The 140083-nt window shown below is 56.8% G+C and overlaps 4 protein-coding genes across 4 annotated transcripts in view; 2 read left to right on the forward strand and 2 right to left on the reverse strand.

The window, feature by feature from the left end:
* LEXM (lymphocyte expansion molecule) overlaps window positions 1-3636 on the forward strand; it is a 6939-nt gene extending 3303 nt beyond the window's left edge. The window contains exons 6-9 of the mRNA XM_038753087.1: window positions 612-779; window positions 1256-1384; window positions 2023-2159; window positions 3487-3636. Coding sequence (XP_038609015.1) covers window positions 612-779; window positions 1256-1384; window positions 2023-2159; window positions 3487-3550 — 498 coding nt within the window. The 3' untranslated portion in view covers window positions 3551-3636. The remainder of the gene's footprint in view (window positions 1-611; window positions 780-1255; window positions 1385-2022; window positions 2160-3486) is intronic.
* Window positions 3637-4974: 1338 nt separating this feature from the next.
* DHCR24 (24-dehydrocholesterol reductase) lies at window positions 4975-19386 on the reverse strand. Its single transcript, XM_038753137.1, has 9 exons — window positions 19110-19386; window positions 10856-11011; window positions 10513-10618; window positions 9740-9858; window positions 8887-9150; window positions 7835-7978; window positions 7532-7729; window positions 6987-7165; window positions 4975-6482 (listed from the first exon to the last, which is right to left on the reverse strand). The coding sequence occupies exons 1-9, from the start codon at window positions 19338-19340 to the stop codon at window positions 6329-6331; spliced, it is 1551 nt and encodes a 516-aa protein (XP_038609065.1). The 5' UTR covers window positions 19341-19386; the 3' UTR covers window positions 4975-6328.
* Window positions 19387-42736: 23350 nt separating this feature from the next.
* On the forward strand, window positions 42737-62335 carry PCSK9 (proprotein convertase subtilisin/kexin type 9). Its single transcript, XM_038753166.1, has 15 exons — window positions 42737-43038; window positions 45222-45310; window positions 46354-46596; window positions 47156-47400; window positions 53451-53644; window positions 54290-54407; window positions 54655-54788; window positions 55520-55661; window positions 56679-56878; window positions 57073-57256; window positions 58405-58575; window positions 59295-59446; window positions 60962-61142; window positions 61411-61586; window positions 61873-62335. Exons 1-15 carry the CDS (start codon window positions 42862-42864, stop codon window positions 62071-62073), a joined length of 2607 nt encoding a protein of 868 aa, XP_038609094.1. The 5' UTR covers window positions 42737-42861; the 3' UTR covers window positions 62074-62335.
* A 3031-nt stretch (window positions 62336-65366) lies between these two features.
* On the reverse strand, window positions 65367-118247 carry USP24 (ubiquitin specific peptidase 24). The gene is made up of 68 exons (XM_038752085.1): window positions 117821-118247; window positions 108336-108501; window positions 107380-107447; window positions 106399-106542; window positions 105973-106098; window positions 105100-105135; window positions 104360-104425; window positions 103690-103755; window positions 102795-102869; window positions 101183-101341; window positions 100257-100371; window positions 99830-99933; window positions 98541-98648; window positions 98038-98133; window positions 97437-97598; window positions 97311-97358; window positions 95586-95693; window positions 95008-95160; window positions 94683-94814; window positions 94392-94503; window positions 93784-93860; window positions 92731-92871; window positions 92537-92590; window positions 92114-92229; window positions 91757-91823; window positions 91101-91211; window positions 90003-90101; window positions 89721-89873; window positions 89382-89467; window positions 88887-88980; window positions 88532-88687; window positions 88015-88112; window positions 87495-87590; window positions 87113-87365; window positions 86395-86554; window positions 86015-86170; window positions 85450-85520; window positions 85108-85268; window positions 84800-84861; window positions 84282-84473; window positions 83568-83685; window positions 82928-83072; window positions 82359-82478; window positions 81441-81566; window positions 78420-78518; window positions 77460-77542; window positions 77039-77180; window positions 76750-76869; window positions 75475-75695; window positions 75115-75239; window positions 73664-73805; window positions 73368-73518; window positions 72988-73083; window positions 72491-72594; window positions 71807-71920; window positions 70724-70820; window positions 70469-70585; window positions 70051-70143; window positions 69790-69892; window positions 69427-69575; window positions 69108-69221; window positions 68677-68742; window positions 67679-67745; window positions 67490-67568; window positions 66715-66790; window positions 66355-66441; window positions 66128-66241; window positions 65367-65805 (listed from the first exon to the last, which is right to left on the reverse strand). The coding sequence occupies exons 1-68, from the start codon at window positions 118217-118219 to the stop codon at window positions 65743-65745; spliced, it is 7977 nt and encodes a 2658-aa protein (XP_038608013.1). The 5' UTR covers window positions 118220-118247; the 3' UTR covers window positions 65367-65742.
* Window positions 118248-140083: the final 21836 nt, after the last annotated feature.

The following is a 140083-nucleotide window of genomic DNA, read 5'->3' on the forward strand; positions in this document are numbered from 1 at the left end:
GTCATGCTTCAGGACAGCCTGGTCTGTTTCTGAGCTCTCCCTCACCAGCTCCCATGGCCTCCACGCTGCTCCAGGGATTGGAGCTGGCACCTCCATCCAGCTTGGGCCTCTCCGGGAGAATCCATCCGGGTTGGCGGAAGAGTCTGGGTGGGTGGGACCAGGGGATGGGACTGTCCACCAGTCATGCCATGACATAATCCTTTGGGATTAGTGGGTGGGAAGCAGGGAGAGGGACAGCGGAGTGGGGAAGCCAGGTTGGGGGGGGGGGGGGTGAGGGGGGCCAGGAGGCAGTAGCCCAGGCTTTTCCAGTCCAGCGGGTGGGGCAGGTTAGGCCACGGGTGACTGCAGACAGGTGTGTGCAGGGCCTGTTCCAGCATGCATGTGTGTGTGCGTGCCTGCATGCCCCATGTGGGCGTGTTTATGGACGGGCACGTTGATGTGTGGGGGTCCCCTCGCCAGCCGCTCTTTTTCGGCCAACGTGGCCACTCTGCCTATTGGCCCGGAGGGAGCAGGAAGTGATTGGTCCCCAGGTTGACTGACCGATCGATCGTTGGTCAACTGCCCACCAATGGGCCCTGGAGCCAGCGAGGCTTCCCCTCTGTGCCCCATAGAAGAGTAAGCCGATGGAGCTGGGCCCGGCCCCGATCCCCAACCTGGTGGCCGAGCTCAGCGCCGGTCCCCGGGCCAAGTATGGCGTCTTCAGGACCACGAGCCGCAGCCCCCGACGGCCCCCGGAAAGGATGTTCTGGGCCGCGGCCGGCCAAGGCTCCTGCCTGCCGGTCAGTGCCCCCTGCCCTCCCCTTGCCTTGCCCCTTCCCTTTCCGTCCTCCTGGCTTCCCCCCACCTGCCCCTTCCCCCTCTCCACCGAGCCCCTTTCACTCTCCACCGTCCTCCCCCATCCCTTTCCAAGACCCTGGATTGAACTAGCTTTGGTGTCCCCATCCCTTGCCGGCCTGCGGCCCCAGGTTAGGGAGTACAGGGGAGTGGAATTCCGGTTGGGTTAACCCCCTCCCTGCCCCATACATTGGTGCTCTGAGCCTCAATTGGTCAGTGAGGATGATTGTGTGTCTGGGCGAGAGGGGGAGTCGGGGACGGTCCTAGCAGGTTTGGCCAGCTGGTGAGAGAAGGGCATCTGGGCTAGGGCGGGTCAGTGCCGCCCCCCTCCCCCCTCCCTGGGGGCTCAGAGCAGCCTCATGTTCCCCCTTTCCATTGGACGTCCCTCTCCCCCATACAAAAAGACCCCTTTCTGTCCTAGGAGAGCATTGGCCCAAGCTCCTACAACCCCCAGCCCATGGGGAAGAAAGAATTCTCCATCCCTACAGCTTTCTGCTCCTCCTCCAAGCGGGTGGAGCGGCACTACCACCAGCTCTTTATGGGAAACACGGTGAGGTATCTGTGCGCACGCGCCTGGGGACTGACCCTTCCCCCAGGGCTGGAGAGGTCCAGCCATGGGACTGACCTTTCCCCCGGGCTAGAGGGATCTTGGAGCGAGGACTCTCCCCCTCTCCTGGGGCTGGAGAAGTCTGCGCACGGACACTGCCCACCTTCCCCCGGGACTGAAGGAGTCCAGGCAAGGGCCTTGCTCCCCTGTTCTGAGGCTGGAGGGGTCCGGGTATGGGGAGCGTCCATGCTGAGGCTGGGGGAGCCCCAGGGGGACACTTCTTACCCAGTCCCAACCCCTACTCCTGTAAGGCTCCGTCTCTCCCAAGGATGGGTTCCTGCTCCTCTTCCCAGTTCCAGGGCCCTTCTCTCTAGGGCGGGAATGGGCCCCGGCTCATCCCTCTTCATCAGAGGCTGAGGGGCACCTGGAGACTGAGCCCTCTTTTGGGACGCATTGCGCTCCCTGCAAAGTTCTGGGCACCCACCGTGTGCCCTTAGGCATGTAGACCAGAAGCAGAAGGCACAGACCCCAGCTCCACGCGGGTTTCAGGCATCGGGAGAGGCGGGCTGGCAGGCCCGGATAGAGCCCCCGGGTGCCACCCCCCTGCCTCCCGGGGCCCTTGTCTTGCTGCCGGCTGCTAGAACCCCGTGGGAGTCGGCCGCTACTACCTCACCGGGCCCCTGGAGCGGGAACGGGAGCGGGGCCTGCGCTATCGCTCTCTCTACCTGTCGCCATCCCGGCGCTACCTGAGCAACCCCAGCCGGGACTCCTACATGCAGTGAGTGTCCCAAGGGGGTCGAAACCCCCCCACCCCACTTCCAGCTCCGTAGGCGAAAGGAGACCTCGCTGCCCCTGAAGCATAGCTCATGGAGCCCCAAGTTCTGCCCCGTTCCTGCCCCATCTGGGATCCAGCCTTGCACTCGGAGGGCCCTCGATACATAATTTTTGATTGATTAGTATTTTTGTGTTAGTAATAATAATAATAATGGCATTTATTAGGTGCTTACTATGTGCAAAGCACTGTTCTAAGCGCTGTACTGAGCAACACACCCACCCTCTGGGGCAGGGCTAGACCACCCCACAACTGACTCTCAATCGATTGTATTTACTGAACAGTGTGTGCAGAGCACTGTACTAAGTGCTTGGGAGAGCACTCCATAATAGAGTTGGTAATAATAATAATAATGGCATTTGTTAAGCACTTACTATGTGCCAAGCACTGTTCTAAGTGCTGGGGGGATACCAGGTGATCAGGTTGTCCCTCATGGGGCTCACAGTCTTCATCCCCATTTTACAGATGAGGTAACTGAGGCCCAGAGAAGTGACTTGCCCAAAGTCACACAGCTGACAAGTGGCAGAGCCGGGATTAGAACCCATGACCTCTGGCTCCCCAAGCCCGGGCTCTTTCCACTGAGCCACGCTGCTTCTCCTCTCTCCATCCGTGACTCTCCCCAGTGATCAGCAGGGCCTCTCCAACTCCCCTGACTCTCCCCTCTGTCCCCGACTTCCCCAGTGATCCAGCATAGACCAGCCACACATCCCTGTCTCTCCCCTCTCCATGCCTGGCTCTCCCCATCCAGCATGGCTCAAGAAATAAGATTGAATGAATGAATGAACGAATGACCAACCACTTCTCCCTCCATTCCTGATTCCCCCAGTGACCCATCCCAGACCACCCCAAATCTCTGACCCCCCTCTACATCCCCATGCAGCCTCCCCCTGGTTCCCTAAGCTCCAGCTACGCCCCATCGGCCCGCGCCTGTCCACACGGCCGAGTCCTGACCCACCCGCCTTTTCTCCTCTGATTGCCCTCACCCATTCATTCATTGTCGTATTTATTGAGCGCTTATCGTGTGCAGAGCGCTGTACTATGCGCTTGGGGAAGTACAATACAACAACAGTGACATTCCCTGCCACAACGAGCTCACAGTGCTCTACCCACCCGGTGTGTGCCCAGCTTCCAGGCTGGTGCAGGAGCAGAGCTGACCGTCACCTCTGGGCAGTCCCTCCCACAAGGCCTTGTCAGCTCCCAGTCACTGCTGCAGCCCCAACTGTCCCGGTGCTGCTGGGGCGTGGATGGGCAGTTCCTCTCCCTCTCCCTTCAGGGAACGGATTACCCCAGTCCACACGAGGTGGCCGGTCGGACTCTGCCCCGCCGCCCCTTCCTAAGGACAGTCAGAATCCAGGAACCGGATCAGCCCTGCTGCCTGCCGTGGGAGCCGGGACAACTGAACCGCTGCCCTGCCTCTGACACTGCCCAGTCCGGATCCGTGCCCCTTTCTGTTCAACTCAGCCGATCTCTCCGGCCCAGGCTGCCCTACCCTGCAGCCACAGCCCCCGGCCCCCTCCCAAGGACAGTCTGCTCATTGAGTGTCTGGGGGTCACCCACTTCACGGGTGATTAAAATCTGGACAGAAGCAGGTAAATGCAGTGTGTTGACCCGGCCGGCCTGGCGCTACCGGAGAATAACGAGGGTCATGCCGAAGAGATCCCTGTTCCCTGAGAGAGCATGGCAGGTGGCAGCCTCTTCTCCAGCTCTCATTCCCAGCTCCCCCGACCTGTACAGTGCCCTTAGCTCATTCCCTCAGGACGCTACCCCTTTGGGGCTACCTCCCAGATTGAAGAGAAGGGAAAGGAAGAGGAGGGGAACCAGGGAAGGAGTGGAGCGTGGTAAGGGACAGGGGACACCATAAGGGGCAGTTAATTCTAATGTAGGGGGCTTGGCAGCTCAGTCTAGTTTCCATGGGGGCCTGGGGCAGAGCAAACGGGGGCCAATGCTCACGTGGATGCTGGATGGATGGGACCCCTGGTCCTGGGCTGATGCCGGTCCATGGTGCACCAGCGAATGAGTAGGGTGGGGCCTTGGAAGCCGCCACCATCTATGCCCCTACAGTGGCCGGCTGGCGGTCAGGATTACCTCCGGGCCCTTCCCCTTAGTGGAGGTCCTTCATGGGGGATCTAGAGGGCAGAACCTGGACCAGAAGCCAGTTGTTCCCAGGCTCTCTCCACCAGTTCCTTATCAGGACTGCCGATAACCACTTTGACCAATGGCCGGTGAAATTCTGTCTGCTCAGGGGGTCCCGTCCGGAGAAGAGTCGGTCCGCCTAGACCCAAGCCCTGAACCAGCAGCTGGGGGGTGCCCCTCATGAGTGCCCTGGATAAAATCAGATCGGAAACAATTTCTGGCCCAGGCCCGGCCCCATCCAGCTCCCAGCGGCCCTAAGTCCGACCCCTGCCTCGCAAGACATTTCCGGTTCCTCTGAGGGGCCTCCTCCTGTGGCAATGAGACCAGGCCTTGCCTCTACGGTCCCACCTGGGAACAGACCGGTCCCAGGCCCTGCACCCCGGGGCCTTCAGCAGTGGCTTGGCGGGCTCCGGGAGGCTGGGGGCACCAAGGCCGAGGAAGGCAGAGGCAGGACCGCCGGCGCCCACCAAGGAGGGAGAGGAGACACTGAGCTTCTGCTCCTTTTTGGGGACAGTGTCTGTCTGTTACCATGTTACCATGCCACGCGGCCCCTCCCCTCATCTAGCTGTGAAGGCCCAGATAAGCCAGTGACCGCTTCAAACAATCAGCACACAAAGAAACCAACCAATCACACTTCCGGCATAAAGCACATTTAAATTACACGTTCACCACAAAAATAAACCGCAGAAATCCTGAAACACACTCAGCACACACAGTTACAGCGGGCCTGGGCCACAGGCAGCACAGCCGTACCCACGCGGTCCGGGGCCCGGCCGTTCCCCGGGCTGTGGTCAGCCCAGCGGCTCGGTCCCCTTGGCAACGACTGCCCCATCACCTGAGAGACCTGGGAACTGCCAAAGCCCCAGACGCCTCTGGTTTTTGGTTCAACCTTGGCAGCAGGCCGGGACTCCCAGCTCATGGTACTGGTGCTGCTGGGAGTCCCGGCCCACCCTGCCTGGACCTGGGTCTGCCGGGGCTCCCAGACCAGGCCGCCAGGGTCCGGGGCTGCTGGGGCTCAGTTGGCCCTCATGATTCGCTCCTCTACGTGTCCCGTAGAATCACTGCTTTGGCCCGGGCCATCCCAGGATCAATCATGCTGCTCTCCTGGTCTGGCAACCCCCAACTCCCGGGGGATATCCCGCTAAGCTCTGCCGTGAGGGCGGGTGGGAAGCAAATTCTGCTCCAGGACCTGGCCGGGGGCCAGTCTGCTGCACACCAGGCACAGAGGCTGCGGTCTCTCCTAACACTCCACCCTTTTGTCATAGCGGCCTCCGCAGGCCTCTCTCAAAGAAGTGGGCGTCTCTGATGGTGATCAGGGCTGGGCTGGCTCTGTGTTCCCCCAGCTGCTGCTCCTCCTCCTCCTCCTCCTCCGCTTCCCAGGGTAGCAGGGAGGAGGGGGAGGAGGGAAGGAGGCTGGAGGGAAGGAGAATGAGAGGCAGGGAGCAGTGGGGGTAAGACAATGCAGAAGGCACTAGAATGAAGCCAAGGAACAGGGAGCTGGAAGGGATGGGGGTCAGGGTTTCTGCCCACAGTCTGCCCTTCTGTGGTAGCAGGGCACTGCAGGTGAGACCCCTGGACGGCTCCCCTCCCCACTGAGCCGGGGTCCTCCCTGAAGAGAGAAGGCTCTGTGACAAACAGCAACTGGGCAGCAGTATGGGGGCCGGGCACGGGGGCAACGGGGAAGGCAGCGGGGGAGACAGCGAGGCACGAACATCTACGCAGATGGCACCTCCAGCCTTCTAGACTGGGAGGGGGCGCAGTTTGGGTCCCGAGAAGCCCTGGCGGTCAGAGACACAGGACTCCAAGGGGGAGGCGGCCACACTCCTGAGCTGAGCACGCCGCATGGCCTCCTCGTCCCCTGGACAGCTGTCACGGCCGAGGGACCGAACCCTGGGCAGATGTGGAGTCCTCCCGCCCCCGGCCCGGGCTCTCCGGGTCTGGCCGCCGGCCTCCGCCCCCCGCCCTGGGCCCGGCCGGGACTCTCAGTGTCTGGCCGCCTTGCAGATTTTATCGTAGACCTCAGGGAAGGCATCCCGACAGTTGAGCTGCTCCCTCAGCTTGTGGTACAGGGACCCGTCAAACATCTCCCAGAATTCCTCCCGGTTCATGTAGCAGTCCGCGTACAGCATCTGGAACCTGCATCCAGGAGAGGCATGGGTGGAGACGGGGAAGAGAAGGGAGGAGGGGAAGAAAGGGGAGGGCAACGAGGAGGGTCACGGCGACTGCTCACTTTGCCCCGGAGGAGGCTGGTCAGATCAAGGCTTAGCCCAGTCTTAACAGGAAGGCCGACTGGAAACCCCAGGTAGGGTCAGGACACTCAGCTTCCGAAGGTGCCCAGATGCTCATGTGTACACTCCAACAGGTACGGGAACTTAGGTGTCTTTACACACACAGGTACAGGCATTGCCTTTTTCCGTAGGCAGCCAGTCGTTGGCACCCCTGAGCTGGGTGAGGGCACTGGGCTGGGATCTCCCAATTCAACCGTTCAACCACGGAAGGCCCCGAGGAGTATGGGAGACATTAAAGACATTCCGCACCCCCCCGCCCCCCGCCCCGCCATGGGATCCAGGGCCCCGGGAACAAGAACCAGACCCTCTCCCCAGCCGAGGGCCCCCGCCTACTCTCAGCAGGACCACTGACCCGTGAACGCTGCGGACAAACTTCTCCATCTGCCTCATGCAGGCTCTGGCTTCAAAGTGCTTCACCTTGGGCTCGCCATAGGAGCCAATGTCCACGTACAGCTCCGTCTCGTCCCCCTTGGGGTGCACCAAGCCTGGCTGGCTGGGCAGCAAGAACGGACACAGCCAGATGGGGTATACCTGCAGGGCAGGGAAGAGTCAGGCCACGGACGGAGGAGGGCAGGGCAGCGGAGGCCGACTGTGGTCATCTACCACCCAGGAGCCCAGGACACTAGGGCCCGCAGCGTTCTCCGTGCCCCCAGTCACCTTCACGGCACCACCCTCCAGGACGTCAAGGTCCGCCGCACTTTCCTCCCGGCTACCTGGGTCTGCGGCAACCTCCGTGCTCCCTGACCACCCCCACGAGGCTAGAGTGCCAGGGTACGCAGCACTGTCCAAGGTCCCGTCCACCCCTCTCCCCCAACCCTGCCACCCAGGGGTCAGCACAGATCAGCCTCCCCCACTGCCCCCCTCTGCCCCCGTTGCAGGGGGTGGCCCAAGGCTTACACGGAGGTCGTCGTGGAAGGTGTGCAGGGCCTGGTTGAGACACCTCATGGGCACCAGCATGTCTTGTACCACATGGTGCTGCTCGTACATCTTGCGAAGGGTCTCGCCTTGGGTCAGCTTGAGTAGGGAGATCTTGGGTGGCACCATCCACCCAAAGAGGTAGCGGAACACAGGGTTGTTGCCAAATGGAATGATGTCCTGGGAGAGCAGAGAGAGAAGGGCAGGGTCAGGGATCGGGGCCGGGGGGAGGGGACGTGACGTGAGTGGACCGGCGGAGGGATCCCCACCCGACCTCGGCCTGACCTGAAGCTCCCAGAAAATGCTGCGTGTGTGGCGGTGGTAGTAGTGACGCAGGGGGATGTATTCCACACCTCGCTGGTCGCTCAGCAGATACTTCTCCACGTGCTTGAAGAACCACGGCTTGTAGTACCGGCCGATCCGGTTCAACTGCAACCGTAGAAACACTTGGTGAATGCCTACGCAGAAGGGCCTACCTGCATTCACACGCTGCATGGGGGGAACCTATCTGTACGCAAACCTTGCACACACGTGAGCACTTGCAGTCAGGTGCCTATCTGCACTGCGCATGGCCATCTGACCCCAGGGGCCTATCCAAGTTCACATCCCTGCACACACAGGTACAGTCTATGAGCACTCGGTCCAGTGCTCTGCATAAAGTGGACTGAAAACCCCTAGAGGGCACGAATCAGGTCTACTAACTCTATCACCCTCTCCTGCATGGAGAAGCAGCATGGTCTAGTGGATAGAGCCCAGGCCTTGGTGTCAAAAGGACTCTGCTTCTAATATCGGCTCTGCCACCTGATGATGATGGTGGTATGTGCCAAGCACTGTTCTAAGCGCTGGGGGGGGGGATACAAGGTAATCAGGTTGTCCCACGTGGGGCTCACAGTCTTAATCCCCATTTTACAGATGAGGGAACTGAGGCACAGAGAAGTGACTTCCCCAAGTCACACAGCTGACAAGTGACGGAGCCGGGATTAGAACCCATGACCTCTGACTCCCAAGCCCGGGCTCTTTCCAACGAGCCACGCTGCTTCTCTACACGGTCTTCACACCTGTCTGCTGTGTGATTCTGGGCAAGTCACTTCACTGCTCTGGGCCTCAGCCCCCTCATCTGTAAAATGGGGATGAAGACCGTGAGCCCTATGAGGGATAGGGACCGTGTCCAACCTGATCTGTTTGTAACCATCCCAGTGTTTAGAATGGTGCCTGGTACACCGTAAGCTCTTAAGGAATATCACAATTATTATTATTGTCATAACCATTGGGTGCCCAGTCGGGACTACACGGTGAGCGGTCAGTGGGGAAGGGGCAGGGAGGGGGCAACCACACACCTTGTCGGGTTCGGCTTTGTCGGTCATGATCCCCGTCATGATGACGGCCTCATCTAGGGAGAAGAGCAGCCCCTCCACGAAGTGGTTCTCGGCCTGGCCGGACTCCTGGGTGAAGCGCTCGCAGATGCGCTCCAGCCCGCGCACGGGCTCGTACTGCAGTCGCACGTACTTCTTGGCCGGGATGATCCGGATCTCGGCGGCCACCAGGAAGCCCAGCGTGCCACAGGACCAGGGCACAGCGTAGAACAGATCCTCGTTCTCCTTCTGCGGGAGCAGAGCCGAGCCACCCTCAGCCCAGGAGCCCGGGCCTCCTTAACCTTATTCGCTTATATCCACCCCAGTGCTTAAAACGGTGCCTGGCACGTAGTAAGCGCTTAACGAATACCACCATCACTATTATTATCTCCTCCTCCCCAGCACTCCTGGACACTCCGGCCCTCCCTGGGGACCCTGACCCTCCTCCCAAGCCCCTCCCGAAGACTCCACCCCACCCGAGACCCCACTCCTCCCAGAGATCCCAAGTGACTGGACATTGCCCCTCCCAGAGACCCTGATCGATCAGAGACATCGCCCCTCCCAGAGCAGAGATGACACCCCCTCTGTCACTTCAGCTCTTTCACCCTGCAGCACACACAAGAGCCCCCCACTCCCATCCACTCTCCCTCCCCCATCACCTTGGCATGGCAGCTCCCGTCCAGAACCCTTCGTCCTCCACCCGCCAAAAGCCAGGCCGGGTCCATCCGGGACCGGCCGGATGGACCGGCAGCCCGAGGCCAGGGATGAGGGCGGCCCCTCTCTCCCCACGGCCCGCCCCCAGCCCCAGGGTCCCGAGCGCCCCACGGGCGGAGCTCACCGGCGTGCAGCGCACCAGGCTGCCATCAGCCAGGACCAGCTCGTAGGCCGTGCAGATGTGCTGGAACAGGCCGTAGATGTGGGATGACGACTCGATTCCCGTGCCCATGATCAGGCCACCTGTGCCCATGACACGCTCAGTCAGGCCGCAACTTCTGACCGGTCCTATCCCGGCCCCCCAACGCAGACACAGCTGGGACCACCGCCCCCTCCCCCTCCGAAATCTCGGCAGACCACCCTGCCCCTGAAACTGGAGACAGGGTCCAGATCCCCGCCACAGGAAGGGTCCACACAGCATCGCTGAAATGCCCTCCCACCACACATCCGCCAAGCTAGTTCTCTTCCTCCCTTCAAAGCCCTACGGAGAGCTCACCTCCTCCAAGAGGCCTTCCCAGACTGAGCCCCCTTTTTCCTCTCCTCCTCCCCATCCCCACCGCCCTACCTCCTTCCCCTCCCCACAGCACCTGTATATATGTTTGTATAGATTACTCTATTTTACTTGTACATATTTATTATTCTATTTATTTTGTTAATGATGTGCACTTGGCTTTAATTCTATTTGTTCTGACGACTTGACACCTGTCCACATAGTTTGTTTTGTTGTCTCTCTCCCCCTTCTAAACTGTGAGCCCGTTGTAGGGTGGGGACCGTCTCTGTAGGTTGCCAATTTGTACTTCCCAAGCGCTTAGTACGGTGCTCGGCACACAGTAAGCGCTCAATAAATACGATTGAATGAATAAATGAATTGCTGCCCCGACAAGGCGGAAGCCTCACCGACTGTGAGGTCGTCGAGCTCCGGTAACACGGGCAGCGTCCAGCCAATAGAGTTCAACAACGCGGTCACCTGGCCCATGCTGACCAAGGGCTCCACGCGGACAATCTGGAAACCAAAAGGACAAAAAGATGCAATTGGCATACCCAGTCCGGACACACACTCCCCGCCCCCATCCACCTGCTCCCCTAAAATCAGGTGCCAGGTCAGTGACCAGAGATGATTTCAATCCATCCGTCAATGATACGTACCGAGCACCTAGACTGTCTGATTCTTCCACCTTCTCAACCCTGCTCCTCCCCACCCCCTCACCCCCATGGCCCGCTCCCCAGCATGGGCCCCTACCTGGTTCTTGGTGTCCACTTCCAGAATGTCCATCAGGTTGATCCTGATGTTTTTGTGCGTCTTCTTGTACTTCCCCACCCGGAGGGAGACGGTGAGCCAGCCGGGGCGGCCGGTGCACATGTAGGTGGCACCCCCCTGCTCTCGCCATCTGCGCACCTGCGAGGGGAGGCGCAAACACCGCCGTCGGCCCGTCTGCCCGGACCGTGGGGGGGGACGCTGCCACCCAAGCGCCCCGCCAGGAGGGGCGGCCACAGGGGCCGGTCCAGCGGCAGGGCTCGGCCGGACGGGACAGCAGGGTTTTCTCCCTCCCAGCCTTGCCACGGTTCTTGGACAAGATGCGGCATGGCACAGTGGCTACAGCATGGGCCCGGGGGTTCTAATCCTGGCTCTGCCATGTAAGAATAATAATAATAATGTTGGTATTTGTTAAGCGCTTACTATGTGCCAAGCGCTGTTCTAAGCACTGGGACAGATACAAGGTAATCACATTGTCCCACCTGGGGCTCACAGTCTTCACCCCCATTTTGCAGATGAGGTAACTGAGGCACAGAGAAGTTAAGTGACTTGCCCAAGGTCACACAGATGACAAGCGGTGGAGCCGGGATTAGAACTCATGACCTCTGACTCCCGAGCCCGTGCTCTTTCCACTAAGCCATGCTGCTTCTCTACAGCTGTGTCTGCTGTGTGGTGTTGGGCAAGACCTCTCATTCATTCAATCGTATTTACTGAGCGCTTACTGTGTGCAGAGCACTGTACTAAATGCTTGAACTTCTATGTGCCTCAGTTACCTCATCTATAAAATGGGGATTAAGGCTGTGAACCCCACATGGGACAGGGACTGTATCCAACTCAATTTTGCTTGTATCCTCCCCAGCACCTAGTACAGTGCCTGGCACATAGTAAGAGCTTAACAATTACCATTATTATTTGGATTATTGGGCAAGTCACTCACCCTCTCTGGGCCTCAGTTTCCCTATCTTTGGACAACAGGGACAACAGTCCCTGTGAGCAGACCACTGTGCTGGGTGCTTGGGAGGTCAGAAGAGGAAAGCAACAGGAGCGAGTGACGACTGCCCAGGGAATTGAGAGGCCTGGTTTGCGCCATGGCAGATGGCTCATTGATGTCACCCACCTGGCTCCTTTCCACTCTTACCCACTGTTCATCCACTTTCCAAAAGGCTGCTTGCCCCTGAGCTCCTCTCCTCCTACCCATTGGGACAGGAGAAAAATGGGGTGAGCCCTAATGAAAACAACAATGCTATGCGGAGAAGTGTTTATTCTGTGCCAAGCCCTACACTAGCCCTTGGGGAGCTTCCAGACAATCAGGTACTTGTACATATCTATTCTGTTAGTATATTTGGTTTTGTTCTCTGTCTCCCCCTTTTAGACTGTGAGCCCACTGTTGGGTAGGGACTGTCTCTATATGTTGCCAACTTGTACTTCCCAAGCACTTAGTACAGTGCTCTGCACACAGTAAGTGCTCAATAAATACGATTGATTGATTGATACCAGATGTTGTCCCACATGGAGCTCACCATCTAAGTGGGAAGGAGAACAGGTACTGAGTCCCCATTTACAGAGGAGGAAAATGAGGCCCAGAGAAATGAAGTGACTTGCCCATGGTCACACAGCAGGCAAGTGGTGGAGCCGGAATTAGATCCCAGATCCTGGGCTTTATCCACTAGGCCAGAGACCACCCCCGCTTCCCCCGCAATAGGGCTTCCTTCTGGCTGGAGGAAGCGTGCAGTCTCAGCCCAGAGACAGAGCCCCCCTCCTCTGGCAACCTCCTGGCCCGAACCGCAGGGACCGGCCGCTAGACCCACCCCTCGGATGTCGGGGATGTCCCAGGACCCCACAGACTCCTCACTCTCATGGCTACGGTCAAGGGGGTGATATTGGTCCTGCCCTTGGCCCCAAGGGGTCTTGGCCCACCTCCACCTGAGGAAGCCTAGGCCTGGACCCCTGGAAACGCCCCCCACTTCTGGGGGGCACCGAGGGCTCAGGCCAAGATGGAATCCCCAAGCAGCACGGCCCTAGTGGCAAGAGCCCGGGCTTGAGAGTCAGAGGACGTGAGTTCTAATCCCAGCTCTGCCACTTCTCTGTTGTGTGACCCTGGGCAAGTCACTTCACTTCTCTGGGCCTCAGTTACCTCATCTGTAAAATGGAGACTAAGACGGTGAGCCCCATATGGGGATAGGAACTATGTCCAACCTGATTACTTTGTATCTACCCCAGCAATCAGAACAGTGCTAGGCACATAGTAAGCTTGGCTCAGTGGAAAAATCGCGGGCTTTGGAGTCAGAGGTCATGGGTTCAAATCCCAGCTCCGCCAATTGTCAGCTGTGTGACTTTGGGCAAGTCACTTAACTTCTCTGTGCCTCAGTTCCCTCATCTGTAAAATGGGGATTAAGACTGTGAGCCCCCCGTGGGACAACCTGATCACCTTGTAACCTCCCCAGCGCTTAGAACAGTGCTTTGCACACAGTAAGCGCTTAATAAATGCCATCATTATTATAATACGATAATTATTATTATTATTCATCTGGGATTCAGTCGGTCAGTAATATTTACTGAGAGCTTACTGTGTGCACAGCACCGTACTAAGCACTTTGTGGGAATATGTACAACATGAGTGACGAGGGGAGGGCACCCCCGGTTCTGGTCGGCATCTGTTGACACCCCATCGCCGGGCAACCGTCTCCATTAATTGAACACGAGCCAGGGTCAGGGCCAGCACAACAGGCTGACCGGGTGGAGACCTGGTGGCATCCTTGTGCCAGAGGCCAGGGGGCTTCCCGGGTTAGCCCCCATCCACCCCCCCACTCACCCGCTCAATGCCCCAAGCACAAAGGGACACAGTTGGCTGGGTCACCCAGGCCCCGGAGCGTCCAGTGGCAAGGTCTACTTGTACTCGAGATGTGCCCAAGGGAAGGTCAGAGCCTGGCCATGGAACACAGCTTTAGCCTTGAGGGTCACTGCTCTGGCCGGCAGGGCAGAGGTTGGGCAACACGTGGGTGGGTGCGGGGAGGAGCAATGTCCACTAAACACCCTCCCAGGCCCCTAATGGTGGCTGACCACCAACATGCTAAGCGCTTAGTACAGTGCTCTGCACATAGTAAGCGCTCAATAAATACGATTGATGATGACCACCCAACTGGCTAGCCAGTGCCACAGCACAGGCCAGGCAATGCCTGCCCCTGGCTCTTCCCTCACCCTCTTCAGGGATGCCGCCCGACTGGGGCGGGACACATGCCTGGAAGCCTGCTAGGTCCCAGGACAGCCCATGGGATGCCCCTGGGGGCCTTCGGAGCGCTGGGGCAGGACACATGCCTGGAGGCCTACTTCATCATCAATCGTATTTATTGAGCGCTTACTGTGTGCAGAGCACTGTACTAAGCACTTGGGAAGTACAAGTTGGCAACATACAGAGACAGTCCCTACCCAATAGTGGGCTCACAGTCTAAAAGCCTACTTGGCCCCAGGACAGCCCGCCCCCTCTCCAATCAATCTGCATGAACGTGGGGGGAACTTGAACCGCTACCATTCCCCAGGACCGCGGTCCACTCCAGCTCTTGGAGTTGGCAGGCCCGGGAGAAGATGGACTAGGAGGAAGATGAGGGGGGTTACTTGAAAAGGTCATTAACTATTTTTCTGCGACTTCCTAGCTCACACTGTAAACCCCAGGAGGGCTGGGGCTCCTTTCATTCCATGTTGTAAAGTATGTGGACCCAATAAACACCCAGCATCTGCCCCGCCTGCTTTCTAGACCTCAGCCTCATGATGGCAAAGGCTGTAATTCTAATCCCGGCTGTACTGCTTGCCTGCTGTGTGACTCAGGGCAAGTCACTTCACTTCTCTGTGCCTCGGTTCCCCCCCCTTTGAGACTGTGAGCCCACTGTTGGGTAGGACTGTCTCTATATGTTGCCAATTTGTACTTCCCAAGCGCTTAGTACAGTGCTCTGCACACAGTAAGCGCTCAAAAAATACGATTGATGATGATGATGATGATCTGTAAAATGGGGATGAGGACTGTGAGCCCCATGTGGGACAATCTGATTACCTTGTATCTACTCCAGTGCTTAGAACAGTGCTTGGCACACAGTAAGCGCTTAACAAATACCTTCGTCATACACAATTTATAAGGAAGTCGCCTGAGCCCCTATTTGCAGCGCACGGGCCCTTGGGGGGCTGGGGAGGCGGTTCCTGAGTCTAGAGGGGTTCATTCAATCATATTTATAGAGCACTTACAGTGTGCAGAGCACTGTACTAAGCGCTTAGCACTGTGGGTCTGGGGGTGCGGAGCATGATGATGGCATGTGTTAAGTGCTTCCTATGTGCCAGACACTGTACTAAGCGCTGGGGTGGATAATAATAATTTTGGTGTTTGTTAAGCACTTACTATGTACCAAGCACTGTTCTAAGCGCTGGGTAGATACAAGGCAATCAGGTTGTCCCACATGGGCCTCACAGTCTTAATCCCCATTTTCCAGATGAGGTAAATGCGGCCCAGAGAAGTTAAGTGACCTGCCCAAAGTCACACAGCTGATAAGTGGCAGAGCCAGGATTAGAACCCGTGACCTCTGACTCCCAAGCCCGAGCTCTTTCCACTGAGTCATCGGGTTGGACACGGTCCCTGTCCCGCAGGGGGCTCCCAGTCTTCAACCCCATTTTCCAGATGAGGGAACAGAGGCCCAGAGAAGTGAAGCAGAGAAGCAGCGTGGCTCAGTGGCAAGGGTGCGGGCTTGGGAGTCAGAGGTCGTGGGTTCTAATCCCTGCTCCGCCGCTTGTCAGCTGTGTGACTTTGAGGAAGTCACTTAACTTCTCTGGGCCTCAGTTATCTCATCTGGAAAATGGGGATGAAGACTGTGTGCCCCACCCCGCCCCCGTGGGACAACTCGATGACCTTGGATCCTCCCCAGCCCTTAGAACGGTGCTTTGCACATAGTAAGCGCTTAACAAATGCCAACATTGTTGTTATTATTATTAAGTGCGGTGCCTTGCTCAGGGTCGCCCAGCAGATGCATGGTGGAGGCGGCATTAGAATCCAGGACCTCCTGAGTCCCAGGCCCCGGTTCTGGCCTCTAGGGTTGATGGTGCTTCATGGGGGTGGGGTTGCGAGGTCCCCCCCAGGCCCGGGCCGGGGTGTCCCCCCCCCATTCATTCATTCAGTCAGTCAGTCATTTATTGAGCGCTTACTGTGTGCAGAGCACTGTACTAAGCGCTTGGGAAGTCCAAGCTGGCAACATCTAGAGACGGTCCCTACCCAACAGCGGGCTCTCAGTCTAGAAGGGGGAGACAAACAACAAAACAAAACACATTAACAAAATAGGAGGGGGAGAGGAAGGAGGGGGGCTCAGTCTGGGAAGGCCTCCTGGAGGAGGTGAGCTCTCCCCCCATCCATTCATTCATTCAATCGTATTTATTGAGTGCTTACTGTGTGCAGAGCACTGTACTAAGCGCTTGGGAAGTCCAAGCTGGCAACATTTAGAGACGGTCCCTACCCAACAGTGGGCTCAGAGTCTAAAGGGGGAGACAGACAACAAAACAAAACATATTAACAAAATAAAATAAATAGAATAAATATGTACAAATAAAATAGAGTAATAAATACGTACAAACATATATACATCTATACAGGTGCTGTGGGGAGGGGAAGGAGGTAAGGCAGGGGGGTGGGGAGAGGAAGGAGGGGGGCTCAGTCTGGGAAGGCCTCCTGGAGGAGGTGAGCTCTCCCCCCCCATTCATTCATTCATTCAATCGTATTTATGGAGAGCTTATTGTGTGTTAAGCACTGTACTAAGCGCTTGGGAAGTACACGTTGGCAACGTATAGAGATGGTCCCTACCTAACACTGGGCTCACAGTCTAGATGGGGGAGACACAGAACAAAACATATTAACAAAATAAAATAAATAGAATATGTACAAGTAAAATAGAGTAATACCTATGTACAAACATATATACATGTATACAGGTGCTGTGGGGAGGGGAAGGAGGTAAGGCGGGGGCTCAGTCTGGGAAGGCCTCCTGGAGGAGGTGAGCTCTCCCCCCCAATCATTCATTCATTCAATCGTATTTATGGAGCGCTTATTGTGTGCAGAGCACTGTACTAAGCGCTTGGGAAGTCCAAGTTGGCAACGTATAGAGACGGTCCCTACCTAACAGTGGGCTCACAGTCTAGAAGCAGCGTGGCTCATTGGAAAGAGCCCGGGTTTTGGAGTCAGAGGTCATGGGTTCAAATCCCAGCTCCGCCAATTGTCAGCTGTGTGACTTTGGGCAAGTCACTTAACTTCTCCGGGCCTCAGTTACTTCATCTGTAAAATGGGGATGAAGACTGGGAGCCCCCAGTGGGACAACCTGATCACCTTGTAATCTCCCCAGCGCTTAGAACAGTGCTTTGCACATAGTAAGCGCTTGATAAATGCTACCGTTATTATTATTATAGAAGGGGGAGACAGAACAAAACATACTAACAAAATAAAATAAATAGAATATGTAGAAATAAACTAAATAAAGAGTAATAAACGCGTACAAACATATATACATCAATACAGGTGCTGTGGGGGGGGATGGGGAGAGGACGGAGGGGGCTCAGTCTGGGCAGGCCTCCTGGAGGAGGTGAGCTCTGCCCCCAATCATTCATTCATTCATTCAATCGTATTTATGGAGCGCTTACTGTGTGCAGAGCACTGTACTAAGCGCTTGGGAAGTACAATCAATCAATCAATCGTATTTATTGAGCCCTTACTGTGTGCAGAGCACTGTACCAAGCGCTTGGGAAGTCCAAGTTGGCAACATATAGAGACGGTCCCTACCTAACAGTGGGCTCACAGTCTAGAAGGGGGAGACACTGAACAAAACATATTAACAAAGTAAAGTAAATAGAGTAATACCTATGTACAAACATATATACATATATACAGGTGCTGTGGGGAGGGGAAGGAGGTAAGGCGAGGGCTCAGTCTGGGAAGGCCTCCTGGAGGAGGTGAGCTCTCCCCCCCAATCATTCATTCATTCATTCAATCGTATTTATGGAGCGCTTATTGTGTGCAGAGCACTGTACTAAGCGCTTGGGAAGTCCAAGTTGGCAACGTATAGAGACGGTCCCTACCTAACAGTGGGCTCACTGTCTAGAAGGGGGAGACACAGAACAAAACATACTCACAAAATAAAATAAATAGAATCTGTACAAATAAACTAAATAAAGAGTAATAAACGCGTACAAACATATATACATCTATACAGGTGCTGTGGGGGGGGGAGATCATCATCATCATCATCATCAATCGTATTTATTGAGCCCTTACTGTGTGCAGAGCACTGTACCAAGCGCTTGGGAAGTCCAAGTTGGCAACATCTAGAGACGGTCCCTACCCAACAGTGGGCTCACAGTCTAGAAGGGGGAGACGGAGAACACATTCACAAAATAAAATAAATAGAATCTGTACAAATAAACTAAATAAAGAGTAATAAACGCGTACAAACATATATACATCTATACAGGTGCTGGGGGGGGGGGGGGATGGGGAGAGGAAGGAGGGGGCCGAGTCTGGGCAGGCCTCCTGGAGGAGGTGAGCTCTGCCCCCCCCAATCATTCATTCATTCAATCGTATTTATGGAGCGCTTCTTCATCATCAATCGTATTTATTGAGCGCTTACTATGTGCAGAGCCCTGTACTAAGCGCTTGGGAAGTAATAATAATAATAATAATAATGTTGGCATTTGTTAAGCGCTTACTATGTGCAAAGCACTGTTCTAAGCGCATGGGGGGATACAAAGTGATCAGGTTGTCCCACATGGGGCTCACAGTCTTAATCCCCATTTTACAGATAAGGTAACTGAGGCTCCGAGAAGTTAAGTGACTTGCCCAAGGTCACACAGCAGACATGTGGTGGAGCCGGGATTCGAACCCACGACCTCTGACTCCAAAGCCCGGGCTCTTTCCACTGAGCCACACTGCTTCTCATCAAATTGGCAACATCTAGAGACGGTCCCTACCCAACAGTGGGCTCACATGGGGAGAGGAAGGAGGGGGCCGAGTCTGTTCTCTGTCTCCCCCTTTTAGACTGTGAGCCCACTGTTGGGTAGGGACTGTCTCTATGTGATGCCAATTTGTACTTCCCAAGCGCTTAGTACAGTGCTCTGCACATAGTAAGCGCTCAATAAATACGATTGATTGATTGATTGATTGATTGGGCAGGCCTCCTGGAGGAGGCGAGGTGTCGGCCAGCCGGGTGACCGGGCCGTGGCTCACCTGTCCCTGGATGTGGCGCACGCGCTGCTCGTGCAGGCGGGGGGCGCTGTTGAGGCGGAAGACCACCCAGGCCCGGAGGGAGTAGTAGACGTCGAAGATGAGGGACAGCGGCAGCAGGAACAGGCACACGAACACCCAGCGCTGGTGGATGATGACGAACTCCAGCCCCTTCACCCGCACCCACAGCAGGAACAGCAGCGCGCAGGCCGCCAGGGACACGGCCGGCTCCATGGCCGCGGGGCGGGAGGGAAGGACGGGCGGGAGGGAGGACGGACCGACGGACGGCAGGACGGACACGAGGACACGAGGCCGCGCCGTCGGGGCCGAGGGGGAGCCTTTCCCGCCCTCCGCCCCGCCCCGCGCCTCCCGATTGGCTCCCGCCGCCGCCGCCTCGGTGGGCTGAGACCCCCGCGCCGACCAATCGGGAGCCGCGCTGGGGATCGGATCAGGAGCCGGGCGCGCCCATTGGCTGCCCCCCCCCCCCCGCGCCCCTCCGTCATTCACTCATTCGGTCATTCAACCGTATGTGTGCGGAGCACTGTACTACTAATGATGATGATGATGATGGCATTTGTTAAGCGCTTACTCAATCAATCAATCAATCAATCGTATTTATTGAGCGCTTACTATGTGCAGAGCACTGGACTAAGCGCTTGGGAAGTACAGATTGGCATCACATAGAGACAGTCCCTACCCAACAGTGGGCTCACAGTCTAAAAGGGGGAGACAGAGAACAGAACCAAACATACCAACAAAATAATACTCTGTGCAAAGCACTGTTCTAAGCCCTGGGGGAGTTACAAGGTGGTCAAGTTGTCCCACAGGGGGCTCACAGTTTTCATCCCCATTGCACGGATGAGGTAACTGAGGCACAGAGAAGTCATCATCATCAATCGCATTTATTGAGCGCTTACTATGTGCAGAGCACTGGACTAAGCGCTTGGGAAGTACAAATTGGCAACATACAGAGACAGTCCCTACCCAACAGTGGGCTCACAGTCTAAAAGTGAAGTGACTTGCCCAGTCACACAGCTGACAGTTGGCAGAGCCGGAATTTGAACCCATGATCTCTGACTCCAAAGCCCGTGCTCTTTCCACTGAGCCACGCTGCTTCTCCAATAATAATAATGGCATTTATTAAGCACTTACTACGTGCAAGGCACTGTTCTAAGCGCTGGGGAGGTTACGAGGTGGTCAGATTGTCCCGCGGGGGGGCTCACAGTCTTAATCCCCATTTTACAGATGAGAGAACTGAGGCTCAGAGAAGTTAAGTGACTTGTCCAAGGTCACACAGCAGACAGGCGGCGGAGCCGGGATTCGAACCCGTGACCTCTGACTCCAAAGCCCGGGCTCTTTCCACTGAGCCACGCTGCTTCTCTATTTGTCGAGCGCTTACTGGGTGCAGAGCACTGTACTACTACTAATAATAATGGCATTTATTAAGCGCTTACTACGTGCAAAGCACTGTTCTAAGCGCTGGGGAGGTTACAAGGTGGTCAGGTTGTCCCACGGGGGGCTCACAGTCTTAATCCCCATTTTACAGACGAGGGAACTGAGGCACAGAGAAGCAGCGTGGCTCATTGGAAAGAGCACGGGCTTTGGAGTCAGAGGTCGTGGGTTCAAATCCCGGCCCCGCCAATTGTCAGCTGTGTGACTTTGGGCAGTTCACTCAACTTCTCTGGGCCTCAGTTACCTCATCTGTAAAATGGGGATTAAGACTGTGAGCCCCACGTGGGACAACCTGATCACCCTGTATCCTCCCCAGCGCTTAGAACAGTGCTTTGCACATAGTAAGCACTTAACAAATGCCATTATTATTGTTGTCCACAGCGGACTTGACATTGACTCCATTTTGTATATGCTGACAGTGACCCTCTATTTCTGCAGGCTGAGAGAACAAATCTGTAAAAGATGCCTTCAAGGCCGTCAACAAGTAACACCCATCCGAAGAGAATTTACATCCCTATTACCTGTCTATGCAAGGCCACAGGGCACAAGAATTTACATCCCTATTACCTATCTATGCAAGGCCTGGGAACGGAGAACAAAGATAATGTGTAACATCCTGCCGGTCCCAATTCCCGAAATTCCCAAATGCCCCATTCCCATGTTGCTGTAACTCAATAAAAGACACAGTGATATTGGGATCGGGGCTGCTTGTCACTCGTACCTCTCCCGGGAGGTGAACGGGCAGGTAGCCACTTTCCTTCTTTCCTGCTCTATCTGAACTCACGCCTCTGAGTCATTTTTCCTATCTGCATCACCACCCTGGGTTCAAGAACCCTGCGGCCGATTTACACTGATTAACCTATTTTGCACCCTACTTGTCGATAACAATTATTATTAAGTGACTTGCCCAAAGTCACACAGCCAACAAGTGGCGGAGCCGGAATTTGAACCCCTGCTGGCATCTACATGAGGTCACCGAGGCACAGAGAAGTGAAGTGACTTGCCCAAAGTCACCCAACCGATGAGAAGCGGAGTCGAGGCCCTACTGAGAGCTCACCTCCTCCAGGAGGCCTTCCCAGACTGAGCCCCTTCCTTCCTCTCCCCCTCGTCCCCCTCTCCATCCCCCCCATCTTACCTCCTTCCCTTTCCCACAGCACCTGTATATATGTATATATGTTTGTACATATTTATTACTCTATTTATTTTACTTGTACATATCTATTCTATTTATTTTATTTTGTTAGTATGTTTGGTTTTGTTCTCTGTCTCCCCCTTTTAGACTGTGAGCCCACTGTTGGGTAGGGACTGTCTCTATATGTTGCCAATTTGTACTTCCCAAGCGCTTAGTACAGTGCTCTGCACATAGTAAGCGCTCAATAAATACGATTGATGATGATGATGACCTCTGACTCCAAAGCCCGGGCTCTTTCCAATGAGCCACGCTGCTTCCAGCGCTTGAGAAGCACAAGTTGGCAACATATAGAGACGGTCCCTACCCAACAGCGGGCTCACAGTCTAGAAAGGGGAGACAGACAACAAAACAAAACATATAAACCAAATAAATGGAATAAATCGTCCTGCCGCCTCCCCTCCCGGCCGGGCTTGGGGAGCCGGGGTTGCCTGGCACCGTGCCGACCCCCACCTCCCGCCTTCGGCGCAGGGCTTGGCACAGAGTCATCCCGAGAACCTTTTTTATTTTTAAAACATATTTGTTAAACTCTTACTACTGCTAGTTCATTCATTCAATCGTATTTATTGAGCGCTTACTGTGGGCAGAGCACTATACTAAGCGCTTGGGAAGTACAAGTCGGCAACATACAGAGACTGTCCCTATCCAACAACGGGCTCACAGTCTAGAAGGGGGAGACGGACCCCTCCCCATCCCCCCCCACCCCGCCTTACCTCCTTCCCCTCCCCACAGCACCTGTATATATGTTTGTACAGATTTATTACTCTTTATTTATTTTACTTGTACGTATTTATTCTACTTATTTTATTTTGTTAATATGTTTTGTTGTTTGTCTCCCCCTTCTAGACTGTGAGCCCGCTGTTGGGTAGGGACCATCTCTATATGATGATGATGATTGTATTTGTTAAGCGCTTACTATGTGCAAAGCACTGTTCTAAACTCTGGAGCACTGTTCTAATGTTGCCAACTTGTACTTCCCAAGCCCTTAGCACAGTGCTCTGCACACAGTAAACACTCAATAAATACGATTGAATGAATGAATGAAAACAAAACATGTAGACAGGTGTCAAAGTCATCAGAACTATATAATACTATTAGTATAATACTATACTATACTATATAATACTAAAGCTATATACTAATAATAATTGCGGTAGTTTTGAAGCTCTTATGATGTGCCGGGCACTGTAAAAATAATAATAATGATGGTATTTGTTAAGCGCTTACTATGTGCCAAGCACTGTTCTAAGCACTGGGGAAGATACAAGGTCATCAGGATGTCCCAGGTGGGGCTCACAGTCTTCATCCCCATTTTACAGATGAGGGAACTGAGGCACAGAGAAGTGAAGTGACTTGCTCAAAGTCATACAGCTGATGAGCGGCAAAGCAGGGACCAGAACCCAGGTCCTTCTGACAGCCAGGCTTGTGCTCTATCCATTAGGGCCCAAGTTCCTTGCAGACAGGGAACGTATCTCTTTATTATTTTATTGTACTATCCCAAGCGCTTAGTTTATTCATTCAATCGTATTTATTGAGTGCTTACTGTGTGCAGAGCACTGTACTATGCGCTTGGGAAGTACAAGTTGGCAACATATAGAGACGGTTCCTACCCAACAACGGGCTCACAGTTTAGAAAGTTCAGTTAGTTCAGTGCTCTACACACAGTAAACACTCAATAAATAAAGCACTAAATAATGCACTACTGCATCAGCCTCCTTTCTGTCCTCCCAACCTCCTGTCTACTTCAGTCTATACTTCACTCTGCTGCCGGATTACCTTTCTACAGAAATGCTCTGGGCATGTCACCCCCCTCCTCAAAAATCTCCAGTGGTTGCCAATCAACCTTCGCATGAAGCAAAAACTCCTTACTGTTGGCTTCAAAGCTCCCCATCCCCTCACCCCTTGTTACCTCACCTCCCTTCTCTCCTTCTAGACTGTGAGCCCACTGTTGGGTAGGGACTGTCTCTATGTGTTGCCAACTTGTACTTCCCAAGCGCTTAGTACAGTGCTCTGCACACAGTAAGCGCTCAATACATACGATTGATTGATTGATTGATTGATTCTCCGTCCCAGCCCTCACACTCCACTCCTCTGGTACTGCTAACCTTCTCTCTGGGCCTTCATCTTGCCTGCCCCGCCGCCCTTGACCCCTGGCCTATGTCCTACCTGTGGCCTGGAACGCTCTCCCTCCTCAAATCCGCCAAACAATCACTTTTCCTCCCTTCAAAAAAACCCTACTGACGACTCAACTCCTCCAAGGGGCTTTTCCAGACTAAGCCCCCCTTTTCCTCAGCTCCCCCTCCCTTCTGCGTCACCTCGACACACTTCCTTTGCTCTCCTCCCCTCCCTGCCCCACAGCACTTATGAATATATGTATATATCTGTCTCCTCCCTTCTAGACTGTAAGCCCTGTGTGGGCAGGGATTGTCTTTCCTTATTGCTGAATTGTACTTTCCAAATGCTTAGTACAGTGCTCTGCACACCGTAAATGCTCAATAAATACGATTGAACGAATGAATGAATAAAGATGATTGAATGATTACATGAATGTTTGCTGTTTTCTGTCCCATGGCCTGCCTGTGCCAGGGGAGCAGAAGGGACCTGAGTTTCCAAAGCAGGGGGTCCTATAGGGGCAGGGGAAATCCTGTGAACGGGTCCCGGGCCTGTCAGCCCCAAATCCGGGTACTGGTGGTCCGGTCCCAGCCCGCACAGGGCCTGTGGTGGGGAGGGGGAAGGTGGGGTCCGTGGGGGGCCCTGGGTGAGGGGAGGAGAGGGGAGGTGGGGTGGGGGTGGGGGCCCAGGGCCTGGGGGTGAGAGGTCAGGGTGCCAGGGCTGGGGATAAGAGGGTGGGGTAGGCAAAAAGTGGGGCACCCTTACTTGTACATATCTATTCTATTTATTTTATTTTGTTAGTATGTTTGGTTTTGTTCTCTGTCTCCCCCTTCTAGACTGTGAGCCCGCTGTTGGGTAGGGACTGCCTCTATGTGTTGCCAACTTGTACTTCCCAAGCGCTTCGTACCGTGCTCTGCACACAGTAAGCGCTCAATAAATACAATTGGTTGATTGATTGATTGGGGGCGACGGGGCAGAAAACGGGGCTTTGCCCTGCCCTGGGAGAATCCTACACATTCCGGAGCAGGGAGGGCCCCAGCGGCCATGCGGCAGGGAAAACAAACCTTCTAGCCACCGCTTCCTCCCTCTTCTTCCTCTTTCTCTCTGCCCCCTCACCTACCTCCACCCCGCTACTGCTACCCCCTGCCCTCTCCCCCCCTCACTTCCCTCCCCTCCGCCCCCCTCCTCCACCTACTCCCTCTCCACCCACGCTTTCCAGTGGGGTCAACAGCCATGAGAACCCAGGCGTCCTGAGCCTGCATCCAGATCTCCTCCCTCCCCTGCCCGTCCTTCAATATCCATCGGGTAGGCCTGCCAGTGCCCGTCAGCACATTGGTTACCCCGGTGCAGAGTGATCCCTCTGGTTAATAAACAGCACTGTCATTGCCCTAGCCAGGACCTGAATTAGGACCAGAACTCCCTAAACTAGGGCATGATTCCTTCTCACTCCACTTCCACCCCTCTCTGTCCTTCCATCAATCGATCTGTTATTATGACTACCAATAATAATAGCAGTAATAATAATCGAGAGTATTTATTGAGCTTTTATTATGGGCAGAGTGCACTATATTAAGCTTTGGGGGCACCACGGGGAGCCTGGTCTGGGGAGTTGGGGACCCCAGGGACCCTGACTGGGGGGAGCTGGGGGACGACAGCGAGCCTGGTGGGGAGGCAGGGAGGGGAAAGGGACCGTGGTGGTGGGGGGGTCTAGCCAGGGGGAGTTGGGGATTTGGGGGAGCCTGTCCCTGGGAGCCGTTGCGAGGCTGTGGCTAGGCTGGAATCAGAGCAGAGTGCCGACGGCTCAGCACAGAGTTGGATTCGTCTGGAACAAGCGGCCCTCCTTCAGCCGCAGACCAGCTGCTCCCAGACCCGCTGAGCTTGGAAACCTGCTGGCCGGTGGGAAAACAGACATCTTCATGTTTGCCAGATGACAAGATGTTCTTCCCCTCTGCCTGCTGGGTGCTCGCTGAGCCATATCCCTTATCCATCCCCTTCCTGGCTGGGAGGAGGGGAGGGGCCTGATCCCTGCTGCACCGCTGATTCCCAGGCTCCCCACACTCCCAGGTCCTCAGATCCCCAGCTCCCAGACCCCCCAAAATCTCCACACTCCCAGGTCCTCATATCCCCAGCCCCCAGACTCCCCACAGTCCCAGATCCTCAGATACTTAGCTCCAAGACCGCCCCCCTTCCAGGTCCTCAGATCCCCAGCCCCCAGACCCCTCACATTCCCAGATCCTAAGACCCCCAGCCCCCAGACCCCTCACATTCCCAGATCCTCAGATCCCAAGCACCCAGACCCCTCACATTCCCATATCTTCAGATCCCCTGCCCCCAGGTCCTCAGATTCCAAGAACTGAGACCTCTCGCATTCTCAGATTCCCAGATCCCGGACCCACATCACTCCCAGATCTTCAGATCCTCAGCTTCCAGGCCCCCGCACTCCCAGATCTTCAGATCCTCAGGTCCATACCCTCACGCTCCCTGACCCCACCTCCATCCCAATCCAAGGTCCTCAGATCTCTGGGCTCCCAGAGTGGCCTGGACACAGAGTGTAAAGAAGCAGCATGGCCTAGTGGGTAGAGCCCCAGTCTGGGAGTCAGAATTCCTGGGGTCTCATACTGCACATCTCTATGCCTCACTTTCTTCATATGTAAACTGGGGATTCAGTACCTGAACTCCTCCTACTTGGAGGACAGGGACTGTCCAACCTGATGATCTTTTATCTCCCACAGTGATTAGTACGGCACTTGGCACATCGTGAGCACTTAACAAATACCACTATTGATATTTTATCAGTCCTGGTCTGTCCCCAGACCATCAGACAGTCTTCTGGTCTGGGCCATGGAGCAGGTGGGGTGGGGCAGGGTCTTCAGGGACACGGTCTCTCCCCTCTGTCCCTCTCTGGATCCCACTCCCCTCACCCCAGACCCATATTCTATCCCATAGGCCACGCTGTTTCTTATATAAAAGTGAATGGGACAATCCTATGTGAAAATATATGTGTGTGTTTGAGAGACTGTGTGTCTCTCGTCTGTGTCTCTGTGTGTTGTATATCTGTATCTCTGCCTGTTTCTCTGTCTCACTTTGTCTCTGTCTTTTTGTCTCTGTGACTGTGTCTCTTGTAGTCTGTCCCCTCCCTTCCTTTTCTGCCTCGCACCAGGGTCCAGCCGGCCCACGAGTGCCAGCTGTACCAGGAGGGGGACCGGAGGCTTCGCATCTGAGAGGAAGGCCTGGCTTCTGCCCCTCAGCTGGGGAGCTGGGTCAAGAGGGTCCTGCTCCACAACCCAGAGGACGTGGCCAGTGCAGGTCTCCTCTTGGGGGCCAAGGGGCCTGGGCAATATATCCCACCCAAAGGACACAACCCCAGTCTCCCTCCTCAGCTTGGTCCAGGGCCCAGGGCCCCTATAGCTCCTATTGATGGCCCGACCAACTGGACCACTGACCTGTCAACCTGTCGCTGGTGGTCCAGGTGTTGGAGGCCCAGATGCTTATCTGCTGTGTGACAGTGGGCAAGTTGCTTCACTTCTCCAAGCCAGAGTTACCTCATCCGTAAAATGATGATGATTATGTTGATGACGATGGTATTTGTTTAGTGCTTACTATGTGCCAAGCACTGCTGTAAGCTCTGGGGTAGATGCAAGGTTATCAGGTTGTCCCACGTGGGACTCACAGTCTTCATCCCCATTTTACAGAGGAGGTAACTGAGGCGAAGAGAAGTTAAGTGACTTGCCTAAAGTCAAACAGCTGATAAGTGGCGGAGCTGGGATTAGAACCCATGACCTGTGACTCCCAAGCCCGTGCTCTTTCCACTAAGCCAAAAAATAGGGATGAAGACTGTGAGCCCCATGCAGGATAGGGACTGTGTTCAACCTGATTTGCTTGTCTCCACCCCAGCGCTTAGTACAGTGCCTGGCACAAAGTAAGCACTTAACAAATACCATAATAATAATTATTATTGTTATTTATTATTATTATGGCCCTGGTCCTCAGCCCGTAGTAGGTCTCTGCAGAGCACCCGGTACAATCGCAGCATCCCTCCACCAGGGGTTACCTCAGTTACCTCCTCTGCAAAATGGGGATAAAGAGTGTGAGCCCCGTGTGGGACAGGGACTGTGTCCAACCCAATTTACTCAATCAATCAATCAATCGTATTTATTGAGCGCTTACTGTGTGCAGAGCACTGTACTAAGCGCTTGGGAAGTACAAGATGGCAACATATAGAGACAGTCCCTACCCAACAGTGGGCTCACAGTCTAAAAGGGGGAGACAGAGAATAGAACCAAACATACTAACAAAATAAAATAAATAGAATAGATATGTACAAGTAAAATAAATACATAAATAAATAGAGTAATATATATATATATATATATATATATATACAGGTGCTGTGGGGAAGGGAAGGAGGTAAGATACCCACCCCAGCGCTTAGTTCAGTGCCTGGCACAGAGTAAGCGCTTACCCAGCACCAGTGTTATTATTATGTATTATTAACAAGGGGCGCAAGGCAAAAGAGCAGGACGGCAGAGGTGACTGGTCCGAAAACTGTCCACCAGGGGGCGCAAGGTCCAGGATCGCGGATGCAGAGACTGTCCACCAGGGGGCGCAAGGTTGAGAGTCATTGAAGAACGAACTGTCCACCAGGGGGCAGCGGTGTGTGTCCCTGGTATGCAAATCAGTGGGCGGGGAATACCGCCGGGGGCCCCGCCCCCCCGCACTCCTGTGAAACTCCGTTCGGTCCCTAGGTGGCAGCAGAGCTCCCCTTCGCAAGCCTGCCTCTACATCATCATCATCATCATCAATCGTATTTATTGAGCGCTTACTATGTGCAGAGCACTGGACTAAGCGCTTGGGAAGTACAAATTGGCAACATATAGAGACAGTCCCTACCCAACAGTGGGCTCACTGTCTAAAAGGGGAAGACAGAGAACAAAACCAAACATACTAACAAAATAAGATAAATAGAATAGATATGAACAAGTAAAATAAATAAATAAATAAATAGAGTAATAAATTTGTACAAACATATATACATATATACAGGTGCTGTGGGGAAGGGAAGGAGGTAAGAAGGGGGGGATGGAGGGGGACGAGGGGGAGAGGAAGGAAGGGGCTCAGTCTGGGAAGGCGGCGGTCGCTCCTCCTGTGTTTTATTATCATCATCATCATCATCATCATCATCATCATCATTATTATTATATTAATTATATATTAACAATAATACTAATTAATACTATTAATATAATTAATTTAATAATAATAATAATGATATTGGTGTTTGTTAAGCACTTACTATGTGCCAATCACTGTTCTAAGCGCTGGTGGGGGGGATACAAGGTAATCAAGGTTGTCCGACGTGGGGCTCACAGTCTTCATCCCCATTTTACAGATGAGGGAACTGAGGCGCAGAGAAGTTGACTTGCCCAAAGTCACACAGCTGACAAGTGGCGGAGGCGGGATTCAAACCCATGACCTCTGACTCCCAAGTCCGTGCTCTTTCCACCGAGCACGCTGCTTCTCTGATTTTATTCATTCAATCATATTTATTACTCTATTTTACTTGTACATATCTATTCTATTTACTTTATTTTGTTAATATGTTTTGTTTTGTTCTCTGTCTCTCCCTTCTAGACTGTGAGCCCACGGTTGGGTAGGGACCATCCCTATATGTTGCCAACTTGTACTTCCCAAGCGCTTAGTACAGTGCTCTGTACACAGTAAGCGCTCAATAGATACAATTGATTGATTGATTGAGCGCTTTCTGTGTGCAGGGCACTGTACTAAGACCTTCAATAATAATATTATTGTGTAATAATAATAATAATAGTAGTAGTAGTAATGATGATGGCATTTGTTAAGTGCTTACGGTGTGCATGTGCCGGGCACTGTACTAAGTGCTGGGGTAGATTCATTCAATTCATTCATTCAATTCATTCAATCGTACTACTACTGAGAGCTCACCTCCTCCAGGAGGCCTTCCCAGACTGAGCCCCCTCCTTCCTCTCCCCCTCCCCATCCCCCCGCCTTACCTCCTTCCCTCCCCACAGCACCTGTATATATGTTTGTACATATTTATTACTCTATTTTACTTGTACATATTTACTATTCTATTTATTTTATTTTGTTAATATGTTTTGTTTTGTTGTCTGTCTCCCCCTTCTTGACTGTGGGCCCGCTGTTGGGTAGAGACCATCTCTATATGTTGCCAACTTGTACTTCCCAAGCGCTTAGTACAGTGCTCTGTACACAATAAGCGCTCAATAAATACAATTGAATGAATTTATGAATCGTATTTATTGAGCGCTTACTGTGTGCAGAGCACTGTACTAAGTGCTTGGAAAGTACAATTCGGCAACAGATAGAGACAATTCCTATGCAACAACAGGCTCACAGTCTAGAAGACGGGCTCATAGTCTATTATTAGATAATAATAATAATAATGGTATTTATTAAGTGCTGAACTATGTTCCAGGCACTGTACTAAGCGGTGGGGTGGATACAAGCAGAACGGGTTGGACACAGTCCCTATCCCTCGTGGGGCTCCCAGCCTCAATCCCCATTTTACAGATGAGGTAACTGAGGCCCAGAGAAGTGAAGTGGCTTGCCCAAGGTCACACAGCAAACAAGTGACAGAATCGGGATTAGAACCCATGACCTTCTGAATCTCAGGCCCTTGTTCTTTCCATTATACCGTGCTGCTTCAAGTCCGCTGTTTCAAGATACTAGCAAATCGGGTTGAACACACAGTCCCTGTCCCACGTGGGGCTCACAGTCTCCATCCCCATTTTACAGATGAGGTAACGGAGGCCCAGAGAAGTATAGCGACTCACACAGCAGACAAACGGTGGAGTCGGGATTAGTCGGGATTAGAACCCATAGCCTTTTGATTCCCAGGTCCATGCTCTATCCCCTTAGAGAAGCAGCTTGGCTCGGTGGAAAGAGCCGGCGCTTGAGAGTCAGAGGTCATAGGTTCTAATCTCGACTCCGCCACTTAATAACAATAATAATAATGGCATTTATTAAGCGCTTACTATGTGCAAAGCACTGTTCTAAGCGCTGGGGAGGTTACAAGGTGATCAGGTTGTCCCACGTGGGGCTCACAGTCTTCATCCCCATTTTACAGATGAGGGAACTGAGGCCCAGAGAAGTTAAGTGACTTGCCCAAAGTCACACAGCTAAGTGGCCGAGGCGGATTTGAACCCTTGTCCTCTGACTCCAGAGCCCGGGCTCTTTCCTCTGAGCCACGCTGCTTCTCACACTTGTCAGCTGTGTGACATTGGGCAAGTCACTTCACTTCTTTGTGTTTCAGTTCCCTCATCTGTAAAATGGGAATTAAGACTGTGAGCCTGAGGTGGGACAACCTGATTTCCTTGTATTCCCCCCTAGTGCTTAGAACAGTCCTTGGCACATAGTAAGTGCTTAACAGATGCCGTTATTATTATTATGACATGCTGCTTCCATTCAATCGTATTTATTAAGCACTTATTGTGTGCAGAGCACTGTACTAAGCATTTGGGAAAGTACAATACAACAATAAGTAGTGATATTCCCTGCCCACAATGAGCTCACAGTGGGTGGGGGGGGGGGCGTGAAGACACATCATGCCACCTAAGGAAGCCAAGTGTGATTCTCAGTGAATAATTTATCACCCAAACAATCACACAGAGAAGCAACTTGGTTCAGTGGAAAGAGCAAGGGCCTGTGAGTCAGGTGACTTGGGTACTAATCCCGACTGCAGAACATACCTGCCGTGTTACCTTGGTGAGTCACTTAACTTCTCTGGGCCTCAGTTCCCTCATCTGCAAAATGAAGGTTTCACCTGTTCTCCCTCCTACTGGGACTGGGAGCCCCATGTGCTTAACAAATACCACAGTTATTATTATTATTAGTATTACAGGTCCAAGTGGCGTTTGGAGAGATTTTCAGCTCCCATTAGCCAGAATCACACCTGGATGTGGGGAGGGGCTGTGGTCCAAGGGGTCCAACGTTCTCCTTCAGTGTCCTGGAATGAAATCTTTCCGTTTGAAAAAGCCTCCACGGCTTTTATTCCTCCCAGCCAAGCATCCAGAGGGCACAGGGAATGTGTGTTGGAGTGACCCTTGTAGTCACCCGGCCAACTCACAGCACAACTCCGCTGTGCGTGTAGCTTGGTGACATAAAAGTCACCAAGTTAGAGAAGCAGTTAGAGAAGCAGCGTGGCTCAGTGGAAAGAGCACGGGCTTTGGAGTCAGAGGTTGTGGGTTCAAATCCTTTCTCCGCCAATTGTCAGCTGTGTGACTTTGGGCAAGCCACTTAACTTCTCTGTGCCTCAGTTACCTCATCTGTAAAATGGGTTTAAGACTATGAGCCCCCTGTGGGACAACCTGATCACCTTGTAACCTCCCCAGTGCTTAGAACGGTGCTTTGCACATAGTAAGTGCTTAATAAATGCCATCATTATTATTATAAAAGTATTATTTGAAACATGTAAATTATTTAATATTGGAAAGGGGTCGGTAACTCTGAAAGTAGACATTGCGTTTGCCTGTGAACCCTTGGAGTATTTGCTTTATCCCTGATAGGCGTAGAGGTTTGTCGGTATGAATTTAATACTGCTTTGGTTGTAACGTATAAGCTCGTTTCTTCAGTTTTCACTTTGTAATTCATTTTTTTAACTTGTTACTGTTAAGTTAGGATTGAACCATATTTCTCTCTCTGCTTAAACCTGGTTAGAAACTACATGAACTGTGTGTATTTTTTTTTTAAGAAAGAACCAGGTTTTGAGCCCTGTTTTTGCGATACCCAAATCCGTTTCTTTGCATCTTGGTTAATATTCTCTTCCAATTGTCAACTTACAGTCTTATCAAAGTCTGGGTCAAAACTAAAACCATTCTGCTTTCTTTTTCGGCAGTTTTTCAATGCTAAACAAATTAGCGGGCCAAATTTAGGGAAAGAGTGAGTTAAAAGCAATATTTAGGGGTCCTTCAAATTTCGGGATAGGGTGAAAGGCCTCTGAGGTGCCTTGCTCCACAACTGGGGTAGATACAAACTAATCAGGGTGAACACGGCCCACGTCGGGCTCACAGTCTTAATCCCCATTTTACAGATGAGGTAACTGAGTCGCAGAATGGTTAAGCGACATGGGAGGCGAGTGGTGGAGCTGGGATTAGAACCCAGGTCTTCTTGACTCCCCATGCTCTTTCAACTAGGCCACCCTGCTTTAGTCTGAGGAGGATATCGATCCCCGTTTTTACAGATGAGGAGGCCCAGGTCCAGAGCAGTTAAGGGACTTGCCCGCGGTCCTTCCCAAAGCAGACAAATGACAGAATTGGGCTCAGAAAGCAGAACTCCTGACTCTGAGGCTGGTTTTTTTCCACAGGGCCAAGCTGCTCCAACTGCATCTCGACCTGCCGCCAGGCAGAGGGTGGCACAACCGCGTTATTCAGGCTTAGTGGAAAGCACCAGTCCCAGTAGGGAAAGTTGGAGACTTGGGGAAAATACGATCAAAGGCCAAATCAAAGAGAGTGTTGATGAAGGTAAGAGACTGCCCAGGGCAAAAAGAAAAGTCTCGTTGTAAGGAAGATACCTTTTAGGGGTAACCGATCACTCTACCACAGACCCTTCCCTCTCCCCCACCCCCTTCAAAGCCTTCTGCATCACCTATGGATTTGGATCTGTATCCTTTAAGCAATTGCTATGCACCCCTCAGCCCCACAGCTCTTATGTACGTAGCTGTAATTCATTTATATTGCCTATCTCCCCCTCTAAGTCAATGCTATTTGAGTGCCTACTGTGTGCAGAGCACTGTTCTCGGCCTTTGGGAGGGCAGAGTTCCCTGCCCATGAGTTTACCGTGTAGCCAGGGAGACAGAAATTAATATAAATTCTGGCTATGTTCGTAAGTGCTGGGGGCTAGTTCCACGTGCTTATTAAAGGGTACAGATCCCAAGTTCTTAGGAGACACAGAAGGGAGAGGAGTCGGAAGAACCGGGGGCGGGGGGCGGGGACAAGGGTCCGGGGAGGGGCTGGGGTGGGTTTTGGAGGCTCCCCTCCCTATAGATTGTAAGCCCGTTGTGGGCAGGGATTGTCTATTGCTATATTGTACTTTCCAAGCGCTTAGTACAGTGCTCTGCACACAATAAGTGCTCAATAAATATAATTGAATGAATGAAATTTGTGGGTGAGAGGGCACCAGCCCTCGCCTCTGCCCCAGCCCTGTTCCTGCCCTGTCCCACCCCCAGCCTCCCGGGGGCAGGGGGACAAGAGAAAGAAAAAAAGGTTTGTAGGGTTGTTTCTTCTCCTCCCCCGCCTCCACCCCCCTGCCTCTGGATTTGTTTTATTAATAATAATAATGATGATGATGATGATCTAATGACCTTGTACCTACCCCAGAGCTTAAAACAGTGCTTGGCACATAGTAAGTGCTTAACAAGTCCCATAATCATTAGTATGACGATGGTGATGCCATTTATTAAACACTTTCTAGCTAGGTGTCAAACCCTGTGCTATGTACTGGGATAAAAACAAGATAGCCAGATTGGTTCCAGTCCCTGTCCTACAAGGGTTTCCCAGTCAAAGAGGGAGAGCAGGGATCTTATCCCCGTTGTTCTCAGGAGGAAAGCGAGGACCAGAGAGGGTCGGTGACTTCCCCAAGGTCATACTGCTGGCCAGGGGTGGAGCTGGGATTAAAACCGGAGATTTGCAGCTTGGGGCTCGGATGAGGCAATTCCTGGGGCATCAAGCGTGTGCCCTTGGGAAGCCAGTGTTCCCAGCCGGCCGGAGGCCCCGACAGAGGAGAGACGGGGCGGGTGGGGAGGGTGAGGCGGGTGGAGAGGCAGGTGAGGCAGGTGACCGGCGCCAGTGACTGCTTTCCCAAGAGTGGGGTCCTTGTTTAGCCAACAGCGGGGCAGCACAGAATAGCAGCAGCAGCAGCAGCAGCAGGGAGGGGGGTCTGCCTGCCCACCTCCTTCTCTGCACCCCCACCGGAGGCCCTCTGGATCCCGGCCTGGTTCCAAGCTCCCTCAGCCTTAAAAGTAACAACAGTAATAATAATAGTGGTATTTGTTAAGTGCTTACTGCATTCCAGGCACTGTACTACTACTACTACTACTACTACTACTAATAATAATAATAATAATAATAATGATGGCATTTATTAAGCGCTTACTAAGTGCAAAGCACTGTTCTAAGAGCTGGGGAGGTTACAAGGCGATCAGGTTATCCCACCAGGGGCTCACAGTCTTGATCCCCATTTTACAGACGAGGTAACTGAGGCACAGAGAAGTTAAGTGACTTGCCCTAAGTCACATAGCTGACAATTGGTGGAGCTGGGATTTGAACCCTTGACCTCTGACTCCAAAGCCCGGGCTCCTTCCACTGAGCCACGCTACTAAGCATTGGGGGGCGTGGGGATACAAGTAAATCTGGTTGGATGCACTTCTTGTCCCATGTGGGGCTCACAGTCTCAATTCCCATTTTACAGATGAGGTAACTGAGGCACAGGAAACTGAAGTGACTTGCCCAAGGTCACACAGCAGACAAGTGGCAGAGCCTGGATTAGAACCCATGGCCTTCTGACTGTCAGGCCCATGCCCCAGGGCGAGGAGGGGGTGCTGACTCCCTGTGAGTAGGGGGGAGGGCAGGCTGAGGATCTGCAGGGTCCCAGGTGTGTGTGTGTGTGTGTGTGTGTGTGTGTGTGTGTGTGTGTGTGTGTGTGTGTGTTTGTGTGTGTGTGTGTGTGGCGGGGGGGGAGAGCTGAGTGGCTTGGGTCTCTGGGTTGGGGGTGAAGTGGGAAGTCTACTAACTTGGGCTTGGTGGAGACAGCCTGGGCTTGAGAGTCAGAGGTCGTGGGTTCTAATCCCACCTCTGCCACTTATCAGCTGCGGGACTTTGGGCAAGTCGCTTCTCTGTGCCTCAGTTACCTCATCTGTAAAATGGGGATGAAGCTTGTGAGCTCCATGTGGGACAACCTGATTACCATGAATCTACCCCAGAATTTAGAACAGTGCTTGGCACATAGTAAGCACTTAACAAATACCATTATTATTATTATACTTCACTATTTCACCTCTGGCTCCCACTCTAAACTGTAAGCTAGAGAAATAGCATAGCATAGCAGATAGAGCCAGGGCCTGGATTCAGAAGGTAGTAGGTTCTAATCCCAGCTCCACCACTTGCCTCCTGTGTGACCTTGGGGAAGTCATTTCACTTCTCTGTGCCTCAGTTACCTCGTCTGTAAAATAGGAATTGAGACTGTGAGCCCCACAAGGGACAAGGAGTTGCTTGTATCCACCCCAGTACTTAGTACGGTACCTAAGTATAGTGAGCACTTAACAATACCATAATTATAATTCTTCTTCTTCTTCTTAATAATAATAATAAGCTCCTCAAGCATTGAATGAAGGTTTGATTCATTGACTGACCCTGTGTGGAATGGCATCTCCAAGGCCAGGGATTGGCTGGAGTCAGAGTCCACACATGGGCAGAGTCCACAGTAGTCCTGGCGGGAAGAGACAACGCCAACTGCTTGTGCCACTAGCAGCTCCCCTGGGTGCCAGTGTGCACATGTGCACGGTGTGTTTGTGTGATAATATGGGTGGGGTGTGTTTGTGTGACTGCAAGAGAGCCTGTGAGTTTTGAGTGTGTGTATGTGTGTGTTTTGTTTGTGTGGAAGGGTACAAGTTGCAGGGGGGTAGGGAGGACTTTGTGTGTGTGTGTACATGCTCAGGGTAGATTCTGTATTTGTGTGTTTGTCTTGGTGAGCTGTTTATGTGTGGGCACAGAGTGCATTTGTGTTTGTGTAGGTGTGTGAGTGTGTGTATGCTCAGAGTGTGTTTGCATGTGCATGTAGTGTATGTTTGACAACACCACCGTCCACCTCATTTCACAAGCCTGCAACCTTGGTGTTATCTTCCACTCATCTCTCTCCTTCAAACCTCATATTCAATCTGTCACCAAATCCTACTGATTCAACCTTCACAGTATTGCTAAAATCCACCCTTTCCTCTCCATCTAAACTGCTCCCATTCTGATCCAAGCACTTATCCTAGCCCCCCTTGATTATTGCAGCAGCCTCCTCACTGGCCTCCCTGCCTCCAAGCTCTCACCGCTCCGATCCAAACTTGACTCTGCTACTCAGATTATTTTTCTAAAAAAAATGTTCCATCCACATCTCCCCACTCTAGAACCTCCAGTGGTTGCCCATCCACCTCCGCATCAAACAGAAACTCCTCACGTCACCTCACCCCTTCCCAACCGGTCTCGCTGATCTCCTACTACAATGCAGCCTGTTCACTTTGCTCCTCCAATGCCAACCTACTCACTGGGCCCCAATATTGTCTATCTCACCACCGGCCCCTCACTCACATCCTGCCTTTGGCCTGGAACTCCCTCCCTCCCTCCCACTTTCTATCAGACAGACCACCACTTTCCTCACCTTCAAACCCCTTCTAAAATCTCATCTCCTTCAGGAAGCCTTCCCTGACTAATCTCTCATCCTCTCAACTCTATCTCTCCTCTTGCTGACAGTTCACTCTACCCGGGTCACCTAGTAAGCGCTTAACAAGCACCATAATTAGAATTAAACGCTTAGCTTCTCACCCACCACACCGAGAATATATGTCCATATCTTTGAACTCTATTGCTTCCTCTAGATGTAATTTATTTTAATGTCCATCTCCCCTACTAGACTGTAAACTCCTCGAGACAGGGAAGTTGTCTACCAATTCTATTATATTGTACTCTTCCAAGTGCTCAGAACAGTGTTCTGCACATAGTAGCACTCAATAAATAATTATAATAATAATAATGACATTTGTTAAGTGCTTACTATGTGCCAAGCACTGTTCTAAGCGCCGGGGGGATACGAGGTAATCAGGTTGTCCCACATGGGGCTCAGTCTTAATTCCCATTTTCCAGATGAGGGAACTGAGGCACAGAGAAGTTAAGTGACTTGCCTAAGGTCACACAGCAGTCATGTGGCAGAGCCGGGATTAGAACCCATGACCTCTGACTCACAAGCCCGAGCTCTTTCCAGAGCCGCACTGCTTCTCTGATTATAATGCCATTGATTATATGTAGTGTAGGTGCCCCAGAGATTGCGTAGACTGTGAGCCTCATGTGGGACAGGGACTGCGCCCAACCTGAGTATCTTGCAGTTTCCCCAGCACTTAGAACAGTGCTAAATATTATTATTATTACTGTTTTATGTGCACAAGAGGAAAGTTATTGCCAATGTGCTTAGACCTATAAATCAGTGATTTTTATTGAGTGCTTACTGTGTGTGCTGTAATAATAATAATAATAATAATGGCATTTATAAAGCACTTACTATGTGCAAAGCACTGTTCTAATCGTTGGGGTAGATACAAGGTAATCAGGTTGTCCCACGTGGGGCTCACAGTCTTAATCCCCATTTTACAGATGAGGGAACTGAGACACAGAGAAGTTAGTGACTTGCCCAAAGTCACACAACTGGCAATTAGCAGAACCGGGATTTGAACCCACAACCTCTGATTCCCAAGCCAGGGCTCTTTCCATTGAGCCACGCTGCTTCCTTGTACTAAGCACTTGGGTGAAAGCAATACAATGAAGTTGGTAGACATGTTCTCTCTACACGGGTTTACAGGCTAGAAGGGGAGACAGACATTCAATCAATCAATCAATCAATCGCATTTATTGAGCGCTTACTATGTGCAGAGCACTGTACTAAGCGCTTGGGAAGTACAAATTGGCATCACATAGAGACAGTCCCTACCCAACAGTGGGCTCACAGTCTAAAAGAATAAATTACATTCAAATAAATTACAGATATGTACTTAAGTGCTGGGCGTCTAAGAATGGAGTGAATAACGTCAAGTGCTTGAAGGGTTCGGATTCAAGTGCAAGGGAGAGAGAATAAAGGAAATGAAGGATTACTTGGGGGAAAATCTCTAAGGTTCTGAAGGTGGGGAGAACGGGGTTCTGTGGTATAACTGGGTTCCAGGCCTGAGGGAAGACAGGGGCAAGGGGCCGGTGGTGAGATAGATGAGCTCGAGGTGCAGTGATTAGGTTGGTGTTACAGGAGCCAACTAAAGGGACTGGACTGCAGTAGAACAGGGAGGTAAGATAGGAGGGGGCGAGCTGATTGAATGTGTTAAAACAGATGGTGCGGTGCGGAGTTTCTGTTTGAAGTGCATTTAGCTATAATTCTATTTATTCTGACACCTGTCTACATGTTTTGTTTTGTCGTCTGTCTCCCCCTTCTAGACTGTGAGCCCGTTGTTGGGTAGGGACCGTCTTTATATGTTGCCGACTTGTACGTCCCAAGCGCTTAGTACAGTGCTGTGCACACAGTAAGTGCTCAATAAATATGATGGAATGAATGAATGAAGTGGAGATAGAAGGGCAATGGCTTCTAAACCATTGTTTTCAAATATGCTCATTTCACCCCTGTCCTAAGAAAACCTTCCCTCACTCCCATGGCTCTCTCCAGTTACTGCCCTCCCTCCCTCCTACAATTCCCCTCAAAACTCCTTGAGAGAGTTGTCTGCACTACTACCTCCACTTCCTCTCCTCCAAATCTCTCCTTGACTCATTGCCTTCTTCACTCCACAGAAATTGCCCTCTCTAAGGCCACCAATCATCTCCCTACTGGATTATGTCATCAGTCTCTATTCTGACCCCTGCAACCTCCTGTCTCTACCTACTTCAGTCCATACTTCACTCTGCTGCCCAGATCATCTTTCTACAGAAACGTTCTGGGCATGTCACCCCCCGCCCCCCTCAAAAATCTCCAGTAGTTGCCTATCAAGCTTCATATCAAGCAAAAACTCCTCACTATTGGCTTCAGAACTCTCCATCACCTTGCCTCCTCCTACCTCGCCTCCCTTCTCGCCTTCTACATCCCAGCCCGCACACTCTGCTCCTCCGGTGCTGCTAACCTTCTCACTGGGCCTCCATTTCACCTGTCCCACAGTCGACCCCTGGCCCACGTCCTACCTCTAGCCTGGAACTCCCTCCCTCCTCAAATTCGCCAAACAACCAGACTTCCCCCCTTCAAAGCCCTACTGACGGCTCACCTCCTCCAAGAGGCCTTCCCAAACTAAGCCCCCCTTTTCCTCGGCTCCCCCTCCCCTTCACTGCGACTTACTTCCTTTCCTCTACCCCCCTGCCCTGCAGCACTTATGTATATATGTACATATCTATAATTCTATTTATTATATTATTTATTGCCTGTTGACTTATTTTGATGAGTATATATCTATAGTTCTATTTATTTATATTGATGCCTGTTTACTTGTTTTGATGTCTGTCTCCTCCCTTCTAGACTGTAATCACGGTGTGGGCAGGGATTGTCTCTGTTGCTGAATTGTACTTTCCAAGAGCTTAGTACAGTGCTCTGCACACAGTAAGTGCTCAATAAACACGATTGAATGAATCTCCTTTTTGCCAAATCCAACGGGTTCTACTCCATCCTAATCCTCCTCAAACTTTCAGCTGCCTTTGACACTGTAGATCACTCCCTTCTCCGGGAAACATTATCCAACCTCAGCTTCACTGACACTGTCCTCTCCCGGTTCTCCTTCAATTCCTCTGGCCGCTCATTCTCAGTGTCTTTTGTGGGCTCCTCCTCTGCCTCCTACTCCCTAACTGTGGGGGTGCCACAAGGCTCAGTTCTGGGTCCCCTTCTATTCTCCATCTACACCCCCTCCTTTGGAGAACTCATTTGCTCCCACAGCTTCAACTACCATCTCTCCGTGGATGATTCCAAATCTACTTCTCCAGCCCTGACCTTTTTCCTTCTCTGCATTCTTGCATTTTCTCCTACCTTCAGGACATCTCTACTTGGATGTCCCGCTGACATCTCAAATTCAACATGCCCTAAAAAGAACTCCTCATCTTCCCCCGCAAACCCTGTCTTCCCCTTGTCTTAGCGTGTTTGAAAGCAGTAGGGAAGAAGCCAATGGAGCGTGAACAAAGGGTGCGAATCCAAGTGCAAGGGCGACTTTAGGCAGAGAGCTGTCTGACTTGGGCACCTACTATATGCAGAGCGCTGTACTGAGTAGTAATAATAATAATTCTGGTATTTGTTAAGCACTTTCTGTGCGCCTGGCACTGTATTAAGCACTGGGATGGATACCAGCATATTGGGTTGAACACATTCCCTATCCCATGTGGGGCTCACAGTCTCATCCCCATTTTACAGATGAGATAACTGAGACACAGAGAAGTGAAGTGACTTGCCCAAGCTCACACAGCAGACAAATGTCGGAGCCGGGATTAGAACTCGTGACCTCTTGACTCCCAAGCTCATGCTGTATGCATTACGCCAGGTATGCGAAGTGCTGTCCATCCTGGGCACCTACTATGTGCAGGGAGCTGTACTGGGCTCTTCTTGTGAGCTGAGTGTTGGACTGAGTCCACTGACACCTCAGGCAACCCTCCCATCCTCCCCCGACCCGGGCCAGGTACAGCAGCTTGAAGCAGGATGGGGGTTGCCCATGGCATGGGGGAGCGGGACTAGGACCATGTGGGTGGAGGAGGGAGAGTGGGGCGGGCCAGCAGCCAAAGTGGGATTCGAACCTGCTCCTGGGACATGCAGCGGCAGCTTCTATTCCAACAGTGTCCTCATCATTGGGTTTAACGCTCTCCATCACCTCGCCCCTTCCTACCTCACCTTGCTTCCCTCCTTCTACAACCGAGCCCGCACACTCCGCTTCTCTGGTGCCGCTAACCTTCTCACTGGGCCTCCATTTCACCTGTCTCGCCACAGACTCCTGGCCCATGTCCTGCCTCTGGCCTGGAACCCCCTCCCTCCTCAAATCCACCAGAAAATCACTCTCCCCCATTTCAAAGCCTTACTGAAGGCCCATCTCCTCCAAGAGCCTTCTCAGACTAAGCCCCACTTTTCCTCATCTCCCTCATCATCATCATCAATCGTATTTATTGAGCACTTACTGTGTGCAGAGCACTGTACTAAGCGCTTACACACAGCTCCCTCTTCCTTCCCCGTCACCCTGACTTGCTCCCTTTGCTCTTCCCCCCTCTCTCCACCCTACAGCACTTATGTACGTATCTGTCATTTTGATTTATTTATATTGATGTCTGTTTATTTGTATTGATGTCTGACTTCCCCCAACCCCCAGACCGTGAGCTCCTTATGGGCAAGGATTGTCTCTCTTTATTGCTGTACAGTACTTTCCCAAGTGCTTACTACAGTGCTCTGAACACAGTAAGCGCTCAATAAATATGATTGAATGAATGACAGTTTCCCCGCCTCCGCTTGCCCATGTCCCGGCCCCGCCCCCAGTTCCAATGTGACCTTGAATCTGAAATGACCCCTCCGCCCCCCTCCCTTAGGAATGCCCAGCCAAGGGGGTGGGAAGGGTGGGGGCAGACACTGAGTCCTCAATTCATGCCCCTCTGTGCAGCGTCCCCAGGTTTCCTGGCCCAGCCCCCGGCCCAGCCCCCCCGTAGCCCAGTCGCTGGCCCAGCGCCCTCAGGCCGGGCACCCAGGATACCCCGTAATCCACCTGCCCCTCTCACTCCCTCCCTCCAGGCCGCAGGTCTCCCCCATGGTGGGAGGGAGCAATGGGGGTGTCTCATACACACACACACACACATACATGCCCCCACCCCCTGGGGATCCAGAAACACGAGCACACAGACACACACGCCTGCACGCAGTCACGCAGACACACACCTGCTGTTGTCCTCTGGCCCACCCCCCGGGGCAAGGTGAGGGACCAGTCGGTCAGTCGGTCGGTCGGCAGGGCTGTGATCGCGCCCACTCTCGCTCTGCCTCATTAAGAACCGGCTACAGCAGGACCCGGTCAGGATCGGGCTGAGCTCCGGCTTCCTCCAGCCCGGCCAAGGCAGGGAAAGAAAGAAGAAGGGGACGACGAGGAGGAAAAGGAAAAGGAGGAGGAGAAAGAGGAGGAGGAGGAGGAAGAAGAGGAGGAGTGACCTGTCCTGGGTTCCAGCCGGATCCCTGCTGCGGTCAGCTCCCAGTCTGAGGTCACCCCGGCCCGGCCCGCTCGAGGCCATGGCGGAGGATGCATCTTTCCGCCCGGGCCTCATCGTGCTGGGCGCGTTCTTGGTGGCCGTGGGCATGTTCATCATGAGCACGGATCGGCCGCAGGTCTACATCACTTTCTGCGCCGTGGGGGTCGGCCTGGTGGCCATTGGGGTCATCTGGAGCCTGTGCCGCTGCTACCCCAAGGTAGGCGGGGCCCCCGTCCCACCCAGCCTCCTCCTTGCTGGGGGCCGGAGAGGAGCCCGGGGGTCAGCGGGGAGACTCGCTCCCTGAGGATCCGGGTCCCTCTCAGCCTCGTCCCCTGCCTCCACCGTCCCTGGCCCATCCAAGGAGACCAGAGGTCAAGAGCCAACCCTTCCCGCCGTCGGCCTCCCGAAGCAACTCTCAGCCGGGGAGGGAGGTCCTGGGAGCCCCCATGACCTTGCCGGGGCCCCATCCTGACCACGGAGAGTCGTTGAGGGGTGGTCGTTGCCCAGAACTACTCCCTGGAGCTTCATTCTCACTGCCTCACTACGGTGACTGTGACAGCGGGGGTGGTGGTGATGATAGGCTGGTGATGGTTGCTGCGATGGTGGTGGTAGTGGCGGGGAGGATGATGGGCAGGAAATGTGTCTACAAACTCTCTTGTACTGTACTCTCCCAAGCACTTAGTATAGTGCTCTGTGTGCACTAAGTGCTCAATAAATGCCAATGATTGAATGATTAACAGTGGTGGTGATGGCAGTGAGGATGACGATGGTGGTGTCCATCTAGGAACCTGACTTCTGGCTCAAAATCTTTCTGGAGAACATGGAATCCACTCCCCCCCACTGCCCAACCAAACCTCTCCCTCAGCAGTGTCCGGTCCCCATGGTGACAGGCAATGGGATGGCAGGAAGATTGGGTACTGGGGTGGGAGCAGGGGGCAAGCTCCCTGGGGTGGGTAGGACGGAGCAACGGAAGAGGTGGGCAGCATGGCCTAGTGACAAGAGTGCGGGCCTGAGGATCGGAGGACCTGAGTTCTAAATCCTGGTCCACCGCTTGTCTTCTGTGTGACCTTGGGCAAATCACTTCATTTCTCTGTACTTCAGTTTCTTCATCTGTAAAATGGGGATTAAGACTGTGAGCCCCATGTGGGACATGAACTGTGTCCAACCTATCTTGTATCTACCCCAGCACTTAGTACAGTGCCTGGCACATAGTAAGGGTTGAACAAATACTATTATTATTATTATTATGGAAGAAGTGACCTGGGGCATTCCACTGCCTTCCAGCAGGTCCCATTCATTCATTCATTCAATCATATTTATTGAGCGCTTACTGTGTGCAGAGCACTGTACTAAGCGCTTGGGAAGTACAAGTCGGAAACATATAGAGATGGTCCCTACCCAACAATGGGCTCACAGTCTAGAAGGGGAAGACAGACAACAAAACAAAACATGTAGACAGGTGTCAAAATCGTCAGAATAAATAGAATTATAGCTATATGCACATCATTAACAAAATAAATGGAATAGTAAATATGTACAAGTAAAATAAATAGAGTAATAAATCTGTACAAATATATACAAGTGCTGTGGGGAGGGGAAGGAGGTGAGGGGGATGGGGAGGAGGAGAGGAAAAAGGGGGCTCAGTCTTGGAAGGCCTCCTGGAGGAGGTGAGCTCTCAGCAGGGCTTTGAAGGGAAGAAGAGAGCTAGTTTGGTGGATGTGTGGAGGGAGGGCATTCCAGGCCAGGGGAAGAATCAGAATAGCTGGAAGTGACCACTCAAGGACTCAGAGACCACAGCGTTCTTCCCCCTTCCCCAGGCATCAACGACTTCTTAAGGTCTTCTGGGGCTTGGAAGTCCTTCCGTGGGTCTGGATGAAATCTTTCCTGCTGTTCAGAGTTCAGGCAACAGGCTGCCTTTTCCTTCCTTGTCCCCTGAGGCTGATGGAGCAGGATGGAGGATTGAACTCATCCTCTCCTCCCCTCACAGGAGCTTTGGGGTGAAATGCAGTGGCTGGGGAGGTCAGGGGCACCAGGGGTGGTGGGAATTCATCTTCCCTTCGTCTCTGCTGTCTCTGTCTGTCTCTGTGTCTCTGCTAACTCGCTATTAAATTCTGTCCCCCGCCTACCTGCCTGGCTCTGTCTATCTGCCTGTCTGTCTGCTAGCACCCTCTTTAATTCTGTCCCCGTCTACCTCTCTCTCACTGTCTTTCTGTGTGTCTCTGGGGAGCTAAGCAGAGATCAACAACCTAACGCTGATCTGGCAAAGAAGAACCACAGGTTTAGATTATTTGTTGGAAGCTGCCTGGGGCCCAGGGTGGGTGGGCAGGGGGTGTGGGGCAGCGGTGGGTGGGCAGGAGGCAGAGGGCAATCCTCTTCAGCCCCTTCCCCGTGGGCTTGCAGGTGACGTTTGTGCCTGCTGACTCCGACTTTGAGGCGTTGCTGGCGCAGAAGCTACCGAGGCCTCCAGAGACCGGGTTCGTGGAGAAAAAGTGAGTCAGCTCCCGGGGGGGGTGAGGGTGGCAGGGATTGGGGCAGTGGGCCAGGCCTGCATGTCTGCTGGTGCCTACCTACTGGGGACCCTCAGGCTAGCTGGGGTCGGGGGAGGGAGAGGGTGTGAGGGTGGGGTCGGGGGTGGGATGTGGAAAGGGCTCAGAGAAAGGGAGGGGACGTGGCTGCATGGGCTGAGGGTGTGATGGGGGCTGGGGCGGGGGCTGGGGAAGGAGGACTGGGGCCCAGGAAACTTCTCTATTATTATTATTATTACTAATAATAATCATAATCATATTTATTGAGCACTTACTGTATACAAAGCACTGCACCTTGGGCAAGTCACTTAACTTCTCTGAGCCTCAGTTACCTCATCTGTAAAATGGGGATTAAGACTGTGAGCCCCACGTGGGACAACCTGATCACCTTGTGTCCCCCACCAGCACTTAGAACAGTGCCTTGCACATAATAAGCGCTTAATAAATGCCATCATTATTATTATCATTATAAGTGCTTGGGAGACTATAGTATAACATCAAACATCAGTTACCTCATCTGTAAAATGGGGATTAAGACTGTGAGCCCCCCAAGGGACAACCTGATCACCTTGTAACCTCCCCAGAGCTTAGAACAGTGCTTTGCACATAGTAAGTGCTTAATAAATGCCATCATTATTATTATTATTATCATCAAATGCATTCCCTGACCACACCGAGCTCACAGTCTACAGTGGAAGGCAGAATGGCCCGCTGGGCTCTCAACAAACCCTGGACTTTGCCCCTCCGAGTGAGGGCCCCCAACCCACAATGTCCCTGGTGACCCCCACCCCCATCCCCACTCCCCAGCCACCTCCTCCCACATCTCCCAGGATTTCAGGCCTTTGGGATTGGAAGTTCTCCCTGAGGTCTGCCTGAGATCTTTCCTGTCAGTGGGCTGGATTTTCCATTCTTCCCTCCCCTCCCCCCTCCTCTCCCCAAGGCTGATGACCCCTCTCACCCCTACCCCACCCCGGCTTCAGGAATTCCCCTGCCTCGGTGTCCCTCAGGCCCCAGCCACCCTATACCTGGCTGGAGGAGGAAGCCAGGCCAGCCCCTCCTCCCGTCATCTTCCACCACCTCCAGCTGGAGCCTGAGGGCTCCGGAGGGCACCGGGGGGCCCGAGGGGCTGACCAGCTGGACCTGTGTGAGCTGGGGGGCAGCGGTGCCCAGAGACCCGTACAGGCTAGCGTGGAAGTCCACCAGGGCCCGGATGGCAGCAAGAGATCGAGCCAAGGCCCGGCAGAGGACTGGTGAGGGGCTCCGTGATGGACTGGGGAGATTGGCCCCTCCATGGGTTGGGGGGGGGGGGGGCTGGGGGCAGGGAGGACTCTGGGCCAAGATGAGGGGCCTGGGGGTGGGGGGATTTGGGGGGCGATTAGCCAAGTTTGAGGGTCAGCCCATGGGCTGGGTGAGGCAAGGCTGGATGGGGGCTCTTCCAGGCACTCTCCTACCCCCAACCCTAACCCCTGCCTTGCCCTGACCCAAGTTCTAATGCTACTTATTTCCAGAACTTTTCTTTTCGATTGCACTTGAACTTTGATCTTCAGCCTTCACGGCAGTAGGCTCAGTGTTGGGCTGTTTAGTGGGTGACCCCTGGCATCCGTCTCAACCTTTCCACCCTAGCAGATGTAGCTATGGCCACCCTTCCCCCCCTAGCCCTTTTCCCCATGGGCCTCCTCACCCTCAGCCCTGACATCCCGGGCCCTTTCCCTCTCTAGCCCTTTCCTTCCCTGGCCTCTCCCTGCCCCCATGAACCCCTCCTTCATCCTGGGTCCCACCTCCCCTCACTGGCTCCCTGTGCCCTTACAGCTGGGCAGCCCCCGCCCAGGCCCGTGCCCCTCTGGCCTCCTTCCTGGACAACGAGGATGTCTTCTCTTCGCTGGAATCCCACTGTAGCCACGCCGGCCTGCTTCCCCCCGGACAGCCCACCCTTGACCGCTACGGAGACTTTGCCCTTATCGACGCAAAGGAGGAGGTCCTCGTGCCCCCTGCCCCGCTCCCTGGGCCAGGCCCAGCAGGGGGTCCAGCAGCCACCCAGGAGGGGAGACCCGAGGAGCTGGGGAGTGGGGAGAAGGAGGAAGGGGAAGACAGGGAGGAGGACGGGGATTTGTTTTACGGGCTGAGGGATGGGGACGGCCGGGTGGATGGGGACTCAGATTTGGAACTGGACGTTTAGGGGGTTAAGCGAGGGGTGGGAACAAAAGACTCCACGTGGCTTTCTCTGTGGAAGACCAGATCAAGTCCTACACAAAACTGCAAAGACTTTCAGTGTGTGGGACTCTATGGGAGCTAGAGATTCCCGCCCCTCAGCAGCACGTCCTCGGTCAACCGCTGACCCAGCCAGCGAAGGACTCTGTGTTGGACAGGCCCTATGGGATGCGCAGAGGAACTGTGAGCTGGTTACCCGCCCCCCTCCCCTACCCCGGAGACCCGCTCTTATGGTCAGAGATGGACTTTCCAACCCCCCCGACTCTCCCCTCTCCAACCCTGACTCTCCCCAGTGACCCAGCATGGACCAACCAACATCCCTGTCTCCCCAGTGACCCAGCATGGACATCCATCATCCCTGACGCTCCCCTCTCCAGCTCCGACTCTCAGTGACCCAGCACGGACTGTCGGACACCCCCGACTCTCCCCTCTCCATCACTGGTTCCCTCAAGTAACCCAGCTCGGAAGGTCCAATGGGGAATAGCAATTCGTGCTGGATGGGGAAGAGCAATTCCCCGCCGGTGGTGTTCTCCCACTCCCTTCTGCCTCGCCCTGACTTGCTCCCTTTTCTCTTTCCCCCTCTCCCAGTCCCATAGCACTTAAGTATTTATCTGTCATTTTATTTATTTGTACTGATGTCTGTCTCCCCCGACCCCCACCTGCCCCTAGATTGTGAGCTCGCTGTGGGCAGGGAATGTCACTGTTGATTGTTATAGGGTACTTTCACAATCGCTTAGTACAGTGTGCTGCACACAGTAAGAGCTTAATAAATACCATTGAGTGAATGAATGAATGGTGGCAGGTCCATCGGACAGGGTAGTAGCGATAATGAAACTTTCTAGTTTAGGGGGCAGTGGGAGGGTCTGTGAAGGGAGCGCCCTTCCAGCCGGGAGAAATCGCCCCCCCCCCGCAGCAGGGAAGAAGCATGTTGCATGACTTGGAGTCTCAGGAGAGGGGGAAGATGGGAGGATGGACCAGAGGAGTATAGGAGCAGCGTAGCCTAATAGAAAGAGCCCGGGCTTAGGAGTCAGAGGATGTGGGCTCTAATCCCAGCTCCATCACTTGTCTGCTGTGTGACCTTGGGCGAGCCACTTAACTTCTCTGTGCCTCAGTTATCTCAGCTGTAAAACGGGTATGAAGACTGTGAGCCCCACATGGGACAACCTTATTTCCTTGAATCTACTCCAGTGTTTAGAACAGTGCTTGGCACATAGTAAGCAGTTAGCAAATACCATATTATTATTATTATTATTATTATGGGGAGTTTTCCAGGCCAGGACTAGAGCTGTGACGTGCTGTGTCTCCGAGAGCCACAGAGCTGGCCGGACGCTGACCGGGAGCTGCCCAGGGTCTGATCACAGACAGTGGCCTGGTCCATTGGCTCTCCCAGCGCCCACCTTTCTCTGCTGAAGGTCAGAGGGTGGGAGGGGCGGGGGCTGTCAGAGCACCCCCGCCCCCAAGACCTCAGTGCCCCTTGGCTGTCCTCCGACCCCTTTGGTCTCTGGTGTCTATTTCAGCCGAGAAGCAGCCTAGCTTAGTGGAAAGAGCACGGGCTTGAGTGTCAGAGGTCATGGGTTCTGATCCCTGCTCAGCCACTTGTCAGATGTGTGACTTTGGGCAAGTCACTTTACTTCTCTGTGCCTCAGTGACCTCATCTGTAAAATGGGGATTAAGACTATGAGCCCCACGTGGGACAACCTGATGACCCTGTAACTACCCTAGCACTTAGAACAGTGCTTGGCACATAGTGAGCGCTTAACAAACGCCATCATCATCATCATCATCGAAGAGCCCGAGCTTGGGAGTGAGGGGACCTGGGTTCTAATCCCCCTCCACCACTTGTCTCCTGTGTGACGTTGGGCAAGTCACTTGATTTCTGCTCCACCAATTGTCAGCTGTGTGACTCTGGGCAAGTCACTTCACTTCTCTGTGCCTTCGTTACCTCATCTGTAAATGGGGATTAAGACTGTGAGCCCCCCGTGGGACAACCTGATCACCTTATATCCTCCCCAGCGCTTAGAACAGTGCTTTGCACATAGTAAGCGCTTAACAAATGCCATTATTATTATTATTATTCTCTGTGCCTCACTTACTTCGTCCGTAAAACGGGGATGAAGACTGCGACCCCCACTTGGGACAACCCGATGACCTTGTAACTCCCCCAGCGTTTAAAACAGCGTTTGGCACGTAGTAAGCGCTTAACCAATACCACGATGATGATGATTATGATCCCTGGCAGTCTCGCCGCCCGTGGCAGGCGACGGGATCCGGAAGGGGTCAGCAATCCCCCGGCCGAGCCGGGGAGAAGGGGCGGTTTGGGGGAAGGGGGTGGGAGGGCCACCGAGTCCCCGGGCCGGCCCAGGAGGTCGGGGCCGGGCCGGGGCGGGAGGGGGCGGGACCCCGGGTGGTTCCCGGGGTTGGATCGTGCGATGGCGTGACTGGGGGGCCCCCGCCCCCGGAACCGCCCCCACGGGCCGAGGGCAAGGACCGGGCCCACACCCCGGACTGGCGAGACAGGGCCCGGAGAGGGTGCTGGCAGAGCGCGGTCGGGGCACACGAAGACCCTCCTCTCTTCTCCTCTCCTCTCCTCTCCTGTCCTCTCCTCTCCTCTCCTCTCCTCTCCTCTCCTCTCCTCTCCTCTCCTCTCCTTTCCTCTCTCCTCTCCCCTCTCCTCTTCTCTCCCCTCTCCCCTCTCCTCTCCTGTCCTCTCCTCTCCCCTCTCCTCTCCTGTCCTCTCCTCTCCCCTCTCCTGTCCTCTCCTCTCCCCTCTCCCCTCTCCTCTCCCCTCTCCTCTCCTCTCCTCTCCCCTCTCCCCTCTCCTCTCCCCTCTCCTCTCCTCTCCTCTCCCCTCTCCCCTCTCCTCTCCCCTCTCCTCTCCTCTCCTCTCCCCTCTCCCCTCTCCTCTCCCCTCTCCTCTCCTCTCCTCTCCCCTCTCCCCTCTCCTGTCCTGTCCTGTCCTGTCCTGTCCTCTCCTCTCCTCTCCTCTCTCCTCTCCTGTCCTCTCCTCTCTCCTCTCCTGTCCTCTCCTCTCCCCTCTCCCCTCTCCTCTCCTCTCCTGTCCTCTCCTGTCCTCTCCTCTCCTGTCCTCTCCTCTCCTCTCCTGTCCTCTCCTCTCCCCTCTCTCCTCTCCTCTCCTCTCCTGTCCTCTCCTCTCCTCTCCTGTCCTCTCCTGTCCTCTCCTCTCCTGTCCTCTCCTCTCCTGTCCTCTCCTCTCCCTCTCCCTCTCCCTCTCCTGTCCTGTCCGGTCCCGTCCCGCCCTGTCCCAGGCCCCCCGGGCTTCGGGACGGCATGGGCGGCGGGGGCCCGCGCCCGGCGGCGCTGTGGGCGGCCGTGTGGCTAGCGCTGTGGCTCGGCCCGTGGGGGCCGGGGGCCCGGGCGCAGGCGGACGAGGACGGGGAGCTGGAGGCGCTGGTCCTGGCGCTGCCCGGGCAGGAGGAGGCGGAGCCCGGCCCGGAGCCCGGCCGGCCGATGCCCCTCGCCGCCCCCTTCCAGCGCTGCGCCCAGGTGGGCAGGGGACCGGACCGGGCCGGACGGGGCGGGGGACAAGACCCCCCCGCGCCTCCCCCGGGGGCGGGGAGGGCAGCTGGACCTCGGGGGCCCGCCGGGGGAGGGGTGCGGGCGGGGGCACCGCCACAGACCCCATAACAGTAATGATGGTATTTGTGCAGCGCTTACTATGCGTCAGGCACTGTTCTAAGCGCTGGGGGAGAGTCAAGGTGATCAGGTTGTCCCACGGGGTGCTCACAGTCTTCACCCCCATTTTAACAAGAAGAATAATAATAATGATGGCACTTGTCAACAGCTTACTATGTGCAAAGCACTGTTCTAAGCGCTGGGGAGGCTGTAAGGTGATCAGGTTGTCCCACGGGGGGCTCACAGTCTTCACCCCCATTTTAACAACAAGAAGAATAATAATGATGGCACTTGTTAAGCGCTTACTATGTGCATAGCACTGTTCTAAGCGCCGGGGAGGCTATAAGGTCATCAGGTTGTCCCACGGGGGGCTCACAGTCTTCACCCCCATTTTAACAAGAAGAAGAAGAATAATGATGGCACTTGTTAAGCGCTTTCTATGTGCAAAGCACTGTTCTAAGCGCTGGGGAGGCTATAAGGTGATCAGGTTGTTCCACGGGGGGCTCACAGTCTTCACCCCTATTCTAACAAGAAGAGGAATAATAATGATGGCGTTTGTTAAGCGCTTACTATGTGCAAAGCACTGTTCTACGCGCTGGGGAGGCTATAAGGTGACCAGGTTGTCCCACGGGGGGCTCACAGTCTTCACCCCCATCTTAACAAGAAGAGGAATAATAATGATGGCGTTTGTTAAGCGCTTACTATGTGCAAAGCACTGTTCTAAGCGCCGGGGAGGCTATAAGGTGATCAGGTTGTCCCACGTGGGGCTCACGGTCTTCACCCTCATTTTACGGATGAGGTAACTGAGGCCCAGAGACGTGAAGTGACTTGCCCAAAGTCACACAGCTGACAAGTGGTGGAGCCGGGATTCGAACCCATGACCTCTGACTCCCAAGCCCGGGCTCTTTCCACTGAGCCACGCTGCTTCCCTGAGGCAGCCGAGGGAGCTGAGGCACAGAGAAGTTAAGCGGCTTGCCCAAGGTCACCCAGCAGACAAGTGGCAGAGCCGGGATTAGAACCCACGACTTTCATGACTCCCGGGCCCGGGCTGTAGCCACTACACCATGCTGCTTACTTCGGGTGCAGCTGCTTCGCCCATTTCTCCACTTTCTCTCTTTCCTCCTCCTCTTTCTCCCCCCTCTTCCCTCCCCTTTACTGTCTGCAGCATGGCCTGATGGGTAGAGCACGGGGCTGGGAGTCATCATCAATCGTATTTATTGAGCGCTTACTGTGTGCAGAGCACTGTACTAAACGCTTGGGAAGTACAAGTTGGCAACATATAGAGACGGTCCCTACCCAACAGTGGGCTCACAGTCTAAAAGGGGGTGACAGAGAACAAAACCAAACATACTAACAAAATAAAATAAATAGAATAGATATGTACAAGTAAAATAAATAGAGTAACAAATACGTACAAACATATATACATATATACAGGTGCTGTGGGGAAGGGAAGGAGGTAAGATGGGGGGATGGAGAGGGGGATGAGGGGGAGAGGAAGGAAGGGGCTCAGAAGGTCATGGGTTCTAATCCCCGTTCTGCCTGGGCGAGTCGTTTCACTTCCCTGTGTCTCAGTTCCCTTCTCTGTCAAAGGGAGATTAAGACTGTGAACCCTATGTGGGACAGGGACCGTGTCCAACCTGATCATTTTCTATCTGCCCCAGTGCTTAGAACAGTGCCTGGCACATAGTAAGCGCTTAACAAATACTGTAATTATTATTCCTTCCCCACTCCCTCCTCCCTTCCCATCCCATTTGCCCAGGGGACCATCTGCCCTGGCTCCAGAGACCCTCCGTCGGGCTGAACCGACACCTTACAGGGTCTCCTGGGCACAGAGTGTTTGCCAACACCTTAAAATGCTGCAGGCTGAGCACCCGCCCCTACCCAACACTTTGTTGGGTGCCAGCTGTGTTCAGAGCTCCGTACTGGGCGCCTGCTGTGGACAGAGTGCTGTGCTGGGCACCTTCTGCGCGCAAAGCCTTGCTTCGGGTACATGCTGTGTTCAAAGCACTGTCCTGGGCACCCGCTGTGTGCAGAGCACTGTATTGTGCACCTGTTGTGTGCCGAGCATAGGCATTACTAGTGTACCCTGGGCACCTGCTGGGCAGCTCACAGGGGTTGGTGGGACCCTGGCAGGGGGCAGGCGATAGGGCCCCAGGACAGGGGCTCTAAAAACTGCAATGGGGTGGCAACTAGAGGTGTGGCCCCTGGGTGAGGGGGGCAGAGGGGCGTCGGGGTCTGAGCGGGTCTCCCCGGCTGTGCCAGGATGCGTGGAGGCTGCCCGGCACCTACGTCGTGGTGCTGAGTGAGGGGACACAGCCGTCTCAGACGGAGAAAACCATCCGGCGGCTGCAGGCCCGAGCTGCCAGGCACGGCTACCTCACCAAGATCCTGCACGTCTTCGAGCACATCTTCCCCGGCTTCCTGGTCAAGATGAGCAGCGACGTGCTCGACCTGGTCAGTGTTGGGGCCGCCGTGTCGCCCGCGAGCCCGCCGGTCCGGATCACTGGTGACAGTCAGAGATGGACACGGGAGAGTCAGGGGTGCTGGGTGGTCCGGGCTGGGTCCCCGGGGACGAGTCAGGGATGGAGGGGGGAGAGTCCGAGGTGTTGGATGGTTCGTGCTGGCTCACTGGGGAGAGTCAAGGGTGTTGGTTAGTTTGTGTTGGGTCTCTGGGGCAGAGTCAGCAGTGTTGGACAATCCATGCTGGTTCACTGGGGAGAGTTAGGGTGTCTTCTGTAGTGGGGAGAGCACCCTCCCTCTCCCCCTCCCACTCTGGTCCCACCTACCTAGGAAACTTGCTTCCTGTGCGAGAACCTATTTCTCTGAGCAGCGGTCAGCAACCTACCCTCTGTCCTCTGGTCCCTCGGTCGCAGCCTCCTCCTCCCAGGACTTGTCTCCTCCTTTGCGGCCTGTCCAGGAGGGGAGTCCGGCCCGGGTCCCCCGTTTCCCAGGCAGAGCCTGGGTGTTGGTCTGACCAGCGGGGACCATGGGGCCCAGCCCTCAGGGAGTCTGCCAGTTCTTGAACTTGCCGCTGGAACACGGTGAGAGTGGGGAGGGAGAGAAGGTCACCCACCGGGTTCGTCTCCTGGCCCTGCGCAGGCCCTGCGGCTGCCCCACGTCCGCATCATCGAGGAGGACTCGCTGGTATTCGCCCAGAGCAGGCCCTGGAATCTGGCCAGGATCGCCCCGGCCCCTGGCCCAGACACCATCCCCCCTGGTACGTCCCTCCTGCCGTCTGGCCCGCGTCGTCCCACCCAACTCCGGGAATGTTCTTTGACTCAGCCCCCCGGTGGAGCCCCTTGACCTGGCTGTTGGGGGTCATCTGTGTGTGCGAGGGGCCGGAGGAGAGGGCTCCTTGGAGCCATGGTGGAGGGCCTCCTCACTGTCCACTATCCTTGGTGGGGTTGTGTTGTGGGAGGTCCCATCCCTCGCTGAGTCTCCCCCCTGCCCTAATCTCTCTCCAGGCCGCGGCAGCCAGGTGGTCGTGCAGCTGTTGGACACGAGCATCCAGAGCGGCCACAGGGAGCTGGACGGCAGAGCCTTTGTCACTGACTTCCAGCATGTTCCTGACGAAGACGGGACTCGCTTCCACCGGCAGGCGAGTACACTGCCCCTCCCAACCCCCACCTACCCATTCCTGTCTGCCCTGAAGACCCGCTTGACCTTACCTGCCCTGCAGACCCCACCTGCCCCTTCCTGCCCCTCAGGCTGCCCCTGCCCACCCCACCTGACCAACGGACCCCTCTGGGCCCCACCTCTGCTCCCCCGAACCCCGAGCCCCTAGCTTCGCCTTCCCCACAGACTGGGCATCTCCCTAGAACCTGGGTGACCTTGTGGCCGTTAACAATGGCAGGCAGGTCCCCCGGCCCCGGACACCCCGTGTGTCCCAGAGTCTGGCCGCATTGGGGAGAAGCGGGGTTAAAATGCCACTTTGGCATCACTGTGTCCAGGGTGGCAAATCTTACTTTCCCATTTACTAACTAGGTTAATTAATTAGCTCATTTCCTACTGTGCTAATTACCTTGCCAGCACAAAGTACGTCTGTCTCTCCTGTCACTGTCTCTGTCCTTGTCTCACCCATCTCCTTGTCTGTTTCTGCTTCTCTGTCTCTCTCTGTCCCTCCCCCTCCCCCTCCTTAGGCGGGACCACGAGCTGGGGGGAAGGGCTGCCACATTAGGTGCAAGAGGAGGGGTGGGAATCTGTGAAATGATCTGAAGCTGGGCTTGTTGGGGGAGGGGGGTCGGGTGAAGGTGGAAGGAGACCCCTCCCGTTGTCTACCGGACATTTTGGGGTCCCTCCGTCCCAACGGCACCCGCCCCCCACCCCCAGGCCAGCAAGTGCGAAGGCCACGGGACCCACACGGCCGGTGTGGTCAGCGGCAGGGATGCCGGCGTCGCCCCGGGCAGCCGGGTCCACGGCCTCCGCGTGCTCAACTGTCAGGGCCGGGGGACGGTCAGCGGCGTCCTGTCCGGTGAGTCGCTGCGGCGGGGGGGCAGGGCCGGCGGCCGCAGGGATCTGAACTAGACTAGACTAGAGGAGTCTCTCTCTGGGGTCAGGCCCACCAGCCGCCGCCACCTGCCTCCGGGCTTGGTCCTCCGGACCGGCCAGCCCCGTGGGCGGGAGCCCGTTGCCCCCAGAGGAGCAGCTGAGCCGGACCCACGCACGGGAGTCGACACCGGTGCGTAGGGGGCCGAGCCCCCTCCCCCGTCTCCCCAGCCGGTCCACCGGGGCAGGAATGGCCCCGGGACCTCAGATCCGGCCGGGCCGGAGCCTCCACTGGCCGGAACCCAGTTGGTTTGGCCATGGCCACGGGGTGGGGGGGGCTCCTCCGCCCTCACCCCCACCCTGGGGGCTTTGAGGGGGTCACAGGCCTGATTGCCCGACCAGAGGCCGCGGTGCCTGCCTCCGCTGGGGGTGGCAGAGGCTCCTCCCGGCCCCCAACCCCGGAGCCCGGTGGGACCGGTTTTATCCCGAGACACTGCAGGTTCTGCGCACAGCCCCGATGCTGAGGAAGGACACAGAGCAGAGCGGAGGGCCACAGTCACCCGTAGACAATCGGCAGTAGTGTTGCCTGAGCCCCTGCTCAGGAGCAGGCGGAGGGAATGTGGCCCTGTCTCTGCCCCTGGATCAGTTTCTCTGCCAGGCCATCGGTCAGAGGGTCGGGGACAAGTGGTGGAGGGCAAGCGGGGACTCACCCCTGGCCATTTATTCCCTAGGACCTTAGCTCCACCCCTGAGACTCCATGCTCACCCCCCTGGTTTACCGGCCCCCGGCTCCCCTGTCCAACGGCCTCCCGGACCTCTCCTCTAGAAGGATTCCCTGTGCTTGGCGCCCCCGGGCCCAGCTCCCGGGGCCTTCCAGGCTCGGTCCCCCCGGCCCCCTAGCAGGTCTTTCTGTGCTTGGTTCCCCCGGGTCCCCTATGCTTGGTCATCCCGGGCTCCCCGATCCCCCCGACCCCCTGGCAGGTTCCCCCATGTTCCGTCCGCAGGGCTGGAATTCATCCAGAAGGGGCAGCTCGTGGGGTCACCGCTGCCTGCACCGGTGGTGTTGCTGCCACTGGCCGGGGGCTTCAGCCCAACGCTGAACGCCGCCTGCCGCCGCCTGGTGCACTCGGGGGCTGTGCTGATCGCCGCGGCTGGAAACCACCGGGATGATGCCTGCAACTATTCCCCTGCCTCTGAGCCCGAGGTAGGGGGGACAGGGCCAATGCAGCGGGCGGCGCCCCTCCCTCCGCCGGCCCCACTCTGAATTCGGTCCCTAGGAGCCAGGCCAGCTGGGGGAGGGCGGGGCGGACAGAGCAGGTCGGGGCAGCCAGAGGAAGGCTGTTTGGCCGCAGTCAGCAAGCCCTTCAGTCTCCCCTAACCCTGACCCTTGGACCGCAGGTCATCACTGTCGGGGCCACAAACGCGCAGGACCAGCCGGTCACCATGGGGACACTGGGCACCAACTTTGGCCGCTGTGTGGACGTGTTTGCCCCCGGCGATGGCATCGTGGCAGCATCTAGCGACTGCAGCTCCTGCTTCACTGCCCAGAGCGGGACATCGCAGGCTGCTGCCCACGTGGCTGGTGAGTGGCGATGGGAGGGTCCAGGGGGCGGGGGGAGGAGGAGCCTGAGGGTGTGGAGAGGGGATCCCCATAGGCAGGTGGGAAGCCCTATTTCCCCCATTCTTTCTCCCAACTGTGTATTTTCCCCAGAACTTCCCCAGGACACAGTGTGTGTTTAATAAATACAGTATGGCCTAGTAGAAAGAGACTGGGCCTGGTCATTGGAGGACCTGTGTCCTAATCCTGGCTCTGCCGCTTGTCTGCTGTGTGACCCTGGGCAAGTCACTTTAGTTCTCTGGGCCTCCGTTACCTCATCTGTAAAAAGAAATTAAGACTGCGAGCACTGTGTGGGACATGGACTGCGTCTAACCTGATTAGCTTGCGTCTACCCCAGTACAGGGCCCGGCACATAGTGAGCGTAACAAATACTATATGTATATATAGAGAAGCAGCATGGCTCAGTGGAAAGAGCCCGGGCTTGGGAGTCAGAAGTTGTGGGTTCTAATCCCGGCCCCGCCACTTCTCAGCCGTGTGACTTTGGGCAAGTCACTTCACTTCTCTGTGCCTCTGTAAAATGGGGTTGAAGACTGTGAGCCTCATGTGGGACAACTTGATTACCTTGTATCTACCCTAGCGCTTAGAACAGTGCTTCTAGACTGTGAGCCCACTTTCTAGACTGTGAGCCCACTGTTGGGTAGGGACTGTCTCTATATGTTGCCAACTTGTACTTCCCAAGCACTTAGTACAGTCCTCTGCACACAGTAAGCGCTCAATAAATACGATTGATTGATTGATTGATTGATTGGCACATCGTAAGCACTTAACAAATAACATCATTATTATTATATTCATTCAGTGGTATTTTCTGAGCGTCTACTGTGTGCAGAGCACTGTACTGAGTATATATGTATACATCTCATTACTACTGCTATTAGGTGAGCTGGGAAGAGCAGTGACCCGCCATCCCGCTGGGTTGGCGCCCGGGTCGGCACCTTAGGGATGCGTCGTGGTGGCTGCCTCGTGCACGGCATGGTCGCTGGCGGTGACGACTCCACCGAAGTGCCCTTGCCGAGGGGCAGCTCGGGTTGGGTCTCTCAGAGGGGGAGTCCTCATTCCCCTCCCGCCCCCCACCCTGCTGTCCATCGCCGCCGCCCCACCTGACCCCACAGGGATCGTGGCCGTGATGCTGGACGCCGACCCCAATCTGACCCCGTCCGAAGTCCGGCAGCGAATCCTCCACTTTGCCGCCAGAAACGTCCTGGACGAGGCCTGGTTCCCCGAGGAGCAGAGGCTGCTGACGCCCAACCTGGTGGCCAGATTGCCGCCCGGGCCCGGAGCGGGTAGGTCAGGCTGCCCCGGGTCCCCCCGGACATCAGCAGCGTCACTGGTGGGTCGAGCGGGCCGGATCTCCTGCTTCATCGGCTCCTGCCAGTGAGGGCTGAGGGGCACCTGCTAGACAGTGGCGGGGGAGGAGTGGCTGGGGGCACAGCATTCATGCCAGGGCTCCACCTCCCGCCGGCTCCTCGAGGCCATCGTTCTATGGCTGCTCCTCTCTTTTCAGCTCCCACTGTGGTCCGTGCTTGTTCACCGGGGAGAGTCGGGGATGGAGAGGGGAGAGTCAGGGATGGAGAGGGGAGAGTCAAGGATGGAGAGGGGAGAGTCACGGGTGTGGGATGGTCCATTCTGGGTCACTGGGAGGGAGTCAGGGATGGAGAAGGGAGAGTCGGGGGTTTGGATGGTCTGTCCTGGGTCACTGGGGGAGAGTCAGGGATGGAGAGGGGAGAGTCGGGGGGTTGGATGGTCCTCCCTTGACAATGAAGCCAGGTGTCCAAGAAGGCATCCAGCACACAGTTTCTCCAAGCGCTCTGGAGCCGCTGTCAGAGGCAAAGCTGGGGGCCGGGTGGGGGCCCGAGGCGGGGGCTGAGCCGGGTGGAGACAACCTTCAGAGGCGTCCAGCTGCCTGGAGCCAGGGGAACCCCTCACCCCACCCCTCGAGACCCCACACTCGCAGACGGTGGCTCAGCTCCCCCTCCCCGGTTCGGGGCCGGCTCCACGGCAGGGGAGCAGCTGCTGTTCTGCCGGACCGTGTGGTCGGGGCTGTCGGGGCCGACGAGGGCGGCGGTGGCAGTGGCGCGCTGTGGGGCTGGCGAGGAGATGCTCAGCTGTTCCAGCTTCTCCATCAGCGGGAAGAGGCGCGGGGACCACATGGAGGTGTGTCTGCGGCCATGCGGGCAATAATAATAATAATAATTGTGGTACTTCTTAAGGGCTTACTATGTGCCGAGCACTGATCTGTGCACTGGGGTAGATAATGTTAATCAGATTGGACACAGTCCCTGTCCCACATTCATTCGCTCATTCAATCGTATTTATTGAGCACTTACTGTGTGCAGAGCACTGTACCAAACGCTTGGGTAGTACAAGTCGGCAACATATAGAGACGGTCCGTACTCAACAACGGGCTCACAGTCTAGAAGGGGGAGACAGACAATAAAGCAAAACAGGTGTCACAATCATCAGAACAAATAGAATTAAAGCTAGATGCACATGGGGTTCAGTCTTAATCCCCATTTTACAGATGAGGTAACTGAGGCACAGAGAAGTGAAGTGACTTGCCCAAGGTCACACAGCAGCCAAGTGGCAGAGCCGGGATTAGAACCCAGGTCCTTCTGACTCCCGGGCCTGGGCTCTATCCATTAAGCCACACTGCTTTTCGGTGTGTGTGTGTATGTGTGTCTGTCTAATAATTGTGGTTTTAGTTAGGTGCTTACTATATGCCAAGCAGTGTACTAAGAGCTGGGATAGGTAGATCATCAGGTCCCACATGTGGTTCACAGTCTAAGTAGGAGGAAAAATAGGAATTGAATCCCCATTTTACAGATGAGGGAACAGAGGCACAGAGAAGAAAAGTAACTTGCCCAAGGTCACACAGCAGACAAGTGGCAAGGCCGGGATTAGAACCCAGGTCCTCTTGACTCCCGGGCCAGGCTCTTTCTACCAGCCCACACATGGGCGTATGTATTAGCATGTACGGGCCCATATCGTGTATGTTTGTTAATGCACATGTCTAGTCATGTGCCTGCAAGTGTGCATGTTCTTTCATTCATTCATTCATTCATATTTATTGAGAGCTTACTGTGTGCAGAGCACTGTACTAAGCGCTTGGGAAGTACAAATCGGCAACATACAGAGACGGTCCCTACCCAACAACGGGCTCACAGTCTAGGAGGGGGAGACAGACAACAAAACGAAACAAGTAGACAGGTGTCAATACCATCAACGTAAATAGAATTATAGCTATATACACATCATTAATAAAAGAGAAATACATATGTACAAATATAAACAAGTGCTGTAGGGAGGGGAAGGGGTTAGGGTAGAGGGAGGGGGCAATGGGGAGGGGAGGAGGAGGAGAGGAAAAGGGGGGCTCAGTCTGGGAAGGCCTCCTGGAGGAGGTGAGCTCTTAGTAGGTCTTTGAAGGGAAGGCGAGAGCTAGTTTGGCGGACTTGTGGAGGGAGGGCATTCCAAGCCAGAGGCAGGACGTGGGCCAGAGTGCATGTGTGTCTGGACACATTTCCTGGCCCTCACTGAGCCACTGGACGTGTCCGGCCCTGAGGGAAGCAGAGGGGGCAGCCCTCTGGGGGCCAGGGGGCGGTCGCGACCCCCGGGGACAGGGGGTGTGGCCACATCGGGGACTTTGGGGCCCAACAGCTCTTCCCCTGACAGGTGGCAGGGGACCGGACGGAGTGCGTGGCCCACAACACGTTCGGTGGCGGTGGTGTTTATGCCGTGGGCCGCTGCTGCCTCGGTCCCAGGGCCACCTGCCACATCCGGCCCGGTGTCCCCGTCCAACGTGGGGATGAGAATCACGCCCTCTGCCCCGGGGCCAACGGCTTTGTGCTCACAGGTAGTGACCTTTCCCCAATACAGTCCCCTACCCTGCCCTTCCTCCTGCCCCGACCCCTACCCTGGCCCCTGCCCCGCCCCTTTCCCTGACCCCAACTCAGCCCCTACCCTGGCCCCTGTCGACTACCAGGGTCCGGACCACCCCCATCCCCGCTGATGACAGAGATCTGAGCCGCCCCTGCCCTGACTCCCTTTGACAGTGGGGGTCTGAGTCACCCACGCCACCGCCCCGCTGACGATGGGGGTTCGATCTGCCCCCGCCTCTGCAGGGTGCAGCTCCCGCAGTGCGGCCGAGGGGTCGGCGGTGCCCACCCGGCTGGTGTGGAGGCCCACGGGCGGGCCCAGCGGCTGCGCGGGGCCCAGCGGGGCCGAGGTCCGGGCCTCCTGTTGCCACGCCCCGGGCCTGGAGTGCCGGGTCAAGGAGCACACGGCCGCCGGCCCGCAGGTGGGGCAGGGGACCCCTCCTCCCTCTGGCCATTCCCCTCCCATGGCACCAGGGTGAGAAGGAGGGCGGGAAAGAGGGAGTCCTGTGGATCTGGCAGGGAGACCAGCAGTCCCCAAATCTAGACACATCAATTCCCCTGTCCCTTTTCCTAGCCCGGGGGTGGGGTGTGGGGTGTGAGTGTGGAGGTCAGGGGTTGCGTGGGCGGATTTGGTGGGGAAGGAGCCGTGGCAGGGGGGATGGGGGACTGGGTCAGCCCAGAGGGTCACCGCCTCCACCCCCGCCGCAGGTGACCGTGGGCTGTGAGGACGGCTGGACGCTGACGGGCTGCAACATCTACTCGGGCGGGTCCCCCACTCTGGGTGCCTATGCGGTGGGCGACGTGTGCGTGGCGAGGAGCCGAGACGACGGGGGCACGGTGGGCGCCGTGGCCATCTGCTGCAGGAGCCGGGAGGCGGCCGGGCAGAGGGAGCAGAACGAGCGGCAGTGACGGGCCCAACGGGGAGGGAGGGAGACAGCCCCGGCCCCCTTCCCGTGCCCCCACGGATGGGCCCGCCACCGCCCCGTGACAGTACGATGGCGCTCCAGGCCCCACATGCCGAGCTGAGGTGAGCCAAGCCTCTTCCTCTCATCCAACAAGAGGAACCATCCCCATTTCCTACTGCTTCAGGGCCTCCCAGCTACGGGGTCAATGAGAAGCCACTGGGTTCTCGGCCTAAGCATGAGTACGGCAGGACCGGGGCCCTCGCTCTCCTACTCTCTGCTGGCCACACGCCCTGTCCAAGCGGCCCAGGGTGCTGGCATTTGGTTGGCACGCGGCCCCGCCCAGCGGTATCTCTTCGCGTGACTGTGGGGAGGGCGGTCGCCTGGATGGCCGGATGCAGCCCTCGCGCTCTTCTGGCCCCACTTTTTTACCGGCGATATTTATTCAGGGGTTTTATATCTGTTTGTACTCACGGAGACGTTTTAAAATAAAATCTTCCATCGGGACCCGCCTGTGCTTGAGTCTTGCCCGACGACCACACCGGACACTCCGCCCGCCCCGCTGTCAGTCTTACTCCATGTGGCCAAAATCAGCATCCTCTCTCTGGCTTTGGCGCAGCCCAATCAATCCATCAATGGAACCGATTGATTGAGCACTTACTGTGTACAGAGCTCTGTATTAAACGCTTAGGAAAGTACACCACCACCGTTGACATTCCCTATCCATGAGGCACTTACAGTCTAGAGGAGACAGACAATACAAGTTATAGATATATATTTTAAGTGCTACTGGCTGAGGTTGGGGTGAGTATCAAGTGCTTAAAAGGCATAGAATAGTGCACAGGTAATGCCGAAGAGGGAGGAAGTGCAGGAAAATGAGGGCTTAATTGGGGAAGGACTCTGGGAGGAAACGGGGCTCGTTATGGGCAGGGAATGTGTCTATGGTTATACTCTCCCAAGCACTTAGTTCCAGTGCTTTGCACAGAGGAAGTGCTCAATAAATATGATTGAATGAATGAATGAATAAGGTTTTGGCAGTGGGGAGAATCATGGTCTGTTGGATGAGAAGGGGTGGAGAGTTCTGGGCCAGAAACAGGACCTGGGCAAGGCGTTGGTGGCGAGATAGACGAGATGGAAGTTAGAGGGAGTAGGTTGGCGTTGGAGGAGTGAGGTGACATAGGGTGGGTTGGGCTGTAGCAGAACAGTGAGGTAAGGTAAGAAGTGGTGATCCGAGTGCTTTAAACCCAAGAATAAGGAGTTTCTGTTTGATGGGGAAGTGGATGGGCAACCACTGGAGGTTCTTGAGGAGTGGGGGAGATGCGAACTGAACATTTTTTTGGAAAAACAACTCAGGTAGCATAGTGAATTAAGAACTGGAGTGGGGAGAGACAGGAGGCAGGGTGGGCAATGACGAAGTAATCAAGGTTGAGACAGAAGTGCTTGGATAGTAGTTTGAATGCTACTGATGGAGCGATTGGCTGAGCAGGGTTGAGGAAGACCAGTGGTGAAGCCACGGCCTACCAGCCTCCCCGGGCGCCCACAAGCGCTTAGTACAGTGCCAAGCGCTTAGTACAGTGCTCTGCACATAGTAAGCACTCAATAAATACAATTGATGATGATGATCCCACCAGAGCCTCTGGGGCCCCCTCCCTGCTGCTGCTGGGAATCCCGATGCCTCATATCCAATGCCCTTGACCCCAGCTCGACCCAAGGAGGAATGGAGAGAAGCCGGGAGCATCCGGCTTCTCTGTCGTTCCCACCGTTCTTTCAGCCTATCCCCCGGGGACCCAAACGGCAAGACAGAAGCCCCTCCCTTCTCCCCATAATGTCTTGCACACCAAGCGGCCGGAAGGGTGGGTGGGTGGGCTGGACATCAGGGCCCACTGAGGCCCGCTGAGGCAGAATGAGCCACGGGGAGCCCCCGTGCCTCTCAGAGCTGGGAAGCCAGGTCCGGGGCTGAGCTGGCGGGCAGCGCCAGGTATAAAAACATCTCCTCGTTCTTCCCCCCGACCGCTGGCAGCAGTACAGACAAGCTTCCCACGACAGATGACTGGCACCATCCTCCACCTCCTCCTGCAGATGCAGGGCGAACGCTCCCTCCTCCCGAGGTCAGGCGTGGCAGTATGGGCCCAGCGGCCAGAAGCAACTCAGAGACCCCGGAGACCAAAGGGACAAGGACTGGGGGTGGGGGAGGCTCTGGCCCAGGGGGCCCAGGCCGAGTCCCGACGTCCCTGTTACAGACGTCGGGGCGCGGGCCCACCATGGACACTCAGCCCTCACAAAGGCCTGGGGGAGAGTTCGGTAAGAAACAAATGATTTTTTTATTCAAAATGAATCTGCAAACATCACATGAAAAACTGCAAGAACATCGGAAACATTTAGAAAACAGGCTGGCGGCTCAGCAGGCTGGGTGAGGGTGCTGTTCTCCGGACAGGAAGGGCCCGGGCCCCGGCCTGCCCTCACCCCGGAGGGGAAGGGAGACAGCTCGGCCTGCACTCGCCCCAGCGGACAGGGCGCGGACACTCTGGTCTACGCTCGCCCCAGCGGACGGGGCACGGACACCCTGGCCTGCACCCACCTCAGGGGGGAAGGCATGGACACCTCAGCTTGCGCTCGCCTCGGCGGACAGAGCGGGGATACTTGAGTGTGGGCCGGAACAGAGAGTGGCCCGGATTCACTTACCGCTGCTCATGCAAAACAGCGGAAGCTGCCCGCCGGCCCGGTCCACCCACCCCGAGTTTCCCGAGGCTGGGAGTGCCCCTGGCTGTGGGAGCCCTGAGCGTGCTCCCGCAGGTTTTGTTCAAGGTGCCCGGGTGTCTGGGTGGGACGGAGTAGTGATGCGAGTAGTGAGTCCAGTGGGGTCGGGGTGAGCGTACAGAGAGGGGCCCAGCACTGGGGAGAGACCCCCCCAGGGACTGGGCAGGGGAGGGGACCAGGGCCTCGGGAGCCAACTCCCCCCATGGCCGCCTCCATCCTGGGGCACAGGAAGAGGCAACGGCAGCAGGCTACCTGCTCATGCTCTCCTCCTGCTCCTCCGCTCTCCCCACGGCCCCTCCTCGCTCACTTTTCCCTCACTTTGTCAACACCCCAGTCCCTAGGGCCCTCCCTCCCCTGCCAACACCCCCCCCCCAAGTGATGGATGTCCCTCGGGCCCCGACAGACGAGAGCCCTGGGGCAGCTCGGAGGCGACGGGCAGGGACCAGGGACCCGGTTAGCTCCCGGGTCTCCGGGGGGCAGCGGGAGACCCCGCGGGCCCGGGGCTGCAGCCCAACTCTGCCTTAAAGTGCCTTCTAGGGCCCCGCCCCGCCCTGCCCCCACCCCCAATGCGGCCTCAGCATCTCTGCCGTATAAAAGCCCTTTGCAGCATCACAGAAAAGTAACAGTTTTACATTCACTCACTTTATGTTCACATAATAAAAGTCTCCGCAGCGGCTCCATCCGCCAAAACCCCTCCAGGGGCGGGAGCGTCACCGGGCGGGCCGGGCACGTCCGCGGGAAGGGCCCGCTCGGTTCTGCCCCGCCCCACCCCGCCGGCCGCCACCCGGCCCTTGGGGGGCGGCCCCGCCCGCCCAGAGACCCTGCCTGGTGCTGACCGGGTGAGGCCGAGGCCACACTTCCCCTGCTGGGGGCCAGGGTGGGGCCGGTCCGCCTGACCCTTGACCGTGAGAAGATCCCGCTACGGGTCAACGTCGTCGAGGTCGCTCCTGGACTCACCGATCATCATGGGAGACTCTGAGCCCTGAGGAGGGGTGGTGGGGAGGAGAGAGGGAAGGGGGATAGGCAGGGAAGGGAAGAGGGAAGAGGAGGGAGGGAGGAAGGAAGGAAAGATTGGGGGGAAGGTGGAGAGGGTGAGCTATGACTGGCAGGGCAGTCAATTTCAAGAAAAAGGGCATATGGACTTGGGGGCAACCGAGCAGATGGGGCAGCAATCTGTCCAGGGGGCCTGGGGTGACGGCCTTACTGATAATGTGGATGGGGAGGGGGCAACGGCAGGGGTGATGACATGGGCCGGCAGGGCAGGGACTGGGGGTTGGGGACGGGGGGAGGGAGGTGCCTCAAACCTGAGGGAGACGCTGCTGCTCCCCGTTCTCGTGGGCCGGGCTGCCCTCGGACCCATTGCTGCTTCCCGATTGCTCCTTCTCATTCAGCAGGGCCGTGGCGTACGCCAGCGTGTCCTGGGCGGGGACAGGGGGCAACGTGAGGTCGTGGGGCAGGGAGGGTTGGGAGGATGGGGCCCGGCCCCGGCCCCTCCCACCCCTGATCCCCAGCCCCGGGGCCCCAGCCTCACCTGGGCAGAGATGGTGCGCTGGAAAGTTTTCCCAGTGGACGTTTCGTTGGACACATTGCTCTGAGGGGCCCAGTAGTGCTCTGACATCTGCAGTGAACGTGGGGTGAGGGCCGAGATCCACCCGCCCTCCTCCGGGGCCCGGAGGAAATGACGCTCCGGGGCCCAGACCCCGCAATCCCAGGAGTCTGGATGCCGCTGTGTCGCCACCCGAACGGCGTGACTCCCACAGAGACGTGGCATGGAATCTCCAGAGGAAACTCTTCCTCCTCCTCGGCGCTCCCTCCGTGGTCTGGTGCTTACTGATGCCCTCCCCGTGCCCCGCATTTCCCAGGCCCAGCAGAACCCCACAAACACACCCACCTTCTTCTGGAGCCACTGGACTGCCCAGCTCCAGTGGTGCGAATTCTCCTTCAGGTAGTCCTTGGCGGCTGGACACCTGCAGGCCCAGTAAGGTCAGCGGGGGGGGTCAGTCACCAGGTTGGGCCGGGGGGTGGAGAGGATCGGGCGCCCCCAGAAATCCCTGCTTTCCCAGGCCTCCATCCCCCACACCAGTCACTCAGGGACCCTGTGGGAGGGACCGGCCGGCACCTTCCCCGCACCAACGGCTCCAGGGCACCGGCTGGACGACCCCCCGCAAGCGTGCTTTCCCTTGGAGGGGCAGGGGTCACTCTCCTCTTGGATATCTTGCCAGTCCTCTAACTCAACCCTCCACCCCGCCCACCTCATCCTACCGAGACCTCTGGCGTCGACACCACCATTCTTCCAGTCCCAGGAGGCCCAACCTCATCATCCCCCCCAAGACGGTCCTGCCCCGCCCATCCCCACATTCAGGAGGTCTCTGCCCCCACCTCCCCTCAACTCCTGGGAGACCATCCTGCTGGGGCCGGATGCGGGGAACTCCAATCTGGGTTCCACGAGGGCCTCCGGGTCTCAGTGCTGTCACACAGTGGACCTCCCTACCTCAGTGGAAGCCCCTGGGGCCAAAAAGTGGGTTCTGTGGATCTGTTGTACCATTTCAGGTACTCAGGGCGATGCCCTGCCCCCCAAGAGGGTGCTTAGCGGGCATCTCAACTCTCTGCCTTGGGTGGCCCGTTGACCGGCAGGCACGGGAAGGTGGGGCTGTGCGGTGACTCACTTTTGCGCCAGAGTGACCAAGAACTTGACACACTGGTAGCAGCGGCTGCTGTCGCCGTGGTTACTGTGGTGCATCAGGGCTGTGGAACGAAAACGGGCCGTTACTGGGGTGGCCATACCTGCCGCGGTGCCTTCCGGGGGACAGAAGCCAGCAGCTCCCGCGAGCCAGCGAGGGCCACGGCAGACTTACCCAGTAATCCGTTCTCAGTCTCAAAGGCAAACTTGATCCGTTCGACCTGGATGGGATCTTGGATGACCTGCATGGGGTGGGGGGCGACATGGAAACAACACATGGCCGTGGGCCCGAAGCAGCAGTCCCCCCCCTCATGGTCACGCAACGCAGCCCATCTGCCGCCACCCTAGCACTCCTCACCTCCACTACCCCCTGAAGCCCCACTGCCTCCTGCCAGCCTTCCCGGACTCTCATTTTCCAGGCCCCTGAGCCATGTCCTCCCTCCAGCAGCTTGGGCCTGTGTGGTGGTGTGCTCTGCCCTCAACACTCACGGCCTCATGGGGACCCTATCTCTGAGCAAAAGAGCACGAGCCTGGGAGACAGTAGAACCTGGGTTCTAATCCTCACCCTGCCACCTGTCTGTTGTGTGACCTGGGGTAAGTCACTAACTTCTCTGTACCTTAGTTACCTCATCTGGAAAATAGGGATTAAGACTGTGAGACCCACATGGGAAAGGGACTGAGTCCAACCTGATTAGCTTGTATCTACCCAGCGCTTAGAACAATTCCTGGCATATAGTATGCGCTTAACAAATACCATTATTATTATTACTACTACTACTACTACTACTAATAATAATAATAAAAAGATGAAGTGTTTTTGTGTTTATACTTGGGGGCAGGGAATAATGTCATGGCACCATTCTGGGTTTCCTAAGTGCCTGGCCCCCCTGTGGGTGCTAAGTAAGAGCTATCACCACTATAATTTATGACCTTGAGTTGGCAGTGACTGCTATGGAACTGGCAGATGTCTGTGCATCCACCCGTCAGGCCCAAGGGAGGGCCACAAGCCCCACCCGCCAGCAGCTCCGGGTCAGATTGGGGTGAGCCCCTGGAGGGCAGGGATAGGGTGCGGTGAGCCCCCCTGTCCGGAAAACAGCTCTCGACAACCCAGCCTGATGCCCTGCGGCAGTCGGCCCTCTGTGTGGTCGGTGGCCGGCCCCCGGCGGCACCCACCAGTATTTCGTGGAGGAGCTGGAAGGTGTTCTGCAGCTCATGGGGTGGCGCCGTTTCCAGCTGGTTCTGAGGTAAGTAACACAAAGAGAAGCAGCAGCAGCGGTCAGCGCCAGGCCCGAGTGGGACGGAAAGACCCATGGCACCATTAGTCACCGGCCTTGGCCCACCCGAAAGGCGTCTGAGAGGATGGGGAAACCTGGGGAACGTGGTCCCGCTGCCTGCAGAGGCAGTGGGGGGGCCAGGGTAGGGGGTGAGGGCTTAGGAGGGAGGGGGGAGCAGGGCAGGGGGTGAGGGTCTGAGGGGAGGGTAGCCGGGGGAGCAGAGCAGAAGGCGGGAGGAAGGAGTGAGTGGGATGGAGCGAAGGAACAGGGACATTCGTAGGTTTCTTTAAGGATCCCGATCGCCCGGCCCCTCAACTCTCGGCCGGCTACCTTGATGCAGTGCAGCACGGTGAGGGAGAAGCGCTGGTTGCAAAAGCAGCAGTACACCACCATGTCGATGAGGGCGGCCAGGGAGCCGGGGAGCTCCCGCAGGGCGAACATCACCTGGAGGGCAGCGGCCACATCTCAGCTCGCCCCGATCCTCCCGCCCCTCCCGGCCCCGACGGTGCCCGGGCCACGTGTGAGTCTGCGTGCGCGTCTGTGTGAGTCCCTGTGTATGTAGGTGGTCGGTACCTCCTGGGGGTGTTGCTGGCCCTGGAAACCCCCGGGAGGAAGACCCAACTCGCTGGAGGGATAGACGGTCAGTTACCTCGAGGAGGTAGGGTTTCCCCCCATTCAAGAACAGCAGGGCTTCCAGCTCTTCGTGGAGAACCAGTAGGGCAGGGCCGGTGCCAGACAGGGACGAGGAAGAGGAGGAGATGGAGGCTGCCGGTGGCCGCGGTCTGAACGTACCTGGCGCTTTGGGAGACAGACAGCACAGGCCGCGCTGACTTCTCTCCGGGGCCCCAGCCCGGCTGGGGACTGGTCAACCCGGATGGTGGTGGGGAACACGAGGATCTCGTGGGACACCATGTCCTGGGAGGAGCCCCTCACAGGGACCACAAGGGAACGGATCCTTGGAGCCGTCGGGCCGAAGCGGCACAGGCGGGGGAGCAGAGCCGGCGACTCTTACCCACGTCCCTCTGGCAGGAGACGTCTGAGTGTAGGACCAGCCGGGCCACGGTGTTATGCAGAAAGCCGAACTCGCGCGCCTGGGCGGGGCTCCATCGGCGGATCTGAGCGGGGTGGGGGAGAACAATGACAAGGTGCCTAGGTTCGGGGGCATCTGTTCCCGGCAGCCACCCCCACACGCCCACCAGACCCGGGCCTCCAAGGTCGACGTCCGAGATACCGCGGGAAGCCCCCAGAGCCTGGTGGTGCTGGTCATCAATACCTGGCTGCTCTGCCGATTGGGCCCCAGGAGGAAGCTGACCATGTGGCGGACGGCAGAGTGCCTCAGGAGAAGGTCGCTGGCTCGGGGCCCCTGCTGCAAAAGGATGTGCACTGAGTCCTGCTTGCTAGGAGCTGAGCCCAGTGTGTGTGACGGGCGAGGTTTGGGGTAGCCATGCGGGGACCGGACTGGCCCGGGGTCACTCGACGGGCCAGGGGCGGAACCGTGACACCAACGCAGGCCTCCGGACACCCAGTCACGGGCTCTCAAGGGACCTCGGGGGACGAGTCGGGACACCCCCGGACCCTTGGCCCCAGGTGCTTTCCCCACGGCCTGCAGCAACCTGAGGTTGTCCCTCAGGTCCGTGGCCCCCGGTGAGTGGCACAATGTCCCAGCGCACAGGAGGAGGAGGAGGGCTCACCTTCTGGACAAAGGTGTTGAACAGGCAGAAGTACTGCGCACAGTTCCTGCAGTTCTCGGGCACATCCTTCTCCAGCAGGGCCAACAGCATGTCCAGCAGCTGGGGGAGGCTCCGCAGCTGTACCCAGACAGACAGGCATCCCCGGGGGCGTCAGGACAGGGCGCGGTCCCCAGGCCGTCATCCGGGAGCTCGTGCCCCCCTGCCACCGGCTTGCAGGTGTGCCCCGGTGCCCCTGGGGTGGGGGAAGGTCCTCACCTTATCCTGATGGTACAAGGCACTGTCGAGCGTTTTCTCCAGGATGGTTGCCACGGCAACACGCACCTCCCGCACGCTGCACTCCAGCAAAAAGACCCTGTGCCACAGCAGAGAACCCCGTGACCCCCAGGCCAGCCTGAGGACTGGGGCCGCCCACTCCCTGATTGGCCCGAGAGCCCCACAATTCCATCTCGCCAACGACCAGCTCCAGAAGAGTCTGCCCCATTCCCCTTCCCGCTGGGCCCAAAGTCTGACCTGCTGGAGCCTGGTCAGACACGGGCGCCCCGCAGCCCACCCAGAGCCAGCTCCCCAGGCTGGGTGGACTCCATTCTGTGCCCGACTGGCTGCAGGGGGAGCGGTAGGACTGAGCCCTTGGTGTCTCACAGACCACCAATGCAGTGCCCATCCCGTGCCCCTCCATCAACAACAAAGATCGGAGTGGGCCCAAGAGGCCTCCTCACCACTCCTGCTCTTCCCAGCGTCCACCTGGTCCAGGCAGCCTGCACCTCCGCATGCCCCTAGTGACTGGGCCAATGTGGCTCAGGGTCGCTCATGCCTCTGGCTACAGAGGTTGCCAGCTCCTAATTTTTATACCGCCCCGCCTCCCCCTACCTGCCCCTGCCTGCCAGTAACAGGGGTCTCGCTCAGGGGCGGCGGCCCAGCTTGGGCCCCAACCAAGGAAGGCTCTCTGGGACGACTCCCTATGGCTTGGGCCAGAAGGAAGCCCCTCCTTCCCGCAGTTCTGGATGATGGCTGCTTGAGGTGGGGCCTGAGGAAATGGGTCCTGATCCCAGCAGCAAGAGGGATTTGAGGGTGTCATGAAGGAGAACGTCCAGGCCGTGAGGGTACAGCTGGGCTGGGAAGCACAAGGCCGGGGGTACCTCCTGTCTCCAGTGGTCCCACTGGGACGATTTATTAAACATGCACCTTCCCACAGCTGGAGGCTAGCCTAAATGACACAGGGTCAGCCGCGACAGTGTGTCCGTGTGGCCAAGATGAGGCCGTGGGCCCAGAAGGAAGCAGAAAGTGGGGCGTCCTAATCAGGTAACTGGGGGGGGGCAGGTCCGACGGCCGGGCACTCACTTGATCAGTTCACGACCTTCAGGGCCAATCAGGTAGTCCAGCAGCCACTGGCAGGCGTCCAGGCTTTTGGAGAGCAGCGCCTCAATGGTGGCGATCCACTCCTCTGTGTCCACCCTGTTTGCGGGGGGGGGGGGGGTGGCGGGTGAGGGAGGCCGCATCAGTGACCCGGCTCTCTCTGCTCCTCAGGAGGCCAGGACCTCCCAACCCGGTCCGGCTTGGCTCCCTGGGAGCTGGGGAGAGGGTGAGTGGGTGGGGAGGGACAGTCAAGCAGCTCGCCCAGCCTCAACCCTGTGCTCCTGGACTCTCCCCAGTACTCAGCACAGCACTCTGCACACCATAGACGGTCAGATACTTGAGGGCAGGAATAGTGTCTACTAACTCTATAGTCCTCTCCCCAGTGCTCAGCACAGCGATCTGCCCGCAGTAGGCAGAAAGCTTCTCGAGGGCTGGGATTACTTTCTATTAATTCTACCTTCCTCCTCGCAGGTCAGTACAGCACTCTGTTCCCAGTAGGCTGTAGGTTCCTGGCAGTCAGGCACTAACTCTACTGGACTCCCCCGGGTATTCGGCGCAGGGCCCTGCCCCCGGGAGTAGCAGGTTGGACGGCAGGCTCACAGGGGGCAGGGATCGTGCCTCTCTCACTCCCCACCACTTCTCCCTTCGAACAGAACAGCCCACCGTCACCTGAGTTTCTTCTTGGTGCGGAGGTAGGTCTGGAAGAGGAACTGGATGGCCAGCTGCAGGCTCGCCTTGGCCATGCAGGGGTAGGAAGGGTGCTTCAGTTTGGTCTGTGCCAGAGAGATAGATGGACAGAGGAAGACAGCAGAGAAGGTGACCTTGGCAGGCGATGGACTGCGCCACGTGAGGCCTGATACCGGGCTGCTCCTTTCAGGATCTGTGCCTCCATGGACCCCGAGTCATTTATTCCATCTTCCCTCAGGTGTTGTTCATTGCCCGCCCCACCCCAAGCTTAGCTCGTGAGCCATATCTACCCTTCATCTTGATTTGCCTTTCCCAGGGTAGACCACAGTGCTTTGCCCTGAGTAGCAGCTAACTAAGTGCTGTGAGGGCCGCGGCTACCGCCACCACAGCGTGGTCAGATCTGCAGGGAACTTCTCGCGAGGCTTCGGGCCGTGGCTCGACTACCGGTCCCGACCGCCCGCCTCTGCCCCCGGACTTACGGCGTTGAGGGACGCCAGGGCCAGGACGAAGCTGAAGTAGTCGCTGCTATAGACCCCTCGGTTCTTCATGAACTTGAGGTTTTCATCCCTCACCATCTGGAGATGGGGTCGGAGAGGGGGCGAGCCCAGGTCAGCGAGCGGGGCCTGAGGTAGGCTGGCCGGCTCCCCAATCAGCCCACAGAGCTCTAGACCGACGACTGCGAACCTGCCGGCTTTCTATTTTTTTTTTTGGTAAGCGCTTACTACAGTGCTCTGCACACATTAAGTGCTCAATGAATACGACTGAATGAATGTCGGCTCCCGCCTTGCCACCACCCATGGCCATGACTCTTCTGCTAGGATGCGGGAGGGGAAGGTCTTGGCTGCAGCCCGCCCTTGACCTGGTATATCCGGACGGGCATCTTCTCCACAAACAGCCCCTTCTTCTCTCCCTTCCGGACCAGCTTGGTGAGGATGGACAAGCGGTCGCTGCTGGGCCTGTGGGGTCGCGGGGAGGACTGCGGGGAAATTTCGGGCGAAGATGGAGCCGAGCTACAGGAGGAAACACCGAGAGTACGGTCAGCTCACCATCCTCTAAGCCCTTTTCTGCTCCATGTCCGCAGAGGGGAGGTGAGGAGGGGAGGGGATGCGAGGAGGGCAGCGGCAATGTGGAGTCAGGGCTGGGGGCGGGACTCACAGCGTCAGGTCCTCGGCCTCCTGCCGCACGACGCTGACGCGGCTCTTCTTGGGCAGGACTGGGGAGCCAGGGTCGGGTGCCCTCTGGTAGAACAGCATGTAGGCGTTCCAGTAGCGGCGACGCAGGTCGGGGTACGGGTTCGCTGGGGGACACAGATGCAGCCCAAGGCCCCGGTCAACCCCGCGGCCCTCCCGCGGGAGGGCCGGTCCAGACGTCCGGTCCTGGCCGGCCCTTAGCTTGGCACTGGCTCGTATCGACGTGGGCAGCCAATTCTGACGGAAGTCAAACTCCTGGGCCAGATTCCGCCAGGAGTCCCAGCTTTTTTTCTTTTTTAATGGTATTCATTAAGCGCTTACTAAGTGTCAAACACTGTTCTAAGTACTCGGGTAGGTACAAGTTAATTAGGTCGGACACAATTCCTGTCTCACTTGGGGCGTACAGTCTAGATAGTAGGGAGAACAAGTATCCCCATTTTACAGTTAAGGAAACTGAGGCACAGAGAAGTGAAGTGGCTTGTCCACGGTCCAACAGCAAACAATCGGCAGAACTGGGATTAGAATGCAGGTCCTTCAGGCTCCCATGCCTGTGTTCTCTCCACTAGGACAGGTTGCTTCTCCTGGCCCTGGCCCCGGACTCTTGGCCTCACCCCACCACTAGGCCGCTGGGGGACTGTGGGCAAGTTTTATACCTTCTCTGGGCCTCTGTTTCCTCATCTGAAAAAAGAGGATTCAATACCCGTTTTCTCTCCCCTTTGTCCTGCAAGCCCGGCGTGGGACAGGGACGGCATCTGATCTGATGATCCTGGATTTCCTTCCTCCAGTGCTTAGCATTCATTCATTCAATCGTATTTATTGAGCGCTTACTGTGTGCAGAGCACTGTACTAAGCGCTTGGGAAGTACACAGAAAGCATTTGAGGAATACCATCCCCATGACTATTATGATCATCATTAGCAGCCCTGGCTTACTGGGGGGCAGGGGGGTGGTGGATGGTTCGGTTGATAGAGGGAAGAAGAAGTGGAAGGGAAGGAAAGGAGGTGGGGAAGAGCATGCCTGGAGCTGAACAGAGGCGGAAGGGAGCAGCTGCTCCCACTGGCTGGGAGCCAGTGGTGGTGCTGGCTGAAGGGAATCCCTGAACTAAAGGGGAGGGAGAACTGGAGGGATTGAATTCCCATTTTTCTTCCTCCCCACCACCTGCACGGAACAAGGGACTCCGCACGGACCCGCAGAACTCAGACTGCCGAGGAAAGATCCCGGCTGTGGACTGGGGCTGTGGCAGGTGCTGCCCGCGCCATGGGCAAGGGGGACAAAGGGGACAGAGATGGAGAGCAGGGGGGCAGAGGAAAACTTGGGGACTACGGTGACATAAGGGGGAAGAGAGAGGGTATGGAGGGCAGAGGGGGAGGTGGGGTCACAGGGGGTCACAGAGGGGGTGGGCACGGGGTGCACTCACACTGATCGAACACCTTTGGCCGATACTCTCCCCCAAAGCACTCGAACTCCAGGGTCTCGTCACTGAAGTCGAACTCTTCGACCACGGTGTCGTTGAACTTGTACCACTTGCCCTTTCCGCAGCCCCTGGTGCCAGGAGCGAGGCCCAGACCGGAGGTCAGTCCCGAGGGATGGAGCTCCCTTGGGCCTCTCCCCGTCCGGTCACGGGGCTGAAGCGGCAGAGGCTGGGGCCAATCGGGCTCTGCTGTGACTCTGGCCACAACCCAGGGTCACTTGGTCAAGGGGGCAAAGGATAACAGGGGTGGTGGGGCAGGTCCGGGGAGGGAGAGGAGAAGGGGATTGGCCTGGGCCCGTTCTTTACCTCCGGTCCTTGATGAAGGAGTAGTAGTGACCGGCGTGGGCCTGTCCGCTGTGCACGACCACCCCAACGAGTTCATAGTTCTCTGTGGGTCCCCCTTTCTTCCGGGGTGATCCCCCACCCCCGGGGTCTGCTGCCCGCCCACCACTGCTGCCTTCCAGGGATGAATCCTGGCGTGCCATGCCCGAAACCGTGTAGGGCTCCATGTTCAGCACACGGGGGAACTGTCCGGGAGCAGGGAGCGACGGAGAGAGAAAGAGAGATGGCGGGAAAGAGAGAGAGGGAGATAATTAACAAGACCTCAGCGTCCAGCCTGACACACCAGGCCGCCGGAGACCGCTGACAGCAATAGGAGGGGAAGGCAATGATGACCAGCACAGACAAGGAATCTTTCAACCGACCAACCCATCAATCAATGACCAATACTGGCCACCTACTAGTTGCAGACCACTGTAGTGAGCACTTGGGAGAGGACAACAGAGTTAGCAGACACCATCCTTGCCCTCAAGGAGCTTCCTGTCTACTGCTTGCAGAACGCTGTATTGAGCACTTGGGAGAGGACAACAGAGATGGTTGACAGGATCCCTGCCCGTAAGGAGCTTCCAGGCTAGTGCCAGTGTGTGTGTGTGTGTGTGTGTGTGTGTGTGTGTGTGTGTGTGTGTGTGTGTGTGTGTGTGTGTGTGTGTGTGTGTGTGTGTGTGTGTGTGTGTGTGTGTGTGTGTGTGTGTGTGTGTGTGTGTGTGTGTGTGTGTGTGTGTGTGTGTGTGTGTGTGTGTGTGTGTGTGTGTGTGTGTGTGTGTGTGTGTGTGTGTGTGTGTGTGTGTGTGTGGCAAAGTGATGTGAGGGGAGCTATGGATTCTCAAAGCTGCCTGGGCAGTGCAGGCCTGCCGTGCTGGGGGAAGAAGAACGGGAATTCAATCCCTCCTCTTCTCCCTCCCCTTTAGAGTAGAAGCCCCATGTGGGACAGAGAACGGGTCACATCTGATGATCTTATCTCTGTACCCCAGCGCTTAGCACAGTCCCTGGCACATATTAAGCACTTAACAAACGCCCAATGACTATTGCTTTTGTCAACTGTCAGTGGGCAGTGGTGATGAGCTTAGAACAGTGCTTTGCACATTGTAAGCACTTAATAAACGCCATTATTGTTATTATTATTATTAGACAGGGGGAGGCGGGAAGGGAGAAGGGAGGCAGGGAGGGAGGTGGAGCCGAGCGGCGGGCAAGGGAAGAGGGAAGGAGGAGGGGCTGACAGTGGCGGAGGGGCGAGGTAGTTACCCGTATCTGCTCATCGTACTTGATGGATCGTCCGCTCTCCCAATCAAAGCCGAATCGCATGAGGTGGATGACCAGGAGGCTGGGCAGGGCCTTGATGCAAGTCCGCTTCACCGTCGTTCTCTACGGCGAGAGGCCGGACCCACCGTGACTCGTGGGAGACTACGCGTCCAAACCCACGGAACCAGCCTGGCTCCAGGTGGGGCAGGACCCGGCCCCGACAATGCAAACACGTGGATGATCCGGTCTGACTCCAGGAGGCCGGGGCACCACAGACCCGTGGACACGATACCTTTTCTTTGCACTTCTCACAGTAGTAGGCGTTGCTGCCTTCTAGGACTTCGCCTCTGACAAACTGATCCAGGGAGATCTCTAAGCTCTGACAGGACGTAACTCCCAGGTTGAGGGCCATGAAGGCTTCTTCTCGTTCGTACCTGAGTCGGTGAAAGAGGGAAGAGTGAACAGATCAGTGGTCTAAGCGGGAGAGTGAGGGCTCTCTGGTCCAACCCACGCTGAGCTCGCCCCACAGCCCTGACGGAACCCGGCCCACGAACCAGGCATCGGCAGTGAGCGTGACACCTCAGTGGCTTCTCCTTCTGAGCCGAAGTCACAGCCAGGCGGGATCCCTTACTGCCCTGATCCCACAGCCCCAGCAGCCCAAGTGAAAGCCAGGCGGGAAGCCCGGGGGTCGGCGGGCCACGCCCGACACTGACCTGTGCGGACAGTCCTTGCAGATCTTCTGATCAGAATAGACGCCCTGGAAGGTGTTCTTAAATATCTGCTCGCGGCCCATTTTCTGTAGGGGCAGAAAGTGAATACAGGAGTTGCCTGAATTCTTTGGCTTATCGAGGCCAAAGGTCCAGAAACCGGCCCCTCAGAGCTCTCATCCACCACGGTGCCCAGCACGGAGTGCGGCACGGGGTTCTGCTACAGCACTCGGGTCACACTCTGCAGGGCACCCGGCAGTCGGGCAATATGCTCTTCACAGCCCTCCGCCCAGAGCCCGGTACAGCGTTTGGCCCCTTGCTCAACGTGGCCCCGGATTCACACCTCCCGCTGCTCATCCCAGTTGGTCAGGCTGACCACCTCGAGACAGTGACGAGTCAAGAATGTTGACCCCAAGTTCTTTATGGAAGAACAAGGGTCAGCTGGGAGCAGTTGTGGGTTGTCCAGAGTGAACACGTCTTGACCGCTCTCTGGGCATCAGTAGGCTGCAGCAGGAGTAGCCCTGGAAAGGGGTATGGTACCCCGGTGGTCTGACAGGACGGAGACCACCCAGCAACACTGGAGAGCCACCCAATGGAGAAGCCATGGCTCCTGGTCAGAGGATGGGATGTAGAATTGCCTGGGTCCACCTCCCCTTCTGGGTTCACTGCCCCCAAGCTCCTGCCCCATGACCATTTTCTGGGTCCAGGGTGCCATTTTACAAGGCCCAGGAACTCCTCTCCGAGGCCCTCGGGCCTCTCTCTGCTGCCGACTGGCCCAAGCTATGGGCTGGCCGGGAACTCCAGGCGGCTCTCCTCGGGCCACTGTGGCCCAACAGGTCAGAGTCGGGGTGAGGAGCCCTGGGGGCAGGGGACATTCCTGGCCCCCCAGAACCAGCTGACTGGCAGGTCCCAGGGCCAAATGACGGTTGGCCCGCACCAGACCTCGTTGTTGCCCTTGGCTTCTACCTTGAGGCACTCGTCCAGTTGGTCAATGAGGCTGGTGAAGAATTCGTAGGCGTCCTGCTGTTCTCGAACGTAAAGCTCCTTATTCCACATCTTGAAGATCTGTTGGAGCAATGGAAGGCAGGTTCACTCAATTGTATTTACTGAGCGCTTATTGTGTGCACAGCATAAAGGGTATGTTCGAAAAGGGTCCAAGGGACGGCCCTGTAGGAAGTGACCCTCTATTCAACAGGTTCACTCATTCAATCGTATTTACTGAGCACTTACTGTGTGCACAGCATAAAGGGTATGTTCGAAAAGGATCCAAGGGACAGCCCTTTAGGAAGTGACCCTCTATTTAACAGGTTCACTCATTCAATCATATTTACTGAGCGCTTACTGTGTGCACAGCATAAAGGGTATGTTCGAAAAGGGTCCAAGGGATGGCCCTGTAGGAAGTGACCCCCTATTCAATTGTATTTACCGAGAACTTGTGTGCAAAGCAATGTACTAAACGCTTGGGAGAGTACAATATAACAAGGGACACATTCTCCGCCCACAATGAGCATACAGTCTAGAGGGAGAGACAGATATTAACATAAATAAATAGTAAATTCTAGATAGCCTCTCTGCTCTTGGGGAGAGAGAGAGAGAGAGAGGAAAGGCTGCGAGGCAGAGAACAGAGGAGAGGGAGAGAGAGAGGAGAGGGACAGAAAGAAGACAGAGAAAAAGAGGACAAAGAAGCAATGGTGGGAGATAGAGGGGGAGAGAGGGGAGGGGGAAGAGAGGCACGGGGGAGAGAGAAGGGCATGAGAGAGCACTAAGAAAGCAAGAAAAGGATCTGGAAGGAAGAGGAAACCCCAAGCTGCAGAGGTGTTCAAGAGTTCACTCTGCTCCTGAGAGCTGCCCCGCTCCTGGGGGTGGGGACAGTCAGGCAGGAAGGAATGGGAGGGAATGCAGAGCTGTGGCCAGCCATGGGACTCAGGGCCCATCCTCCCTCGGCTGAGGAACCAACCCTATCTCTGGGCTGGACAACCTGCGGATGATCTGGTGAAGCGGCAAAAACCGGAAGGCCAGGGAAACAGACAGAAGGGTTGGGATGGCTCCCCTGGGACCGCCTCGCCCAGCAGTTACTCATCCTGCTATGCTCCCGCTTTTCTCGCCTTCCTGTCTGGTCACCCCCGTAGGGACGGAGCGTGTCTGCTGATTTAATGCCCCCTGGACCAGTGCTCAATCCAGTGCTCTGCACTGTGTAAGCCTTCAGGCAATATGGCAGATGAACTACTTGAGCTGAGAGAGTTGTGGGGGTCTCTACGGGGTCTCAAGGAGCTGGTGAGGGTAGCACGTTCCCCCTCTCCTCCCCTTGACCAATGGGCCGAAAGAGAACAAGGCAAAAAACGTAGAGGCCTGGCTCAGCATGCAGAAATGGGGGTTGGGGGAGCCCCAAGGGAGGGCGGTACGGAGGTGTTCCAGGGTGGTGTGGGACACAGTGGTGAGGGGCTCCTTTCTGAAGCATCAGAGGACCTGGGTTCTAATTTCAGCTCCAGCACTTGCCTACTGCATGATCTTGGGCAAGTCACTTCACTTCTTTGAACCTCAGTTTTCTCACCTGTACACGGAAATTCAATACCAGTTCTCCCTTCTCCTGGGTAGGGCAGGGGCCACGTCCAACCTGATTATTAACCTCCTCATCGGGCCTCGTTCTCACCTGTCCCACCGTCGACTCCTGACCCACGTCCTACTTCTGGCCTGGAATGCCCACCCTCCACACATCCCCCAAACTAGCTCTCTTCCTCCCTTCAAGCCCTACTGAGAGCTCACCTCCTCCAGGAGGCCTTCCCAGACTGAGCCCCCCCTTTTTCCCCTTCTCATCCTCCTCCTCCCCATCGCCCCACAGCCCTACTTCCTTCCCCACAGCACTTGTATATACTTGTATGTATTTACTACTCTATTAATGATGTGTATATAGCTATAATTCTATTTATTCTGGTAGTACTGACACCTGTCTACTTGTTTTGTTCTGTTTTCTGTCTCCCCCTTCTAGACTGTGAGCCCGTCGTTGGGTGGTAATAATAACAATAATGATGGGATTTATTAAGCACTTACTATGTGCAAAGCACTGTTCTAAGCGCTGGGGAGGTCACAAGGTGATCAGGTTGCCCCACGGGGGGGCTCACGGTCTTAATCCCCATTTTACAGATGAGGAAACTGAGGCCCAGAGAAGTTAAGTGACTTGCCCAAAGTCACACAGCTGACAATTGGCAGAGCCGGGGTTTGAACCCATGACCTCTGACTCCAAAGCCCATGCTCTTTCCACTGAGCCACGCTGCTTCTCTGGCCATCTCTGTATATTGACGATTTGTACTTCCCAAGCACTTAGTACTGTGCTCTGCACACAGTAAGCGCTCAATAAATACGACTGAATGAATGAACTATTCCCGTGAGCAGTGTAGCCTCGTGGAAAGAGCACGGGCCTTGGAGTCGGAGGACTTGGGTTTTAATCTCGGCTCCTCCGCTTTCCTTCTGTGTGGTCACGGGCAAATCACTTCACTTCTCTGGACTTCAGTTACTTCATCTTTAAAATGGGGATTCCATGCCTGTCCTCCCTGCCTTCTTAGACTGTGAGCCCCAAGTGGGACAGGGACTACATCCTACCGGATTAATCTGAATCTATCCCGATGCTTACAACAGTGTTTGACACATAGTAAGTGCCTAACAATAACATCTTCTATCTACTCAAGTGCTCAGTAGAATTCCCAGCACAGAGTAAGAGGTAAAAAATTTTTACCACAATTCCTGTACCTAACAATCAAGGCGTCTATGTGTCATGAATGGCAGGGGACAGACCTGCCTCCACGGATGCCTGGTGACCATCGGCCAGCACAGAGCTCCGGCCCCCGGCTGTCACCGGTCCCAGAGGAGAGGAAGCCCTACACGCGAGACCGTGGGGTCCGGGACGCTCTCCCATGGCCCCACACGGAGCCCAGCGGCGCAGGAGCCTGGGGGGAAGAGGGGCGGGTGGGCCCACGGCCAAAGGGTAGTTACCTTCCAGAAGTTCTCGGGCACGTAGTACTGCAGCTTGCTCTCCATCAGGTGCCCGAACAGGGACTGCACTTGGTAGAAGACGCTGTCGTCGGGGCTGTCAAGGTCGTCGTCAAAGGACAGCAGGGACTAGAGAGGGACAGGGAGATTCAGGACGGGGCATGGAGCTGATCGGGGGCAGGTGGACGGGTGTGTACATGCAGACAGCCCGCTTGCTGCCTGGACCACCTCCTTCACTGTACCTTGATCTTATCTACCTCACTGCCGACCCCGTCCACATCCTCCCTTCGGCCTGGCACGCCCTCCCTCCTCAAATCTGACACTGACTATCCCTGTTTCAAAGCCTTATTGAAGAAACATCTCCTCCAAGAGGCCTTCCCTAAGCTCCCCTTTCCTCTTCTCCCATTCCCTTCTGCATCACCCTGACCTGATCCCTTTATTCATCCCCCTCCCACAGCGTTTATGTACATATCTGTAATTTATTCATTTATATTAATTACTGTCTTCCCCTCTAGACTGTAAACTCATTGTGGGCAAGGAATGTTCCTGTTTATTGTTATGCTGTACTCTCCCAAGCACTTAGTACAGTGCTGTGCACAGAGTAAGCGCTCGATAAATAATGATTGAATGAATGAATGACAGTGCGCCATATTCAGGGCTGTGTGGCTGTGTGGACCACATACAGCATGGCATGGCAGCAAGGGGTGTGTGTGCCCTACCTACAGGGCAGTACGGCTGCATGGGAGGGCACGCGTGGTGCACATAGTGCGGTGTGGCTATGAGCGTACCGTATACAACGCAGTGTGACTCCATGGGGGACGTGTGCACCGTGTACAGTGCGGCATGGTAGGGGTGGAAGGCATGCACACAGCGTGCAGTGGGGGTGTGTATGCACAGCATCCATCTGGGAGTGGGGCGTACCTCAGGGAGCCCGGGCTGCATGTACAGCTGTTGGAAGACGGCATTCATGTAGCACGTGGCCCCGCCGTTCTTCAGTCCCACAAACCCTGAGGGTGACCGGCTGTCCACAGGTGGCAGGTACTGGGCGTGCCCCAGCAAAGCGGGCAGGCGGGCGAGCAGGCAGGTGGGCAGATGGGGGAGAATTTGCATTTCCACTCAATGGCTTTCCCCCAGCTCCGCCCGCCAGCCCTCTCCATCATCACCCCAGGGGTGGGCACCACACCTCACACCTCCCCCTCTAGACTCTAAGCGCGCTGTGCATGGGGAATGTGTCTGTTTACTGTTCTATTGGACTCTCCTAAGTACTTAGTACAGTGCTCTGCACAAAGTAAGTGCTCAATAAATACAGCTGAATGAATGAATGAGCTGTGGCTCATGGGGTGGGCAGGGCACAGCTTGGGGACCCTGTATGGGCCTCGCGTCCCTGGAAAAGAGCGGATCGGGTCAACCACGAGGCCCGCAGAGGGACCGGTAAAGAGGGATTGGGGGGGGGGGGGGCGGGGCAGGGCAAGGCAGAGAGCTGAGCTCACGTCAAACTCCTTGGTGAGGGCCGGGTCGGGCTGGTGGTGCATGGACAGAAGCTCGGTGGACACGAGCTGCAGGTTGGCCGGGGAGCTGTCGGCCAGCATGACGAGGACTTCGTAGGCAGCCAGGCGGCTGTTGGCCGTGCTGCACCTGGACAGAGCGGGGTCTGGGGTCAGAAGGGCTCGGTCCATCCGTGCCTGGAGGAGGGGGAGGTGGCTGCCAGGCAGGCTCAGTGGACTGGGGAGGGTGGCACTAGGTTGTCTGTGGGCAATCTTCCTTCGCCAACTTGGGTGACGGCTCTGATGCTGGGCTCCCTCCCCCCGCCCAGCCTCACCCACTGCGCTGGCCAGGGGACCAGGGGCTCAGCCTCTTCTTGGCGCAGACCCGAGGCAGAAGCCACTCTGCCCTGGCCGCTGTCAGGTCAGAGTAGAGGGCAGCCCTGGCTCTCCCTGCCAAGGCCCAGCAGTGGCCCTGCAAGAGGGAACCAGACGCCCCCCTCACCGGCACCCTAGGATCCCCGGTCTCCCTCCCACCCCATTGGGCCGAGGGAGAGCCCGGGTAAGTCGGGGGCCCAGCCTGGCCTCACCGGGGACCCCGTCCCGCCTCCCGGGCAAAGGGCCGGAACTCGGGGGTCGGGGTCCGTACTTAGGATGGAAATCCTGCTGGCTGATGGCCACGCTGCCCACTGGACAGTGGCTGTTCAGGATGATCCGTGACGCCCGGAACAGGAAGTCATCCAACAGGGGTTTGATGAGGGACGATCCTGGAATGGAGCCGCATCCGGCCCCCATGGGGTTAACTGAGGGCCCGGAGCCCAAGGCCCACCAAGGACCGCTCCTGCTGCTGCCCGGCCAGCAATCCCCAGGCCCTCATCAGCAGCCATTCATGCTGACCCGCGGCAAGAACCTTCTCAGGCTGACTTCCACCCTCCCCCGCAGTCACCATCTGCCCCCCCACACCCCGATGAAGATCTGAGGGTGCCTGTGCTCCCATATGGGCTGACCAGCTGTGCCCCTCTTCTGCTCCCTGGGGGAACTCCCAACTTGGCTGCTCCTCAGGCCCCAAGTGCCCATCCAAGATCACTGGCCAGTTGGTTCTCCAAAGGGGACCCCGGGGCTCTTCATGTCGTCAGCCACGGTGCCACGCCCATGTGGCCTGCACCCCAGGGGCTCCCCAATCCCCCCGACCCCAGCCCCTCATTCCTTCGCTTGGATCCTCAATTCCTCGCTCCCCCCGACCCCAGGGTGCAGCAGCGCTTCCCGGACCCAACCCAGGCCCGAGGGCACATTCATGATCCTCCTCCCGGCTCCCCTGGCAGCCCAGGCCACGGGGTCGGATGTGGGGGAGATATGGTCATACCCAGCACTTCCTTCTCCGCCCCACAGAGAGAGAGCAAGGTTTTGATGAGGCGGAGGTGTCCGGCCAGTAAAACGTTGTCGGCCTCGCTGGTCTCGCATTCGGCCGTGCGGCTGGGCTCGAAGTTGTCCAGCCAGGTGATTTCGTCCTCCAGCATGGCGGCCGGGCTGACCTGCAGCTGCTCCATCTCCGAGGCTGTGGGGAGGGCGGGTGGCCGGTGGGGAGAAAAACCAGGCTCAGGCCCAACCCAGGACTCGCAGCCCAAACCCCAAATCTGGAGCCCGAACCCTGGATCCGGGAACTTCAACCCGGAGTCTGGATCTGGAACCCAGAGCCCAAACCTTAAGCCCTGAACCAACAGGTAGCCGCTCAGCTGATTGTGCGCTCTACCCTTGCCCTGTTCTTGGCCAGATCTCCCAGGCGCCGGCATGAGTGGGTGGACTGGCGGGGGATGTGCGAGCATGGGTCACGGGGATGGAGTGGGAGGCGCTTGTGGTGGCGGAAAGGCAGCACCCACTTACTTGTCAGGTCGTCGAGGAGCTGGCAGCGCAGATCGAAGTACTCCGTGCACTGGGACAGCAGCCTACATGGGCGATAGGCCGCCGTTACTGCATCCGCTGCCCACCCGCCCGTATGCATGTAGTCGCAGGAAATACCCGCTGCTTGCCCCAGCCACCCCAGCTCCCGTCCACGAGTCCAAGAGCCTGCCCAGAGACAGCGCCTGGGGCTAGCGATGGGGAGGGAAGCAGAGCACCAAAGGAGGTGGGGGATGGCAGGAGGAGGAGGCCGGCGGAGGGATGGGGATCAGTCCCTCCGGGGCTGCGCTCACCGCTGGTTGGCCCCACGCATGACACTGGTGGGAGACCAGAGCGGCAGCTGGGCAGATAGGACCAAGCCCAGCAGGAAATGGTTCGGCTTCTGCACGTCTGGGTACGGCGACGTGTCTGTCTGGCTCAGGCTGTACAGCTGGTCGCAGGCCGCGCGGCGGATCTGTAACCACAGTAGCACGTGAGCCAGGGCCCGTCGCCCTATTTCCCGCACCCGCCATCCCCAGGACCGGAAGAGGGAACTGTCGAGTGCCGAACTGTCGAGTGCCGACGGTTTCGGTGGTCAATTCGGTGCGGTTTTGGGGGCGAGATGGCTGGCACTGGATGGGAGGGTGAATGCTGACCTCGGCGCTCGGCGATCCCAGCAGGATGTCGATGACAAAATCGGCCACGCCAGGCAGGGTGTAGAAGGAAGCTGGAGACGAGGAGGGCAGAGGATGGGAAGGATGGAGGAAACGGGATTAGGCAATGGAGAAGCAGGGCAGACCAAGACCCCAGGGTGGACGCGGCATCGGCCAGAGACCAACACTTTCCTGGGCCACGGCAGTATAGGAGCACACCTGCCCTGGACCGGAGGGTCGAGGGGGCAGTCGTGGAGGGACAGGGGTCCTGGCCGCAGGCATGACGTGATGGGGGTGTGGCAGAGGTCAACCCCGACTTGGGAGACCGCCTGGCCCAGACGCAGAGAGCAGTGGCATCACACGCTTCCCGCTACCTTGGCCCAGCCCCAAAGGGCTTCCCACTTCCCACTCCGCCCCCTCCAGACCCCACTGTCCATCCTCAATGGGCCCACCTGCCGGCCCAGGCCTCTCACCCAGTGGTCTGTCCCCCTGCCCGCTCCCGATCCACCCATCAACCGGTCCCGCTGTCTGCCTCCGATGCCCCCACCCGCCAGCCCACGCCACTCACCGAGCTGCTGACTCCGGAGCTGGAGGCACGTGACCAGGAGCGACAGGGCCTCGCCGGCGACCAGCGCGTCCTTGGTGGGCACTGCCCGCTGCCGCCTGCAGATCCCCGCAGGGAGGGCGACGGCATCCCCCTCGCTCCCTGAGCTGCAGGTGCTGCCTGTAGTCCGGGGTGGCCCCGCGGGCCGAGGGGTGAGTTTCCAGGGGACCCTGCCCCTGACACCCGGCCCCTGCCGCTCTCCGTCGCCCCGGTGGTTGGAATGGAGCCCAAGATGAACCTCCCATTCTCGGAGAGGCGGATGGGCCGCCGGGGCCTCCCTGAAGCTGGCCACTGTGGGGACCGCCCTCCGGGGCCCGTGACCACCGCCCACCGATCAGACGCACCTGAGCTGCTGAGCCGGTGCCGGCCGGTGCCAGGAAACAGGGCTGCAGTCTCGCGGATGGGCAGGCTGCTCCCCACCAGGTCCAGCCTGCCCGCCGCCGCCGCCCACGACAACCTCGTGAAACAGGCCACGGTGCACGTGAAGTCGTCGACGTCCATCGTCTGTGGAACCGGTCGGCGGAGGAGAGGGGGGATGACACAGCGCAGCGAGTCACTTCTGTGGGGCTCCGTGCCACCGGCCCACTCCCACACCGGCCCGGCCCAATGGGCAAACCACAGGATGGCCAGTTAGAGGACCTAGGTTCCAGCCAGCCACGGCTACCCCCAGTCTGCTGTGTGACCTTGGGGAAGTTCACTTCACATCTCTGGGCCTCAGTTTCCTTCTCTTTACAGTGGAGATCAGATCTCCGCTCTATCACCCATCAATCAATCAATCAATAGTATTTATGAGCACTTGCCAGGTCAAGTGCACCGTGCTAAGCACTTGGGAAAGACACGGCAACAGAGTCAGCAGACCCATTTCCTGCCCACTCTCCGTTTCTCTTAGACTAGGTGCCCGGTGGGGGAACAGGGATGGTGTTCGCTCTGATTCTCTTGTGTCTCCCCAGGCCCAAAGCGAGAGTGTGATACCGCCGTCTTCATCATCATCACGGCCACGACGAAGACCGCAGGCACGGCCACAGCCTCACAGTCCCACCCGGGATCGGGCCGGGCACTCACCTGAATGGCGACGCGGGCGGCAGGGATAATCTCTTCCACCCGGATGGAGGAGCGGTCAGAAACGGACAGCTGGCGGTACGAGGAGGAGGAGGACGATGACTTCTCGGGGGTCCCGCAGAGTGATACCTGGCGCCCGCCCTGCCGACAGATGGGCCGGAAAGGCCGTGACGAAAGTGCCTCCAGGCCGCTGCCGCCGTCCTTGCTGAGGTCCTCGTCCAGCAGGGTGGGCATCGTCTGACCCACGAGCAGGAACCTAGGCGGAAAGGCAACGTGCCAGGCCAGCACCAGGCACCCTGATCGGAGACAGGAGTTGTGGGGGGCAGCGGGCGGGGTCGGGAGGCAGAGTCGGAGGGAGGCGAGGGGCCCATACGATCACACACACCGTGCGAGCTGCAGGCAGATGGAATAGACGCCCTGCCTCGTCTCGTAGTCGACCTCGGACGGGATGGAGTCACGCTGCATCACGTTCACCACCAGGCTGGGAGAAGCGGAGATGGAGAGACGTGGGAGGAGGAGGGAGAGAACCGCAGGACTCCTGGCTCTGGGGAATCCAGGACCTGTGACTGGCCCAAGTCAGCTGGCGGCCAGGCAGACCCCTCCCCCTGGGCCCAGAAGAACGCACCCACCCAGTCGCTCCTGAATGCCCTTAGCCCCAGGGCCCCTGCACTGCTTCCCCCGGGGGTTGTCATGGCTCCAACCGGCCCGATCCCAGAGGCCTTGCCAACTGTCAGTCAGCACCCCTGGCTGAGCGCCAGCTCCCAGCTAAGCACTGCCAGCTGGCGACCCCGACCCGGCAGCCAGCTGACGACCAAAGACGTGGAATTGGGGCCACTGTTCCAGACGGCTTCTGCCATCACCACTGGAGACCGGGGCTGGGTTGAGGGTAGGCGGCGCTGACTCACCTGAGGCCTCCGGCCTTAAGGAAGTTCTCGCAGAAAGACTTGGCGCAGTTTCTGGCCATCTCGTCGTCTGCGGTGGGCATCAGCTTGGAACTCAGGACCTGGGCGACGCATGGGCCTGGTTCCCGTCCCACCTCCTCTCTGCCCCTGCCCCTACCGCTCCCTTCACTCTCCAACCCCACTAGTCCAGCCCGGGGCCTGTCCTCCGGGTCTCGGTCATTCCTCTAGGCCAGTCACCGAGACCACGTCCCTATCGCGTGCCGGGAATGGGGCTTGGACTAAAGGAAGACACAACAAGGGCTGATGGTGCGTTTCATGAGAGGAGCAAAGCCCAAATTCCCTGCCCCAGATTCTGTGCGGCCTCTTCCTACCTGCGCCGACGTCAAACAAGCCCAAGTCTCCCACAGGGGCTCCTTGATGGACGTCCGGGCAAGAGGGGGTCCAGGGGCAGGTACAGAGCTCAGGACGCCTGCCCGACCTCCCTCCCAGGCCCAGACGGAAGCGGGGGCGGTATTCTGACCTCGAGGTTGTAGAGCACACGGAAGGCGGACATCCCAGGAGCGAAGGAGCGGAACAGGCTCTCCAGGATGGAGCTGGCACCGGGCTGGTGCTGCTGCTTGGAGGACAGCGATGGGGATTTGGATGGCTGGGGGCTGGATTCTGACAGCAGCGTTCTCTGCAGGGGAACAGACAGCCACTCCGTGAAACTTGGCCTGCCTAGAGACAGCCCGAGAGGCCTGCTTTCGGGGGCGCGGCGGTGAGGAGTCTGCCAAGTTCGGTGACCGATGGCTATACCCATCCCAGACCGCTGAGGGGGGGGGTGGGGGTCGGGGGTGGGGATGGGGAACGAGGGTGACCTCAGGGTGTCCTTGTACCTTTCTCCCCAGGGAGTCAAGCTGGTCGAGGGCCTCCTGGATGGCGGGGTCGGTTGGGATGAGCAGGAGAAGCTTGCGCACACGCAGTGTGATCCTAGGGGTCGGGACTGTTGAGCCCCCTTTTCCCTCTTCCCCTCCCCATCCCCCCGGCCCTACCTCCTTCCCCTCCCCACAGCACCTGTATATATGTTTGTACGGATTTATTACTCTGTTTATTCTACTTGTACATAGGTACTATTCTACTTTTTTGTTAACATGTTTTATTTTGTTGTCTGTCTCCCCCTTCTAGACTGTGAGACCACCGCTGGGTACGGATTGTCTCTATACGTTGCCAACTTGTACTTCCCAAGCGCTTAGTAAAGTGCTCTGCACACAGTAAGTGCTCAATAAATACGATTGAATGAATGAATGATTGCAGTGATCTCCTGGAGCTCCGGCCACGGGAGCCCGCCCACCCGCTACCCGCGGCCAGTCCGGAAGACCCGGGAGGCTCACCTGGGTTCCTCCAGGGTGGCCAACTGGTACAGCATGTCGAAGACGTTGCACACCAGAGCCATCACCACGCCTGGCAGAGACTTCTCCTGGGGGCCGGGACACACAGCACCCGTCCGTCCAGAAGCCCAGACCCGGGGCCCATCCAGGGGGGTGGGGGCACGGGAGCTGGGTGGGGGGGGGGGTGGACAGGCGGGGAGATGGACAGATGAGGGTCAGGAGGACGAATATAAGGACAGGGAGGCTCGAGTAGGGTCTCGACTAGTGGAAGCCAGAGTACACGGAGCCTGACTGGTCAAGCGGACCAGTCCCCATCCCAGGGGGCTCCTTGGGACCGGATACCTGCTCCATGACATACGACGAGCCAAAGACGCTCCCGGAGGAGTCGGCTGAGCTTGCGGACGGCGTTCCGCTGCCCAAGGTCTTCACGGTGAGGGCCTGCTCGTCAGAGAACCCCAGCTGGTGGAGGAGCTTCTGGTCCTTGCTGACGGTCAGCTGCAACGCACCAGGCCCCGGGGATGGGGAGAGAAGGGGGAAGGGAGGGTGTCACGGGCTGGGCCGGAGGTGGGGCTGGGGGACGGGGAACAAGGGGGTGGAGGATAAGGAGGAATGGGCCCGACCCACCAGGCTGTCATTGGCAAAGATCTGGATGTTGTCCACAGGCGCGTTGAGCTGCTTGGCGACTTTCCAGCGGATGCTGCCCACCGTCTCGTTGCTGTGGGCCTGAGCGGTAGTGGGAAAATGGTTCTGGCCAAAGGGCCCAGCTCAGCACCCCACCACCCACTAGGCCTCCTGTCAGGCACTTAGTCTGTGTGTGTGTTTGTAAATGCCAGAATCTGACTGGACGGCACTAGTATCACACTCTGAATGCAGGAGTGTGTTCACAAGTGTGCTGAGGATGGTGGGAAGTGAGAAGACTTGAGTTCTACAGGTCTATGGCATTCTCCCAGGCAGGCAATCATTACGGTGTTCTGCACACAACAGGAGCTCGGCTAACTTTCCCCGGGGCAGGAATGGGCTGGGGCACCGGGCCTGCTCCCCAGAGCTGCTGGAGGGGAGCAGAGGGAATGGGAGCGAGGGGGCAGAATAAATAAATATACATAATAAGTACTTATAATATTTGCTTAGCGATTAGTATGTGCCAGGCACTGTTCTAAGCGCTGGGGTAGATACAAAATAATTGGGTTGGACACAGTCCCTGTCCCACACAGGACTCACAGTCTCAATCCCCATCTTGCAGATGAAGGAACCAAGGCACAGAGAAGTGAAGTGACTTGCCCAAGGTCACACAGCAGACAAGTGGTAGAGCCAGGATTAGAACCCATGACCTTCTGACTCCCCCAGGCCCATGCTCTTTCCACTAGAAGATGGGGGCTTCAGAGGGGATGGTGGGGGTGGAAAGGATGGGGGCAGAGAGGACAAAGGGAATGGGGACAGAGAGGGCGAGGACTTTCTCACATCAATGCCCACCGGCCATGCACAATGGCTCTCTGGCAGGAAAAGGTCCCAGGGGCAACTCTGCCCAAGAAAGGGCACAGACTCAGCCGGAACTCGCAGCCAGGCGGCTGCCCCAGAGACACTCAGCAGACGCTCCTGCCGGGCCAAGGCAGCGGGACCGTGAACAGAGAGCCCCGAGGGCCGACTGAGGCCATGGGATCTGCCCCAGGCCAGGGCCCCCGGGGCCAGGCTGGGGCCCCCCGTGTACGCTGGCGGCCCGCCCACCTCGAATGAGAAGGTGTCTTTGGTGGAGTCGCAGTTGACGCTGAGGGACAGGAGGTGGCCCTGGAACGAGGCACCGTGCGGGAGGATGGTCCGGGGCACCGAGTACAGGTCCTGTGGGGGCACCCGGCCGGGGCAGACATGAAACCACTCCCATCTGGTGGGGAACCGACAGTCGTCACCACATCCCCCACCCTCCTATAGTCTTCTAGGGGTGCGCCCGAGAGGCGCCTCCTGGGCTCTGAGCGGCTGAGCTTCTACAGAGCACCAGGAACTCTGGCGATGGCTGGGCCTCCGGCCCATCCGGCCCCAGGCTCGACTTCCGGCAGCTGCCATTCTGGACACCCACCCCGATGGTCAGGGATCGACCACCCCACACCCTGGGCTCCCCCAAACTGACTACACTTGGATTCGTACCCTTTGGGCACTTGGTATTCACCCCAACCTCAGCCCTACGGCATTTATTTATTTCTATTAATGTCTGCCTCCCCCTCTAGACCGTAAGCTCGCTGTGGACAGGGAAAGTATCTATCGACTCTGTTCTACTGTTCTCTACCAAGCACTCGGGCCAGTGCTCTGCCCGCAGGAAGTGCTCAATAAATCCCACTGATTGGATGATTCAGTCCGCCTCCCGGTCCCCCATGAGAAGTGCGACTTACCTCGACAGTGATGACATAGCGCTCGGCCAGCAGCAGCAGCCTCTCGATGACGACCAGCTTTGTAGACCTGGAGATCGGGGCCAGGCGCTGAGCTGGTGAGCCCGGTGGACCGTGGGTCCCCGAAGCCGGCCGCCGGCCCCAGGCCGGAAGGCAGCGGCTAAACTGTGCCAGGGTTGACCCCGTGACCCCGCCACCACCTTGACCGCTACCCCGAGCCCCCGTGAAGGTCACGATCCCTACCCGGCCGCCGCTCCGCAGGCCGCGGGCCCATCGCCTGCACGGCGCCTGGGGCGGCAGGGCCCAGACCCCGCGAGCTAGGCCCACACCAGCGACCTCTGAGACCCTTCAGCCGGTCACCTGTACGGGGATTGCACCGACGTAGCCACCGTCGGCATGGCCGTGGCCGTCAGCATCTTTGTGGCTCTCGTCACGGCGTGGGTCAACGTGGGCCCTCCTAGCGCCGAACTGGCCGCCTACAAAACAGCGTCCGCCACTGCTCTCCTACCCGGTGTCGGGGATGGGGGGGATGAGGTGGGGGTGTCTCTGGAGACCGGTGGTTACTGAAGGGGTCCCCCCCTCCCCATCACCGCATGTGGATCCTGGGCCAGAGCCCTACTAGGACACTGGCCCAGAGGGCCTGACTTCAGAACCACCCGAGCGTCTGCCTTCCACAGCCAATCCACTTCCATCCCCAAAAGCCCCCTCCCTGCTTGGCCCAGCCGGACGGATAGGTGGGTGGGCGGATGGGCCGGCCAGTCTAGGGGCGAGGGGGACACATACTTCCAGTCGTGTGTAACAGTCCGCGATGAACTTCTTGTGCAGCGACACTGAATCCTGTGAGGGGCAGGAAGACGGGAACGATGTCGTCAGCCTCCGACCCGTCCGGGACATCCGGGTGCGTGAGCGTGCGCACGGGTGCTCCGAGGGGCGGCCCCGAGACCACCGGCCGGGCCCGGCACGAGAGGGCTCCTCACCTTCTTGAGTCTGGGGTTCAGGTTGACATAGCTGTAGCTGATGATGAGCTGGACGGCCTCATTGGCGATTTCATCGTCAGGAGACTCCATGCACACTTTCCAGATGAAATCCATTCCCACCAACTCCAGCTTCTCCACCAACTGCCATGTGGGCGCAAGAGGGGATAGCACCGTGAATGGCTCGCTCCGACCCGGCCCCCGAGAGCTTCCCTGAGACTGGATGGTGACGGTTTGCGGGGCGGAGACGCCGTCAAGGCAAACACCCGAGGGCACCCAAGACAGATGTATCCCTCTGATTTCTCCTCGCCAGCCAGCCCACCTCCAGCCTCTCCCCATGCAATCCGTCCTCTGCTCTGCTGTCGCCACCACCCCCACTGTCACCCAGATCATCTTCCTATAGCATCGTCCCCCAGCCCCAATCTCTCCTAGGCTCCCAGGCTTCTTCCCCGTCGACTTCCGAGCTACCTCCGCACCCTGGCCCCATCTACCCTGTCCGCTCTCTGTGAACGCCAGGCCCCGGCTCATACTCCTCGCCCCTCCCAAGCCAACCTTCTGGCCAGGCCTCTATCTCCCACCTCCACCTCCTCACTTGTACTGATCCCCCGGCCTGGGGTTCCCTCCTTCCCTCCCTCAGACCTCAGTGCTCCCCACATCCAGATCTCTTCAGAAATCCCCCCTCCTTCTATTACCCTTCCCTGATTTGCCACCCAGCTCCCTGAGCTCACCCATTCAGCAGCTTTAGCAGAACTGTTTATACCTTTCCTTGGCCCTACACATACGAGCGTAATCAACTGAATGGTAAATTCTCGACTCCAATGACTCTATTTGTGACTACCTCTTTGTCTTCTTCCCGCACTGGAGCAGCAGAGACTGTGCCTCGTACTTCAGGTCGGCCCACCCGAGAGCTGAATCTAATGGCCTAAACCCAGCTGATGCTCAATCCAGCACCCTGCCCACAGTGGGTGCCCGCTGGGTGAGCGTCTCGCTTCTGGTGGGTGCTCATGAAATGGATGGAGGTGGGCAGGGATAGGCAGAGGAAGCGGACAGACTCACCAGCTGCGAGCCTTGCCGTTTCAGCCGATGGTCGCAGAGGTTCACGTTTTCAAAGAACGCCTTAAACAAGCTAAAGCCTGCGGGTGGGGCCAGAGCACTGGGTCACCACCGGTCAGTGGGAACCCGAGTGGGAAACCGACCCCCGCAATCCCATGCACCATGCATGTGTGGCCCCACAACCCCAGATACCACATTCCCATTCCCATGCATCTCCAGTCACTAGTAATAATAATAATTGTGGTATTCGTTTAGGTGCTTATTGTGTGCCAGGCACTGTACTAAGTGCTAGGGTGGATACAAGTAAATCGGGTTGGACGCAGTCCCTGTCCAACATGAGGCTCATGGTCTCAGTCCCCATTTTACAGCTGAGGTAACAGGCCCAGAGAAGTGAAGCGATGGCTAAGGTCACACAAACAGATGAGTGGCGGAGCTGGGATCAGAATCTCCTGACTCTTGGGCCTGAGCTCTATCCACTAAGCCATGCTGCTTCCCCTAAGCCTATGTGAGCCCAGGTGTCTCCTCGGTCTCCCATACCATGCCCCACCACCTCAACCCCCACACCATACCCCCCCCCGACTGCAAAAAGGGGTGAGCGGGCCCTCTCCTACCGCTCATGGTAATCTCGTAGGATTCCAGTTTCAGAATTTTTTCCTTGAAAAGCTGCTGCTGGACGTCGCTCTCCAGATCGTGCTGCCCCTTGGTGAACCACTCGAAACACATCTGCAGAGGACAACCAGTTCAGGCCCTTCCTCCTGTGGCCAGGTCCCAGGCCCCAGACCAGTAGGCACAGGGCAGAGGGCCTGGAGCAGTGAAAGCGGGGCAGAAGGTGGAGAGCTTGGAAGCCCAGGTGTCAGTGGACGGCCTGGGGGCTACAAGCAAGGGTGAGCTCACCCCCTCACCTCTCGATCCAGCTCGCAGACATCCTGTCCCGTCACCAGACACTCCCAGATCTCCTTGGCCCGGCTCCACCCCAGGTAGAGCGTAGCTTCTTGCAGGAAAAATGCCAGGAACTTGAGGTGCGCCTCTAGGTACTGAAAGAGATGGCCGGTGGCTTCCTGACCCACTCTGGGCCGGGTCCCCGGTACCATCCCAGGCGGATCGTGGTGTGCGCAGACCACAGAGACACCGGTCACGTCTGGGCTCCGTTCGGCTCCCAGCCCCAGCTGACCCCCTCGGCCGGATGCGGAGGCCGGCCCACACCGCGGCTCCTGCGGCCCCCGTTACCTCCCGGTACGTGTATCTGCCGTCCACCAGCGTTGACCCAGACAGACCCCCGGGCCCCGCCGCCGCCGCTGCTGCCAGACGGTGGCACGCCAGGAGGCTGCCCGTCACCAGCTTGACGATCTCAAAGTTCTTCTTCAGGTCCTGAATGATGCTCTGCGCAAACCCAGGGCCACGGCTACTCAGAGCTCAGCCAGAGGGGCTGTGGGCTGGAGGTGGGGCTGTCTAGGAAGAGGGGGGATGGGGCGGGGGGCGGGCCCGGGCTGCCTACCGCAGTGGGGGGATGGGGAGGGGAGTGTCGCACAGCAGTTCACCCTCAGTACTTGTTCAAACTAGGACTGGCGCCAGGAGGGGCGGTTGAGAAGCGCGCAACAACCCCTGGCATTGCACACTGGCCTGTCGAAGCCCCAGGAGACGGCCCAGAATTCTCTACATCTTCGCAAGGACCCTTCTCCAAGCCCCTGTCTCCAGAGGCTGGCCACCAGGCAGTGGGGTATGACTGGCAGGGGTGCCCCGAAGGAGGGATCCCAATGTCACCAGGGCCCACGCACCACCTTCCGACCTGTCCTCTGGCGGCTCACCTTGTCCTGCTTCTGGTAGGTCTGTTTGACGAACGAGCGGGTGATCTCGTGGAGCTGACGCAGGGCTGGTACCACCCACACCAGCTGCGGCGGGTTCTGCGGGCACACCTGTGGTCAGAGAAATCCACCGGGCTGGGCCGGACCCCCTCACCCCGGCTTCCAGACACCGCTGCTTAGGCTGGTCCTCCACTGGCCAGGTGGCCTGTGAGCTGCCGTGGAGGAGGAGGCCCCACTGCTCATGGCTGCTCGATGGCCGGGGCCTGATGACCGGGGCCAGGCCCACCTAAATCCATGCACGCGGCCCGCTTCCCAGTCCCAGTGATGGCAAGTGGACACACCCTTTGCAGAGACAAGGACTCGACTGGACCGAAGCAGCCCCCGAGCCTGAAACCCAGCCCTTCCTGTGCTCTAGCCGCCGGGGCCAGGGAACGGATGAATGCCGCCCCCGCCCCGGACAGTGGACTTCTGGCTTTGCCCGAGGCGAGAACACCGGCCGTGCCGAGTGCTGTGGGAACCCGGCCCGAGGGCTCAAGGCAGACGCCAAGTTGCAGCTGCCTAGGACTGGACTGGACCATGTTTTTCTCAACCAAGCTGGGCAAAGTCTAACGCTGCAAGAAGCAGTGAAGCCTAGTGGGTGGCGCCTGGACCCGAGGGTGAGAGGACCCAATCCCTAATCCCAGCTCTGCCACTTGGCTGCTGTGTGACCTTGGGCAAATCACTCAGTTTCCTCCCCCTGTAAATTGGAGATTCGATCCCTGTTCTTCCTCCCTCTTAGATTGGGAGCCCCATGGGGAACAGGGGCCGGAACTGACCTGACTATCTTGTATCTACCCCAGTCACTAGTACAGTGTCTGTCACCTACTAAATGCTTACCAAACACCATAGTAACAATTAGCAATAATTAAGCCTACCTAGAACAGAAGAAAAACTCTGAGCAACATTTTCATGCCTGTCCTGGCCTCCCATTCCTGACCCTCCCCGGACTCCTCCGAGAACCCAGCTTTCTCGAACATTGGTTTCTAAGGAGGCAGAGTGGGCTAGTGGGTAGAGGGCAGGGCTGGTCCAGTCCCAGTTCGAGAACCTTCACTGGGCCTCAGCAACCTCCTCTTCTTCCTCTTCTTTTCAGTGGGAAGGAGATCCCTGCTCACCCCCTCCTCCCTCCCTCCTTCCACCCCCTGGGACTGGGACCCTACCTGGGATCTGTATAGGGTTTGGCTGACCTCAGTGCTCAGCACGGGGCACGGCCCTGAGTACGCGCTAAATAGCGCACGCTAATAATCACAATGATGATGACGAAAATGACCAGGGCACTGATGTAGGGATGATCAAATGACCAATCAGCCAACGGCAGGACAAAGGGACTATGGGCAGCCCAGAGGGCTGGGAAAAAAGAAGGATCATATCCCCTTCTCTTGGCACCTGGGCACCTCAGGATGGGGTAGCCCGGGGTCACTATAAACAAATCCTCGTGGGGCCGAGTTAGAGAGCAAATTGCCCTGCAGGACACCCTGTGGGTTACTGGGAAACAAGGTCGCTGACCCCTGTGCGGGTTCCCCACCACAGCCTGGGTGGGAAACCCAACTTCAAGGTTCTTAACGAGAGAGCGGCCGCCCGGCCTCCGGGACGTGAGAGCGGCTCAGCACGGGCCGACAGACGGATGGACGGAGGGTGGGTCATGTCCCCCTTCCCCTGCCTGCCCCGACAGCCTCACCCACAGACACTCACCTTGAAACCATCCTTCTTGGCCTTCTCCAAGCCTGTCCATTCCCCAGGCTGGAAAGGAGGCGGGGAAGTCAGTGTCGCCACAGCCCCCGACTGGCCCCCAGCCCCCGCCTGCCTTCCGCCACAGACCCGTTTGATGTCTTCAATGCACTTGATGATGTAGCTCCTCTTGACGGTCTCCTTGATGGTGTAGGCGTCGCTCAGGATGGCCAGGTGCTCGTCCAGGGCCTGCTGGATCAGGCCGCCGGGCAGCGTGGGGAGATGGGCCAGGTCCCAGAGCACCTCCAGCACCTGTGGGAGACGGGCGGGTCGGCTGGGGAACGGGACCCCTGGGGGGGCAGGGGAGAGAACTGGGGGGGGGGGGGGGGGGGGGGGGTGCACCCTGGGGTAATCATGGTAATAACAACTGAGGTATCAGTACAGTGCCTGGCACATAGCACTTCACAAAGCGCTGGGATGAAGTCAGGCTGGATGTAGTCCCTGTCCCACATGGGGCTCACATTCTCAATCCCCATTTTACAGCTAAAGTAACCGAGGCCCAGAGAAGTTAAGTGACTTGCCCAAGGTGACGAAGCAGATGTGGCAGAGCCGGGATTAGAGCCCAGGTTCTCCTGTCTCCCAGGCCCGTACTCTACTCACTAGGCCTCGCTGCCGTAGAGAGAATTGGGGGTGGGGATGGGGACCCCTGGGGTAGCCGGGGGTCAGGGAGGGGCCCCAATGGCAGGCCTGCCTTTGCTGAGGTGGCGTCGAAGCGCGCTTCGCGGCCGATACGTCCGATGAGGCTCAGCAGCTTCTGTCTGACCCGGTCACTTTCGGTCTCCCAGCTCTGGAAGGCAGAGACGCCGCCAGGCGGCATTGGCAGAGCTGGGGGCGGGGCAGGAAGGCCAGAGACCAGAAGCAAGCTCGTCCCTGGCCCACAGAGCGGCATCAGGTTGGCCTCTCTGGGCATCCGGATCCTCTCCCCTCCCTAAGGGACCAGGAGCCCCAGATGGGATGGGGTCTGGGCCCGGATTGATGGCCCCATGTCAACCCTGGCTCTGGGCGCGGGCCCTGGGCCCGGTCAGCAAAGGTCCCGTGGCTGCCGCCAGGGTTTGTACGACTACTCCAGAGAGTGGTGGCTCCGAGGGAGCCAGCACGCACGTGTAAGCGTAGAGGGACCTCTTGGCTCCCGCGAGCCCTTTCCGTGGACCCTGTCAGCATTTCCCTGGGCGGGCAGGGGCTGGGTGGCCATACCTTCTGGATGAGGACAAACAGGTGACTGAGTTGGTCCGAGCTGAACTTGACGGCGGCGGCGGCGACGATGGTGTGGATGTTCTCGATCACGGTGGACGACTGTCCGCACTGCGGGACGGCAGGGGCGGGTAGGGGAAGCCGCCGGGCCCAGGAACCGGTGCGGTCCATGCCCCAGACTCCACTGTGTGGGGCAACAGACCCTCTCCCCGTGCCACCTCCCTGCCCTGAGAGAGCCTTCGGCAGGGCCCCACCCTGTGGCTCAGGAGGACCAGGTGGGCCAGAACCACTGTTTGGGCGCTCCAAAGAGCTCGGTGACAAGCCCACAGTCCCTGCGCCCGTGTCCGGTCCCACCAACCACTCCCCAGACCCCGAGGGGAACCAATCCGGGCCGCCACCCCCACCCCAGGCTTCCCGTGGCCTGAAAATCTAGGGAGGGGATGTCCTGGGCCTCTGCTACTCGACAGTTGACACTGAGACCCAAGCACTGACTGATATACTGCATTACACGGGCTGTTCACTCACTCGCTCCTCCACCCCTTGGTTATGGCTAGTTATTCTTCCTATTGCTCCCCCAGAGAGCATACGCTGTGCACACATGATGTGCGCCGGCCGGGTCCCAGTTTATGGAAGACGCGGAGCGGGATGGTCTAACAACCCCTCCCATTGGCACTTCCCCAGGGAGCCTGCCAGTTGCCACCACTCAGTCGGGGGGGAAGGAGGAGGGAGGAGAGAAGGTCATGCCACAGTGACAGCCCCTGCTACTCCCCAAGCCAAGCAGGAAGGACAGTTGTGGGGCTGTTGCTCGGAGGGAGCCCAGCTCTGCTGAGATTCACTCAGACCCCCAGCACTGAGGGGGATCAGAGGCTCTGGTCCCGTCAGCTGGCTGTTCCCTGGCTTTGCTATCCCTACCACCTGGCTCCCTGGCTCTTTCAAACCACCTGTCCCTGCCCATTCTCCCTGGCTCTGTCCGACCACCTCTGCTCACCCGCTCTCCCTGGTTCTGTCAGAGCACCTCTGCTCACCCACTCTCCCTGGCCTCAGCTCTCTCCAAACCCCTGGGCTCAAGCCCACTGGGGGCCTGGCTATCCAAGAATGCTCCTGGAGAGCAGAGGCTGCGTTCCTGGCAGGGGCTGAGACACGAGCTAATTCTCCATCTCAGAAGTTCATTAGGGCCAGATCACCTTTGGCCTAGGATCTACAACAGGGGCAAATATAAGAGTGTGCATAAAGCAGGGCAACAGTTTTTCAATCAAACCAGAGGAACAAAGAGACCCCCATATTCCGCTTACCTGTATTCTCCAAATTTTAGTGAGCTCATCTAAAGACAATTTACTGCCCAGCAATTCAATAATTCCCTTTATACGGTCACAGTATTGGGCTTGGTCTATATTACCTGATAGAAGAAACAGCACAGAGGAAAAGAGATATGTTCACAGTTGTCTTCCTACACATCAACCTGTTAATTAAGTCAGTAGCAACTTGTTCCTTTCTGAGGAGGCCAGGGCAGGAAGAGGCGTAAGCCAGGGGGAGGTCGGGCAGGAGAACACCAGGAGGAAGAAGAAGGCCGGGTGGGAAGAGGCCAGGCGGGAGAACGCCAAGTTGGAGGCGGCCAGGCAGGAAGAGAATGGGCAGGAGGAGGAGGCCGGCCGGGCGGGAGGCAGCCAGGTGGGGAGGAGGACGCCAGATGGGAGGAAGAGACCGGGAGGTGCTTTTTACCTTCCAGAGCGACGGACAGCACAGAGTTCTCCACGAGCCAGTCCAGCAGACGGTCAGCATCGATGGCGATCTTCACGGACTTAGACAGAGTGCTGTCCTCTATGAGTTTGGTGACCTGAGTGGGGAGGGAGAGCAGGCCGTGGGCTGGCGGGGCCGGGGGGCCCCCCCCACGGCCCCAAGGTGCCTGGTAGCAACCAGCTAGCCGCCTCCTGGCCAGGAGGTGCCTCGGCAGCAGTGCTTGGGGGACTCTCCGTCCTGGGCCTCATGACCACCCCTAAACTCACCGCTTCCCAAAACAGACGATTCCATCCTCTGCAGACGAGTCTGCCTTTTTCCGCCATCCTGTTTGCTCTCTCTCCACACCCCCTCTATCATACATGCAAAGAGGGGCACGGACACACACACACGCCTAGACACCCCACCCAATGTGGAGGGAATGTATCATTTTGTTGTAATATTGTACACTCCCAAGCGCTTAGAACAGTGCTTTGCACACAGTAAGTGCTCAATAAATACGACTGAATGAATGAATGAAAATAACAATAATAACCACGGCATTTGTTAAGCGCTCACTATGTGCCAGGCACTGTTCTAAGCGCTGGTGTGGATACAATCAAATCCGGCTGGACACAGTCCCTTTCCCACACAGGGCTCACAGTCTCGATCGCCATTTTACAGATGAGAGAACTGAGGCACAGAGAAGTGAAGTGACTTGCCCAAGGCCACTCAGCAGACAAGTGGTGGGGATGGGATTAGAACCCAGGTCCCTCTGACACCCAGGCCCGTGCTCTGGGTTGACATGTCCGTGAGGCAAGCTGGCCCATCGGCTTCCCGGAGCAGGGTTCCGTCGTGACGACCGACGAGACCGCGGGCCCCGTCGGGACGGTGGCCGGCCAGTCGGGGAGGGAAGCGCGTGCCCGCCCTACCTCTTTGAGAGAGTTCATCTTGGCGCTGAAATGTGGGGACTTGAGCATGCGCAGCAGGATGTCCAGCCGCAGGTCATCCACAGCGGTCACCAGGTCGGGCTGGAAGCGCATGCACAGCAGCTTGATGGCCGACAGCAGCTCGGGGATGCTCAGGAGCTTCTGTGACAGAGCCGTGGCATCAGACGATGCGGACGGATGCGTACATCTCACGCTCCTGACGTCCCCCCACCGCCCAACAAGACAAGCATTCATTCATTCATTCATTCAATCGTATTTATTGAGCGCTTACTGTGTGCAAAGCACTGTACTAAGCACTTGGGAAGTACAAGTTGGTAACATATAGACAGTCCCTACCCAACAGCGGGCTCACAGTCTAGAAGTGGGAGACAAACAAAACAAAACATGTTAACAAAATGAAATGTGTGGAGGGAGGGCATTCCAGGCCAGGGGGAGGACATGAGACTTCCTGACTCCCAGTTCTGTGTCATCTGCTCTTCATTTTTCATCTCTGCTTTACTTGTAACCTGTTTCAACTGCTCAAGCAGCAAGGTACTGACACCTACTTTTGCAGCCCCCGGCCCAAGGGTTCCCACCACCCTCCTGATTGCAGCCTTATCCTCCACTGTTTACCCCATCTGAAATTTATGCTACCATCTAATAACAATAATCATAGAAAAGCAGCGTTGATCAGTGGAAAGAGCAGGGGCTTGGGAGTCAGAGGTCATGGGCTCTAATCCCGGCTCCGCCACTTGTCAGCTGTGTGACTCTGGGCAAGTCATTTAACTTCTCTGAGCCTCAGGTACCTCATCTGTAAAATGGGGACTAAGACTGTGAGCCCCACGTGGGACAAACTGATCACCTTGTATCCCCCCCAGCGCTTAGAACAGTGCTTTGCACATAGTAAGCGCTTAACAAATGCCATCGTTTATCTTTTATTTTATAGAGAAGGAGCATGGCGTAGTGGCTAGAGCACAGGCCTGGGAATCAGAAGGTCATGGGTTCTAATCCCAGCTCTGCCACTTGTCTACTGTGCGACCTTGGGCAAGTCGCTTCACTTCTCTAGGCCTCTGTTACCTTATCTTTAAAATGGGGATTGAGACTGTGAGCCTCAAGTAGGACAGGAGCTACTTTTCTATGTACCGGTTAAGTGCTTACTATGGGCCAAACACTGTTCTAAACGCTGGGGGAGGAACAAGATAGTCAGGTTGGACACTGTCCCTGTGCCACTTGGGGCTCCCAGTTTAAGTAGGATCTGTCCCCTCACTGGATTGGTAGTTTCTTGAGAGCAGAGACCAGGTGTCTAATGTTCTTGACTTTCCTCTCCTAAGTGCTCAGCAAGCGCTCGATAAATCCCACGACGGCGCGTCTCTTGTCAAGTGTTGGGCCCCGGCCTCTCTGAGGGATGCTGGACTTTCAGGCAGCTAGACCCTTGGCCCAATGAGTCCTTGCAGCCAGCTTCAACCGGGCAGCCCTGTCCTCCTGAGGTCCTGCAGCTCAGTCCGACCGATCAGGAACCGTCTATATGCCGCGGGGCTCCGGTGGGGGCAGGGAGGGGGTGGGTGGGGTGGGATTACTCAGACCCTGACGGTGGGTAGGGGTCGCCCACACTCACCTTGTCCTTGAGGTCCTTCTCCTCCACATTCTGGACGTATTTGATCATCTTGTGTATGACTGGATCGAGCATGGGCTGTGGGAGAGGGGGCACAGGTCGGCCGGGGTCGGGGAGGAGACCCCCCACCTCCTCAACCGAGAAAACCACAACACCAACAGTCAACGCTGGCTGCCAGGTGGTCCCTGAGACTCGGAGAGCCCAGGGACACGGGAGAGGACTCATCCAAATTCCAGGTGGACTTGAAATTGAATGACCACAAACTGTAGTAACCCGTAGTAAGACCTCAGTAAAGTACGTATTAACTGACTGGGATCCTGACCTCAGTTCTCCCTCGCACCCCGCTCTCCCACTGCCAGCTGGCCTCCTATCAGACTGGCGAGAACAATGCAGCACACTGGGCACAGCAGGCTGGGGAACGGGAGGTGGCAGTGGGTTCCACAGCCTTCGGCACACCAGCAACATGCCAAAAGCACACTGGCAGCTTGCCAACAGCATGCCGGCAACATGCCGTCAAGCACAAACCGGCCGCCCGGCTAGAGACAGAATGTGGACAGCAGTTACCCCCAGGCTCCCTGGCACTCACCCATCGGGCCCTGGCGCTTCAGGCCCGTAAAAGGTGAGCGAGCAAGGGGTCGCGAGAAGGAAGTCCCCCACTAGAGCATGCCAAGCGATAGCTAGAGTCCAGACCTTCAGGGCCGAGCCGGGCCGGGGGACTCAGAGATTTACTGGGCAGGGGAGAACGAGAGACGGCCAGCGGGCCCAGCTGGGCTGGGCTGAATCCGACCATGCGGTCGACACACCTGGGTCAGAGCTTTCTCTGGACACAGCCAAGCGAGGTGGCTTGAAGCGGCGGAGGGGGTGAGGTGGGGTGGGGTGAAGGAGCAAACGTACTGACCTGCACCACTGGGGAGTTGAGGTATTCTGCACAGCCACCCAGGGGCTGCACCAGGGCCGACACCACCTACAACAGAGACTGTGGCGTTAGAGCAGCTCGGCACCGGGGCCAACCCTTGGCCCGCGGCCTCGCTCTTACACTCGGGAGTCCGGCCGGAGGAAAGCCCTATCGGGTGGTTTCTGGTCCCAGCCCAGTAGGTACCGCGGGGCCAAGGATCACTACCATCTGGGCCCTGGGGGCAAGCGTACCCAACGCTTTCACCATCTCACAGTCCAGGCCCAGCTGGGCTCCACGACCCACACCGACTTGGTAAACTAAACGCCCCGCGGTACGTCCCTGGCCCCCGGTCCGGGGTGCGCCTGCTCGTTGAGCAAGAGTGGAGCCTGCCAGGCAGGGCTGCCACTTCACTGGCTGGCTCTTGCTACAGATAAATTTCCCTTGGGATATTTTGTCCCGAGGGACGGCATGACCCCCAAATGCCCCGCTCCATCCCTGGGCTCCAGAACAAGCAGAAGATGGTCAGCATCTGGCCAGCATCCTGCCCCGCCACACTGTGACGGAAGGATGGCTGGGAAGGAAGTGGGTCCCTCCTCACGGGGGGTGGGGGGTGGGGAGGGGCGCACGAGGGTTCAGCTTTCTGGGCTAGGTGGACCCGCAGCACGGAACTCACTCCGAGTTCGATGTCTTCTGAATGGAGCTTGGCCTGGATGGCGGTGAACCCACCCAGCTCTCCAAACTAAAGGAAAGAGAAAGGGACGGCAGTCAGCATGCTTGGGAGCACCGAATCCCCAGGGCAGCCTTCCACTTGGTCTTGGGGGGGTGGAAGGTGGGTGTGGGTGTGGGTGTGTGTTTTTGCGGGGGGGCGGAGTGGGGTGCAAATCACAGGACCCACCCCAAAGGAAATAGAAAGCATGATTGTAGAGGGCATCACCACTGGTGGGGAGTTTAAGGCCCTGAGCACTCCGCCATCACCCCGCCTCTAGGAGGCCTTCCCTGACTTAATCTCTCCTTTCTCCCCTACTATTTCCTCCCCTCGACTCCAACTTCACCACTTGTGTCACCTGACCATTTCGGGACCCACCACCCTCACCCTCAGGACTTGTGCCCATCTCTTTTAACGCGATCGCTTGTCCCACCTCTAATTGATCTTAGTGTCTGACCCACCCCCCCCGCAGGTGGATCGCCAGCCCCCGGAGGGCCAGGATCGGGTCTCCCCAGGTCTCTCTCCAGGGTGCTCTCCCCAGCGCTCAGCACAGTGCTTGGCATCCGGCAGGCGCTCAGGAAACGCTCTGACCGATCTGGCCTAGGGACAGCTCTCACTGACCCAAGGTCAATCCCGGGGCCCGGCCGGCCCGCCTGAGGGACACGGGAAGATAGGCTAGTGACCCAATGGGGACCCCGGCGACTCACCCTATTCACCAAGTCCACCAGCCAGCCATGGGGCTCCTGTAGGTCGGGAATGAGGCAATTATAAGCACAGAGGATTCCGGAAGGGTCAGGGGAGCCCCTCTCTAACCCATCCCCGTCCTACGACGTCTCCAAAAGGCAAAGACGGACAAGGCCCCACTAACGCAGCAGTGGGGACAGGGGAGAGGGACTGGGGCTGGGCTAAGGGTGTGTGACCTCAGACCGGGAGCTGAGGACGGGCTCCTCGCCCCCTGGCCAAGAATGGACGTCCCCCACCCCTCACCCCAGGTCTGGTAGTGGCCTCTCTCTGGATGAGCTGGCAGACTCAGTGCCCACTGCACCACTGGCCCAGGCCTGTGACTTCAGCACTGAGTGGGCCTGGATGGGGGGAGAGGGGAGGAAACCGGGAGCGGCAGAAGCAGTGACAGTGGCCGGCTGGATTTGAGGGACCCACCCCGTGGGGGGTGGTGGTCTAGGGAAGGGTTGGCGTTGCCTCTGGCTGCCCGTCAGCCCCGAGGGACCACGTTCCCCAGCGGCATCCCAATGGTGGTCCTGCCGGCATGACCGGCTGGGGAGTTCCCTGCCCCAGTCGCTTCTTTGCGGGGCCGCTGGCCGGCCGTCAGCTGATTCACCCCCCAGCCTTCCGTGGCTGGCACGGTGACTGATACCTTAGGGGAGGACTGTTACAATGAGGGGTGTCTGGGACTCCAGAGCCGGTCCGGGTTCTGGCCCAGCTGACAGCAACACCCACCACTGCTCAAGTCTCGGGGCCGAGCACCCCGTTCCAACCCCCAGGCAGCGGGAGACAGCACAGCTTCTGAAGGACCTGACTGCCACGGCCCACGGAGGGGCCCCCGTCTCTGACCGGCCACCCACCTTCTGGAAAGTGGCCGCGGCGGGAGAGATGGCGTACATGCCCCCCTCGCCGAACACCTCGGCCCAGTTCCTCTGCGACGCCTTCATCCGGTTCTTGAAATGGTACTCGTTGTCGGGGTTAAAGGCCTGGAACGAGAACGTGGCTGGGCTGGGAGCCTTCCCAGGAAACCCTTCTACATATGAGGGGGTGCTGAGAGGGATCTGGAGGCCCACTCACAATGGGTCAGGGGTTGTTGATGGGGAAGTGGGGCATACCAACCCCGAGTAGATGCCACAATACCCTCCCCGACAGGCCCAGCAGAACGATGGGCCCGGCTCTGGCTCCGCGACGGTCTGGAAAAGAGCACGAGGAGGGGCCCGGGGCCGCCCCGGCCAGACTCCCGGTGCCAATGTGGACCCGGGTGTAGGCGTGGGCACCCCTCCTACCATGGTAAGTACTCCGAGCAGGCCGGTGGGGATGGGATCTTGCTTGAGGCGCTGGGCCACCAGGTCGACCAGGAGCATGAGCATGTTGTAGATGCCCTCGTGGATCTCTGTTCCCCACTTGTGGACGGCGCTGGACGTCAGTAACTGAGGAGCAAGGAGCAGCGGCGCAAACCGCAATGTGTCCCGTCAGCCACCAGCCAGGGGCCTCTAAGGGACAAAGATCCTCCCAACGCCCCATGGGACTGGCAGAGATCTCCCCCTGGGAGGGAGCCCCAAATCACTCTGCCCCCCTTCCCGCCCCAGCCCTTCTCAGAGAACGTGTGGGAAAATGGAATTCCAAATCCAACCGCTGCTAAGCCTGTTGAGCAGCCTCACCGGGTCGCTCCTGAGGATAGGGATCAGGACTACTGACTCTGGGTCCCCTTCCCAGTGCTTGGTACAGAGCTCCAAACAAGGGAGACTGGAAGCTCCTCGAGGGCAGGTATTGTATCTACTAACGTCCTCTCCCCAGCGTTCAGTACTTGCATATGGAAGACTGGAAGCTGCTTGAGGGCCTACTATCTTTATCTTCCTCTCCCCAGTACTCAATACAGTCGTCTACACACAGTAGGCGCTCCATAAATGCTACTGATTGACTGATTAATTTGAAAGTTCTGGGCTCCTCCAACTGGAGAGCATCCCCCATCCTTGCTACCTCTCCAATTTGTCATCTTGTCCGAATCTTTCCCTATTGACTAGAAATGCAGACTTGGGGGAAGGGGACGGGGGACGGGATGGATTCAGAGAAAGAGCGGTCACACTGGGGTCACAGGCACCTGGTTAGGAGCTGGGCTGGGGACCAGGTGGGACGGAGGGACGTGGGGGAGGGGCAGGGGGATGAGAAGACACCTTCCCTGCTGCTGGGCCCGGAGGCGAATGCCCGACCCAGCCTGACAGGAAGCAGAGAGGAAAGCCCATCCCGGGTGGTGGATTTTCTCTGACCTTTTTAAATGCTTCAGGCATGCATCGGTCCACAAATCTCCTGCAGTTCTCGTCCGAGTCGGCGAGCCCTTGGTGAACGGGACAGGATCGGGCTGACTTTGGTGGTGGGCGGCGCCAGGCCCCGTGGGGGAACTGGGCTTTCCCCGAGCCTGGCCCCGGCCACCCCCACCCTCTCAGCCTCATCAGGCCACCTGGCCTGTGACAGTCTGATGGTCAGGGTCAAGAAAACCCAGGACAGACCAGCTGGGTGCCCAGTGCTGCTTTATTTCCACCCTGAAGGACAGAAAGGTGCCATCCTCTACCCAGAGCAGCTCTCTCCAGAGTGGCACATCGCCCTCCGGCCCTCCTCACCCACCACTCCCAGGTTCCATGGGCTCGGCCTGCAGGATCCAGCACCCCTGTCGCCACCCAGGGCTGCTACTGAGGTGAGAGGGCTAGAAGGGTACCCCAAGCAGAATCGGACATGCCAGCCTGAGCCCAGGCCTGGGTCTCAGCCTGCAGCGGGTCCCGGGTGGACAGCGACACGGCAGCCCGTAGCACCGCTCTCCCGGTCTGCAAGACCGCCCGGGTGGGTGGAACCCTGCTTGGAACCCAAGCAGCCATGGCCGTGCCCACCCCTCATGCCCACCGGTCCCCAGGGGCCCGGCTCCAGCCACTGCCCCTCTGCCTCGCAGGCCAGGCCTGGCTATGGCCCAGGCTTTCAGGGCTCCCTTGAGGGGAAAATCCTCAACCCCCTATCCTCCTGGGTGTCCCACTTCCCCACTGCCATGGAGGCTGTAGGCGACAAACAAGCGACGTAAGAACGAGCTAGTCCCACCTTGGCTTGGCGAGGCAACTCTGCCGGGGTTCCAGAATGCATCCCTGGTGAGCACCGGCCCATACAGCCCCGCTTACACTCCGGCTCTCAAAACTGGTGCCGGCCCGCGGCCCCGCCCCCAGCCCGCCCCGGGACTCACCGAGCCGGGCAAGGCCGGTGGCAGCGATGAGGCAGCGGCCCAGAGACTCCTCGCGCTTGTAGGGGATTGACCAGTGGTCGGTCAGGACGCGGCTCTCCAGCTCGTACAGGTTGGTCGTGGGAAACTCCATGCCGTCACCGGGGCCGTTCCCGTTCTCGTCGCTCTTCTGTGTGTGGAGACCGAGATGGAAAGATCAGCACCACGTGCTGGGGCTGTGTCGCTGTCGAACCCTGCTCCCCTGTCCAGCCACGTGGACTCTGGCACCCCAGACCAACAAGAATAATAATGGTAATAATAACTGTGGTACTTCTTAAGCGCTTACTATGTGCCAGGCACTGTTGTACATTCTGGGGCAGCTATAACACAATCAGCTACCCCACATGGGGCTCAGTCTTAATGCCCATTTTACAGATGAGGGAACTGAAGCACACAGAAGTGAAGTAAGTCGCCTAAGGTCACCCAGGAGACAAGCAACGGAGTCAGGATTAGAACCCAGCTCCTTCTGACTCCCGGGCCTGCACTCTAACCACTAAGCCACGCAGCTTCTCATGCTGCTGCTGCCCTGCCCATTCCACGGTCCAAGCGTGCCAGCCCCCGGGCTCCACCACCAAGGAACAGGACATTCCATGGCCCAACAGAGAGCCTGAGCACTTCCATCTCAGGCCCATCCCAGCAAGGAGGGACCTCAAGAGACCGGATTCCTCAGGCCGCCCTTCCCTGCCCACCCTGGGCGATGCCCTCCTACAGAGCAGCTCCGGGACCCCTTCTGGCCCCCCCGGGGGCCACCCTGCTCCCCTCCAAATTCGAGGGTAGCCGCTTAGCTGGGCTGCAGGGAAGGCGGGCCGAGAAGCTTGGAAACGCCGTTCCCCGCTAGATGAGAAAAGGCCCTTGTGGAGCAAGTTCTGGTGACTAGCTGGGGTAACATCCATTGAGGTAACAGTGGCAGCAGCTGCTCACAGGCCCGCCTTCCCGCCCGTGCTTTAGATGGTAGGATCACCAAATCAATGCTGGGACTGAGCCAGGCCAGGCGGCCCCGCACCCCCCACTGAAGGTCTTCTCCACTTGCCTCGAAGCAGAGCCCGGAGGGGCAGAGGCCTCCTGCAAGATGCCTTTCATCTCTACTGCCCTCTCCCAAGCGCTAAGTACTCTGTACACAGCAGACTGGGCGCTCCTTGACGACAAGGTTTGTGCCTAACTCTAATGTCCTCTCTCTAATGCTCAGGACGGTGTTCTGCACACAGTTGACTGAAAGTTCCCTGAGGACAGGGACTGTGCCTCCAAATCTATTGCCTTCTCCCCAGTGCTTAGTGCAGCACTCTCCACAAAGTGGACTGTAAACTCAATGAGGACAAGGATTGCGTCTGCTAGCTCTATTGTCCTCTCCTCAGGATTCAGTCCAGGGCTCGTCACACAGCAGACCGAAGGTGCCCAATAAATACAGTGGAATGAATGATTGGAGAGAACATACACAGTGAAGTGTGGTTAAGAGGGAGACCCGGATGCTTTGGAGGAAGTAGTGACAGCTGCCTGTGTCCACTCCTCAAGCCAGATTCTCTAACCTCCAGGCCACACACACTCTCTCATCCCGCATGTCAGATTCCTGCAGGGGCCCGGAGTGCAGCGAGCAGCTATCCCCAGAGCCCAGCCGGGGGGGCAAGCCGGGTGAGCCTGCGGCCGGTGGGGCGCGGACCCGCTTTGAGCGGGCTGGGAATGGCCCGGGCCGGTGGGGGCGGGCAGGCGGGCTCCCGGGAACGTCCACCCGCAGGGAAGCGGAGGCCAGAGCCGGGCGGAGGAGCGGCAGGCGTGCTCGGGCCAATCCCGCGCTCTGAGTCAGCGTGGCCCTGGGCTGCCTGGTCTCCCCACTGCCTCTCCCTGCCCCAGAGGTACGTCATTTCCAGCCCAGCATGACCGCTCCAGGTGTGCCAAGATCAACCACCGGAACACCAGGATTGACGCCCCCCTGGAGCGTCACAATCTGCCCCCACCGAGCGCCAGCCCCACATCATCCTCAGGATGTTGTCTCGTGGACACGGGGGACTGTGGCCCCGTCACCGTTCAGACGCACAGCACCACCTTGCCCCTGCAGACACCACCACCGTCCTCCTCGTCACACAAGCCTGTGACCTTGGCCTCAACCACAACTCATCTCTCTCCTAAACCATGAAGGAGCAAGGAAAAACCCCGGGCTTGGGAGTCAGAAGTCGTGAGTTCCGATCCCGCCTCCGCCACTTGTAAGTTGTGTGATTTTGGGCAAGTCTTTTAACTTTTCTGTGCCTCAGTTATCTCATCTGTAAAATGGGGATTAAGACTGTGAGCCCCATGTGGGACAATCGGATGACCTTGTATCTACCCCAGTGCATAGAACAGTGCTTGGCACATAGTAAGTGCTTAACAAATACCAACATCATCATCATTCTTTAACCCGCAGACTCAGTCCATCATCAAGTCCTCTTGGTTGCTGCAAGCTCGTTGTGGGCAGGGAATGTGTCTGTTATATTGTTCTCCTAAATGCTTAGTTCAGTGCTCTGTTTGCAGTAAGCACTCAATAAATATGATTGCCTGATCAAAGCACTCACCTCTCCTTGCCTTTACCACTGCATCAGCCTCCTCGCTGACCTCCCTGCCTTCTGTTTCTCCCCACTCCAGTCCACACGTTACTCTGCTGCCGGATCATTTTTCTGCTAAATTGTCCTGTCCATGTTTCCCCACCCCTCAAGAACCTCCAGGGGCTGCCCATCCCCTTCCACATGAAACAGAAACTCCTCACCATCGGGCTTTGAGGTACTCAATCAGCTCTGCTTCCTCTAACTTACTTCCCCGATCTATTGCAGCCCAGCCTGCACGCCCTCTGCTCCGTTATTGTCAACCTACTCCCTGGGCCTCTATCTCATCTCTCTCACTGTCAACCCCTTGCCCTCGTCCTCCCTCCTGCCTGGAATTCCCTTTTTCCTGTACCCATGCAGATGCTTAGTATAGTGCTTGGCACAAAGTCAGCGCTTAACAAATACCGTAGTTGTTATGACTGTCTCGACCGCAGCGCTCAGGACAGTGCTCTGCGTCCTCGAGCCCCTCAACCGGCTAGACAGATGGAAGGATGGACAGGCTAAGACCCTTCCCCCCACCTCAAGGAAAGCCAAGTGCTTGAGTCGGCACAGTCACAGCCACCAGAGCCTGGACCTCCTCCTTGACTGTGCCCAAAGCACCCCCTCCAGCAACCACCTCCGTGCCCTCTCCTTGCTCCCAAGCGTCCACTTCAGGATCATCTCCTCACCCTCAGCGCCCACCTCAGTGTCCTCCGGCACCCACCAGCCGAGCCCGAGGTGCAGGCCGGTCCGGCCCCGGCTGTCCCACTGTGACCCCGAGGTCGCACAGCAGCAGGCCAGGGCAGAAGCGGGAAGTGGAACGCGGCCTCCCGGCAGTCAGGAGATGATCCTGAAGTGGACGCTTGGGATCAAGGAGAGGGCACGGAGGTGGGTGCTGGAGTGGGTGCTTTGGGCACAGTCGGGCCAGGGAGGAGGGCATCAGGCAGTTGTTGGAGACAGGGTGGAAGGTATTTTGACACCTCAGATGATGTAAAGGCAGGGAACATCCCGAGCCATGTCAGTAGTCCATCAGAACCCCCGTGGGCGCTCTCTCTCTCCCCACTTCAACAGTTTCTGCTCCTGAGCCACTGATTCCCAGCCCGGGACCGAGGGGAGACGGAGGCAGCTCTCACCTCCCATTGGGTGGCCCAACTGACCCAAGCCACTTTCCGGTAGGCCTTCCAGGCTCTGGTCCGCCCGGACCTCCCGGACCTTGTGGCATGGCCCTCCCCCTCCCCCCGGGGCGAAGCCGGGCCCTCCGAGCAACGGCTCAGGGAGCTTCTCCGGGAGGCGCCGACACCGCCAGACATCGGAGGCTCCAATCCCGTCACAACAGCAACCATGCCTCCTGATTCATTCCCAACCTGATCCCCCAGCCAAGACGAGAATTCCAGGCAGGAATTCCAGGTGGGATACTACTTTCGTGAGAGAGGCAGACGCCCGAGGAGGGGGTGTGCACCTGGCACAGCCAGCCGGCTCCTCTGACCAAATGGGAACTTCCCAAAGCCTGGAATTGTAGTCACATCCAATCCCAGGCACCTGCAGGGCCGTGCTGCCTTTCTGTTTGCTTTTAAGCACATCGCTGCCCTGTCCCTGGGGGCAGGGGGTGGTGCGGGAAACATTAAACAATTGGGAAAGGAACACTAAATTGGGCCTTGGCAGCTCTTCCTGCTGGGCTGCTGCTGGTGGTGGGCAGGCAGGCTATCCCATCCCAGGGGCATAGACTTCCCTGCCTGTGGGCCTCACCAGCCCCACATCTGGGTGGGCACTGGCTAAGCGCTTGGGGGAGGGTGCCCTGGGGGTCTGTCTACACAGCTTGTCCCAAGAATTGTGGGCATCCTGGCCACGCAGCCCGGACTGCCTCTTCTGCCCCAAAAGAGTCTTCCTGGCTTCGGGTTGGGTCAGTTCCCATAGGCCGCCCACCTCAGCCCGGGCCTGCTGCAGCCCCGTCCCCGGTCCCACTGGCGGACAGCTGACCCACGGTCTCACTCTCGCTGGGACCCCAGGACCGGGGGAGCCTGCGGCTTTTGAGTTTCTCATCCGAAGGGGAGTCCTGCGAGGGGTCTCCGAGGGGGGAGAGGTCCCGTAGGGAATGCGCCCCTCAAACCGGAGGCTGTAAATAACTGCTCTCCACCTGCCACCATGGCTCAGCCTCTGCTCTGGGTCTCTCTGCAACCCCTGCAGGTGCAGCTTCTGCTCCAGTCCCACCACAACACCTACAGGTGCCTCTCCTCCGAGTCTCCCGGCAAAACCTAAGAGCCCACACAGCCTCTGTTCTAGGGTTCTCCTCAACATCTGTGGGCACAGCCTCTGCTCCAAGTCTGTCTCTGACACTTGCTGGTAAGTCTCTGCTCCTGGTCTCTCTGTGACAGCTGCAGGTGAAGTCTCTGCTTCGAGTCTCTCCATGACCCCCGCGAGTGCAGCCTCTGCACCAGGTGCCTCTGTGACAGCGGCGGGCACAGCCTCTGCTCCAGGGATGCGGACTGAGCAACCCATGGCATCTCTGCGGGCCCTGCCCTAACAAGGCTGGGCCAGGGCAGCCCACGGGAGCCAAACAGAACTCTGCTGGCTCAATGGTGATCGTGGCCCAGGGCCGCCGCTTCCCCACGGCACTGTGACCCGCCACCACCTTCACCCCGGTGTCAGCCAGCCGTTGCTCGGTCAGGCGTCTCGCCGGGCCCATCCCCGTCATGGAACGACGGGGGATACTCTGGCCGAAAACCAGCCCCGCTGACGGCGGCATGATCCAGCGGGACCAGAACTCAGGTGACCCTGCTTCCAAGAGCCTCTGCGTCTCCCCGCCGGCCCCCCCCAACACGGCTCCGGTAGGTACCAAAATGAATCCAGGGCGGGCAGCTGGCCCTCCGGTGCCGTAAGTACTGTAATAGCGCGACAAATGAGGCTATTTTAAGGACAGCAACGACTCAATTTAGGTCTTGGGAAAGGACAGAATTATTTAAATGTGCAAATTGTTCAGGCCTGCGGGGGGAACATGATTAGAATTTTAAAAAGGAAATCGGTGAGCGGCGGGCAAGTCCGCCCCCCAGCCCCCGCTCACCAATGGGCTGAGAGCCTGAGTCAGCCCCTGGCCGGCTTCGTCCCTCAGGGAGCCCGGTTCTGCCAGTCCGAGGCCGGATTCCCGACCCCGAACGCCGGGAGACTGGGGACACGAGGCACCGCCCGTGCTTCCCCCACAAGACACACCTTCCTGAAGCAGGCCTAAGGGGATGGGGGCTGCCCAGCTGTGGTCACCAGGGAGCAGAACCCCGCCAGCGGGGCTGCTCCCGTCATGCTGAGTGCCGCCTGATTTCTTCCCAGAAACGCCACACCAGTTTTGACAGCCCTGCCCTGCCCTGCCCAGCTTGCACAGAGTCAGACCTCACAGGCTGGCATCGGGGCAGTTGCTGTGAAACTGGCCCTGCCTCCAGGGAGCTAAAGGGAAACCTCACCTCTGCTCCAGCCCCACCGTGGCCCACCACCACATTCCCGCTAGATCTGACTCCAGGGGCTTGTCTCCCACCACACTAACCTGCTTCTGAGGTACATCGGGGACCTTGGAGACCCGGCCCCCACTGGGTGGCCTTGGGCAAGTCACTCAACCTCTCTGGGCCACCGTTTCTTCCTATGTAAAGCGAGGTGGGGATCCTGGGAGTCCCTCCTGTGGGAGCCTCCCATGGGACAGGGACCGTGTAATTTATGACCGCACAGTGCTTGGCACAGAGTACTCACTTAACACCAAACATCTGACTCAACACCAAACGTTTCATTACGATTATTATAGCACGGCGATCGACTGATAGTGCAGTACTCTGCTCGCGGTAAGCGCTCAATAAACACTATCGATGCATGGTAGTATTTAAAACCATCAAAGGACGCGGTAGTCTGGCACTGTCTTCCACACTCACGCTACCTCATCTCATCCCCATCAAGGCAGGAGGTAAGTGAAAATTAGTCTCAGAACTGTCATTTTAAGACAACAGGACAACACCCCCGGGGCCGACTTGCTACTTCCTCTGGCCCGATGCATTAAATTTCTGGGCGTGGACTCTGAGCGACTGGATATTTGGCTTCCGAGTTCTAGAAACGAACGGTTCTCGGCTGGAGCAGTGGATTGGGGCAACAGAGAGCCAGTCAAATCCCGCTCCCCTCGCCCAAGAGCACTGGGGTCAGGGTGGGACCCTGCTCCAGAAGCTCAGAAACAAAAACCCTCAGCCTTCCAGAACATGAGCAACACACCTCACAACCTGTTCATCCACCCACGAGTCAGTCAGTGGCGCGGGCTGTGTTCAGATCACCGTACTGGACGCTGGGGAGAAGGTGACAGTTCGTAGACATCATCCAGCAGGGCTTAGTGGGAAGAGCCCAGGCTTGGGAGTCAGAGGTCGTGGGTTCTAATTCCGGCTCTGCCACTTGTCTGCTGTGTGACCTTGGGGAAGCCACTTAACTTCTCTGTGCCTCAGTTACCTCATCTCTAAAAATGGGGGTTAAGACTGTGAGCCCCACTTGGGACAACCTGATTACCTTTGTATCTACCCGAGTGCTTGGTACAGTGCCTGGCACGGAGTAAGTGCTTCACAAACACCATAATAATAATTATTATTATCCCTGCCTCGAGGAGTTTACAGCCTACTGTGTGCGGAGCACTGTACTGAGCACTTGGGAGAAGACAGTAGAGTTAGTAGACACGATCCCTGCCCTCAAGGACCTTTCAATCCAGCAGCAGTGTGGAGGGGCAGGGGAGAAGCCCAACCCTCCTTAATGAAGCTGAACATACTTTCGCGGTAGAGCAACGTAGTTTGGTGACTTCCATGATGTATCCCACCTTCTACCCGAGCCCCAATTGAGCGGCTATACAGACTCTGAGTCGGAAGCTGCTTCTCCACTACAGGTATGGTATGAGAACACCAGGGAACACCAGGAAACTGGGGGGACAGGTTCCGTGCCCAAACCTGGTTCTGTCTACACAGGGAGAGAGCCGGGCGGCCACCACCACCCCTGACCCAAGCTGTTGTCCAAGTTAAGGGCTTAGTACAGTGCTCTGTGCACACTAAGCACTCTATAAACACCACCAACTAGCCAATGCTGCCAGATTCAACTTTGGGGACGGTTCCTGGGTGCTCGGCCAGAGGCCCGGGCCCCTCCCCAACCATAGCAGGGGTCCCCAAGAGGAAAAGGCCTTCATGGGACGGAGGCTCCCACCCCTCAACACCCTAACATCTGGTGGCATGGGGAAGCAGTTCTGCTCTGCCTGATTATCTTTCCCCATGCTCAACGCCCGCTACCTCACAAGATTTCTTCCCCTTCCCTCCTTCCAGCTGACCAAACCAGAACCCACCCTACCTCCTTAAGCGCCTAGCATGTGCCCCCCTCCCTCCGACACCCCACATCTGGCCAGCCCACAACCTTCTGGAGTGCCAGAACGCCTGGGCCCCTGCCAGGCCCCGGGGTTGAAAGGTTTCCGTATCTTGGGACACAACCCAAGGAAACGAACATGTAACCTTTCTGTCATCCGACAACTGAGGGAAGCGGTGAGGCCCGGGACAGGAAGAGCCCGGGCTTGGGAGTCGGAGGAACTGGGTTCTAATCTTGCTCCGCTGCCTGCCTGCCTGCTGGATGACGGCGGACAAGTCACTTCCCTCGGGCCCCGGTTCCTCAGCTACAAAATGGGACTTCAACATGCATTCTCCTTTCCCTGTAGACTGAAAGTGAGGTGGGGACTGTGGCCGCCACTATTATCTTCTATCCACCCCGGCGTTTAGCACAGCGCTTCACACACGGTAAGCACTTAACCAATACCCCAATTCTTGTTGCTTATTATCACTGCCCGCTTTTCCGATTGGTGTCTTCCCTGTGCCTGGGGTGCACCTGACCCCAGAACGAAGGCCCAAGGTGGGAGTCCACTGTTGGGTAGGGACCGTCTCTATATGGTGCCAACTTGTACTTCCCAAGCGCTTAGTACAGTGCTCTGCACACAGTAAGTGCTCAATAAATATGATTGATTGATACGTCAGGGGTCACTGTCCGGGGGGGGAATCCTGGGGGGTCCCACAAGCTTTTTGGGGAGGGGAGGAATCCGGGATTCCCGTGTCCCCCACCTGTCAAACGAGCACATGATGGGTGGAGTCTCCCAAAGGGGAGGGTGCGGGGTCCAGCACAGGGTGGGAGGCAGGGAGGGGGTGTGACCAGGGCAGTGGCCCACGTATGTGTGTGTGTGTGTGTGTCTGTGTTTGTGTGTCCCAGCTCCACCACAAGTCTGCTGTGTGACCTTGGGCAAGTCACTTAACTTCTCTGAGCCTCGGTTACCTCATCTGTAAAAATGGGGATTAAGACTGTGAGCCCCCCGTGGGACAACGTGATCACACTGTATCCCCCAAGCGCTTAGAACAGCGCTTTGCACATAGTAAGCGCTTAACAAATGCCATCATCATCATCATCTGTGTTTTCTCTCCAGGGCTCTGAGGCCTCGGGAATGTGTAGCCGGGGCCCAGTGGAAGGAGCGCAGGGCTTGGGAGTCGGAGACCCTGGGTTCTAATCCCGCCCCCGTCACCTGTCGGCTGTGTGACTTCGGACGAGTCGCCTCACTTCTCTGTGACCTTGGGCAAGTCACTTCCATTTTTCTGGGCCTCGGCGACCTCGTCTGTGAAACGGGGCTTGCGACTGTGAGCCCCACGTGGGGCGACCTGATTACCCTGTATATCTCCCCGGGCGCTCAGAACAGAGGAAGCGCTGAACACACACAGCCCCGTTGTCGTTCTGATTACGGGGGGGGGGGGGGGGGCGGCCCGTCCCTCCCCGGGGTCAGAGGTCACGGGGCTGCGCGGGCCGGGCCGGGCCGGGCCGCGCCCCCCACTGCGCCGCGCGCTGGGGCCCCCGCCCGCAACCCCCCGCGGGGCCGCTGGTCACCTCGGGGTCCACCACCTCGTGGTAGGCGGGCGGGGGGTCGAAGCCGCCGGAGCCAACGCCGCCGCCGCCGCCGCCGCCGCCGGGGCCCCCGGAGCCCCCGGCCCGGGAGGAGCCGCCCTCGCCGCCGCCGCCGCCGTCCCCGCGGGGCCCCCCGCTCTGCAGGCCGCCGCCGCCGCCTCCAACTCCAACTCCTCCTCCGCCGCCGCCGCCGCCGCCGCCTCCGCCGTCCATGGGCTCGTAGCCCGGGCCGCAGTCGAGTCCGGGCCGCTCGTTAGTCAGCAGCGCCACCGCCTCGTTGATGTCGTTCTTGGCCAGGCGCAGGGCCTTGCGGATGGCCGCCGCGTCCGAGAAGCCCATGCACAGCAGCGTCGTCGTGTGCTGCTCCTCCTCCGTCTCCATGGCCCGCACCGCCCAGGACCGGCCAGCACCGGCCCGACCCGGCCCCGCCGCGCCTGAGGAGGCCCGGCCTGCGGGGAGCGGGAGGGGGCGGGGGGAGGGGCGGGGCCGGCCTCCTCAGGCGCGCCGACGCCCGACCCCGCGCGACGCCATGTTGGCCTCGGGCCTCCCCCTCCTGCTCGCCCTCCCGCCCGCCCAGCCTCAGTCACGTGGACGGGGGAAGCCCCGCCCCCCGGCACGCGCCCCCGTCCCGCCTCTGGTCACGTGACGGGGGAAGCGCCCCCCCCGTCACGTGCCCCCTCCCGCACTCCTTTCCCGCCTCTTGTCACGTGATGAGGAGGTCGCGCCCCCGTCACGTGCTCCCCTCCCACGCTCCCCTTTCCCCGCCTCTGGTGACGTGACGAGGAGGGCGCGCGCCCGTCGCGTGCTCCCTCCCACTCTCCCTCTCCCGCCTCTGGTCACGTGACGAGGAGGGCGCGCCCCCATCACGTGGTCCCCCTCCCAAGCCCCCCTTCCCGCATCTGGTCACGTGGTGAGGAGGGAGCGCGCCCCCGTCACGTGACCCCTCCCCCGCTTCCCTTCCCCGCCCTCCAGACACCCCTGGTCACGTGACGAGGCGGGTCTGCCCACCGCGCGCCTCCGTCACGTGCCCCCGGGCCCTTTCGTTTCCCGCCCTCCGGCCGTCCCCCTGGTCACGTGACGAGGGGAACCCTTTCCCCAGTCACATAAGGGGGAGAAAAACCGAACCCCAATAATAGTGATGGCATTTGTTAAGCGCTTACTATGTGCAAAGCGCTGTTCTAACCGCTGGGGAGGGTACAGGATGATCAGGTTGTCCCACGTGGGGCTCACAGGCTTCATCCCCATTTTACAGATGAGGCCACTGAGGCCCAGAAAAATTAAGTGACCTGCCCAAGGTCACACAGCAGACATGGGGCGGAGCCGGGATTAGAGCCCAGGACCTCTGACTCCCAAGCCTGGGCTTTTTCCACTGAGCCACGGTGCTTCTCTTTTAGACTGTGAGCCCACTGTTGGGTAGGGACTGTCTCTATATGTTGCCGACTTGTACTTCCCAAGCCCTTAGTACAGTGCTCTGCACACAGTAAGCGCTCAATAAATACAATTGATTGATTTTCCGGCTTGGCTGTTCGTTCCCTGGTCACGTCTTGGGGGAGACCCCCAACCCCCCACCCCAGGATACTGTCCTACCCAACTCCCCCAACCCAACCCCCAGATGACCCAGCTAGCTCTCTTCCTCCCTTCAAGGCCCTACAGAGCGCTCACCTCCTCCAGGAGGCCTTTCCAGACTGAGCCCCTTCCTTCCTCTCCCCCTCATCAATCAATCAATCAATCAATCGTATTTATTGAGCGCTTACTGTGTGCAGAGCACTGAACTAAGCGCTTGAGAAGTACAAGTCGGCAATGTATAGAGACAGTCCCTACCCAACAGTGGGCTCACAGTCTAAAAGGGGGAGACAGAAAACAAAACCAAACATACTAACAAAATAAAATAAATAGAATAGATATGTACAAGTAAAATAAATAAATAAATAGAGTAATAAATATGTACAAACATATGTCCCCCTCTCCATCCCCCCATCTTACCTCCTTCCCTTCCCCACAGCACCTGTATATATGTTTGTACATATTTATTACTCTATCTTACTTGTACATATCTATTCTATTTATTTTATTTTGTTAGTATGTTTGGTTTTGTTCTCTGTCTCCCCATTCTAGACTGTGAGCCCGCTGTTGGGTAGGGACTGTCTCTATGTGTTGCCGACATGTACTTCCCAAGCGCTTAGTACAGTGCTCTGCACACAGTAAGCGCTCAATAAATATGATTGATTGATTGATTGATGACCCTCCCCACGTTCCCTCCACCCCCAAGTCACGTGGCAAGAGAGACAGAGACAGAGAGAGCTAGAGAGAGACAGACACAGAGATGGAGGGAAGCATTCATTCATTCAATCGTATTTATTGAGCGCTTACTGTGTGCACATGTGTCCACATGTTTTGTTTTGTTTGTCTCCCCCTTCTAGACTGTGAGCCCATTGTTGGGTAGGGACCAACTCTATATGTTGCCGACTTGTCCTTCCCAAGCGCTTAGTACAGTGTTCTGCACACAGTAAGCGCTCAAAAAATACGATTGAATGAATGGATGCAGAGCACTATAGTAAGCGCTTGGGAAGGACAAATCCGCAACAGAGACGGTCCCTACCCAACAACGGGCTCACAGTCTAGAAGTGGGGAGACACACACAAAAAAAACCAAATAGATAGGTGTCAATATCATCAGAATAAATAGAATTATAGCTATATACACATCATTAATAAAATATGGTAAATATGTACAAATAAAATAGAGAAACATATATGTACACATATATGTACAAGTGCTGTGGGGAGGGAGGGGGGCAATAGGGAGGGGAGGAGAAGGAGAGGAAAAAAGGGGGGGCTCAGTCAGGGAAGGCCTCCTGGAGGAGGTGAGCTCTAACAGTAGGGCTTTGAAAGGAGGAAGAGAGTTAGTTTGGCAGACGTGTGGACAGACAGACAGACGTGCCTGCCTGGCGGCCCCGCCTCTCAAACCCCCACCCAACAAGTCACACTACCCTTTGCTATTTATCATTATTATTATTGGATTTGCTAAGTGCTTACTCCATGCCAGGCTCTGTACTAAATGCTGGGGTGATCATAATAATAACGATAATAATAATGGTATTTGTTAAGTGCTTACTATGTGCCGGGCACTACTAAGCGCTGGAGTGGATACAAATAAATTGGTTTGGACACAGTCCCTGTCCCACGTGGGGCTCAAAGTCTCAATCCCCCCATTTTACAGGTGAAGGAACTGAGGCCAGAGAAGTGAATTGACTTGTTCAAGGCCACGTGGAAGAGAACCTTCTGACTCCCATGCCGAGGATCTCTCCGTCAGGCCATGCTGCTTCATGGCCTTTTATAGCATCTGTTTTGGTGCTGCTGGGGTAGGTAGGAGATTAGGAAATCGGGTCCACGGGACTCCCAACCTCCCTCATCCCCATTTTATGGGGGGGTGGGGGGGAACCGAGGCCCAGAGAGGTAAAGTGATTTTGCCTGAGGTCACACAGCAGGAAAGTGGAACAGCTGGGACTAGAACCCTGGTGTCCTGACTCCCAAGTCCATGCTCGGTCCATGAAGTCACGCTGTCTCTTGTCCTAGAGGAGGCTGTGGGTACAGGAGCGCTGTGCTGAGGGGATGGGAGAAGATAAGTGAACCTGGGAGACTTCCTGGAGGAGATGCGGAGATCTGGATTCTGCTGAATTTGTGGGTTGAGGCTTGGGAAATAAGGGGTCTGGGGTGAGGGGTCCGGGCCGGGGGCCGAGAGTGAAGGACAGCTAGAAGGTGAGTGTAGGGGAGAAGAAGTGAAGAGTGAGCCCCCAGGCTGACACACTTCTAATAAAAATAAGAAGATTTGAGCTCTTACTATGTGCCAAACACTGGAGTGGATACAAGAAAATCAGGCCTGACAGTCCCTCTCCCACATGGGCACTTCAAAGTGAAGTGACTTGTCCAAGGTCACCCACCCAGCAAGTGGCGGAGTTGGGATTGGAACCCAGGTCCTCTGTCTCCCAGGCTTCATCTAGGCCTCCCTCCTCTGCTCTGCCTCATCTGTCCCCATCATCCCATTGGGTCTCAGGCTCCCCTACGTCCCTCACTTCCCCTTGCTCCTGTAGACTGTAAACTCCTTGTGGGCAGGCAAGCAGCATGGCCTAGTAGATAGAGCATGAGCCTGGGCATCAAAAGGTCTGGACAGAGAAGCAGCATGGTGTAGTGACTAGAGCATGGGCCTAGGAGTCAAGTCATGGGTTCTAATCCTGGCTCTGACACTTATCTACTGTGTCACCTTGGACAAATCACTTCACTTTTCTGGGCCTTAGTGACTGCATCTGTAAAATGGAGATTGAGACGGTGAGCCCCACGTGGGATAGGGACTGTGTCCAAACCGACTTGCTTGTATCCTCCTACCTCACCTCCCTTCTCTCCTTCTGCAGCCCAGCCCGCACCCTCCACTCCTCTGCCGCTAACTTCCTCACTGGGCCTCATTCTCTCCTGTCCTGCCATCGACCCCCGGCCCACGTCCTTCCCCTGGCCTGGAATGCCCCCAATCCCTCCTCACATCTGCCAAGCTCGCTCTCTTTCTCCCTTCAAAGCCCTACTGAGAGCTCACCTCCTCCAGGAGGCCTTCCTGCCTTTTTCCTCTCCTCCTCCCCCCCCCACCCCCAACACCTCCTTCCTTCCCCATGGCACTTTTATATATTTGTACAGATTTATCACTCTATTTATTTTACTTGTACATATTTACTATTCTATTTATTTTGTTAATGATGTGCATATAGCTTTAATTCTATTTGTTCTGGCAATTTTGACACCCGTCTATATGTTTTGTTTTGTTGTCTGTCTCCCCCTTCTAGACTATGAGCCCGTTATTGGATAGGGACCATCTCTATATGTTGCCGACTTGTACTTCCCAAGCACTTAGTACAATGCTCTGCACACAGTAAGCGCTCAATAAATATGACTGAATGAATGAATATCCACCCCAGTGCTAAGAACGGTGCCTGGCGTATAGTAAGCATTTAACAAATACCATTACGATTATTATCATTATTATTCTAATTCTGGCTCCGCCACTTGTCTGCTGTGTGACCTTGGTCAAGTCACCTCACTTCTCTGGGCCTCAGTTCCCTCATCCTTAAAATGGGGATAAGGACTGCCCTGTGTGGGACAGGGACTGTGTCCAACCCGATTATCTTGTATCTACCCCAGCGCTTAGAACAGCGCCCGGCACATAGTAAGCGCTTAACAAATACCATTACTATTTTTCTCTTCCGAGCACTAAGTATAGTGCCCTGCACACAATAAAGCGCTCAATAAATGCCATTGATTAATTGTTCCTTCCTGCTCCCTGCCTCTCTTCCAGCTCTGACCTCCTGCTCCCGCACTCCTCTGCCTTTCTAGATCCAACCATTGGCCACGGCCTAGGAGCCGCCCCAGTGCTCAGCCGGCCGTGACCCACATGGAGACAATTTCTACTTTATATTTAGATGCTGCTGGTTCTAAAGGTTATGTTTTCTTGGCCGGGACGGGAGAGGAAACCATGGAGCCCGGTCCTGTGTTGGAGGAATCTTGGCCCACCTTCCTGGGACGGGCCGCCGACAGGCCAGAGAGCACATCAGGTCCAAAGTCAGGGAACTCCGGTTCCAATTCCCGCCCTGCCCCCCGTCTGCCATGTGACCTTCATCATCATCCTCATCAATCGTATTTATTGAGCGCTTACTATGTGCAGAGCACTGTACTAAGCGCTTGGGAAGTACAAAATGGCAACATATAGAGACAGTCCCTACCCAACAGTGGGCTCACAGTCTGTCACTTCACCTCTGTAGGCCCCAGGTTCCTCACCCGTAAAATGGGGGTAAGTTAGATTGCAAGCCCCATGTAGGACAGGGACTGTGTCCGATCTCATTATCTCATATCTGTTCCAGCACTTCAATCAACCCTATTTATTGAGCCCCTACTGTGTGCAGAGCACTGTGTTCAGCGCTTGGGAGAGTACAACAGAATTAACAGACATATTCCCTGCCCACAAAAAGCTGACAGACTAGAGGGTCTCTACTCATCATGGCTTAATAAATGCCATATTTAGGAGGGAGAGAGGGCTCTGGCGCTATAAAGGGGTGGTTTTCAAACTCAGTGGCAGTTTTTGAAAGGAAACACTGTTTTTCCCAGCTGGCGGGGAGCCCCAGGAATCTGTCCCTACAGGGATCTGTGCAGCCAGAAACACCGGCTGACTGGGTGGGGGGGGGGGGTCGGACAGATGCATGGATGAGTGTCTGTCAGTTAGTCTATCGCATTTATTGAGCCCTTACTGTGTGCAGAGCACTGTACTAAGCACTTGAGAAACTACAATATAACAGTAAACAGGCACATTCCCTGCCCACAGTGAACTTACCATCTAGAGACAGATAATAATATAAATAAATAGAATGATAGATATGTACATAAGTACTGTGGGGCTGGGAGGGGGGATGAATAAACGGGAACAGTCAGGGTGACGCAGAAGGGAGTGGAAGAAAAGGAAATGAGGGCTTAGTCAAGGAAAGCCTCTTGGAGGAGATTGAACTTCAGTAAGACTTTGAGGTAGGGACAGTCACTGTCAGTTGGATATGAAGAGGGAGGGAGTTCTAGGTCAGAGGTCTCTTTGGGTCCCTGTCTCCTTCCACCCCGAGATGACCCGATCGTTTCTGCCAGGCGGGGATCCCAAGGGCAGGAGGGGGCCGGGACGTATTGGATTCATCGGTGGGTTCCTCTATTGGATCAGCTGTAACGCAGATGGGCCCGGATCAATTTCCTGGTGTAATGGTCGATTCTCCTCCAGCCCCGGGCTTTGAAGGGTTGCTCAATCATCTGGGCCTGTCAATCACCTCTGTTGGAGGAAATTACCCTAACTGAGGTGGGGTGAGGTAGGGCCAGACCCCCTGTGTCCATGCTGGGTCTCTAGGGGAGAGTCAGGGATGGAGAGGGGAGAGTTAGGGGTGTTGGGTGGTCGGTGCTAGATCTCTGGGGGAGAGTCAGGGGTGTTGGACAGTCCATGCTGGTTCACTGGGGACAGTCAGGGATGGAGAGGGTAGAGCCGGGAGTGAGACAGTCTGTGCTAGGTCACTGAGGAGAGTCAGGGTGTCAGATGGTCCATTCATTAGCACAAGGGCCAATCACTACCAATGAATTTGAGTGAGCAGGAGGGCAGCCAGCACATAGTTGCTCCCAGCATTCTGGTAACAATAATAATAATAATAATAATAGTAATAATGATGGTATTTAAGCGCTTACTACGTGCCAAGCGCTGTTCTAAGCACTGGGGTAGATACAAGGTAATCAGGTTGTCCCATGTGGGGCTCACAGTCTTCATCTCCGTTTTACAGATGAGGTAACTGAGGCACAGGGAAATTAAGTGACTTGCCCAAAGCCACACAGCTAAGTGGCAGAGTTGGGATTAGAATCCATTCATTCAATCGTATTTATTGAGCGCTTACTGTGTGCAGAGCACTGTACTAAGCGCTTGGGAAGTACAATAATACCCATGACCTCAGACTCCCAAGCCCGGGCTCTTTCCACTAAGCCACGCTGCTTCTCTGTAGCTGGTGCCCCACTGGGGATGAAGGCCAGTTAGATGAGCCATGGGCTGACCCAAGGAGACTTACTTTCAGTTCTCTGTGCATCTTGGAGAAGTTTTCTGCTCTCTACCTCTATGTCTCTCGGCTCCCTGTCTCTGTTTTTTTTTTTGGGGGGGGGGGCAGGTGTTTTTGTTTAATGATGTTTATTAAGCACTTACCATGTGCTAGACACTGTACTAAGCCCTGGGGTAGACACAAGCTAATCAGGTTGGACACAATGGTCCCTGTCTCACAAGGGGCTCACAGTCTTTTACAGGTGAAGTAACTGAAGTACAGAGAAATAAAGTGACTTGCCCAAGATCACACAGACTGAGCCTGTTGCTGGGTAGGGACCATCTCCATATGTTGCCAATTTGTACTTCACAAGCGCTTAGTACAGTGCTCTGCACACAGTAAGTGCTCAGTAAATATGATTGAATGAATGAATGTGGCAAAGACAGGATTAGAACCCAGGCTCTTCTAGCAGGCCCACACACTCTGCTCCCTATCTAGAGAAGCAGTGTGGCTTAGTGGAAAGAGCCCGGGTTTAGGAGTCAGAGGTCCTGGGTTCTAATCCCACCTCTGCCACTTGTCAGCTGTGTGACTTTGGGCTAGTCATAATTTCTCTGTGCCTCAGTTCCCTCATCTGTAAAATGGGGATGAAGACTGTGAGCCCCAAGTGGGACAACCTGATTACCTTGTGTCTACCCCAGCGCCTAGAACAGTGCTTGGCACATAGTAAGCGCTTAACAAAAGCCATCATTATTATTACTATTACCTCTAGAGACTGGAAGCAGGGAGACAAAGGTAAGGAGCAGAGAGACATAGAAATAGAAAGCAGGGACTGCTGCTAACCTTCTCACTGTGCCTCAATCTCACCCGTCCCGCCGTCGACCCTTGGCCCACATCCTAACTCTGGGCTGGACAGCTCTCCCTCCTCAAATCCGCCAATAACTCTTCCCCCCTCAAAGCCCTACTGAAGACTCACCTCCTCCAAGAGGCCTTCCCAGACTAAGCCCCCCTTTTCCTCAGCTCCCTCTCCCTTCCACGTCACCTCGACTCGCTCCCTTTGCTCTCCCCCTCGCCCCACAGAACTTATGCATATATGAATATATCCATAATTGTATTTATTTATTTTGATGCCTGTTTGCTTGTTTTGATGTATATATAATTTTATTTATTTATATTAATGCCTGTTTACTTGCTTTGATGTTTGCCTCCCCACTTCTAGACTGTAAACCTGGTGTGGGCAGGGATTGTCTCTATTGCTGAATTGTACTTTCCAAGTGCTTAGTATAGTGCTCTGCCTACAGTAAGCGTTTAATACGATTGAATGAATGCTGGCCCTACTTCTGGCCAGTGAGAGAGAGAGAGAGATGTTCTGAAGGAAGCTGACCATGGCACTTGTCCTGACCAATTTGACAACGTGGTGGTCCATTCAGTTGCCTCGGTTAAGTCAATTTACCAGAGACCACGTGCTCCCAGCAACAACTCTACTAGCCCAGCCCCTATAAAGTGCTGCCCATGACGAGCCCCACCCACAGTCCCTGAGCTCATCTCCCCCAGCCCTGCCCACTAGGCCTCACCCCCTTCTCCACTAGCCTAAAAATCCCCAACCCTGACTAGCCCCGCCTCTTATAGCCCCAACCCCAGGCTGCTGAGCCCCCTTGTCCAGTAGGTATGTTATTAAAAATCACACCTCCTCCAATAGGGCTTCCCCAAGCCAGCCCTCACTTCCTCTGCTCCCTCTCTAGACTACGTGATCATCTATGCCCTTGGATCTGTACCCTTTAAACCATTGCTAGCCACCCCACCCTCGTCTCCCTAATTTATTTGTCTGTCTCCCCTTCTACATTGTAAACTAATGGGAAGGATGGGAATATCTCTACCAACTCAGAGTGTCCTCTCCCAAGATCTTAGTAATAATAATGATGGCATTTGTTAAGCACCTACTATGTGCAAAGCACTGTTCTAAGCACTAGAGGAGATACAAGGTAAACAGGGTGTCCCAAGTAGGGCTCACAGACTTTATCCCCATTTTACAGATGAGGGAACTGAGACCCAGAGAAGTTAAGTGACTCTCCCAAAGTCACACAGCTGACAAGTGGCAGAATCGGGATTAGAACCCACCACCTCTGACTCCCAAGCCCGAGCTCTTTCCACTAAGCCACGCTGTTTCTCTAGTACAGTGCTCTGCAAACAGTAAGGGCTCAGTAAAAGAAAGCAGCATGGGCTACTGGTTAGAACCCAGGCCTGGGATTCAGAGGACCTGGGTTCTAATCCCCACTCTGATTTGTCCAAGTGGCACTTTGCTTTGCTGGGCCTCAGTTACCTCATCTGCAAAATGGGGATTCAATGCCTGTTCTCCCTCCTACTCAGAAAGCAAGCTCTCTGCCATACCAGAGTTAAGTACGGTGCTTTGGCACACAGTAAGCATTTAAATGCCACCATTATTACTACTAAATACCATTAATTGATGGATTGAATATGGGAACTCCCAGCCCTGCCCAAAGTTTTCCAGGCTTGGAGCTCAGGAGTCCAGGCAGCATCCGGAGCGGAGCTGTGAACACATTCCTCTGATGGGATGAGGTTTTATGTCCTGTGAGCAAGGGTCACTTAGACTTTTCCATTGCCAATCCCAGAGTTAAATTGGATTACAAAATTACATTAATTTAATTACTAAATTAAAACAGCCCAATTCAATTGGCAGCTCCCTGTAAGAGCTGTGTTAGAAATAGCGTGGCCTAGAGGATATAGCATGGGCCTGGGAATCAGAAGGGCCTGGGTTCTAGTCCCTGCTCCACCACTTGTCTGCTGTGTGACCTCAGGCAATTCACTTCTCCGGGCCTCAGTTACCTCAGCTGTAAAATGGGGATTAAGACTGTGAGCCCCAAGCAGGAAAGGGACTGTGTCCAACCTGACAAATTTGCAACTACCCCAACACTTAGTGCAGCGCCTGGCAAATATTAGGGACTTAAAAATACCTCAATTAAAGAATATTAATAAAGAACTTGGACCAAATTGCCACCAGGAGGATGGGCTTTACAGATTGCTCCTGGGAATGAACGTTGCCACGTGCCAGCTGCTGTACTGGGCACCCCCAGTACGGAGCTAAATGCCCATTTGTTGGAGAGTGCTGTACTGGGTGGCCCCTATGCACAGAGCTCTGCGCTGAATGCCTACTCTGTGCAGTGCAATGGAAAGGGAACCAACTGGCAGGGATCAGGATGGATCATCAGTTGAACACAATCTGTGGTATTTATAGAGCACGTACTGTGTGCAGAGCACTGTACAAAGCACCAGGGAGAGTACAACAGAGTTGGAAGACCCCCTCCCTGCTCACAATGAGCTTACAATCACAGGTATTTTTTGAGCATTTTGTGCAGAGCACCATGAGAGAGTCCAGTGGAGCTGGCAGGCAGGATCCCTGTCCACAACTAGCAGGAAACTGCATTGTTGACCTGCTCCCACAGAAGCTGGCATAATCCCCAAATCAATCATATTTATTGAGCACTTACTGTGTGCAGAGCCCTGCCCTAAGTGCTTGGGAGAGTATAATGTAACAGAGGTGGTAGACACATTCACTGCTCATAATGAGTTTACAATCTAATAATAAAAATGGTGGTATTTATTAAGCACCACTGCCCCATTCTCCCCTGTTCCTGAGGGAGCAGGGGGGTTGCAGGACAGCAGTGTCAAGTCTCAGCAGGCCACAGCCCCCCACCCCAGTCGCCGATGGATAGTTCTGACAAGGAGGGGAAAGAACAGAGCGTTTATTACATGTCAAACATTGTCCGTTACCAAGAGCCAGATTTAGGCCCGCTCAGCCCAGTGGCTGAGGAGGAGGGGAGGGGGGAAGCGGATAGGGGAGTGAGGCCAGTGAGGGAATGGACCAAGGCCCTATCCTTTGGGACAAACCCTGTGCCTCACCTTCCCCCAACTTGTTGGGGGGGTGTCCCCACCCCTGAGTTCTGGATCCAGCCCTTTCTGCTCCCCCGACAGCTGCTCTAGGAGAGTCATGGTCACTCACGCATGTACCCACAGCTCACCGCCAAACCTACTCCTGCCCCTTCCCCCACCCCCGGGAGCCCCTCTGTGCAGCCAGGAGAGGCCTGGGGTCCCAGGGCCAGGGATGGGCAGCGGGGGCTCTGCAGACCAGGCCATGGGGAGGGCTCAGCCTGTCTATAGAATTGAGGGCCCCAGGCCGTGCCCAGGCCCCATGGTTTGGTCACAAAGAGGGAGAGCCGCCGCTGCCCAGAGCCCTGTCCCAGGACTGGCTACCTGCTGACAGAGGAGTCTCTGCCTCATGTTACCCTCTCTAAACGCCCCCCCACCCCACCCCCAGAGCAGCTGCTGAGACCCTGTAACAATATTTGACCCAGAGGACGTGGCCTTAGTTTGGGGGGAAGGGAGGGTGGGCATAGCATGACAGACACAGGTCTGGAGTGGGGGACAGTGGGTGAGAAGATGAGGCTCTGGTCCAGGCGGCGACTTGAGCCGCTCCTCTTCCGGACGCTCCGCTTCCCTGAAGACACGCTAACTGTTGGTCTGAAGGACGTGTCCGACCCTGTGAGCCAAGGGGAGCTGTGGCTATATATTATACATTTAAAAAAAGAAACCCCACCCCATAGCCCAGAGGTGACCCACCCCTGTCCGGCGCCTCCCCCTCACCCCATGCCATCCACGTGCCCCAAGAAAGGGAGGAGTGCTCACCTTTCATCCCAGGAGAAGCTGCATCCGGCCCACGTCCTGTACGCGCATATGCCTCGGGGATGGGACCTTGGCCACAGATCGATGAACAAAGGCCAGCCGACCCCACGTCCGGGAGGATCCGACCTAATCAGCACTGGAGCGGCTCTGGTTCTTGAGGCTCCAGCTCTGAGGGTGACCCATTTCACAGCCCCAGCCCAAGCTATCTGTGGGGACCCTCACTCCAGTGCCAAGGGACAGGGAAGGGTCAGCCATCCCTCCCAGTCCGTGGCTTCTCTGATCTGTGGGCCCCCGCCCCAGCAGGCCAGGGGGGCCCCCCCTTCCTGCCTCTCAGGGGCTCTCTTCTGGGGCATGAAGAGAACTGGGTTCCATCCTCTCTACAGATGCCAGTGCCCGGGCCCATTGCCCAGGGCCTGGCCCACCATCAGGTTTCTCACCTGGTCCGCCAGGGCCGGCCAGCCTCTCGCCAAGTCATTCAGGACAGGCCCCGGGGTGGGTGAGGTGAACACAGACAGACTGGGGAAGTGATCAGTGACTTGGGATTGGTACGACAGGGGAGAGGGAGAGGCTTGGCCAGCTCGGAGAGGGCGGGGGTCCATCTGAGGCACCCACTGTATACGTATACGTACACACAGAGCCCCCCGCAAGGCCAAAAACCTGCTGCAAAGAAAGACAAAAGCCTAAACAAATGCCATAGAAGCAGCATGGCTTAGAGGATAGAGCCTGGGAGCCAGAAGGACCTGGGTTCTAAACCTGACTACCATAAGTCTGCTGCATGACCTTGGGCAGGTCACCTAACTTCTCTATGCCTGAGTTCCCTCATCTGCTAAGTGGATCTGAGTCTGAGTCCCCTGTGGGACAGGATCTGTGTCCAACCTGATTAACTTGTATCTACCTCAGTGCTTAAAACAGTGGTTGGCACACAGTAAGTGCTTAACAGATCCCATTATTATTATCATAAATGGAATAAATAAAGCCACAGATGCACTCAGGATGGCCAAGCTCTCCTAATGTCCTCTCGCTGAGAGGCCGAGGACCTTAGCCACCGGCCAGGCTGCACTCGGAAGTCTGAGTCCAGGGCAAGTTCAGACCCTGGTTGGCCCAACATCATAGTCAGTGGCTTAGCAAGCGTATGCAACGGGGCTCAGATAAAGGGTTACCCAGCCAGACCTGGCTCCCAACCCACACCAGGCTCCCAACCCAGAAGGGAGGTCAGTGATTTTATCCCCGCTTTCTGGACGAGGAGACTGAGGCCCAGAGAGGCAGAGTGACTTGTCCAAGATCACACAGAAGATAAGTAAGCACTGGGCAGGTCCTGGAGGGTGGAAAGGACCAAGGGTTTGGGCAGAGATGTTGGCCCCAGGGCTGCGCCCTGGAACTTGAGAGACACGACACAGGCCCCACAGCCCAGACGGACACACGGACATGGCCACCCTAATCCAACTCTGGCTGCACAGCCCAGACAGATGCAAGACACAGTCATCCTGCCCCACCCCAGGCCCCACAGCCCAGACAGATGCACAGACACCCTACCCCACCCCAAGCCCCACAACCCGGTCACCCACACAGACACGGCCACCCTACCCCACCCAGGCCCCACAGCCCGGTCAGCCACGCAGACACGGCCACCCTACCCCACCCCAGGCTGCACAGCCCGGTCACCCACGCAGACACGGCCACCCTACCCCACCCCAGGCCGCACAGCCCGGTCACCCACGCAGACACGGCCACCCTACCCCACCCCAGGCCTCACAGCCCGGTCACCCACGCAGACATGGCCACCCTACCCCACCCCAGGCCGCACAGCCCGGTCACCCACGCAGACACGGCCACCCTACCCCACCCCAGGCCCCACAGCCCGGTCACCCACGCAGACACGGCCACCCTACCCCACCCCAGGCCGCACAGCCCGGTCACCCACGCAGACACGGCCACCCTATCCCACCCCAGGCCGCACAGCCCGGTCACCCACGCAGACACGGCCACCCTACCCCACCCCAGGCCCCACAACCCAGTCAGCCACGCAGACACGCCCACCCTACCCCACCCCAGGCTGCACAGTCCTGTCACCCACCCCGACACGGCCACCCTACCCCACCCCAGGCCCCACAGCTCGGTCAGCCATGCAGACACGGCAACCCTACCCCACCCCAAGCCCCACAACCTGGTCAGCCACGCAGACACGGCCACCCTACCCCACCCCAGGCTGCATAGTCCGGTCACCCACGCAGACACGGCCACCCTACCCCACCTCAGGCCCCACGGCCCGGTCACCTGCGCAGACATGGCCACCCTACCCCACCCCAGGCCCCACAGCTCGATCAGCCACGCAAACACGGCCACCCTGCCCCACCCCAGGCCCCACAGCCCGCTAAGCCATGCAGACACGGCCACCCTCCCCCACCCCAGGCCCCACAGTCCGGTCAAACGCACAGACACGGCCACCCTACCCCACCCCAGGTCCCACAGCCCGGTCAGCCACGCAGACACGGCCACCCTACCCCACCCCAGGCCCCACAGCCCTGTCAGCCACGCAGACACGGCCACCCTACCCCACCCCAGGCCCCACAGCCCGGTCAGCCACGCAGACACGGCCACCCTACCCCACCCCAGGCCCCACAGTCCGGTCACCCACGCCGACACGGCCACCCTACCCCACCCCAGGCCCCACAGCCCGGTCAGCCATGCTGACACGGCCACCCTACCCCACCCCAGGCCCCACAGCTCGGTCAGCCACCCAGACACGGCCACCCTGCCCCACCCCAGGCCCCACAGCCCGGTCACCCACGCAGACACGGCCACCCTACCCCACCCCAGGCCCCACAGCTCGGTCAGCCACCCAGACACGGCCACCCTACCCCACCCCAGGCCCCACAGCCCGGTCAGCCACGCAGACACGGCCACCCTACCCCTCCCCAGGCCCCACAGCTCGGTCAGCCACGCAGACACGGCAACCCTACCCCACCCCAGGCCCCACAGCCCGGTCAGCCATGCAGACACGGCAACCCTACCCCACCCCAGGACCCACAGCTCGGTCACCCACGCAGACACGGCCACCCTGCCCCACCCCAGGCCCCACAGTCCGGTCACCCACGCCGACACGGCCACCCTGCCCCACCCCAGGCCCCACAGCCCGGTCACCCACGCAGACACGGCCACCCTACCCCACCCCAGGCCCCACAGCTCCGTCAGCCACCCAGACACGGCCACCCTACCCCACCCCAGGCCCCACAGCCCGGTCAGCCACGCAGACACTGCCACCCTACCCCACCCCAGGCCCCACAGCCCGGTCAGCCACGCAGACACGGCCACCCTACCCCACCCCAGGACCCACAGCTCGGTCACCCACGCAGACACGGCCACCCTACCCCACCCCAGGCTGCACAGTCCGGTCACCCACGCCGACACGGCCACCCTGCCCCACCCCAGGCCCCACAGCCCGGTCAGCCACGCAGACACGGCCACCCTACCCCACCCCAGGCCCCACAGCCCGGTCAGCCACGCAGACACGGCCACCCTACCCCACCCCAGGCCCCACAGCCCGGTCAGCCACGCAGACACGGCCACCCTACCCCACCCCACGCCCCACAGCCCGGTCACCCACGCAGACACGGCCACCCTACCCCACCCCACCCCTGGCCCCACAGCCCGGTCACCCATGCAGACACGGCCACCCTACCCCACCCCAGGCCCCACAGCCCGGTCAGCCACGCAGACACGGCCACCCTACCCCACCCCACGCCCCACAGCCCGGTCACCCACACAGACACGGCCACCCTACCCCACCCCAGGCCCCACAGCCCGGTCACCCATGCAGACACGGCCACCCTACCCCACCCCAGGCCCCACAGCCCGGTCAGCCACGCAGACACGGCCACCCTACCCCACCCCAGGCCACACAGTCCTGTCACGGACGCCGACACGGCCACCCTCCCCCACCCCAGGCCCCACAGCCCGGTCACCCACGCAGACACGGCCACCCTACCCCATCCCAGGCCCCACAGCCCAGTCACCCACGCAGACACGCAGCCCCTCTACCCGACTCCAGATATGCAGACACAGCCACCCAACACCCACCCCAGGACTCAGTGACCCTGTCCCCCCAACAGTATTCACAGCCCAGACAGTTAAATGGACACGACAACCCTACCTCCACCACCCAGGATTCAGACACATTTATTGAGCACTTAATGTGTGCAGGGCACTCCACTAAGCATTGGGAGAGTACAATATAACAGCCTACCCCCAAGTTTACAGTCCAGAGAGACATGGACATAGCCACACACATGACGCATAGCCAAACCAGACACACAGACCCAGCACTACTTGTGTGTGGGGGAAGGAGAGTCTCACTCTCAGCCGAACATCCACCACCCCCAGTAAAGCCTGCCGAAGCAAGGTTGCTTTGCTTATAGCCACTGTCCAAACTCCCAGCTGGCAGCAGATAGACACAGACAGAGCCAGTGAACATTCACATTGTCCCCCCCTCCCTGGCCCAGTGACCTTCATCCTGGTGTTGTCAGTCTTCCCCCTTCAACAGCTTTCTCCAACTTCTAGAAGCAGCCCTCTCCCTCTCCCCCTGGCCACATCCAAAGCCCCCCACATAATAACACCAACTTTGAAAGCCAATCTTCCCCACCTCCAACCAGTCTTTCCAGACCAAGCCCACCCGGCCACAGGTTTGCATCAGAACCAGGGGCATAAACATCAATCTCTCCCACTCCCCAAACCATCACATTAATCATCATCTCTGCATCCTCAGAGCTATCAAAGGCTACCCAACCCCCACATCATCATTAACAGTCACATTACCAATATCATCAATATCACCCCCAGCCCCATGACCTAAGCAGCAGGGGCCTGCACACCCAGAAGAAAAAGATAGGTTGGACTGACCTGAGCAGACACAATCCCGGACTCACACGTCCTCCAAGGCCAAGCTCTGTCTCCTTCCCACCAGGGGCTAAGGGCAGCTGTTGCCCACAGCCCTATTTAGTGCACTGAAGCCTCTGGGCTATCACAGAGACATTCAGAACACCTGGGGGCAAAGCCATAGCACAGCCGGGGAGGGCGGGGCAGGAGGACTGGAGAGATGCTGCCTGAGTCTGTTCCCCTTAAGCAATCAATACAACCAATTAACCCACCCATCAGAGGTATTTACTGAGGGCTTACTGTTTACAGAACGCTACAACAAGCGCTGGGAAAAGTAAAATAGAATCGGTAGACACGATCCCCACCCATGAAGAGCTTACAGTGGCAGGGGAAGACAGATATTAAAATAAATTATAGATGGGGAGCAGAGGAGTGGGAGGATATGGACAGAAGTGCTGGGGGCTGGGGCAAAGAGCCACAAGCGTAAGGGGTACACAGCCAAGTTGGTAGGTGACGCAGAAGGGAAGGTGGAGAGGAGAAATGAACACAGTTTGATATTCGTTAATTTATTCATTCAATCATATTTATTGAGGGCTTACTGTATGCAGAGCGCTGTACTAAGTGCTTGGGAGAGTACAATATGATAACAAACAAACACATTCCTACCCTAATGAGCTCCAGTCTAGAGGGGAAGACTGACATTAATATAAATAAATACCAGATATATACATATAATAATAATGATGGCATTAATTAAGCACTTACTATGTGCAAAGCATTTCATTCATTCAATCGTATTTATTGAGCGCTTACTGTGTGCAGAGCACTGCACTAAGCACTTGGGAAGTACAAAGCACTGTTCTAAGCACTGGGGAAGTTACAAGGTGATCAGGTTGTCCTCCGGGGGGCTCACAGTCTTAATCCCCATTTTGCAGATGAGGTAACTGAGGTACAGATAAGTGAAGTGACTTTCCCAAAGTCACAGAGGTGACAATTGTCGGAGCTGGGATTTGAACCCATGACCTCCGGCTCCAAAGCCCGTGCTCTTTCCACTGAGCCACGCTGCTTTTCTAGCTATGGGGATGGGAGGGAGGATGAATGAAGGAAGAAGTATGAGCAGAGCAGAAGGGAGTGGAAGGAGAAAGGAGGGCTTAGTCAAGGAAGGCTTCTTGGAGGAGATGTACCTTCAATAAGGTTTTGAATCCCACAGCCTTGATGTCCATATCCATAATTTACTTTATGTCCATCTGTCTCCACCTCTAGACTGTATTGGTGGGATCATGCCTACCAACTCCCACTTGTTACAGTGCTCTGCATACAGTAAGCGCTCAGTAAATATCAGTGATAGATTGATTGAGGAGGAGGGAATGCAGGTGTGAGGCCGAAAGGGTGATTGTCCAGACCAAACATCAGCTCCCACTGCCACCCCCCAAACCCTGCCTGTGCCTTCTGACCCCACTCTGCCCCCAACTCTGCCCCTTCCACAGCAGCCCCTGCCCAGACTTCCAGATAGACTCCCATACTGTCAGCCCTCTGGACAGACACCCCCCCCCCACCCCCCCAGAAACAAATAAACACTAAAAATACCCTGAGGCGGTGCTACTCCAGCCATCTGTGCTTCCAACCCCATTCCCTTTCATCTTATGGAATCTCTCGCTCCATCCCTCCTCCCCTCCCTAACTTCCATCTTCAACGGCTCACTTGCCATTGGTTCCTTCCCCTCTGCCTTCAAACATGCCCACGTCTCCCCCATGCCTACGTCTCCTGTCACAGACTTCAGGAGTAACAAAGCCCAGAGTTGGCACTCTGGGAGGCTTGGTTGAGTCAAGTGGTTCCTCAGGGTGGCTGGCCAGGGAGGGTGGGAGTCGAGGTAGTAGAATTTATTAAGTGTTTACTGTGTGCAGAACACTGTACTAAGCTCTGGGAAAAGAGTATACAAGTGTGAATTAGACATGGTCCCTGTCCCATAAGGGGCTCACAATCTATGAATAAAGGTTGGGGAGCCAAACGTATATCAGACACAATGAAACAATAACACATTAAAACAGCACTGATCACTCATTTGTATTTATTGAGAGTTCACCGAGTGCAGAGCATTGTCAGAGAAGCAGCGTGGCTCAGTGGAAAGAGCACGGGCTTTGGAGTCAGAAGTCATGGGTTCAAATCCTGGCTCTGCCAATTGTCAACTGTGTGACTTTGGGCAAGTCAATTAATTTCTCTGGGCCTCAGTTACCTCATCTGTATACTGGGGATTAAGACTGTGAGCCCCCCGTGGGACAACCTGATCACCTCGTAACCTCCCCAGCGCTTGGAACAGTGCTTTGCACATAGTAAGCACTTAATAAGTGCCATTATTATTATTATTATTACTAAACACTTGGGATAGTATGGTATAACAGAGTTGGTGGATATGTTCCCTTCCCACCAGGAATTTATGGTCTACAGGAGGAGACAGACATTAAAATACATTACAGATATTAATAGATAAATCAATTGTATTTATTTAGTGCTTACTGTGTGCACAGCACTATAATAAGGGCTGGGGGGAGTACAATCTAGCAATATAACAGACACATTCCCTTCCCACAGTGAGCTTATAGTCTAGATGGGGAGACAGACATTAATATAAATAAATGAATTACGGATATGTACATAAGTACAGTGGGGCTGGGGTCGGGGGATGAATAAAGAAAGCAAGTCAGGGTGTCACAGAAGGGAGAGGAAGGAAAGGAAAAGAGGGCTTAGTCAGGGAAGGCCTCTTGGAGGAGATGTGCCTTCAGTAAGATTTTGAAGGGGGAGCAATTGTTCATTGGATATGAAGAGGGAGGGTGTTCCAAACCAGAGGCAGGGTGTGGGTGAGAGGTCAGTGATGAGATGGAGAAGATTGAATTACAGTGAGTAGGTTGGCATTAGAGTGAAATGTGTGGGCTTGATTGTAGTGGGAGAGTAACAAGGAGAGGTAGGAGGGGGCAAGGTGATTGAGGGCTTTAAAGTCGATGGTAAGGAGCTTCTGTTTGATGAGGAGGTGGATGGGCAACCCCTGAAGCTTCTCGAGGATGGGGAAATATGACCTGACCATTTTTGTAGTAAAATGATCTGGCAGCAGAGTGAAGTATGGGCCAGAGTGGGGAGAGACAGGGAGGTCAGCAAGGAGGCTGATACAGTAATCAAGACAGGATAGGCTAAGTGATTGGATTAACATGGTAGCAGTTTGGATGGAGAGGAAAGGGCAGATTTTAGCAACGTTGGGAAGGATGAACCTACAAGTTTTAATGATAGATTGAATATGTGGGATGAATGAGAAAAGGGAGTCAAGGAAAATGACAAGGTTATGGGCTTGAGACAAAGGAAGGATGGTGATGCTGTCTACAGTGATAAGTCAGGGGAGGGACAGGGTTTGGAAGGGAAGGTATGGAGTTCTGTTTTAGGCATGTTAAATTTGAGGGGAGGGCAGGACATCCAAGTAGAGATGTCTTGAAGGCAGGAGGAAATGCAAGACTGCAGAGAGGGAGAGATATCAGGGCTGGAGATGGAGATTTGGGAATCACCTGCATAGATGTAATAGTTGAAGCCATGGAAGTGAATGAGTTCTCCAAGGCAGTGGGTGTAGATGGAGAATAGAAGGGGACCCAGAACTGAACTTTGAGGGACCCCCACAGTTAGGGGGTGGGAGGCAGAGGAGGAGCCTGTGAAAGGGACTGAGAATGAGTGGCCAGAGGGATAGGAGGAGAACCAGGAGAGGACAGTGTCAGTGAAGCTGAGGTGGGATAATGTTTCCAAGAGAAGGGGGCATTGATGGCGTTGAAGGCAGCTGAGAGGTCGAGGAGGATTAAGATGAAGTAGAGGCCACTGGATTGGGAAGAAGATCACTGGTGACCTTTAAGAAGGTGGTTTCTGTGGAGTAAAGGGGACAGAAGCCAGACTGTATGATGTGGACATGAGCATTGTAGGATGGAGGATGGGGTGAATAAAGGGTACAGATCCAAGTGCGAGGGTGATGCAGAAGGGAGAGGGAGATGAAGAAATGAAGGTTTAATCGGGGAAGCCCTCTTGGACGAGATGGGATTTTAGTAAGTCTCTTAAGGTGGGGAAAGTTGTGGTCTGTAGCATATGAAGGGGGAGGGAGATCTAGGCCAGACAGAGAATTAGAGAAAGGGGATGGTGGTGAAATAGATGGGATGGAGATACAGTGGGTAGAATGTCATTAGAGGAGTTTGTGGGCTTGGCTGTAGTAGGAAATCTTGGAGGGGAGCTAGGAGGGGACAAGTCGATTGTGTGTTTTAAAGCCAATGGCGAGAAGTTTCTGTTCAGTGTGGAGATGGATAGGCAACCACTGGAGGTTCTTGAGGAGTGGGGAGATGTGGACTAAACAGATTTATAGAAAAACGATCCTGACAGCAGAGTGAAGTATGGACTGGAGTGGGAAAAGACAGGAAGCAGGGAGATCAGCATGGAGGCCGATGCAGTAGTCAAGGCGGGATGTGGTAAGAGGTTGGGTCAGAGTGGTAGCAGTTCAAGTGGAGAGGAAAGGGAGGAATTAAGCAATATAGCGAAGGTAGAACTGACTGGATTTGGTGACAGACTGAATACGTGGGTTGAAGGAGAGCAGGAGACAAAGGCAAGTACACAATTCACAAAATAAAAACAGGAGTCAGTAGGAAGCTGTGGATGGAGGAGCAGAATTTCAGGCTCCTTGTGGTTCAGAGTCCATAGCACACCTGAAGCCACAACTACGGCTACTGCAGCCACCAGCCTTCCTGAGGTTTTGTGGAGGCCTCGTGCTAGGGATGCAGTTCTCTTTCCCGCTGAAGCAGTAGAAAGCAGGACAGGATGGGGTCTCCTCGATGGTGCAGAAGGGAGCCGGTGCTGGTTTCTGAGGGGACAGCATGGCCGGCTCTCAAAAAAGGCAGGGGTGAGCAGAGGCATTCCTCAGTCATGGTGGGGTCAGCAGGGAGATTTAGGGTGTGCAGGGGGCCAAGGCTGCAATTAACAGATATTTCGCTCCACTGGAGGTGACAGGCCGGGAGTGGGGTGAACAGAGACAATAATAATTATACTAATGGTGGTATTAAGCACTTGCTATGTGTAAGGCACTG

This window comes from Tachyglossus aculeatus, chromosome 10 (assembly GCF_015852505.1).
Source record: "Tachyglossus aculeatus isolate mTacAcu1 chromosome 10, mTacAcu1.pri, whole genome shotgun sequence".
In the NCBI taxonomy this organism is placed as follows: Eukaryota; Metazoa; Chordata; class Mammalia; order Monotremata; family Tachyglossidae; genus Tachyglossus; species Tachyglossus aculeatus.

Excerpts from the sequence above, each read along its gene's own strand:
- DHCR24 (XM_038753137.1), bottom strand. The coding sequence starts at position 19,340 with ATGGAGCCGGCCGTGTCCCTGGCGGCCTGCGCGCTGCTGTTCCTGCTG. Across the intron at positions 10,619-10,855 it reads AAGTGGACACCAAGAACCAG|ATTGTCCGCGTGGAGCCCTT; the intron begins GTAGGGGCCCAT and ends TTTGGTTTCCAG. Across the intron at positions 7,730-7,834 it reads GCATTTTCTGGGAGCTTCAG|GACATCATTCCATTTGGCAA; the intron begins GTCAGGCCGAGG and ends CTGCTCTCCCAG.
- PCSK9 (XM_038753166.1), top strand. The coding sequence starts at position 42,862 with ATGGCGGAGGATGCATCTTTCCGCCCGGGCCTCATCGTGCTGGGCGCG. Across the intron at positions 45,311-46,353 it reads ACCGGGTTCGTGGAGAAAAA|GCCCCAGCCACCCTATACCT; the intron begins GTGAGTCAGCTC and ends GGTGTCCCTCAG. Across the intron at positions 46,597-47,155 it reads CAAGGCCCGGCAGAGGACTG|CTGGGCAGCCCCCGCCCAGG; the intron begins GTGAGGGGCTCC and ends GTGCCCTTACAG.
- USP24 (XM_038752085.1), bottom strand. The coding sequence starts at position 118,219 with ATGGAGACGGAGGAGGAGCAGCACACGACGACGCTGCTGTGCATGGGC. Across the intron at positions 103,756-104,359 it reads CAGAAGACATCGAACTCGGA|GTGGTGTCGGCCCTGGTGCA; the intron begins GTGAGTTCCGTG and ends TCTCTGTTGTAG. Across the intron at positions 66,442-66,714 it reads TCCAGTGGCTCCAGAAGAAG|ATGTCAGAGCACTACTGGGC; the intron begins GTGGGTGTGTTT and ends CGTTCACTGCAG.